This window comes from Alosa alosa, chromosome 4, assembly GCF_017589495.1.
Source record: "Alosa alosa isolate M-15738 ecotype Scorff River chromosome 4, AALO_Geno_1.1, whole genome shotgun sequence".
Lineage (NCBI taxonomy): Eukaryota > Metazoa > Chordata > Actinopteri > Clupeiformes > Clupeidae > Alosa > Alosa alosa.
Genome location: NC_063192.1, coordinates 15,272,999 through 15,415,913, shown reverse-complemented (window position 1 = coordinate 15,415,913; position 142,915 = coordinate 15,272,999). Strand labels below are relative to the sequence as shown.

At 42.0% G+C, this 142,915-nt stretch overlaps 9 protein-coding genes across 21 annotated transcripts in view; 6 read left to right on the top strand and 3 right to left on the bottom strand.

Moving 5' to 3' along the window:
• Positions 1-4,831, bottom strand: part of cdk16 (cyclin-dependent kinase 16) — a 25,373-nt gene extending 20,542 nt beyond the window's left edge. The window contains exons 1-2 of one of the 3 annotated variants that reach the window (XM_048240997.1): positions 4,488-4,831; positions 186-367 (exon numbers count right to left, since the gene is read on the bottom strand). In XM_048240997.1, coding sequence (XP_048096954.1) covers positions 186-303 — 118 coding nt within the window. In that variant the 5' untranslated portion in view covers positions 304-367; positions 4,488-4,831. The remainder of the gene's footprint in view (positions 1-185; positions 368-4,487) is intronic. The other 2 variants (XM_048240998.1, XM_048240999.1) reach the window with 2 other exon arrangements.
• On the top strand, positions 3,834-24,857 carry comta (catechol-O-methyltransferase a). 5 transcript variants are annotated; one of them, XM_048241007.1, is made up of 6 exons: positions 3,834-3,855; positions 18,389-18,560; positions 19,569-19,686; positions 21,866-22,059; positions 23,825-23,956; positions 24,076-24,857. In XM_048241007.1, the coding sequence occupies exons 2-6, from the start codon at positions 18,390-18,392 to the stop codon at positions 24,253-24,255; spliced, it is 795 nt and encodes a 264-aa protein (XP_048096964.1). In that variant the 5' UTR covers positions 3,834-3,855; position 18,389; the 3' UTR covers positions 24,256-24,857. The 5 variants fall into 5 exon arrangements, with proteins under 5 accessions (XP_048096964.1, XP_048096962.1, XP_048096963.1 ...); XM_048241005.1 differs by lacking the exon at positions 3,834-3,855 and adding an exon at positions 4,070-4,355; XM_048241006.1 differs by lacking the exon at positions 3,834-3,855 and adding an exon at positions 5,320-5,446.
• An 85-nt stretch (positions 24,858-24,942) lies between these two features.
• abt1 (activator of basal transcription 1) lies at positions 24,943-29,567 on the bottom strand. The gene is given in 5 exon segments (XM_048241002.1): positions 24,943-25,251; positions 25,254-25,509; positions 27,037-27,212; positions 27,774-28,147; positions 29,452-29,567. Coding segments are annotated over 4 exon segments (924 nt in total). The 5' UTR covers position 28,147; positions 29,452-29,567; the 3' UTR covers positions 24,943-25,132.
• A 7,995-nt stretch (positions 29,568-37,562) lies between these two features.
• Positions 37,563-75,918, top strand: grm6a (glutamate receptor, metabotropic 6a). The gene is made up of 12 exons (XM_048242050.1): positions 37,563-38,008; positions 42,855-43,482; positions 54,567-54,783; positions 55,183-55,318; positions 58,640-58,794; positions 59,242-59,382; positions 59,692-59,892; positions 62,036-62,175; positions 62,419-63,042; positions 67,349-67,660; positions 70,653-70,891; positions 74,013-75,918. Exons 2-12 carry the CDS (start codon positions 42,907-42,909, stop codon positions 74,014-74,016), a joined length of 2,745 nt encoding a protein of 914 aa, XP_048098007.1. The 5' UTR covers positions 37,563-38,008; positions 42,855-42,906; the 3' UTR covers positions 74,017-75,918.
• A 1,167-nt stretch (positions 75,919-77,085) lies between these two features.
• On the top strand, positions 77,086-90,225 carry usp11 (ubiquitin specific peptidase 11). Its single transcript, XM_048240925.1, has 21 exons — positions 77,086-77,268; positions 78,403-78,512; positions 78,785-78,915; positions 79,200-79,317; positions 79,772-79,917; positions 80,257-80,318; positions 80,573-80,672; positions 80,899-81,072; positions 82,485-82,643; positions 84,073-84,297; positions 84,395-84,478; positions 84,733-84,827; positions 85,551-85,754; positions 86,145-86,272; positions 86,597-87,079; positions 87,427-87,497; positions 87,978-88,090; positions 88,679-88,828; positions 89,296-89,411; positions 89,632-89,720; positions 89,917-90,225. Exons 1-21 carry the CDS (start codon positions 77,159-77,161, stop codon positions 90,088-90,090), a joined length of 3,042 nt encoding a protein of 1,013 aa, XP_048096882.1. The 5' UTR covers positions 77,086-77,158; the 3' UTR covers positions 90,091-90,225.
• A 2,805-nt stretch (positions 90,226-93,030) lies between these two features.
• Positions 93,031-96,486, bottom strand: zgc:86609 (ER membrane protein complex subunit 3-like). The gene is made up of 8 exons (XM_048240926.1): positions 96,028-96,486; positions 95,852-95,909; positions 95,630-95,723; positions 95,435-95,539; positions 95,074-95,155; positions 94,751-94,830; positions 94,262-94,344; positions 93,031-93,716 (listed from the first exon to the last, which is right to left on the bottom strand). The coding sequence occupies exons 1-8, from the start codon at positions 96,180-96,182 to the stop codon at positions 93,588-93,590; spliced, it is 786 nt and encodes a 261-aa protein (XP_048096883.1). The 5' UTR covers positions 96,183-96,486; the 3' UTR covers positions 93,031-93,587.
• Positions 96,487-96,907: 421 nt separating this feature from the next.
• Positions 96,908-100,575, top strand: uxt (ubiquitously-expressed, prefoldin-like chaperone). Of its 3 annotated transcripts, none has more exons than XM_048241269.1 (7): positions 96,908-97,036; positions 97,217-97,331; positions 97,411-97,492; positions 97,576-97,643; positions 97,736-97,843; positions 100,105-100,168; positions 100,349-100,575. In XM_048241269.1, the coding sequence occupies exons 2-7, from the start codon at positions 97,249-97,251 to the stop codon at positions 100,409-100,411; spliced, it is 468 nt and encodes a 155-aa protein (XP_048097226.1). In that variant the 5' UTR covers positions 96,908-97,036; positions 97,217-97,248; the 3' UTR covers positions 100,412-100,575. The 3 variants fall into 3 exon arrangements, with proteins under 3 accessions (XP_048097226.1, XP_048097224.1, XP_048097225.1); XM_048241267.1 differs by having other exon boundaries at positions 97,188-97,331; XM_048241268.1 differs by having other exon boundaries at positions 96,908-97,331.
• A 507-nt stretch (positions 100,576-101,082) lies between these two features.
• Positions 101,083-124,876, top strand: elk1 (ETS transcription factor ELK1). Of its 2 annotated transcripts, none has more exons than XM_048241063.1 (9): positions 101,083-101,194; positions 105,214-105,425; positions 106,408-106,815; positions 114,750-114,905; positions 115,572-115,838; positions 116,558-116,699; positions 116,959-117,182; positions 118,428-118,529; positions 119,507-124,876. In XM_048241063.1, exons 2-9 carry the CDS (start codon positions 105,216-105,218, stop codon positions 119,603-119,605), a joined length of 1,608 nt encoding a protein of 535 aa, XP_048097020.1. In that variant the 5' UTR covers positions 101,083-101,194; positions 105,214-105,215; the 3' UTR covers positions 119,606-124,876. The 2 variants fall into 2 exon arrangements, with proteins under 2 accessions (XP_048097020.1, XP_048097019.1); XM_048241062.1 differs by lacking the exon at positions 101,083-101,194 and adding an exon at positions 101,480-102,357.
• A 5,470-nt stretch (positions 124,877-130,346) lies between these two features.
• si:ch211-180f4.1 (uncharacterized protein LOC100144405 homolog) lies at positions 130,347-142,438 on the top strand. 4 transcript variants are annotated; one of them, XM_048242088.1, is made up of 3 exons: positions 130,347-130,599; positions 138,620-140,947; positions 141,100-142,438. In XM_048242088.1, coding segments are annotated over exons 2-3 (2,229 nt in total). In that variant the 5' UTR covers positions 130,347-130,599; positions 138,620-138,719; the 3' UTR covers positions 141,101-142,438. The 4 variants fall into 4 exon arrangements, with proteins under 4 accessions (XP_048098045.1, XP_048098043.1, XP_048098041.1 ...); XM_048242086.1 differs by adding an exon at positions 136,703-136,748 and having other exon boundaries at positions 138,620-142,438; XM_048242087.1 differs by lacking the exon at positions 130,347-130,599 and adding exons at positions 134,994-136,136; positions 136,703-136,748 and having other exon boundaries at positions 138,620-142,438.
• Positions 142,439-142,915: the final 477 nt, after the last annotated feature.

Sequence of the window (142,915 nt, the reverse complement as noted above, 5' to 3'; positions counted from 1 at the left end):
ATCAGCCTGCTGATGAATCAAAATGCACAACAATTCATATAACTACAATCATTTAACACTGGAGCATAACTATGCTGTTTCAAAGTGATGTATGAACATCAGACTGATTGGTTGATCATTTACTCTTCCAGAAACTAGGCAAAACCTTGTTTGTGTCCAGCTCCTAGCTCTGGGTTTTACTGTACCGGAGTCGCTGTGTGCGTTGTCCTGGGAGCTGATGGTCTCGCTCAGGGACTTGTCGCTGCTGTTGCCCCCCCTCAGTGTCAGGGACAGCTGCCGTTTGATCTTCCTCATGCGGTCCATCAGCGGCGGCAGGGGGGGGCGTGATGCAGAGGGAGGAGGGGCAGCCACTGTTCAATCAGCCTGCCTGGCACACACAGGAAAAACAAGAACACAAATAGTTATGCAGCCAATATACACACGCATAAACACACACACACACACACGCACGCACGCACGCACGAACGAACGAAGGTGGGGACACAGGGATGTGACACAGGAGAGTGAAGGGTTGGGCAGAGGCACTTGGAGGAAAAAACAAAAGCCTGAAGCCAGAGCGGCGGCTCAGGCAGCCTGCAGTGGACTCCGACAGGGAAAAAAACAAACACTCACTCACTCACTGCACCAGAGATGCGCATACACACCAAAATACACAGATACACAAGGGCATTCACAAGAGACACGCAAAGACACACAGGCACGACTGCTTCATCCCAGACACACACACTTGCGCAAACAAAGGCACAGAAAGCAAACACACAAAAGCAGAAGTTCTTAACGGTGGCTCCCTTGGGACACACAGCAAACTGTGAACCATCATTGCGGACACAAACATGCCATAATACACCGACATCAACCTTTACCCAACCCCGAACATCAGCAGATCAAGGGTGCTTTGATTGAGCTGGTATGGTGACAATCTACAGTAAAAGGCTTTAAAAGTAAACCACCGTATGTGCCCTTTACAGTATGTGGACAACTATCAGCCAGATGGCATTTACGGATATAGCCTACATGCCGGTTTAAATCATAAACATGTTCTCCCAATCATCACCAAGAGGGGAAGAAAAGAGAGGGAGCAAGGAGAGTGTGATAGAGAGATAGTGAGAGAGAGAGATAGAGATAGAGAGAGAGAGGAGTGAGGTGAACGAGAGAGCATGCTATCCAGTGAGTTTGTAGCGCTTAGAGGCATCTTGTCGAGTGACTGATAGCTTTCACAATAAATACATCACTCAGCCAACGGCACTTACACTCAGCGCGCAGACCAGAGGATTAATGGCTGTGCCCGCTGTCATTTCACATCCTTTTTTTTTATTATCGTTCTATTCCTACTAATAGACAGAGACCCAATGGAAAAAATGACAGCATATTTTTTTTCTGTTACAGAATCAAGGGATTCCTCCTCAGAGTGCCAATGCAGCTCTGCTCCGCTGGCAAATGGGAAGTCGGCAATCAAATTTCTCGATAGCCCAGAATATTATTGCCACAAAACAACTCCCAACATACCAAAGCTGGGGACGAAAGAGGACAACTGGTTAGATAACAGTTCCACAAACAAACCACCAGCCGGTCTGGAAGGGGCCTGGGAGAAACTCGGGGACAGTTCTCCAGACGTGCCAAGCAGCCAGAAGGCTTGTGTTTTCTCCTCTGCAACTAATCACTTGCCTTGGCACATGCAGAACAACCGAAGCCACCCAGAATCCGGTTTCAAATCTGCACTCTCAGACCTCTCCCGCTTAGGGCACTGACCTACTAAAAGTCCCTGTTGAATCCCCCCCCCCCCCCCCCCTCCCCCTTTTTACTGGACCAATGATGAGGGCTTAGAGCATTTTTTAAAAACACTCAGTCAGACAGAGAGAAAAGGGGAAGAGTGCAAGAGACAGAGAGAGAGAGGAAGAGAGAGAGCAGATGATGATATCTGTTGCTCTGATGCTCGAGAGAGGGAAATGAGATCTGTAACACACAAACAGATGCCCACATGCCGACGGCAGCGAGCCACTTCACTGTTGCAACCGCATGAATTCAGACTTGAACTGCACTCTCTCCACTCCTCGCTGATGGAGGACTTGAGTGTTGCGTTACGTTGCGGCCAGGCCCGGGTGCTGCAGTGTATATGAAAGCATCTTTACACTCCAGACCGGTAGACACTCCCTGATATGTATACATCTTCCCTCTGCTGACAATGTATAGGGGAGGGTGGGAGAATAAAGTGACATTAATCCGAGTAAAAGCATCATAAAAAGCAGGCAATGGGGTGCTGCCAGGCTTCTTATTCAGTATTCTGCTGCAGTGTGTGCACTCTGCATCGCCTCTTCCACCTTTCCTGCTCTGTGGGCTTGCCATTACAAAATGCAGCCGTAGGAAACATTTTAGTTTTTTAGTGGGGGCTGGGGGACATATGATCCGCACCCTCATAAAAACAGAAGAGGCGCATCACTTCAGGTTACTGTCAATGCAAACAATCCAGGGGATGACAAGATTAATGTTACAAATAGTTTGGATTGCTAGGATGGTGCTAGCGGAGTTCGTGCTGCCCCCCTGGCCGAGGGAGCAAGCGGTCAAACAGAGGGGGAAACCTAGACCTGAAACCCAAGAGGACAACCATTTTAAGTGCTGTCCTTTTTTTCCTTCTAACTATCTGCTTGGATTCGGGTGGCTTTCGTTCTGTGGACACACACACACATACAGTTTTAGTTAAGGGCCTTGGAGTCACAAACTGCCCAGTCCACATTCTCATGGACGAATGCAACAGGGAGAGCCTGACTCTTGTGTCCTGTCAACACATCACAGATGCTCTGATAATTAAAGGGTCACCAATCAGTTTGTGGATGAAAGACGTCACGTAAATAAATACAAAATCACGTCTCCAGTATGTTAGAAAGGGACATTTTTACCATCAAATTTTCTCAATGACACTGGTGTAATTAAGGTACATGCAAATGTTAGTGACATTAGAGAAAAAAAAAAAGACATGGCCTGGAAAAAACAGCAACGATCACAGCATGGCCTGTAAGACAGCTAAATGGGCATTTGGTTCGGCAAGCTGTGATTATAGGGTTGCTTTGGATAATTGGCCTTTTGAGATGCATTTCCCTTGGATTAGTCTGATGCTCACAGACTTTCATTTTGCTCAATTTTTTGCTAAATGACTCTATGGACGCTATCCGCATTTCAGGTTTACTAAACTGGTTCAATCGGTCTGGATAAAGATTATAGTATGGTAAGTCATACTCCCCCTTGAAGGTGTGCACGTCTCCATTCTCAGGAGCTTTGTCACAGCAGATCAAATGGGCATTTGATGTTCGGCAAGCTGTTCCAACACAAGATTATAAGGGTTGCTGAGCTTCTTGGATAATAAGGGGTGGCAAACCTGTGCTTACCACAGCCACAGTGACTCATTTCTTGACTTCTGGGGACTTGCACGTTGATGACACCTTTCTCAGATGCATTTCCCTTGTCTGATACAAAATCCCTTATATCTCAAATATTTCTATTCTCAGTAGGAAAACTCATACAGATAATAATAAATCAACAAAAACACGATGTCTGATGCTCACAGACAACATCTTCATCTGGTGAGACTCCTGCTGCTCGCCACCAAAAAAGACTTCTTCAAAATAAGAGAATTTTTACGGGACATCTTCACCATAAACCTTTGTCTTGGTATGAAACCTTCGGCGTTGACAATATTCACGCGGATAGCGGAAAACCATGTACAATTCCCAAATTCGACGGAAAGACGGGAGTTACCATAAAAAGTGCTAATCCATTATATTACCGTGACTAGCCTAAATCACTCTGTAAATATTTACCGGTGACGAGAGACTGGAGGAGCACGGGCACAGCCATCACCAAGTATGAACTTGTATTTTGCATTACACTGTAACGTTATCACTTGCTTTATAAGTAATTGCGTTGTTATTACGTACAAGTAGAGAATTCACTTGGTAATGTTAGCTGTTTAGCTCACAAGTTAATCTTGCGACTTAATCTAGCAAGCTAGCTAACTAACTAGCAGCAGAGCTATAGTTAGCTGTATTACCGACGCGTATGGCCCTTTCGGGTGCACTCGGTCCACTCCATAGCTTGTCAATTGCTTCTAAAATGCATAGGAATGTAGAATAATTACTCATGCTACGCCTAACAGATGAACGGACAAACCGCATCCAGTTTATTTCGTTAACCCAGGGCGAAATATAGGGTCTAACGTTATCATCGGAATCCTTATCCCAAACCGAACAAGGCGACATCTGAGGAGATTCCCAAGTCAGAGGTGGTTAGCGAGCTAGCGCGGTGCAATCTTTTGACATCAATGGAGCTAGCACGACAGTAACGCTGAAGTCTCCGGCTAGTTGGTGAGTCACATTTAATGTTTTATTTCGACCTGACACTCTTTAAATGGTCATGAAATGCCTCTAACGCAATACTTCAGACATAGGAAAATGTCCGCCAGCTAATTTACTGGACAGATTTGGCTGATTGCTTACCCTAGGACGCGGGATCCTCTATGCCCTTGTAATCTTAACAATAATATCCCAAAGCCAGTGCGCTCTCCCAGTAGTCCTCGGCCATGATTCTACTGGCGCGGGTGGTGTACCGATTCCCCTCCGTCTGACAGCATGTCCCGGGTCGCGTTCTCCAAAATTGTTAAAACGTTACAGCAGCTGTTCCCTTCTTTGCCAAATCCGGAGTGGAGGGATAGTCAAGCAGCTGCGAATAGACTCAGGAGTCACTCACTCCGACTGATTGGAGAGGTGGAGATAAGTTAATTACGCGTTCGCTGAAACAATGACAAGAGTATACAGTTGCAGACTGCAGATTCAGATATTTGTTTTTAATGTTCCTTCTACTTGTGTTTGGAAAAGTGTAGCTTCCACGTAATCGCTTATTTAAATACATAACCCCCCCACGCCCCCCCTCATAAACTAAAACGGGCATAAAGTGGACTGACCCAAATTCCATTCAACCAACTCAGACTGTACCAATGATCCCGAATGCTCAGGGGAGTGAGAAAGCAGGTATAAGAACAAAAGTGATGCGTTTCTCTGCGAATCCGCTTGTGAGGAGTGGAAAAACATGTCACAATAAACTATTCTCTGTGTATGTAATAACATATTTAGTAATTCTACATATGAAGTACTAATGATCATAGAGCAGGCTATTTATCCAGCAGGCTATTTATCCAGCATTTAACCTTTAACTCTGCTTGGAAAGAAATTTGGTAGCCATGTGGTTGGAATTCTCATTCATGTCAGACATTGTCTGACACTGCTATAGCCAATAAATAGCCTAATATCCGTCTATTCGTACTGATTTCAGATGTAGGCCTAACAACTAGATAAGAAAAAATATTATTCTGGTAATCTGAAGGGACTGAAGGGGAAAGTCCTTCACTGGCATCTAATTCCCACACAGCTGTCTCACTCAGAAGAGGACTACATCAGAGGTTTGATCACACATTCTTTCTCTCTCACTCTTTCTCTCTCACTCTCTCTCTCACTCTTTCTCTCTCTCTCTCTCACTCTCTCTGTTCTCTCTCAGTGTTACTACTGATTATGTGTTACAGCTCTGGATGTACATTCAGATTTGCCCAGCTATTTTAACATACCACAGATAACTAAGGGGGAAACATAACCTGGAAAGCCCTACTGCCCTGGAGGACTTTAGGCCATGCTGGGCAGTAAAGGCTCAGAATGAGTCATAACTGTGGCATGCCCATGAGCCCCCCAGCAGCAAAGGCGTGGAAAAGCATATTGCGTGTAGCCAAACTTGTACTAAGATAATGATTGTGTGGCCCATATTCCACACAACATCGTAATTTTGTCATTATGTGTCTCATTTTACACGCAGCAATCAACCATTTTAATTATTGATCTCCATTGTATTATGTTTCACAAAGTGAACGCTGGAGACTGTTCAGTCAGCATGTAGAACATTTTACCTGAAGTAACTAACAAGCACTGATAAGCCTCTCTCAGCTGGACTTAGATGAAACCTTAGCCCCTCGGCCGTAGGCAGGCAATGTGTGTCTGACCTTGCCTTAATAATGTATTGTGGCCCCTATTTGAATATAAAGTACCCCATTGAGCCACAAGTAGCCACTGTTTAGTCAAAGGAAAACTGATTGTGCCTGATAAATGCAGCAATAAACGCTGGGATTGAACAAAGCCTGTGACGTATCACTGAAAATCAAGATATGGTTTGTAAGCTTTTGAAAACTTTCAATAGTAAATAATATTTTTTTCCATAAATAAACATACAAGTAGACACTTTAGGCCATAAGTCTCTTCTCATCAACAAGCACATGATCTGAAACAGCTGTGCATGTAGCTACTCTTGATGATATCACCGGATATATTGACTTAACCACTGCCACAAAGACTTGAAGGGTAGGTGTAGTTCATGTTCAATGGATACGACCATAGCCAGAGGGTAAAGGCTAAGTTAAAATCAATAGTTGGTTGATGCAGTATTAACGTTCCCTTCAAAGAAAAATAGTGCAGCATTAGCCACATATAATTGCCAGCGATGAACAGAGGCACTCAGTGAGCAGGAGAATGTGGGTGGGTGATGGAGATTGTAGATGGCAGATAGGAAAGACCAAGGGGAGAGCCTGTGTCCTTTTGGCCCCTTTGCAGAAGCTAACATCAATAATAGTAAAAATTGGTTTTCTAAGGACCGGCAGGAAATATTTAGAGACGTTTTATCTTCAAAACAGCATATTTCACCACACTAAAAACATTCATTATACATTGGCCTGTGGTAGCTCTATATGTCACTCCTTTATTTGTATGGCTGACATGTGTCCATGTGATGTTATCCCTGCGTGCAGCACACCAGATAGCTCAGCATGTCTGAAAAACGTGCAAGGGTTTTCCTTTGTTAGCTTTATGTGTATGTTCCAGTGAAAAAGGGGGAGGGGCAGAGAGAGAGACAGAAAGCGCGAGAGAGAGATAGATGTGGCAAGAGGGATGAGAAGAGGGTAGAAGAAAGAAAGAGAGGGATTACTGCACGATTGGCTAAAGAGGGATTTAAAACTCAGCCCATTTGGCCTGAGCTCAGCTCTTCTCCCTAGCAGTGTGTTCATGGCTGCTTATAGGGGTGCATGAGTCTATATGCCAGTCTGAGAGGGTGTACATGCGTGTGTGTGTCCACCCATGATGTGTGGTTGAGGGACATTTGTCTCTGCATGAGCCTGGTGAACCTCTAGCAGCAGTGCACATTTCTTTCAGTGGAAAGCACTAAGGCAAAGGGACAGAACAAAAGAGAGTGGAAGAGTGTGTTTGTGAGAGAGAGTGAGAGACGGAGAGCGAGAGGAGGGAGGGAGGGAGGGAGGGAGGAGACAGAGGTGAAGACTAAATGCTCTCGTGTGCAGAGAGTCTCTGAGTAGGAGGGCAACGAAGGAGAGAAGGGGAAATAGGAATCATCTGTGAACGCGTGGAGACAGCTGCAGCAGGAAGTAAGATGTGGCGCTGAAAATCCTTCTGTTTTGCATGATCTTCTAGCAGCTCTTTTGTAAACGTCTCTTCGAGGAAATGTAACAGCTGTAAAACAGTCAGTGTGTGTTGTGTGTTGTGCACGTGCTTACTTTCCTGAACCAGTGCTTCAGCAACTCTTAATCACCACCATGTTTTCTATACCAACACGAGCAGGGCAGATCTTTAATTCATCATGTAGTGTAGAAATTGCTCACAACTCTCGTCTGTTTACAACTAATTAATATGTTTTCCGGAGATTGACAATCTGAACTACATGCGAGAACTTGTGTTTTAATTCATATCATTCAACAAACAACTACTTCATTTGATGTGCACAAACTCTGCATTAAATATTTAGTGCATCTGTAACACAGGGGTAATTCTGCAGCAGATACTCAAGCGTTTCTGTGTGGAGTTTTATTTTGTAGCACCATGCTGAGCCGTTATTAATATGTATGTGCCAGTGCTCTAGTCAAAATCTGGCCGTGCTTTAATTTCCTCTCCCTCCAAGCCCCTTGGCAGACATGAAGATCGATGAGACCTACTTTATTAGTGTGAGCAAAAGGGGGCAGGGAGCAGTGTGTTTACTAAATCTTTAGTGTCTGTTTAGTGTGCTGCGCATGTTACCTATTAGTGGCTCACTGGTTGTGCAACACTACACTTATTTTATCTGTTCACTTATTTTATCTGTATACTTTACTGAGGTGTAAAATGGTAACAAATCGAAGAGGTGCCTTTTTCAAAAATTGCAAAATTCAGACAGACTCATGGTTCATGTGACGATTTGTGAGAGAGCCACAGCTTTGTGTTGAAATGGTCCAATTGGACAATGACCCCATGCCACTTGTGTCAGAGGCAGATAAAGACAACATGATGGGAAAACCTTTCGACACAGCTCTTCACCTTTGGCACATGGCCATTTTTTACACAATGGCACGGAAACAACATTCCAGCCTGAGTGAGGTGTTTAAACAATTTCCCTAATCCTCTAATTTAATTTTTTTTTTTTTTTCAACTCCTACTCAAGCGAGTAGGACGCATTTCACACTGCTCCTGCTTCACCTATCCTTTTAGCAATTTCCACTCTTTTTCATTCTTTTATTTCATTTACAAGCTAGTTTAGCAAAGACAGTGAAACCAGTACATTTAAATCTGAAACTTTAGTGGTTAGTTTTTTACTTTAAATGAGCCAGCCAAGTCAACGAGCAAAAACTGAACGGCAAGTCACCTTGAAGTTGGATTAAAGCAAAATGCGCTCCTCCGGCCAGAGACTCAGGAGATCATGCCGAAAATGTACTGAGCTAGAACAGAGGATTTCTACTTTGGAATCAAAGATGCATGCCCTTCCATCAACGACAGATGAACTACGAGAGGCATCTCATGAAGTGAGTACAGCAACTACTGGAAATGCAGAGAATGTAACCCAGCAGTCTAATATCACTGCTAATAGAGCAGATGAAGGCATCGACCTCACAAAGGGAAATGTGAGTACAGAGCCTTGGCACAGGCAAGGTGCCAGACCAAAAAACAAAAAACGTAATACAAGAACTGTAATTACCTCAACACCAGTAAATTCAGATGTTAACTTCAGGCCTCGTATCAGAAATACAGACAGATCAGCAAACTACTACAGGGCTTGTGGTCCTAAGGGAAGCCCACAGCCCCTAACACTATGGAACAGATTTGAATGCCTCCGGACGTGAGAGAGGAATTTCCCAGGAACAGACCCAAAGCAGGCAGCGATCAAACCACAACAAAAGAAAGATGGGCACAGACAAGAAGCAGGACTCGACCCCTATTCATCCCACAACCCTCGTTCTAGGCTTACTTTGCTGTGAGACATATAAATGGGGAAAGGATGATTGTATGTTGTTTCCCAAATGCTTCAGTGTCTGACACAAAAAACAAGCTTGCAGAACTGGTGTCAAAATATGCAACTATCAAGCGCATCATTGTGCATGTTGGAGCAAATGACATCTACAGAGAACAGCTGTATGTCAAAGAAGATTTCAAGGAACTTTTCTCGGCCCTATATGAGCTTGGAATACAAATTTTCATCAGTGGCCCACTCCCAGCAGAGGGAAGCTTTGTATTTTCCAGACTATTCAGTTTAAACACCTGGCTCGCATAAACATGCTTTTCAGTTGGGATGAATTTTATTGACAATTTCAACCTTTTTTGGAATCGCAGGGAATACTTCAGACCAAATAGCACAGAGCTGAGTTGGACTGGGGCCAAGATCTTAACCGAATACTATCACCTCTCTCTCCTGCACCCAACATTTTTTCTGCCAACCTTGAGCCGAGCCTCTGATAAGCGCTCAGTGGCCATACAGACGGAACAAGCGGATGACATCAACAACTCAGCTAAACCAAAACACTCTGCACAGGCTGAAACAGAGATATGCCCAACCTCCCCTGCTGTGGGGCCCTCTGATAACCACCCGCTAGCCTCCACTGAAATGCAGACCTTGGAGAAACATAAACAACCAGCTCAACAATGCCAAGCCATGTCCACTGGACAAGATAAGATGGGTGCTGCTAAAATGACTCAAAGTCAATCACTGGCGTCAAACTCCCTGGAATCTCAGCAAACAAATGGATGTGATGAGCATGAGGAGATAGCACCCATCAAAGCTGCTGAGAGGATATCAGAAAGGAAGGGTCATGTTGTAACACCAGTACCAATACCCCTCCCCACCTCCGTCGTCTCCTTGTCACCACAAAGACACAGCAACATGGAATACACTACTGGAATACATGCTGAAAGCGGAGCGTCTGCAACAAACTCCCCAGAACCTCAGCAGGCAGATGGAGACTCTGGATCAATTTTCAACCCCAACCTCCTTGATTTCCCATCACCACCCACACCCAATCACGTCCCCACCCAATCAAACTCCCCAGGCCACACAAATCCCCCTAATCTCCCATCCCCATCCCCACCCCTTCATCCCACCACCCACTCAAACTCCACAGGATCCCCTGAATACCCATCATCATCCCCACCCAAGCACATGATGTTCCCTGCAAGAATGGAGAGACTGCTACCAGTAGCCATGCAGAGTTTTACTAGCCCAAGATCATTAGCACCAAAGAAGCGAAGGGCACCTCCACCCCTCCCCTCCCCCCCCCGTTTAGAAGGATCTCTTAAGCAGCAGCAACCTCTTAGTTCATTTTCTCAGCCGGCATATAGCATGGAATGTGCAGTGGAAAATACAGATGGCAGCAGCAGGGGACAATTATATGATGACTGTATTGCATGATATTCTCAGGGTCCCTGCAATATAAATGGTACTGACAGTAGTTTTGAGAACATGCGGGACCCAGTAAGCCCATGACATTCTCTATTCCTGTATTGACAAGAAATAGAACACAAATGCATCGAGCTTATAGGGTAAACCAGTCCAATCTCCTACCCGCACCACATCAACCTCAGATTTCCCCATGGATCATATTTCCCCAACACTTAAACTAACAAAACTAGCACTCCTAAATATCAGATCTCTTTCAAACAAATCATTCTTAATTCATGATCTAATTTGCACACACAACCTTGATTTTTTACTTTTAACTGAGACATGGTTGGATCAAGCAAACAGTGCTGCTACTCTCATCGAATCAGCTCCCCAAACTTCAGTTTTTGAGTGCTACCAGAGCAAATAAAAGAGGTGGGGGATAGCCACAATTTTCAAGACGTCTTTTCAGTGCAATCAGTCGTCATTCGGTGACTTTACTTCATTTGAATATCTGTGTGCATGCATTAAGTCTTCTCCTCAGATTTTATTACTGACAATTTACAGGCCTCCAAAACATTCAGCTAAAGTTTTTCTTGAAGAGCTAGGTGAACTGCTATCAGTTGTTTGCATAGAGTATGACTGTCTTATTATATCAGGGGATCTAAACTTGCATGTGGATAATCCTGAAAACAATTATGCCAAGGAATTCATTGCACTAATCGATACTTTCTCCCTAACACAGCATGTACAGGGGCCAACACACTCTCTCGGCCATACCCTTGACCTTGTTATCACAAAGGGTCTCGATGTCTCTACAGCTGTTAAAGACCTGGCCTTATCTGATCATTTTTGCGTGTTCTTTGATGTGTCTATGTCCCCACACACTCAAAACACAGCTATGATGGTAAAAAGGAGAATCATAAATGATCAGACAAGTGCTCTCTTTGAGCAAGCACTTTCACTAAAGTCAAGTCAACTGTCAGACTCTGAAGACTTATTTGATCAAAAAAAAAAAAAAATGGCAAACATTATGGATGACATTGCTCCATTACAATTCAAGAAAGTTAAGGACAAACAGAAAGCACCATGGAGGCAAAATCCAGCAGTTAAACTTCTAAAAAGAGAGTGTAGGAAGACTGAAAGAAAATGGCGTAAATACAAACTTCAGATCCACTATGAAATCCATAAAGAGATGCTCCGCACATATAACTCTGAAATATGCAAAGCAAGACAGTCTTTCTTTTCTAACATTATCAATAGAAGTTCAAATAACACTCGTATTCTATTTTCAACTGTTGATAAGTTAACAAATCCCCCCTCACAATTAGCGCCTGAACTTCTCTCAACTAATAAATGCAATGAGTTTTCATCTTTTTTAAAGGTAAAATTGACAAAATCAGACTCAACATATCTGCTCAATTACAAATTCAACAACCTGAACTTCCAGCAACAAACAGAGGGAAACTAAACTTGATGTCAGAGTTCAGCTTGATAGACTACTTAAACACTTGAAAAAAGCGGTACAGAATCTCAGCCCTTCCACATGTGTCTTAGACACTCTGCCTACCAATTTCTTTAAAACTGTTTTTCACCTCATAGCGGCGGATGTCCTTCAAATTGTAAATGTATCATTGCTGTCTGGCACTTTTCCTAAGTCACTGAAAACAGCTGTTGTAAAGCCACTTCTCAAGAAGAATAACCTGGATGCCTCCATGCTAAACAATTACAGGCCCATATCCAATCTACCTTTTATTGGCAAAATTATTGAAAAAGTAGTCTTTAATCAATTAACCACCTTCCTAACATCAAATGGGTATTTTGATTACTTTCAGTCTGGTTTTCGGGCAAATCACAGCACTGAAACAGCTCTCATTAAAGTTTCCAATGACATACGCCTCAACACAGATTCAGGGAAAACATCAGTCCTAGTGCTACTGGACCTTAGTGCAGCATTTGACACTGTTGATCACAATATTTTACTACACAGACTAGAACACTGGGTTGGATTTACAGGCATAGTTATCAGCTGGCTAAAATCATATCTACAAGAAAGGAGCTTCTTTGTTGCCATCGGAAACTGTACCTCAACACCAACTTGGACAAATCATTCAAAATAATTTGATTTCATATCATAGCTATGCAGATGACACACAAATTTACTTAGCTCTATCACCAAACAACTATGGTCCTCTTGAATCTATGTGTCAGTGTATAGAACAAATCAACACCTGGATGTCTCAAAATTTTCTTCAGCTGAACAAAGAAAAAACTGAAGTAATTATATTTGGTAAAAATGAGGAAAGACTTAGGGTTGCCACTCTCCTTGACACAAAAGGGTTGAAGGCAAAGGATACTGTTAAAAACCTTGGTGTATTAATTGACAGTGATCTAAATTTCAACAGCCACATGAAAGCGATAACTAAATCAGCTTTTTACCACCTCAAAAATATTGTCAAACTCAGAGGGCTGATGTCAAAACATGACTTAGAAAAACTCATTCATGCATTTATCTCCAGCAGGGTTGATTACTGCAATGGACTGTTCACAGGCCTTCCTAAAAGACTATTAAACAGCTTCAGGTGATACAAAATGCAGCAGCTAGGACTCTAACAAAAACTAAAAGAACTGACCACATTACTCCAATTCTTAAGTCCTTGCACTGGCTTCCAGTAAGTCACAGAATTGACTTTAAAGCACTATTGCTTGTTTATAAAATCAGTAAATGGAGCAGGACCTAAATACTTGTCAGACATGCTTCAGCAGTACACACCTTCTCGTCCTCTCAGGTCCCAGGTGAAAAACCTGCTAGTAAAACCTACAGTTAGAACTAAACATGGTGAAGCAGCTTTTAGCTGCTATGCGGCTCAGCTGTGGAACCAACTTTCGGATGACATTAAAAAGGCCCCAACTGTAGCCAGTTTTAAATCTAGACTTAAGACCAAACTGTTCTCAGACGCTTTCTGCTAACTGTGCCGAGTTACAAATTCTGAATCTGCCTCGATAATTATTCTACTTTGTCTTTTATTATTTTTTTACTACTTTTGCCTTTGTTTTTGCTTACTAATTATTCTTTATTTTTAAATGATTTTACCTTGTGTTTTATGTTTTCTTTTTATTATGATCTTTACCTTTTAACTATTCTTTGACTATATTGCCCTTCTATGCTTTTATTTGTTATTATCGTTTGGTTTTGTTTATGTAAAGCACATTGAATGACCTCTGTGTATGAAATGTGCTATATAAAAAAACTTGACTTGACTTGACTTGACTTGACTTGACTTGACTTAAATAGAAACAACAGGAGAGCAAGGTGCTGGCACCACTACCCACTCACAGATAGACTGACGTATGCTTTGAGCCTCTGCTAACTCCAGCCAGCTTAGACCCTCGGCTTTGACTGAGTAGGAATGTTTGGCATTTCCCATGCTGTTTTTCATCCTCCCTAAGGGCTACTCTGAGTGTTCACAGGTTTAGGGAAATATTTGCCTGCCTATGATTGAAGGCATGAGCACATGAGAAAGTCTGGGTAAATATGCCATAAGAAATTCTTGATCTGAATTTCTATGAATCCCCTAAAAATGTATTTGTCAGATACTAGTAATGGATCAGGTATTCCTAGTGATAGTAAGAACAAGAACTAGAACGTAGTCATAAAAATCTAGGGTACATAGCAGACCAAAGGTTAGTCCAAAGGTTAACTAACACATGGGACCTTTCCTATGAATGTAAAGAGATTACTGGTTGTCAAGTTACAGTTAAAACAACAACTACAAAGATCAAATATAGCTGCAAGCAGCAATGTGGGGGCCAAGCAGTGCACTATAGCAGGAATGGCGTTACCATGGCATGAGCAAGTACTCACAGCAAGTTTGATTGCAATTGGATAAAGAATGGCTGAGAAATAAGCTCATTTACTTTGTTATAGTGCCCCTAGAGGCGAAAATTACACCAATGTCCTTATGCGTTCTCACAATCATCTACCATGTCCCTGGACTTCATACACCAAAGAGTTGCTGAGATGTGAGCTCAATTTGTCTATTACAGCACCCCTAGAGGCCAAATGAGACCACTTTCCTTGCATGTCCTCACAATCAGCTGCTTTGTCTCTGTATTAAGTTTGGACTTCATACATCAAAGCGTTGCTGAGATACAAGCTTACTTCCTGTATTGCAGCGCCCCCTATAGAGGCCAAATGATGCCAATTTCCTAGTGCGTCATCACAATATGGTAACCGGTCCTTATACCAAGTTTGGACTTTGTACATCAAAGCGTTGCTGAGATACAAGCTCACTTCCTGTATTGCAGCGCCCTCTATAGAGGCCAAATGATGCCAATTTCCTAGTGCGTCCTCACAATCAGATACCAAGTCCCTGTACCAAGTTTGGACTTCATACATTAAAGCGTCAAGGAGATGTTAGTCCACTTCCTGTTTGGCGGCTTCATCGCCGTATTTGATTGGCTGTCACGGGCAAACAAAATTGAAATTGAAAAATCTGGCACGTGGCATCTGAGGTCCAATATGGCTTTAGAGTCATTGAACTCAGGTCGGTCCAGGGATTGATTTGTGAAAATTTGACCATTCAATGGTCACATCGCGGAATGCAATCGGTGAGAGTGATCATGGGATGGTCCTTCAGAGATCCGTTTCAAACTGAGCCAAATTTTGACCTGGCGCTGAGGTTTAGGTCAGTGGTCAGTGGAGTGTCCCGAAACTTTCTGCCAAATTTCATCTCCAATGTCGGATGTATAATAATAATAATAGGAAAAGCTAGTAACTCAATGGGTGCCTTTGCAGCTTCGCTGCTTGACCCCCAATAATGGGCTACTAAAACAGAAGAACCGGTTTGTGTTTAGATGTGTTTAACACATGTGGTGCAGGGTTTAGCACTGTTGGTGTTGTGTTACAGTCTGCAGCTCTGAGTCATAATATGAACAGTCATGTTAGTTGATTCGAGCTTTGTGCTTGTTATTGGGGGCCAAGCAACGAAGCTGCGAAGGCACCCATTGAGTTACTAGCTTTTCCTATTATTACACTTCCGCCATTGGAGTCTATGGCAGCCCATAGAACGCCTGGCTAAAAAGTGCAGATTTATTAGTAGAAAGTTTCGGGACACTCCACTGACCATTCACACTCATTTACGGACCTCTAAACCCAGCCATCTAGCGCCACCAACAGGTCAAAATCTGGCCGAAAATTGAACCGCTAAAGTTCTGAAATTTGGCACACTGATTCAGCACTGTCCCATGATCACTCTCACCAAATTCCAGAACTCTATGCCCAACACTCTAGCGCCACCAATGGGTCGAATCTGGATTGCATTCACGCACGGACTTATTTACAGTCTATGAAATTAAAAACGGCACTAGACATCGAAACCGATAATAAATCGTTCTGGCTAGTTGTTACTACTTACCTATCCATTTAATCCAGTGTCTTCCATGTCGTTAATCCTGCTAGTCATAGACCACTTGACTGAACTGAACTAGGGAAAACAGCGTCGGAAAGATTCAGTTGCTATCAGTTGATAACAGACATGTTGTACAACACTGCCATCTGCTGGTTGTTCAGTGGAGGGTGTCTTCAAGATTCAAATCTAGTGGTATTTATTTGTGGATCTTGGTGTGCAGTAGGAATGTCTCAAAAGTACGTCATCGACATAAAAGCAAAAAGGAGATTCACAAATGCAGATTCCACTTACAAAGTCAAGCATATTTATTTTCAAATCTCGAAAATATATTTACAAAGACACGTTTATTTATATAAATTTGTTTATTTATTTGTATGTCACATTTTTATATTTGTATTTTGTATTTGGATATTTATAAATGTATGTATATGTATATGTATATATATCCTTTTATATATTTAAATCATTTTGAGACAATCCTCACTCCATAAATTACACATGGCGACGATGCCGACTAACAGGAAGTGGGCTAACATCTCGGCTACACTTTAATGTATGTAGTCCAAACTTGGTACAGGGACTTGGTATCTGATTGTGAGGACGTACTAGGAAATTGGCATTATTTGGCCTCTATAGGGGGCGCTGCAATACAGGAAGTGAGCTTGTATCTCAGCAATGCTTTCAGGTACAAAGTCCAAACTTGGTATAAGGACATGTTACCTGATTATGATGACGCCCTAGGAAATTGGCATCATTTGGCCTCTATAGGGGGCGCTGCAATACAGGAAGTGAGCTTGTATCTCAGCAACGCTTTGATGTATGAAGTCCAAACTTAATACAGAGACAAAGTAGCTGATTGTGAGGACATGCAAGGAAAGTGGTCTCATTTGGCCTCTAGGGGTGCTGTAATAGACAAATTGAGCTCACATCTCAGCAACTCTTTGGTGTATGAAGTCCAGGGACATGGTAGATGATTGTGAGAACGCATAAGGACATTGGTGTAATTTTCGCCTCTAGGGGCACTATAACAAAGTAAATGAGCTTATATCTCAGCCATTCTTTATCCAATTGCAATCAAACTTGCTGTGAGTGCTTGCTCATGCCATGGCAACTCCATTCCTGCTATAGCGCACTGCTTGGCCCCCACATTGCTGCTTGCAGCTATATTCTTGAACATCAGCTTGCTATAGAAACACAGCCAGAAGTACACAAGGGACCATTGCTTTAATGATGGGTAAAACACGTCACACGTTTATATTGGCCCAGTAATAATATTTGGTACATTTCTGCCATGTTACACTGAAGGTTTTGTCTTGGGTTAGGGTTTGTCTTAAGGACCAAATGTGCATCCTCTTTTATTTCATGAAATGTATTGTCCTTGGTCCATACCATGGTTAGTACTATTTGTTGAATGAGACCGCTTTCTCTGTTGTCTTTTCCCCTGCCTGATATTGGTGGGAAATAACTCGGAAATACTTGGAAAGTGTCCAGAGTGGCATATACATTTCACAAATTATAAATACCTACAGCCCTGCTTGCCTTGTGCATTATGAGTCAGACTACAGGTAGGTGAGCACAGGTATTTCTCATCGTGGTGAGGGAACCAGTCTGAAATATGAGTGAGTCTCATGAGAACAACCTATTCTTATGACCAAAAGTGGAAATGCACTGTGCATTGGGCACTATTCCCAAGATAAGTAGTTATTAATAACACAAAAAGTTTAACATTTTGAAGGACTGTGAAAGTGTAATGAAACTACAGATATTAAGCTTTATGTTCATTTGTCATTTTTTGTGCAGGGTATAATTGAAAGGAGGCAAAGGTATATGACCCACAGACCCATAGATTGTGGTTTCTGTCCTATATTTCCTTGACAATGCTTCCACTTGTTTAACTGTTGGTTTTGGTGAAGGAAAAAGAGTGCACTCATATCATACAGTATTTAGTTCACCTACTGACTGAAGAGGTGCCAGGTAGCAATGGTATAATAAAAAAAATCCTGCCCTACCCATGCAATGCACCATCTTATGTCACCTATTACTTTTGCCTCCAGAAAAACACTAATTAACATAATTTAACAATGAATTAACATTTGCAAATGACTAAAACAAACTAGGAGGGTTCTTCACTTTCTGAGCTAGAGTTCCTCCTCTCACCTATTACCGAAATGCTCTGCCAGCCCCCTGTGTATCCAGGGCCATGATCTGAGATCGCTCCTTGAACGAGCGTGTGATCTGTGTTCTCCCTTTTCCCCCACTGACCGCAGCATGCTGCTGGGTGTCCTGTCGGCGTGTGTGGTTGGAGCAGCTGTCCTCTACAGCCTCTTCTTCTGGATCATCCCCGTAGCTGTGCAGTACAATGCCTCGGCCGCACTCCTGTGGCATGATGTCATCGTTGAGCGTTTCCTGGACCTCATCACAGGCTCTACGCGACCTCAGGTGACCTTGTGGATTGTGTTTGTAAACCTATTTGTTTATGGGCTCATCTGCACACCTGGGCCAAATGCCATCATTTTTATGAGATCAGCAGCATGAAGATTTTTACTTTATAGTAATGTCTGCATTTATCAGTGTATCCTGTTTCTGTGCATTGATTGAAATTAGGGCTGTCAATCGATTAAAAAAAATAATCTAATTAATTACATACTCTGTGATTAATTAATCTAAATTAATCGCATATATAATTTTTGCTGTGAAAGTATTTTAAATATTTAAATTCAAATGAATCATTGAATAATCAGCATTAGTGACATTAAAGTTCAAAAACTCTTTTATTATTATTTTCACTGTTCAAATAATTGCCATAATAATCTATGATATGACCTAATATGCTGAGGAAATAAATTCAAAATAAAGTGCTTCGGGAAGAAGTTTTTTTTTCACATACAAGGCATTTCAGGCCACAGATATTACCTTGGAGACACAATGAAAATAAATTAGCACTCCCCTCAATGTCAACACTTATTTCGTTGCATTGATGTGCGACTATAGAGTTGATGAACTCCGGTGATATGCAAATTCCTTGCTGCAGACATTGCAGAGGACTTTATTTTCAACACTTTACTTTTTATCAACACCGTCAGGCCGTTTTTTAAAAGTAAATGTTCCAATCAAGGATCCAAGCAGCACATTTTTCTTCTCTCTCCTTCATTTTACAGCCTAATTTTTACTGACTAGAATGGCTCGGGGTCAAAGGACATACAGAAATCGATTAATCTGCACTAATTTTTTTAATCAGTTATTTTTTCTCAAATTAATTAATCGAAATTAATCAGTTATTTTGACAGCCCTAATTGAAATCAATCAAGCTGGGAGCTCACAGATCGTGTGCAATACATTTTAAATCTACATATTGCATATTGTCGGCAATCTTTTAGAGGAGTGCTATTTAGACTCATTAAAATCAACAGTGGTATTCAACACCAGACCCTCCTGTTCCTCTCACAGCGGCTTCTTAAAGCAGTGCAGAAGAACGCCACCAAAGGGGATCCCCAGAGCGTCATCTCCACTATTGATCATTTCTGCCGGCGTTGCGAGTGGGCTATGAACGTGGGGGACGAGAAAGGTAGGAAAGGACACTTGAGTGTACATAGAAATTAAACTTCATCGGCAAAGTGATCGGACATAAAATTATAGTACAATTTAAAAGCACAAAGTGGTTGAAACAAAACAGTAATAAAAGAAAATAAAACAAAACAAAAACAAAAAAGGATATACTTAAAAGAGACCACTAGACCACCAGTCGTTCAAGTACAGGAATACAAATATAGGACACATCACATCACTTCAAACAATTGCACTCTGAACCCGGAAGATTTAAAATCTTATTTGCAAACTGTTGGAAGCTTACAAAGTTTGAAAATAGACTGCAGTTTATTCCAGGTAACTGGAGCATAATATACAAAGGCAGTCCTACAGGAACTTTTGGTACCTGAAGTGATATATGATCATGGCAAGTCTGATACTGTAGTGTTGACTGAATTGATTGAAGAGTGATGAAGTATAAAGAGAGGCTTTTGGCAATAAGGGCTTTGTAAATATAAATGTTAGTCACGTCTCTCTGAGAGAGAGAAGCAACCAACCTTAGAGGGTGCAATAATGGGTGCTGTAGGCATCACCAGTAATAAAGCAGAGGGCAGAATAATAGACCAGGTCCAGTGGTTTCAGAGCAGTGGGAGCAGTGGGAGTCACCATAATCTAATTCTAACGCTGGCTCAATAATCATTTTCCTGCACAGCACTGGAAAATGTGCCTGTATATTAAAAAAAAAGCCCAGTTTCTGCCTTAACTTAGTTTGTCATCTTACCAGATGCTAAGATATAGGTTCTTAGGAGTGCTGCTCTTGTGATATGCTTTTGTGTATCAATCAAATGCTTTTGATGGATCAATGAAAAGGGCAGCACAATGTTTTCTACTATTCAACCCATACACAATGCCATTCACCACATCTCATTTATATAGTGGAAGAGCTGATTTGATATGTGTAGGGAGGGAATTTTGTGTTTTTATTTGTAATTAATTTTCTTTCATTCCGGAGTGAACCATGGATTGGATCTGTCTTTCACTCTGAGTGTGCTTATTAACTAAAAAGGGAAATAATTGTGAGGTTAGAATGCTCAGGAAATCAAAAAAATGTCATGGATATCACTATTAAATAAATAATTGTCTTGTTAAAATATCCAAAAGTCTTCTCAGATATCTCTAATGCAGGCTATCAGACAAAAACACCAGAAGCAGTATATAATACAGCAACCTAGTGAAGTCCAGATTAGACGTGTTATGTTTCAGAGATTACAGCGCTCAAAGGAAACATAGTGCTCAGTTTTTAACATTAGTGGTACATGCCAGTCTTGCAGGTTGAGTAAGCCTCTTCCCATTTGACGTTTCCTAGTCATTCTCCTCAATCAGTGCTAGCCTCCTCAGTCTGGAGTGAACAGCCCTCAGTCATATCAAACAACACTGCCCTGAATGTGTAGTGAAGGTTTGCAGCTGAATGCTAGGTCACTGGGACTTCTGCATGGCTGCACAGGGTGGCAGTTGAACATGTATGTACATGAAAAAACATACATATACTTTGATTTAAATGGCTTCATAGTAGAATGATTTAATATATGTATATATTTTAATGAATAACTTAGAAAGACTCAGAATCTCTCTGTTTGAACAAGTTGATGTGGAACTATTAAAGCAACACCAAAGAGTTTTTTTTTCTTGCTTAAAATAATGTTTCCAAAATCGTTTCAGTGGTTCATCAACTCGTAACAGGGTGAACAGCAATTCTGCATTCTCTTCGCGGCCCTCTATCGGCTATAACCGCACTATGTAAGTTTGCCAGATCGGGTAGCGGATATGTAGTTCGATGAAATGAGACATAAGAAACTACAAATTTGACTTGCATCTGATGTCGCAATACATTGTGCTTTTATAAGTCATGCAAAATATTATACCTTGTCTGTGGACATTGTTATTTGCAAAGCCGGTGCTGGATAAACAAATAACGTGCGTGCGACAGAGGGAAAGTTCTTTGGTGTTGGGGAGAGAAAGTATTGTGAGCATGTGTACAGCATCGTTCCTATATGCCACAAAAGCTGTCCATTAACAGCACTAAGGAGTAAGTGCAAGAGTCTAATGGGGTTTTGATATGGAAATGAATCCTGTTGATGTTCACAGCCTTTTGTTGTCACTGAAGTACTCTATTCATTACAACTGTGTGTGTGTGTGTGTGTGTGTGTGTGTGTGTGTAGGGACCATCTTGGATTCGGTGGTGTGTGAGGTCAGTCCTGGCTCAACTCTAGAACTTGGCACCTACTGCGGGTACTCCACAGTGCGCATTGCCCGCCTACTGGCGCCTGGGACCAAACTCATCACTCTGGAGTTTAACCCAGACTTCGCAAAGGTGGCCCGTCAGGTCATTGAGTTTGCTGGGCTACAGGAGAAGGTAATGGAGTTGTTTGAATTTATGAAAAGTAAAGACAAATTTCTTGGGGTTTTTTTGTGCCAAGGTCAACAGTCCAACTTAAGGAGACAAGATAGCTGAGTTTACATATAGCGAATGCTTTGGTGTCTGAGAGATCAAGGTTTTAAATTTTGCAGTCAGTAAGTTGAGAAACCAACCCAGACATATCTGCAGGGCTACAGAGTAAACAAAAAAGACTGTTTTTGAAATATTAAACATTGGTGCACATTGGTCAATAGAGACAGGGTGTCTTACATACTTACTTAATTTCACGTCATAGTACTACAGTACACACAATAGTCCAATACTCCACAAAAAAACAGGAGTGTTTTGTAAATTTATATAAAAAAAAAAAAAGACTTAAATATTCCATTTACATAAGTATTCAGACCCTTTGTTAAGACGCTTGTAATTGAGCTCTGGTGCATCCTACTTCTATCAATGGTCCTTGAGATGCTTCTACAACTTGATTGGAGTCCACCTGTGCCTAAATTAATTCACTGGACATTATTAGGAAATTAACACATCTCTTTATATAAGATCTCACAGATGATGGTGTATGTCAAAGTGAAAACCAAGCCACGAGGTTGAGAGAATTGTCCGTAGACCTGCGAGACAGTGTTGACACAGATCTGGGAAAGGATACAAGAACATTTCTGCAGCATTGAAAGTGCCCAAGAGCACAGTAGTCTCCATCATTCTCAAATGGAAAAGTTTGGAACAACCAACAGTCTTCCTAGATCTGGCCGCTCAGCCAAACTGAGTAATCCGGGATGAAGGACCTTGGTCAGACAGGTAACCAAGGATCCAATGGTCACTATGAATGACATCCAGAGTTCCTTTCAGAGGATGAGAGAAGCGTAGGACAAACATTAGTGCAGCTCAGTGCCTGGTTTCTTCCACACACACCGTTGGGAATTGTGGCCAAATAGTTGGTTTCATCAAACCAGATGATTTTACTTCTCCGAGTCGTTCAGGTGCTTTTTTGGAAATTCCCGGCAAAAAATGGCTTTCATCTGTCCACTCTACCATAAAGGCCTGATTCGTGGAATGATTTGGTGATGTTTGTCCTTCTTTATGCTTCCCTCATCCTCTCAAAGGATCTCATTCATAGTGACCATTGGGTCCTTGGTTACCTGTCTGACCAATTCTCTCAACCTCATGGCTTGGCTTTCACTCTGACATACACCATCATCTGTGAGACCTTATATAAGGAGATGTGTCCTAAAAATGTCCAATGAATTAATTTAGGCACAAGTGGACTCCAATCAAGTTATAGAAGCATCTCAAGGACCATTGATAGAAGAAGGATGCACCAGAGCTCAATTGCAAGTGTCATAACAAAGGGTCTGAATACTTATGTAAATTAAATATTTCAGTCTTTTATTTTTATAAAATTTACAAAACACTCCAAACAACTGCTTTTTTGTGAAGTGTTGGGGTATTGTGTGCAGATTAATGAGGAAAAAATGTAATCCATTTTAAGATGAGTCTGAAACAAAACAAAATGTGGAAAACTTAAAAGGGTCTGAAAACTTTCCGGTTGCACTGTATATAAAATATGTTGGTTGTATATTACAATTTATCTCACATTCATAATTAATTATCTGTTGTGGCATCCACATAAAGGCACAATACCATTGTAGAACCCTAAATGTCAAGTCCTTTTTAAAAAATGTCATTAGGAATCATGTTTGTACATGCATCTAACACTAAAATGGTCACTTATTCTACTTTAATGCAACAGGTCTTGTTGGTAGAAGGTCCTTCAGGAGACATCATCCCCAAAATAAAGGAGCAATTTGGAATAACAACTTTTGACTTGGTTTTCCTGGACCACTGGAAAGACCGATATCTTCCCGACACCAAATTACTTGAGGCAAGCAGCTTTCAGAATTATACAAGTTCTCTAGCTCAGTGATTCAACATGTTCTACCTTTTAAATGCCAACAGACTTCACCACACTGAGATTAACATTTTCCCTTTCTTTTCCCCCAGGAATGCGGGCTGCTACGAAAAGGTTCTGTCCTGATGGCAGATAATGTTATCTGTCCGGGAACCCCAGACTACCTTGCCTATGTTCGGAGTAGCCCTAAATATGACAGCAAATACTTTAAATCCCACCTTGAGTATACTAAAGTGGAGGATGGTCTGGAGAAATCGGTTTACTTGGGATAAAACTAAGGGGGCAGATGTGGTTATCCAAAGGAGGAGCACAATCAAAAGAAAACAAAATTAACCTTTAAAGGTGCTGTCCATAATTAAAATACCCTGTACTGTATATAGTGGTTTGGACCAGACAGCCATACACTGTTTTACTGCTCAATCTGAGCTTCAGGAGCAGACATGAGGGGTGTAAATTTGATTGTTGACATTTGAGGAAATCGGCCAATCCTCTACCAGATTCCCCGACTCACCTTTACTGGGACAATTTAATTCATAGATGTTTTGCCCTCATCACTTGTCTTAATATGAATAGAATACAGACATCCACAGTCTCCCTGTAAAACCATGTTGCATTGCAGGTGTATGGTGAAAATGAGAGTGCTTTAAACATGAACTAGGACAGAATGTCAGACATGTTTACATTTTAAGTGTATTCACCATTTGGCTTCTTGAATGATTGTTGCGTTTGTACATTTGCCTAGTCCTCTCCCTCTCCAGGACAACTGAATCCCTTTACCCTTTGTTAATGAAAAGTATCTCGCGTGCACAATAGATTTGTATGCCATATCCTTTCATTTTTTATGGGACAATAAACAAAGTTTCGTGTCAATTTTCACATTTGTTCTTAATGGTGTACACTGGTTTGTGACTTCCTTTACATGCACAATTATAAAATGATGCTGCTGCTATTGCAAGCTGTTAGTAAAACAACATGCCTACAGTTTATTTGTAAGTGCCGTGGATAGCACTCATGCAATTTATGGAAAAAATATTCCAATTTCTCAACAAAGATCCATCAAGAGGCACAAAAACAGTGTCAAACCACTGATACTGGTAAAGTCTATGTATATTCAGTTTGTCTGAATATTGAGGCATGACTTGAATAAGTTCAGTCCTGTGCTCTTCCACTGTTGAAGATCTTGGCCAGCAGAGAGGTGTTGGACTGGGCCTTCTGCTGGATGACCTTAGCTTTCTCCTGAGCCTTCTGGAGGTTCTTCTTCGAGAGGTCTTCTTCGCCTTGCCCGTCTGGATCTCCTCCTCGGTGCGCCGCTGTTTGAAGTCCCACGTCTTCTCCTCCATCTTCTCGCCCTTTTTCTCCTTCTTCTTGCGGATCTTGTCCAGGGTCTGGCTCTTCTCCACGCTGGCCAGGTAGAAGTTGGTCTCCTTCTTGGCCTGAGTGATTTCTGTCCTCATGCGCTGGTGATACACAGTCTGCTCATAGGCCAGCCGCTCACTCAGGTGGCACCAATTAAACCTGTGCAGATACTGGCACAGTAAACAGGAGAGCAGGTGAGGATTGATAAGTTTGATTGATCACAATGACAGTACTAATCAATTAGAGGAGGAAGATGATATTTTTAACGAACTATCAACAAAAAAAGCACACACAAGTAAAATTCAGTCTCTTCAATTCTGGCTACTGGACTTCCTCTGTCAGAGGCCCCAAGTAGTACGTGTTGGCAACAATACCTCAAGCAGCATCACACTGAGCACAGGGGCCCCCAAGAGTCCTTGCTCTTCACCCTGCTGACGCATGACTGCACTGCAACCTACAGCAACAATCACATGGTGAAATTTGCTGACTCATCACCAAGGGCGGCGAGACTCAATACAGGTTGGAGGTCGACCATCTGACCACGTGGTGCAGGGACAACAACCTCCTGCTGAGCGTCAGCAAGACCAAAGAGATTGTTGTTGACTTCCGAGAGGTCACACCCAACACCTGCCACTGACCATCGATGTGGGTGGAGAGCGAGCAGCACCAAATTCCTGGGGGTGCACATCAGTGAAGACCTCTCCTGGACCACCAACACTGCATCACTGGCGAAGAGAGCTCAACTTCCCTGCGAAAACTCAGGCGAGCAAGTGCTCCACCAGCCATCATGACCACATTCTACCGAGGCACCATTGAGAGCATCCTCTCCAGCTGTATCGCTGTGTGGGAAGCGGAAGCTGCACTGAATACAACAGGAAAGCCCTGCAGCGCATAGTGAACACAGCTGGAAGGATCATTGGTGCTTCACTCCCCTCCCTGAAGGACATTTACACCACCCACCTCACCCGCCAGAAGGCTTACCAAAATTGTGAGTGATGCAAGTCACCCCCGCTCACAATCTGTTTGATCTACTGCCCTCTGGGAAGAGGTACAGAAGCCTGCGCCTCCCCAAGCACTACCAGACTCACTAACAGCTTCATACACCAAGCTGTAAGGGATGCTGAACTCTCCCTCCTCCTCCCCCTCCACCCTCAGCTACATAACATCCTGGACATTGGACCCACAAATGGCCGCCTGCACTACTCCACCTGCACACTTGAACACTTGCACACTTGTACACTTTACAACTTGGTGTTGTTGTCCTGAAAACACAACACTTCTGCTGCTCTTACATAATTTGCACCACTATGCCACTTTCTTTATTACTTAGGTCAAACAGTATTTTATAGTATTTTACAGTATTTGCACTAGTATTTTATTGACTGTCTATGCACAATTTCAACAAAATTTTGCTGCTCTTATTTTTTCATTATTATTATATGTGCCCTCTTATTTACTTATTTACTTACTTTTTTGTTTACTTGAATGTTATGTTTGTCTGTGGACTTAAAATTGGTCAAATATGTCTTGTCTTCACCGTGGGATAGTGAGAAACGTAATTTCGATCTCTTTGTATGTCTGGAACATGTGAAGAAATTGACAATAAAGCTGACTTTGACTTTGACTTTGACTCTCTCTGGCTCTTTATCCATCCAATCCATTTTCTGCAAGAGATTGTTGATTAAATAAATATGCACCTTCATGGACCAGAGGTCAGCAGCAAAGCGGCTTTTCTTGCGGTTTCCAATGGGTGTGTTATTGAGGGTGATGGCCACCCTTTTGGCTATGCGCTTGTCTCTGAACTCCACCCAGCCCTCAGTGAAATTGCTGGCATTACTGCCAGACTTCTTTTTCTTCCTGCGGACCATTCGACCTAGGGGCAGAAACAGATGCTCAAAAAAAGTGCTGCATTCACCACTTATCAATTCACCTGCATTTAATAATAATAATAATAATAATAATAATAATGGTTCCCACTCTAAATCAAATGTAAAATTAAATTAAAATGTCTTTTCCCTGACAAAAAACCTGAATTTCCATGACTTGTTATATAATGAATGGTACAATATATTGACCAATGATTTCAGAACAGCCACGTAGCGTTAAAGAATCTTACTTTTTTAGAGTGGGAGATGAAATAAATGGGCATTAAATAAACAAAGTTACCACTCAAGCAAGCAGTAAAGCTAATAACCAGATATACACCAACTTCGCATGGAAATATATTTGTATTAATGTCTTTTGGCAACTACGTTTTAAACTGCTGCAACAAAATTCCCTAATATTCCATGACTTTGCACCAAAAATTCCTTGACTTTCCATGTCTGGAATAGACTTTCCAATATTCCATGATATTCCAGAAATTCCATGACCCCTTGGGAACTCTCAATAATACATTACACGCTAGGCATTTCATTCTACTATAAGTTCTTACTTTCAGGCATCAGGAAAATTCTCCCGATTTCTCCATAAGCACCAAGCATGGTCCTAAGATATCTGGGTCGTAACCTGGGAGGTATATGTCCAATATACACTATTCCTGGTACAGTCTTTTTGCCGCTTTTCAAGTCTTGTCCATCTCCCTCATCCATGAATTGGTCCTCTTCACCAAGATCGGCTGTGCTGGCGTCTTCTTCATGGTCCACCTCTGAACCATCCACTTCCTCCTCCTCCTCCTGATCTTCGATGTGGACCTCAGCAGCACATTCACTCTGACCAACATCTTTTGCAAGATCAGTCTGTTCCGCAGTTCCGTCACTGGTCACATCTTCAGTCACTTTTACATAACGTTCCTGTTCTGTCGTCATTCTGTAGAGACAAATAGTGAATAGCTGAAGAGTGGAAACACAGGAAGATATTAGCCCTAAAGACCCACTGCGGCAATTTTTTTTATTTTGAACCCTTTTTGACATGTTCATTTTGTGACATTATGAGCAAACCACTCTAAAGATCATTTGTGAGGATTTCTGGTTTGAACTGTCAGTGTATCAACTCAGGTCTCCAAAAAACGAAATGGATTAGCCCATTTTTCTGACCTTTTCTTAAGTAGGAGGACAAATCACAGGCAACTAACCCTAAATTCACACACTTCAATTGCGTTACTGCATGCCAGTTTTCCAGGTATTCGGTGTATGTACTACGGATACCTTGAAGCATAACCTTTGTGACAGAAGCATGGGGATTTCAAAAGTAAATCCTTGCTTCAGGGATTGAAGAAGGTGTATACTGTTCCTTCCTTCGCTATGGAAGGATTTCTTATGACTTATGAATGTGCATCACTGAGGAACTCGAATTAGATTATAGGGTTGGCGAAATGGCCGCAGTGGGTCTTTAGAAATAAAGACAGCCCTACATAAGGCAACAATCTGCTTTTAATGGCATGCTTTTATCGGGCAACTAGTTTTGGTATAATCTTTAAATTCATTTTGTTGGTACATGGCCCGCTGCAGAGCATGTGCAAAACAGACAGAACATCTGTGTTGTTGCACCCGCCATTGAGTGTATTCACAATGCAGTATTGTGTTCGAGATAGGAACACACAGCAAAAATGAAAGATAACCTTTCACAGCAGACACTGCAAATACATCGCCAAAACAAACCTGTTAGCAAGCTTCTTGCAATGCCTCCTCCTGGTGGTGTTTGCGAGGTTAAGCATGTTGCTTAGTCTTAGCTCGCTACCAGAACTCCATAGTGCTGCTTTAAAATGCTTTATAGCTTAGGTGAGGTGACCTTAGGTCTTACTAGTAGGAGACATACATTTACTGCACCAAGAAGGCTAACTTAACTCGTATTAATTAATGCTGACTATACTCCCCTTTAAATACCTTGCAATAATCGGTTAACGATGTCACTGGCAAACGACCACATGGAGAAAATGTCAATCAACCATTATAGTGTTTCTAAACAACACAACGGTTAAAACAACTCACAGAGTGTAATGTTTTTTAACATCATGGCTAACGTTACTTGCTAGTCAACCAAATAACGTTAGCCAGCAAGCTACACTACAAGCGAGCTAATGATGCTACCTCAAGCAACGAGTAGGCTTGGTTGACTCTTCATTGTACAGTTCAAACCCTAAATTCAAAGGTAATATTAGACGTGTTGCATACCTTTACTGGTCATTTAAAATGTTTCGTCAGAAAACTGTACAACTTTGCAGTAGCTGTTTCATTTCAAGCATTGCATTCTCCAATCTGGTTGAACACGTGTTGTGGGCTGAAAGGTTACGCACATGCGCAGATCATTCGGAAGTCCAGAATGTTCCATTATATACATGTTGTTACCAAAGATTCTATAGTTAACTTTAACTTTATCAACCGTCTCTGTTGTTACATTGTATCATCTCGCATAGGCAAATGTCGCATCGATTAGATAAGTGAGATTTCTTCAGCTTTTAGGAAAAAAATCGTAACATTGTAACATTGAGAATATTAATGACGCGTTTTGCGTTTCTTTATCACAGGCATTGATTGACTTGCTGTTAGCCATGTTAACACAGGGTGGCGATATAGCTTTAGAATCCATTCATCATGGTGCATTTATTCTCTCTATGTGTTTAGATAGATAGATAGATAGATAGATAGATAGATAGATACTTTATTGATCCCCAGGGTAAATTCAAGGTCTCAGTAGCATACAGACAATACACATTCACTAACAGCAGAAAGAGTAGGCCTAATTAAAAGTATATAATATAAAAAACACAACTAAGCAATAAGGACAGTAGAAGATAAAGAATATACTAAATATACTAAAATACAAATTATACTAACTAACACTTGATCTAAATCAATTCTAAAAACAGTATCCACATAGTGGGTGATTAATCAATCAAGAGGCGCTTGCAATGAGTGAGGCATAGTAAGGTAAGGTAAGGTGCTCTGTGTGAATGAGTGTCATGGTGATAGTGCAAATGAGTAAGTCCAACAGTGCAACAGTGCAAGAATAAAGTCTATATATCTACTATATATACTAGTCTATAGATCTACTATATATAACTATATTAAGAAAAGGTATAAGTGTGGCCACAGTTCGGCTGTGGCATGGAGGGAGGGGTTATGCATATGTGCTAATATAGCACGCAAACAGTGAGCCAGAAAGAGAGTGGTAAAAAGTGTCTAGTGGACAGACAGTATCCAAACATGGAGGGGGTGAAGAGGCAGACAGACTATGCAGAGAAGTCTATCTCTCCTCTTCCCTTAAGTGAAGCATTGAACAGTTCAATGGCCCTGGGGACAAATTACTTCCTCAGTCTGTTCTCTTGTGCAAGGCAGTGAGTGAAGTCTCCAGCTGATCAGGCTCTTCTGCTTAACAATAGTGCTGTGGAGTGGGTGACACTCAATGTCCAAGATGTTGATCAGTTTGTTCAGGGTCCTTTTGTCAGATATTGAAGTGATGCACTCCAGTTCAGCTCCCACTGCAGAGCCAGCTTTCCTTACCAACCTGTCAATTCGGTAAGGAAAGCTGGCTCTGCAGTGGGAGCTGAACTGGAGTGATCTCTCTCTCTCTCTCTGTGTTTGTGTGTGTGTGTGAAATGAAAGACAGGACGCACAAAATTGTTTGTCTCATCATTGCACAAACCTCTCTGCCCCAAGCCCCATCCTCTCTCTCTCTCTCTCTCTCTCTCTCTCTCTCTCTCTCACACACACACACACACACACTCACCCACACACCCACAAGCACACACACACACACACACACACACACACACACACACACACACACACACATTCATACAAGCAGTCATTCACACCTGAATCTCAATTAGCCTACTGTACGTCATCTTGTTGAGAGGTGATTTCTTTATTCAGATTTCTTTATTCAGAGGGGGGTAGATATTATCACACAGTCAGAGGGCATGCTTGCCTGCGTTTGCTTTGTAGGATAATAACGGGGTCCATGAAGAATGCTCAGTGGATTATGTTGTTTAAGTGCCACCCTATCAGACTTGCCCAGACACCCAAACCGAGAGAGCGGAGCTCTGCACTTCCTTTGATAGATGAGCTCCGCTGACTGCTACTGCAAGAATGGCCTTTCGGCTGCCACGGTAACCAATAAGCCAGTTTTCATTCAGAGGGTGGTTTGCAACTCCACACCTGAGCGCTGCACTAGATTATGATTAAAAATTGACTTTGGCTTGTTGAAATGTTGGGTCCCAGAAAGTATGTGAGTTGAAAGTCTATTAAATTCAGGACTGTAATTTGAAAGGTTACAGCATACTGTGTATGAATGCAAAATGGAAAAGCCTGAAATCAGCTCTGACTGTGTCACGCCATGATACATATACTTTTACATCGAGAAAGCTCTTTCACCTTGACAGCTTGTCAAGAGTTTATAAGTCAGAACATGTAAAAGGCACCTTCAAAGCTAGGACCTAAAAGGTAAACATTAGGGTTTGGGAGGAACATTTAAACGTTATTCGATGGCAACAAGTAAAGAAAAGGGCATCAAGAGAGTTGATTCCCCTCATTTTCTTTTCGTGGATGTACAGATCCACTGAAGCATATTTCCCTTCGGCTGATAACATTGAAAAGATACAGACAGAAAGATTTGTTCCACAAGTAGCAGGCTAGTTATTGACCTATGTCTTCATATTGTATACAATAATAAGAACACATGGCCAAATCAATTTTGGGAGATTTTGTACTCCTGTTTTCTATCTAATGTAAAGTGCACTAGTCTGTAAGGTGCATGAGTCATTGATTTGTGATGAGATGCAGGAAACCCTTTGTTTTATTGCTGAGCAGTGGAGTGTATCATGATGATGAATGGACCCCATAACTGTGGTGGCACAAAGTGATTCAGGGAGTTCATGGCGGTCACACTACTACATTCCCAGAGAAAATGTGCAATCTATAACCCTCTAGGGATTTTCCCCCCAGAAAAAAAAACTGTGATGGTTCATTTTCAAAACCATGCCAGTGTGATGACCCTACACCAGCTTTGTTGCCAGTGGTAACTGTGAAGGAATCCATAATAATGAATAATCTCCCCAATTCTAATTCAGAAAAGATGCCATGGAAAAACGTAGGCTCTAACAAAAAAAAATCCCTTTGAGAATTTATATAGGTATGCACCCGTGGAGCATTTATGTAATAAACCCTCTGGATTATGCACTGGATTATGCACAGAAAACCACATATACCCCATTTGTAACTACTGGATTATGCACAGAAAACACATGCACATATACCCCATTTGTAACTACTGGATTATGCACAGAAAACACATGCACATACCCCATTTGTAACTACTGGATTATGCACAGAAAACCACATATACCCCATTTGTAACTACCACTGCGCAGTCCGTACAGCTGGAGCATCATCTGGGTAAAAATAAACTTGGCACTTGATTAAGGAACAAGCATCCGTGTCAGGCAGCGTGACCTGTGCGGCGTGGGGAGAAGCCCCAAACATGGAACCCCCTGAGCTGCCGAGAAACCACTGAGGCACCTCTGAAGACACGGAGAGCGTGTGAAGCTGCCTGCCAGAGCATGGAGGATTTGGGGAAAAGGGTTTGCCTCTTTACCGAGGGGAAAGGCTCAAAAGCAGAGCACCCCCGCCTCTACCAATGTCTTCTTCTTTCTTCTCCTCTGTCTTCCTCTCTATCCCTCCTTCTCTTTCTACTGCTCAGAGTCTGTCCATCCCTGCAGGGGTGTCCATGGTGGAGTTGAATATGCACAGGCCTAGTGCCTGTCACATGTGTGTGTTCCTGCATTATTGAAGAGGATGACTTGGGCTTACTAAGTGCTCCTCTGCCCTGCCGGTGGTACCTCAGCCTATCTGTTTAAATATAACCCTGAACACCAGGTCCAAAAACCCCAGGGCTGTGTGTGTGTATGTGTGTGTGTGTGTGTGTGTGTGTGTTTGTGTGTGGTGAGGTGATGGGCAAGGGGCAAGGCATGTTTCCATTTGAAAGCTGTTATATAAAAATATGAAGGTGGAGAGGGGAATCTCCATCCCTTTTCCATAATTTTTTCTGGGATGCCATTTTTCAGGATGCCAGTTCAGTGCTGTGGATATATTGTGAATGCTTCAGTGAAGAACATTTGCATTTCAGTCCTTTTCCAATTAAAAAAAAACATGTTTGCTTGACAGAACCTGCCTGTGATTTTTCTGGTAATATGTCCATTAACAGCACAATCTTTGACAAACAAGCTGAGATGGAGTGTTTTGCAATTAGAATGAGTACCTTATCTCTACCCCAGAGAAGAAGTGGTGATCAAAGTATGACAAAAATAAGAAAAATAGTCTACTTAAGTCAGTTTCATGAGTCACGACCCCCCTTACCCAACCCCCCAGTAAAAGTTCATATAGTTCATGGACAATAGCAAATTCGTGGAGAAAAGGCCATTATGACACATCCGAAATGCCTCGCAGAGTAAATTTGTGAGTGTCGGTGTGATTCGTCCCCTGAGTGACAGCCCATGACATGAATTTGACAGGACACTGTCCACCGAATCAGTACGCATACAAAACAGCTTGAACATTGGCATGGTATGAATCAGTTCTGACACGCGGAGAGGGGAAAAAACAGCTGGGAGTCAGGGAAATTGGGGAGGGAATGTTTCCAGACATTTGTGTTGGTATCTAAATGGTTGAGTGGTTGGTGCTGTTGCAATTCCAGGGGCTTGAAATTTTCATTCAACTTGAAGGCTGATTTTTCTGACACGGCTGAAAAGGCATTAAATTATGGCAATTCACAGCACTTCATTTTAGGTGCTCCTTCTCCCGAGAGGTGTGAACATGCACTACATGGCTCTTGCTATTTATGTGGCAAATGGCTGATGGGGAGAAAATAACACGCGTTTGGCAAACATCACAGCGCAGTGGGCACATTGTAAACAATGCCCTGGCATGAGCAAAGCACTTCTGGGTGGCATCTTGAGGCACTTTGGCGAGTGGAGTGCACTGTTGTGCCCTCTTTGGGGATAGGAAAGTTTTGGACCCAAGCTGGAGTGAACATCAAAGAGCATCTCTAACAGCGCAAGAGAACTGCAGAGGGGTAGTAAAGCAACCTGAAGCCATCTGTCTGGACCACCGTGACAACACCAGTTACCGTCTCCCATGCACCCTCAAACCGCCGCAGCTGGCTTTCTCAAACCATTAGGTGTGTCAGAGGAATATCGGTTTCAGAGGTGACAAACACTACCCAGATCAACAAGAGAGAGGAGAGGAGAGAGTGAAACAGAGTGAGAGAAAGAGAAAGAGAAGGAGATAGAAAGAGGAAGGGGAAGAGAGAATGACACAAGGCAAACGAGAGGGCTCCATCTCTTCCTCCCTCACACCTAACTTCACATAAATATCAGAGTGATGCCCAGGGGGCTAGTGCTGCTGATTATTTATTTACTGTTTATAAATATTGATCGAGGGGAAAAAGCAGATGTGCAAATGAGCAGCAGGAGGTACTGTTCTCCCTCAGATAAACGCATAATCCGCAGTGGCAAGGCGTTTCATCCCAACGCCACGGCATACTGATAGGAGTGATGAGGAGGAAACAGTGAGCTAAACGCACCCCAACCAACAAAATCATGCTCCACACAAACAAATGGAAGTCCTCTATGCAGATTAGCCTTTCACAGGCCCACATATCAACGGCATGGCACATGAGCAAAATTTGTAAGCCATTGGTGTTGACAAATTTCTAACATGATAGCCAAACGCTGGCTGAACAGCTTTTGGAGTAAGGAGTGCACAGTTCTTTGTCTCTGCTGGCTTCAGCATAAATAATCTCAGCCCCTACAGCTAAATAAGGCTTCCATCAAAGTTGGGTCATTCAGACGCACTGATGAGCGTGTTCATTGTTATGATAATCATTTTGTCAGCTGCGCGACAAGCCGAGCAGGGCATTTTTAGAGGCAATAATTCTGAGGGGCTGCATCACTGAAGTTGACACTGTCAGTCAGCTGGCTACAGGTCAAAACAATTCCCTCTAAAAGAGACAAACACTTGCAAATCAAAATGGAAGCAAGGGAAGTGTGAAATTATCACTTTGGATCTTGTTAGAAGGGGGTGTCAGGAGTGGCTTTGTGTTCTTGTAACTGCCATGCCCTAAGGAGGATGGGATGTCATGGGGGACTGCTTTGGGCTCACCCACGCACCCCCCACCCCCCCACCCCGACTCCCAAACCAAAAAAATATATATACATACACACACACACACACTAATACACACACCCTAATACACACACATGGGCGCGGACACACACACACAAACTAGCCCAGAGCTGGCCTAAAGCAATAGTCAAGAGAGGTTGGGATATGATTGCGTGCATGTCTCTCTCTCTCTCTCTCTGTCTCTCTCTCTCTCTGTGTGTGTGTGTGTGTGTGTGTGTGTGTGTGTGTGTGTGAGAGAGAGTGTGAGTGTGAGTGTAAGAGTGAGTGTGTGTGAGTGAGTGTGTGAGTGTAGAGGTTTGCTGGTCCACTCCCTTCATTCCCCTCCTCCCCTCAAGGGATCTCCTCCTCTCTGCGTGTGGATGGAGTTGAACCACATCTTGAAACGCATCACATGTCCCGTTACCCACTTACTGGGGGTTCATTAGTGTACTACTGAGCAGTGTGTGTGTCTGACTATGCGTGTGTGTGTGTGTGTATGATGTGTGTGTGTGTATGATGTGTGTGTGTGGGGGGGTGGAGGGTAGGGTAGGATGGTTCTGTCTGATGAGGGAAAACGTGAGGCAAGTTTACAGGCAGGAATGCTCATTCCTCCACCAATCGCCCGAAAGGACGTAGCACAAAAAAGAGAATGAATAAATATCTCCTCCACACGGAGGCAAAAAAAAAAAAAAATTCACAGAGAAAAGCTTAATCCCTGCCCACATGCAGTACATTTTGAAACAGGATTTGAATAAATGTATCTTAAATGAGACACTGATACATTTTAAAATTAGGGAATTGCACCTCTCCTGGCCCAGTGGTCAGCCTCTTAGGATGCTCCCTTTGTAGCCATTTGGAGTGGGAACATGCAGGGAACTCTTTACACCACATGACGAATCACCTTCTAGGGAGAAAGTCCATATGTCAATGTATTGGCATTCTTATATTGGAGACATCATTTGTGTGCAGAGCTGTAGCTGACATATTTGATTAGCTATTTGATATGTACCACAGCACACTACATAGGATTATTATGACCCTGATGCTGTTTGCTATGTATAAGGCATGCACCACTGACTGTGAGGCACCCTTCTGATGAAATGAGTCAATCAACAGTGATATAGGCCTATAGTGTGTTTCAAGAGCACAAAAAGGGCATTGATTCCCAATGGGTTATTGGCTATCATATGCACACACAATGAGACCACATCCTGATTTATTATGAGATTTGGGTTCGCATGATAGAAACATTCCCGAGTGGCTACATTCTTCCCCCCAAAATGTTGTCTAAAATGAAATGAGCATGGAATGCACGCAAACTTTGGCATAAACACAGCGCAATAACAGAGCGATGTGAGATTTCAGATGAGAAGCCCAGCGGTCGAGTGGGATGAGCATGCAATGGCTTCAGTGAAATCATGCATATGTAATTCAAGCTTTGTATTTTTAAAGCAAAGGAGAAAGTTTGCTGGGGCTGTGGGGCTATTAAAGTTGCATGTGCACTGGGAATCCTCCAGCGCAGCATTTCGACAGAAATCTCCTGCCAGTTTCAAGCTCAATTGTCTGTCGGAGAGACACACAGTCTCAAACTACGGGTGCGGTAAACAAAGATGGATTGCATCCTAAAGAGATGGTCTTTCACTGAACATTTGACCAGTTCTATGCACTGTCATACACTGTCTGCTCGCCTTGGAGTGGGCATGACAGGCGCCTAAACAAAAAATGCAGACTGTGTAAATCTCATCTCTTCATTATCAGTGTCATCAACTGGGCCAGAATGGCAACCACAGAAATTACCTGTTAGCGCTCCTGTACCAGAGCTGCTACATATATATTACTTTGCCTCAAGCTATTCAATTTCCTAGGAGACACAGCAAACAGTCGCGAGTCGGCGCCGACGGTGAATAGAAGCGATTTTCTGAATTTCGAAGTGAGCTGGAAAAACAGTTCCTCTTAATCAGTTTCACAAATTTGTTCATGGATGTGGTGCGCATGCATGCGCTCTATCTCTCTTCGTTCTCTTTCGCACATGCATGCACACACACACACACACATATACACACACACTAATCCTCCTTAAATGAAGAGGGAGAGGGAGAGACTCACACATACAGACAGAGAGAGGGAGAGAGAGAGAAAGGGAGAGAGAGAGCAAGGGAGAGAGAGAGTGACTGACTGACTGAGAGAGGACGAAAGAGGGAGAGAGATGGAGAGGCGGGGGAAACCACGCTTTTAAGAGATTTGATAGTAATTTGAAGCGTCATAATTATGAGGAAATGTGCAAGCCTCGAAAGGAAGAATTTCTAGAAATGTTGCGTTTCTAAATTGAATTCAGAATTCTGAAAAGTGTCCATGAGAAGAAATAATGCCGGACGTGTTTCATTCCGGAGAGGAACCATAGAAATGGAATTTGACGTAGCTGGCATTGGACAATGTTTCACATGTTAGAGACGGGCAGAAAGTTCTATATGGAGTATTTACATATGTACGAAGTGAGTCTCTGAAGTTCTGATTGGCACTTCTGAACACCTCGGTCTACGCGCGTTTCACGTCAGGATGGAAATGTCAGGTAAGCAAATGACCAACATCATTACCGATCTCGTTCTTTTTTTCAGCACCACGGACAGAGACACAGACCATCAACTCACGCACGCGTGCACCACATTTTCTACCCAGAGCCGTCACTGTTTGATTGTTGAAGTCACAGTAGTCTGCTCACATGTACAACTGCGTATGGTGTGTTGAAGTTGAGTGCCTGAGTGTCAAGCAAGCCTGCCGTTTTCATCATCCCTCTGGTAAAATAGGCTATTAAAGATTTGCTAAACATCCTGTGGAGCAAACACAGGCTCTGGAGAGATCTGAATTAGCTTCACAAGTATTTCTGAATATATTTTATTATCTCAGTTCATTTGCAGTTTGTTACAGTGTACACTGTGTAGAGTTGAGTCCCTTAAATGCTTTTTTAGTGGGGGGTGATGCATCATATGTTAAAGAATTTTTAAAAGGATGTACTCTGTGTTGCTTGTTATCAAGCAGATAGCCTAGATAGATCTGTTTTGTCAGTGATTATTTTTTTTTAGATAAACACAATTAATTTTTTTCTCTGACGTTGTAGTTCTCAACCAGAGCCTTGCAGACATCTTTTCACCATATCTTTCCCTTCAACAGTTCACCCACGCAACCTCTCAAAGCCTGAACAGCATGCTCTCATGCTGGCTTTTAGTCGAGCTTCATAATGAATGTCAACGAAATCATCACAGAGGAGAAATCTCCTCAAATCTCCTTCTATAAGCTACCAGGGCAAAGGCAGAGACAGTGTATTACTAATGTAAAAACTTGGCAGTAGGCATTCTGAGTCAGTTCAACTGTAATGTGCATTAGTAAGGATAGGTCCCTACAATGAGAGAGAGAGAGAGAGCGAGAGAGAGAGAGAGAGAGAGAGAGAGAGAGAGAGAGAGAGAGAGAGAGAGAGAGAGAGATGTTACCCGAGAGTCAATTGTATTGGGAGATCGGTGGGTCTTGTTAGACCAGGAGTCAATGGCATGTTAACCTCTGGTGCCTGTGCAACTCCCACTGCTCTCCAATTTCCTAATATGCTGTCACTGCACAGGCAGGCAACAAGGAGCTCGCTAGGATGAACTTTGACCTTAAATTAAAAATACTTCCATGCCGAGTCCATGCCCGTTCACATTTGGGAACAAAAGCCCTGGGTCAGTTTAATTTAATCAGTGTAATTGACCTGATTTAGTGGATGTGATCTCTGTCATCATTTCATTTTTTTTGGACTTTGATGCCCATCAGTAATGTCACAGTGTGTGATGTAATGATATCTCTTACTAGCTCATATTGAATCCTAGACAGCCAGGCAGATGACATATTTGTTATTGATTTATTGATGCTCTCCTGGTCAAGAAAATACCCACTATAGTGATGATGTCTATAGCTATCATTGCTTCAGTCGCAAGGGGGTTCCCTTTTCCTGGAAATAGGTCTCTCAGATGTTATCTGATTGTGATACTGCACAGATGAGTACATCTGAACACACTCACATGAATGGAAATATTATCATTTTGAGATCTGCTTCACAATGGAGTCACTACCTCACACACATGAACAGTTTTTGACCCGATCAGGAAAATGCTTCATATAACTATATTATGACATGCTCTTTATTTGATTAATAATGCACCACACTGTTCATAAGTATTGTCTGGTGTTAAAGATAACACTCTGTCACCTTCTGATTATGGCACTGTTTGACCTTAATTTTCTGCTGTGACACTATCATCTGCTTCATGTGGAAACATTGTTACAAGACATATGTGTTTTCAGTCACACAAAGAAAAGTATCCCTTAATTAGTGTTAGGAGTAGGATGTTAGACGTTAGACTCTGCTTGCACTCCCTGGAGAATCATCTGCAGCTAGAAGCATCAGATGGCCCATGGATCCTGAAATCATTAGGGAAAAAACAAATTCTTTAGGCACATTTGCTGACATACAAAGGTGGTTTTTTTGGTGAACAGAGATTATCCAGGTAGAAAAAAAGATTAACACATCCATAAACAAATGAAAAGCCAGACCAAGCATTCGAGTGTAACCCTGATGTATAATCAGGTTGGCTACTATGTCTTGTTCTCTTAGTGATTGCACAATCGTTTGGATTTGGGTTTAGGGGGCAGGTTGAAGGCCTTACCTGACTGGGTAATGATGAGCTACTACAAATACAACTGAAAGCCCATTCATTGGTGCTCTTTGTTGTGCCACTGGATTAGCCTAGTTGTTACAGATTGTTCCCTTTACAACTGTCACTTGTTGCTGATACCAGTTTTATATTGGAGACAATATTAGTGTTTTCAAAACTTATTGAAAGGGTTGGATACCTGCATTTTATCTAAGGCACCACACATTAGGCATATGCACACATAAGCACAGTATGCATGCAGACTACAATATATGCACATATGTTTTGATCGGATTTCACAGGAATTGGAAATCCCAGGTGCAAATCACACTGCACCAGCATATGAGTGGGTTTCAATATGTATAATAGATTTAACCAGAAGAATGTGCATAAAATGGCACATAGTTGTTTTTCCCATTACTATGGATGCCATCACCAGATTATGTCATATATTATCTGCAGTGGCGTATACAGAGATACAATATGTCATATTCATATGTTCCCAGTGAACCATGATGATCTTGTATTGTGCTATGGGATTTAAATCTATTAATAGTAAGCCTATGCATTCATTATAGAAATGAGTCTGTCTTAGACCTTCCAATTTCCAGTGATTTGTTGATTGGAACAAATATGTATGTGTTCTCTTCCATCAAATACAGGTTTCTTTGTGTACCTATGCACTGGATTGTAATAATGAGTGTTCTACTGTATATTTGATCATATCTCATTTGAGTTGGATTTATCCTGAGACCATAAACAAATAAGATTGCCCTTAGAAGCATTGGTAAGCATGGCAATATCCCACATGCATTCACTTACAGACTATGATTACAACAACAGGGAAAGGCTATCCATGTATTATTAAAACCCTCCATTATGTTGCTGGTCCTAAGTGATGTTTTATCACCATAAAAATTATATTTACCAGGGTGTGCGTTGGGGAGTGGATGTCGGCTCTGTTTAGCATCCAGGGATGCGCTACTGCTATGACTGTGAAGCCCCTTCCAAATCACATTAAGTGGGGAGATTGCGAAGTCTCTCTCCTAAAAGAATTAGTCTACCATATTGAATATGACTTTTAATTTTAGACAGGCTGCGGGCTGCAGCCAGCCTCTGAGTATCAAGGCTTTGGTGCTGGAAGAGAACCAGCCCCTTTCATCCCTGTTTAAAGTAAACGAGAGACACATTTTGAGGCTTTTTTGTGTGTAGTAATGAGCTGCACACTTATGTGCTGCCTGCCATGGATGTGACAGGTGTTGATGTGGATGACACATGACAGACAGATGGGTGGAGATTATCGTATGAAGTCAGAGTTAGCTAGGGAGTGGGGGACATCAAGGTATCTTGCATGGCTTTAACCACAGCTCTACCACAGCAAAATGGCCTTAGTAGTTGAAACTTGCTAACCAACAAAAAGCTACTGCAGTGTCCTTTTGGGAGAACATCTGTGACATTTTGTACAAAAATCCAGCCTGAAGTGGGGGAATCTATTCACAAAAGTGAAAAAAAGAAACACAAAAAAAGTGAGGCTCGAACAGCATCTTGCTTGGAAGGGATTCATATATAAATGATTTGAGCTGCCATGGCTAACACAGAACCAGGGAGTGAGAGCGTGTCCTGTTTTCAACAAAGCCTGGCTCCAACTCCTCACAACACACTCTCCAAAACACAACACATCCACAACACAAAACCCCTCTGTACTATTTGAAATCTCATCTCCCTAGTGGTTATCTCTGCAATCAGTGCCAAACCATACATCTTACATTCACAGAAGCGTAGACAGAAAAACTTCTCTCTGTTGGAAGTAGGGCTGTGGGTAGTGGGAACAGACTATATCCTCTGCAAATGGCCTTGCCGGGCCTCTCCCCTCACGGACCCCGGGCAGAACGCAAGACATTAAGTCCACAGATGGGCTGTTCTGTTCTGTTCAGTTCTGTCTCTGGAAATTACATCTGTCTCTGTGCTCTTAGTCACTATGGCTGAGCCACACGGCGCTTCGCGATGCACTCTATTAAGTCAGAGCCACCGCTGACATTGCCGTGTTTTCCGTCGACAAGGATCTGAGGAGAAGAGACGCTGTGCTGTGCATACCTTTAAGTCTGGAGATATAATTACCTTTCCCGTGATACAAATGTCCTCCGCCAAGCCAAGTTATGTTTGTCAGATTAAAAATACTATGTCGATTTAGCAAAGAAATACATTAATTTTCTTCCAAGGTAACATCAAATCACCTGTCAAAATGTACTGCTCCCTTTAATCAGTTCATAACAGACTTCAGTACACATCTTCTCTATGCCTCTATGGGTTTGCTAAATAAAAAAATTATTCTGTACATCACATCACATTTTTTTTTTGGGGGGGGGGGGGGGCTGAAGACTGTCATGGCTGATGGCTTAAAAAACGAAACCCTCAGAAGTATGGTAAAAATGCTTCTACCAAGAGTTTTGGTTCCATGATGTTTTTCTTTCCTTGGGCATTTCAAATATAAGTGCAAGTCAAGGGATCCTGTTTAATGCACTAGATCCTGCACTAGATCCTGTTTAATGAATCAGTATAGAGCAGAGTGCCAGTGGTTCCCAATAGAACTAGAACCAAAACCATGAGAGCACACTGTAGATATATCCTCCCTGCATTGCTTTAAAACCTAACTGTCTGCTGAAAACAGTGTTGTCTCACTATAAACATGAATGCATGGTAATTAGGCCTCCTACACTCTTTTGTCTCTTGCAGGTGCTTCAGGCAGAGGGTGAGCAATTTGGGTCCCTTCAGTCGTAGTAGCAGTATGACACCGAGTCCACCTACGTCCCCACTCCTCCGCTATGGCACGGTCTGGGCATCTGGGTTCAGGTTGAGAGGCTCCGGCCTGATGCCATGGTGGTGGCGGCCCATCCTGTGGCTCCTCTGGGTAGCTCTGGCGGGCCCCAGGGACATGGTGCGGGCGCACCAGCCCACGCACCCGCGCTCCATCAAGATCGAGGGCGACATCACGCTGGGCGGCCTCTTCCCGGTGCATTCCAAGGGGCCTGCGGGCGCGTCGTGCGGCGAGATCAAGAAGGAGAAGGGCATCCACCGCATGGAGGCCATGCTCTACGCCTTGGACCAGATCAACAGCGACCCGGAGCTGCTGCCCAACATCACACTGGGCGCGCGCATCCTGGACACGTGCTCACGCGACACCTACGCGCTCGAGCAGTCGCTCACCTTCGTTCAGGCGCTCATCCAGAAGGACACGTCGGACATACGCTGCTCCAACGGTGAGCCGCCAATCATACGCAAACCGGAGCGCGTGGTGGGCGTGATCGGGGCCTCGGCCAGCTCCGTCTCTATCATGGTGGCCAACGTGCTACGCCTCTTTGAGGTAAGGGTCACTACAGATACTACTGTATGTGGGCTTTCCTTCCCCTTAGCACTAAAATCAGCAGCCAAGATTTCACATTTGTCACACACACCTGTCCACACCATGGGCTAGTGAACTAGCAAAACATTCACAGTTCAATCCCAATTCAAAATGAATTTAGAGCAGAGCAGAGCAGAGCAGAGCAGAGCGGAGCATACTCCCAAATGTTTTAACAGAATTAGATAATCCCCCATGACAAATTATTCCTGCTATCTCAATGACATTAGATGTTTACTCAAACACCCAGCAATTATGAGGAATGTTTGAGCAGAGTATGTCTTGCAGTAATTGCATTTTGCCTGACTCTATGGTGCGTTAGTGTCTGACTGGTTATTGTGGACAAGGATGGGCATAGATTTGAGGTCCTATGCATGCTAATATTGTGACTGAGTAGAATGCCTCTACAGTGACAGATATATTTTTAGAGATTTTGGACCTGCTATGCCTTCAGAATGAGTCAACGAGGAGACTGGCATTTGGAGGAGCAAATATTTCAAGCCACCTAATTTTTTATGCAGTCACAGCGAATCCTAAATGAGATTCTCTCTGAGGCTACTGAAATGTGTCCCAAAGTCTCTCCAATATAATGTGAAATCCTCACTAATTAAACGTGTCTTTTTTGGAAGAGGAGGGTCATGGTGCCTCATGTTCGACACACAGGGTCAGACTGACCGATGCCTCCGGTTTCAGCCTCCCCCACCCTCCTCAGTGGCTGCTCACGTCCTCTTAGCCTCCCCTTTGAAATGGACAGTTGGCCACTCTGACCATTCAGGCTGCCTGTAAGAATTCCTAGGGGTCTGAAGCTGCAGTTAATTGACAATGAGGATTTAGAAGCTGGAACTAATCGCGTTTTAGGCCTGATGGCTCTGATTCTCCCCAGGGTCCATCGAATTGGTTCTGGTGTTGTTATTTTTTGTTGTTGTTGGGGGTTTTTTTGTAACTAAGGGGATGGGGGGGACTGCAGATATCGAGGGAGGAAATGGATGAGGATACTGGATGAGAGACATCTCCCTTGATGGTCTTGCCTGTGAAATATTTCATACCGCTATGCGATTACAACCACCATGCGATTACAACCACAATAGTGACAAAGTAAGGTCAGCTTTTTTCCCGCATGTGCGTTGAGATGGCTTTGGAGGCCATGGTAGGTGTTCTGTGAAATATTGCCACTACAGAACCCGCTAGGGTGAACAACAACCCCCTTCACCAGGTGTGATAAAGGCTCAAGAGCCCACGCTCTGCATACTGATTGCGCATACTGACAGCGACATCACATTTCAAATAATAAAAAAAAAAACATAATAAATATGTATGAGCCCCCAAACAGTATCAACAAATTTGTGATGCAAACCATCCAACACGTTCTTTTTGAACGCTGCCCGATGCTGTCATTGGATTAAGCTGAATTGGGATGGAGAATAAAGCAGCCCATCAAGCGTACGAGGCCGTGGGACAGAACAAGCTCAATGCCAGGGCCTTGGGTTTTGTTGGCACAAGGGGCAGGGTGTGATCCAAGGCATGGCAAAACTTTGTGGAGATCAGAAGGGTTGGAAATGCAAATCAAAAAAATACATATTTCTTTTGTTGTTTCCCCCTCCTCCCTGTCTACTACAAAGAATGATGACTGTATTTATTTAATCAGGCATCTTTAAGGTCAAACCTTGTTCAAGCAACCTCTCTGTCTCACTCATTCATTCAGTACAGCTCAGTCTACCCCCCTCCCAGACTACATGAGCCATCAGAATGTGAGTGGAGATATGAGACACACTCTGTCTCAATCTTTTTTTTGCTTCTTCTGGGGAGTGACTCCTGGCACACATTGGACACTGCACCAGAGCTGAGGAAAAATGTGGAATCTCCATGACTAATGTGGAGATTTACACCCTAAAGCTTATTGAGTATTTCCCTTTTTTTTCCCAGGCTTCCACAAAAACAAAATCCCATCCTACATGGGTCTTATATAAGAAATTAAATGGCAAAAAGGGGGACAGTATTGTTAGGGATGCTTGTTCGTGTTTCACTCTTTTGTTGCCGGGGAAAAGCAAAATTGATTTTATGAGACCTGACTGGCTGATGGATTTATCATGCTTTCTCAGTTGCCCCATAAAGGGATGGACAAGAAGACGCAGCTTAACATGCTTCAGACGAGCTGCTGTATGCATGTATCAGCATCATAGTCCTCTTAGTTCACTAGCTTGACCGTTAGCCTCAGTCTTTAGATGTTGTTCTTAGATGGCCCAAGCCCATATATCTTTATGGAGTAAAATGGCTGACTACCTGTGCTAGCTGGCTGGCTGACTGACTGTGGGTAAATTGCCGTTCTAGGAAAAACGATGCCATTTCCAGTGCACCTCCTCCTCAAGTAGAAAAACACACAACTGAAATGCATTATTTTCGTTTTGAAGAAGACAAGGAAACATTGTCTGGAAATGCCAGTCGATGCACCCTTTCCATTTATAGATGAAAGGAAATCATGGCAACGAATGAAAAGAGTGATGAGATTTATTCATGGAAACGTGTCAGATGGCTTTATTTTAAAGGATGAACTTGTCCATTGAAGTAGTGCTACATGAGAATAGATTTGAAACAAAAGGACGTCTCGTACGAGGACAGCTGTCAGAAGACAAGGCACTAATTAAATTCAGCCAATACAGTGGGAAGCAGACAATGGATAAAAGAAGAACAGGACAGAACACAGGCCCTTTTTGCATTTGTGTGATAAAAAAGCATTGAAGCACTCAGAGATACAATTCCGACCTCGCAGTTGTTCAGTGAGGCAAAAAACCCAAAATGAACGTTTTCTGATCACCTCATTTAATTAATTTTGTTTTGCCTTCAAAAAGGCCAGGGTCAGTTTTAAGAGAGATAAATCACCTCACTGTGTGTATTCATACATTAGTCAGATATATTTTTTTGTGTTTGTTATTAATGGTATTCCCACCCCAATTTCCTGTTTTGTTTTTCAAAAGCAACTTAGGCTGAGAGACAGAGTACAACAGAGACCCTGAGACAAGAATTAATTAATGAATGACTGGACATGTGCATATCGAAATGAGCCATTGGTGGACATTCAAGGGTTTGCTTTATGGGTCTCTAGCTTATGCCTGGTGATAGTTCAGGTGTGTGTGTCATTAACTTCAATGTAAGCTTTGTGTGGAAAAAAATATGTTATGCTGTCACATATCTGGAACAAATACCTTTGCACCTCACATCTCTGATGTTCATTGACTTCATGAATTCCCTCCCTGCCTCCTCCATGACTACACTCTTTGGTGTTTCTCCCAATAGAACCACCGTAACAAGATTTTCTTTGAGTACAGGACCTTTGTAGTTTGCAGTTGGAGTCCTTATGAGTCCCTGTATAACAGCAATTGTCTCAAACAAATCCTAAAGGACCCTTTTGATGAATGTATCTTCACATAAAAAAACACTATGGAAAACTTTTGTCTTTTGAGGGAAAAGCTAGGACGAGCGTCATACTGATCTCATATGCCCATAAAGTACCTTTTCAAATTCTGTTTGCTAAACATTGTGTATAACAATGGACATATCTTACATTACTTTCATTCACAGTCACACTTTGTTGAAAAATGTGTGGTGGTTTTATAGTGTAAGGTGGCAGTGAGTCACAGAAAGTTGAGGGTGAGCTTTGCTCAACATAGTGACTCTTCTTTAATACATACATGAAACGTATAAGTTGTGTTCTATACAGTTATGAGACCAGTAGTGTTCTGAGCTGTGCTCAAGCGTCAAACTTTTCTGGGATATTCTCTGATACGTCTCGATACTTTCTGAGCAGCACACCTGGAATTATCTTCAAAATATTTGGGGGGGATGAAGCTCAAATTTGAACAGGGAGGTTGGCGCCTGAGGCAAATCTCCTAAATAACTCTGGCTTTGCATATTCTGAGCCAATAATTCTTCAGTATCTCTGACAAAAGAGGAGGCGCAGAGTCGCTGAACGCTGTCAGTTTGTCTTATTTCCTCAAAAGTTGGTAAAGACACAACTACTACAAACGAGTAGAGCGGAGACCCTAAATGCCCTGTCGGTGTGTGCAATAACAGTGAGTAAATCTATCTTACTCCACATGCAGTCATGCACCCTCTTCTTGCTATTGGCCCCTCATTTAGATTACAGGGGCGTCATGGGAGTGATGCATAGGCGGAAAAAAGGAACAATATTGCAGTACCTGTCAAATCAAGTTTCAGTGTGGCCGACGAGGACTGATATTTGCTGGCTGGTTGTATAATTTCATAAGGCTGCACTTCGGTTGTTTATAGAGGACTGAAGATGGACTGTGCTTGGAACAAACTGCATGTTTTTTTAATAAGCAGACATTGCCGTCAAGGAAGTGCTGTAAATATTCTGCTTTTCAAACACAGACCTCTGGTTGGGTCAATGGCAAAACCAGGGTCTTGTATCTTCTAATTCTTACACAGAAAAAAACATCCTTACTCCTTAGTTATTCATGTTTAAATATGTTTTATATTTCAGGTTGTATTTTCTGGTGAGATGAATAAAGCACAGTGCTTATTTAAAACATAATAGAAAATTGTCCTCTGAAAAAACAGTATGATTCCTAATGACTACAACAAGCACTGAAAAGAGAAAATGTGTGGTCTTGCGTTTGGTCATTTGCCTGCTGTCGTTTCGCACAGTGGATGCTGTTCAGCATCCAAACTTACCTGCTGGGCATGAGAATGGAGCATCTTTCTCAGTCACAGAGATGCATTGCTGTCAGGCTTTTGTCACGATGGGGGGAGGCAGCCAAGTTGAATTATTACTCTCTAAAACGCCCTCGGCACTAAATTATTGAACGCCAGTAATGGCTTACAATACCCAAACAAAGTGGAAACAAAACTTCGGAAACTCGGGGGCTGAGACGTATAAAGATGCATTAACAGAAAAGGATCCCATGCAAGCTGACTGGTTGTCATACACCGCGCAGCTTAATAACACTTTCCCCCACAATAAGCCATTTAGCACGAGCCAGGGAGGCAGATAACACATCAGCCAGCTGTTAGCAAGAGAATTAGGCAAGCCTTGGGGAACAATAAGCCGATGGCAGCATCTCAGACTGCAGGCTATATTTAGTGTGATGAGAGGGACGAGTGGGGAAAAAGACTCGCTGTTTAAAGATTGGCTTCTCTAACTGCGTGTGACAAATGTTTGATAAAGTGCAAGGGTTCAGGTCCTCTTACTAATTGTGAGGCACGATGGATCATTAGTAAATTTAGATTACCCCAAAGCCTAATGCCCATTAATAAGAGATAAATAGGTCAATTTATGTTGTTACTGCCTATTATTTTGAAATATGAACTACAACACAGTCCAATGACTTGACATGGGCTAGGCCTGCATGTTTCCATGTTGTTTAATTGGAGCATGATGCCACAGATAACTGAAAGACTGTGTGTGGACAGAATCAGGCACTGATGTGGTGTGAATCCAGATCTGGTGAAGCACCAACAACAGTTGTCAGTTGACCAGGTGACTTGAAAAGTGAGAATGAAAGGTGACTGATTTAACTTAAACACAGACTCTTTGATCTGCATGCGAAGCGACGTGAATTTGTTTGGCCTGACCGTTAAAATGTAATGGGCATCTTTAAAAATGCATGCATGTTCTTGTTGTATGGGAAAGAATATTAATTGGAAAGATATTTATTTATATCTGTTCCGGTACATGAAGTATTCCAAAGCTCTCACCATTAAAAATGCAGTGGTAAAAAGTACCCCAAATCTTCTAAATCTGCATCAAACCGTCTGTGAGGGGAGACAGGCTTTCTCAGATGCCAAGCTAAAATAGTAAGCAGGCTGTAACGAAACCTTTCCCTGTCTGCCTCGTGAAGTCAGTTTGACAAGAAAAGAGTAGGTTAAGCTCTGCCTTGGGTGAGATTCACCCAAACCCTGTTCTTCCTTGACACTTTCCAAAGCCATTATGTGCTGGAGCATTGAAATGATTTGCAAGTGTGTTGTTGAAACACAAGTGCTTGTACACAGTAAACTCCCTGAAATATCTGAGGGTAAGCTGTGTTAGAAAAGGAGGTTTGACAGTGGATAACAAATCAGAAATGTAGGCCTACTTTATCAAAACATTTGGTGAATGTAAAATGGTGAAATCAAGGCTCAAGGCTAATATGTTTTGTTAGTCATAATATGTCCAGTAGAGCTGAGGGAAAAAGGCTAAATCAGTCTTGTATGACTTTTCCATGTAAATTCCACCTTCATGACAGCCAGGGGACCACCAGAAGCAGTATGGGAGGTTGTAAATAGTTCCTGAAACTCATTAATTACCATAATTGTAGCTTCAGGGTAAAGCGACTAGGTTCTTTTCTACGTGCACTGAATCTGGGGTGGAGCACACAGCACACCAAAGATTGAGAGATGCCCAAACTTCAACTGAACTTTCTGTCACCTCTACTGCAATCTCACAGCGAATGCCTAATACTATTTATGGCTGAATAAGAAAAGAGAGATAACAAAAACAAACACAAAGAAATAATAAATATACCACATTAAAAATTAATGGCAAGACAAGACATTGAAGGAAACATGTGAACATGCTCTCATCCCCCCACAGCAGGGCAAACAGATGGCTCACAGACAAGCTGTGTAACATATCTAGCACCACAAGGCACAGAGACACACGGACAGATATATCAATAAAGAAACAAAGGTCCACAGAAACATGTGTGGGCAAAACGACAACCGACAATCAAGCATGCATGAAGAAACAGAGGTACAGTACAACACGGAGGGTGCAAAAGGCAAACATAGAGACAGCTGGGTAGAGAGAGTTACTCCGAAAAACAGGACCAGTGGCAGCGAAACAAATAGACAGACAGATCAACAAACCAATTGGCCTATGGATAGACGTAGGCAGGTGTATGGGCACGGACATGCAGACAGTAATGCCTATTTCAATGGGCACACATTGTCTAGGTTGATGTAGACAGGGGCCATTATGGTGATTAAAAGATTGGATTTGGATCAAAGTCCCCCCGCTGAATGAAAGTGACACATTCTGATATTGAGTCTTTCTCAGCCAGTTCTCTGGAAATAGGGCAAGGTATTATTCCCATGTGTCAGGTTGAGGCCTGAGGCGACGGCATGCAGAAACTAATTAATCCCAAACACTAGCGCACCCATGGTCACGGAGCATGTCCTGCACGAATGGTCATTTCCATCCCATAATAGTAACAGTAAATGAACCCCCGTGTAACATTGATTTAGTGTTCCTGACTGTTTTGGGATTCCACGCTTTCAGCTTTAGGAGGAAGCTGAGATCTCGGGAATGTGACTGAGTGGTTAGAGATTCGCATAAGTTTGACTTAAATGTGAGAAATGCTGCTCCTGTCTCTTGATCTCTGTCTCTCTTGCCTCTGTGCTTAACTTAATTTAACTAAAACCTCTCTAATCCTCACAGATAATCTGTCAAATGGTCTCTGGGCCCCTCCACTCTTTCCCTTCTCTCACACCCCCACATCTACCTTTGGTCTCCTCTCTCGCTTCCACTCTCTGCGTCCCGGCTGGCCCCAACCTGCTTTAGATAACCACACTGCAGTATGTAGTAAGCCTTAAGTAGGGTTGGGTATCGTTTGAATTTGAATGATTCCGATTCCAATTCCGATTTCTTATTTCGATTCCTAACGATTCTCGATTCCGATTTTTTTAAGAGGCAGAGTCAAAAAAAGTTTAGGATATTTTAAATGAGCTAGCTAACCAACGGTCTTTCTCAGGGTATCTGCACATTTTCCAAGTGCAAATTTAAAGACTTTTAAGACCTTTTCAAGACATCTAAATGAAACTTAAGACTTTAACCCCCACCCCATTTTGGATGTCTACAGAAGTTACCAAATATATTTTGGCGAAAGAAAAATAATTGTGTGTGAATTACCTTCAAAGCTATAAATGCCCAAGTTTAGGGTCTGGGCTGCTTGCTTTTGAAGCTGGCTGTACATGTTTGGTTTTGCTTACTGCTGAGGCTGACTGTTCTTCACCTGTGTCTGTAGTAGCCTAGGCTACTTGCCAAAGACATGTGCACTGGACTGGATTCCCTTTAATATTTTTTCAAAGTTAGACTAAGCCAGTGTTTCTCAAACTTTTTTTCTGGGGACCCACTTTTTAAAAATGACAGACTATCGCGACCCAACTCGTGACTGTGGTAGTTAACAAACTATAAGCTATTTACATATTTTAATAAACCTACTTTATATAATTTACTATGTGCATCTATTGTCCAATATGCAGCACAGCAAATTAAAGTTAATCCACTACTTTACCTTTTGCATACCAGTTAAATCTAAACCAACCAAAGCTTGACTGAAACATTGCAAAAAACATTGACTTGTTTTAAATTAATTAAGAGACAGGTCCTCCTCGCATGATCCTGCTGAAAACTGCTGGTTTCATCTCAAGCACGCACGTATTATGAACGCACGTTTTTTTTTTGTAGCCAGTCGCCGACATTCAAAAAATATGCGGTTATAGTTCACAACTTTTGCGAAGTAGGCCTATACTACTGGGAAACGTTGGCAAGCAAGCTGCTGGCAGATATTACAGGTAGGCTATTATAACATTTTCTTCCCTAGGCTAGGCCAGCAACACACGCTGGAAAGATGCAAACAGGTCAACTTAACATATACAGTATTTCCTCCTGATTGCGAAGCACTGCACATAATTTGACCAGCAGTCTTCGCGTCCATAGTTTGTGAAACGATGCGGCGTCCGAGCAACGATTTTAGATGCCAAGCGCAACTCAAAAAAGGAGAACAAATGAGCGTCCGGCTTGAGGCTGCGCCGGACAGGGCTTTTAACATCAATATGTCCGGCCTAAATTCGAACGTATGGCCAACCTATCGCTCTTTCTCCCGCTCATTCTACCGTAGGCTTCCTCATTCCACGTAGGCTACCTGTATATCTCTCTGGCCTCAGCTACACCACGAAAACGTCAGGCATATTATTTTGTACATAGGCCTACTGTATTATTACCGTTTTCACACCTTTAACCACACCCGTGAAAAACATCTTCACTCTGCAACCACTACACTTCCTCCCGTAGCCTAATAGCCTAGTCCAGGGGTCGTCAAATGGCGGACCGCGGTCCGAGTCCGGACCCTGACGTGATCCTATCCGGACCCGGACCATAATAGCCTAATTTAGATTTTCACGTAAAATTTCAAAGTTGCGCTAAATGTTTCGTTAGGTTAGGATAACAGCATTTACTTCAGTAGCTTCACGAACCATCATTTCGCTTGCTGCTTCTCAGCCAGTGAAATCTGTGCATTCTGATAAAGTCGAGTCACTGATAGCCTGAAACGAGCGAGGAGAGGAGACGGGACTAGAAACAATCAGATGGATATGTAAGTTAGCGATAAGTAAGTTATTTTCAAATCATGGATTGCTCAAAGAAGAGAAAGCTAGACAGCGAGAACAGAGCTTTATATAACGATACGGGGGCAATACCACGCGTAACTGGACCTCGCTGAAGGTTAATTGAATTCCCCTGACCTAGTCACTTATACCTGTCGCTAAGCCCCGCCCCCATTGTTGCCGTGTGAAAACTCGGACAAACCATGGGACAAACAAACCAGACTTGATTAGAAATACATTGTGGACAATGGCAGCTGACAGTATATGAAAGCAGGCTTTGAGGACGTTTTGGTCGATAAAAGGATTTACTTTCCTCCAGAAGCTATCAAATGGGAGTTAAAGGAGAATTCCGGTGTGATATTGACCTAAAGTGTGTTGAAACATGTACAGAGTGTGAACGTATGTCTCATAGCCCATCTCAGCTTGTCCCCTGCGCTCCAAAATCTGGCGCTAGTTAGCCAATGCTACCAACAGCTTTTTCAATGGTGGTGCTTCGGCATCGGGCTAGCCATGCAAATAAATCACTGTTTTACACCATTTACGAGGCTCAATGTATCTCCACACTTCATTGGTAGACTTCGAGGGCCCTGACATTTAAAAGCGAGACATTGAGAACTTTGAAAAAGCACTGGTAGTTCACTTACAAGATGATTTATGCAGACAGTATCTTCACGAAGTTTAGCGTTTGCAGCCATCTTGAATTTAGTCACATAAGTCAAGCGATGAGTAAGAATGAACAGGTATGATAAGGGATCAGATTCCAAAAAAGAATTCAGTGGAAATGCATGGATTCCAGTTTCTTCTAGTAGCAGCAACTGGAATCCATGCATTTCCACAGAATTATTTTTGGAATCTGATCCCTTATCATACCTGTTCATTCTTACAAAGATAGTCCCGGTTCCAACCAATACTCGATATTCAATAGGCTACCCAAGCCTAGCCTTAAGAGCGGTCACACCAGGAACGATAACTATAACCATAACTATAACGATAACGATAAAAGCGACCACACTGACCAACGATAAGCAAAGTCTCTCCTTGTGTTAATGAATGTGATGGCTAATATGTGATAGATTCTGAAGCATGTCCTCCATACAAGCCTTGCGAACAACAAAGAGACATGAATATGATCTAAGTCCTGAGAATGCAGATGTGGTGGTGGCCTTCTAACTTCATTTGAGACCATCATGTTGCCAATCATATCATAACTCTGACTGATTCATTTTCCAAAAATACACAACCGAAGCAGAGCAGATTAGTGTGCCTCCAGTGGATAAGTTAATGACTCCACATGAATGTGGACCTCATGCCACAATCCAGTTACTGTAAATTAAATACCACCAGAGGAAGAGATAGTGGTGTGCCAGTGTGCTCTGTCTGAGAGAGAGAAAGAGTAGAAATTAAATTTTGGTTTCAACTCTACTGTATTTGGGCATCATTGGTGTGGTGCAGCAGTGGGTATGTGAATTTGAATATATTGCACACAACAGCTGATGTATTAACATAACATTGTAATAAGCCAAGTTTTCATGCAGCACCATAGCCTGGTAAATTGAGGGCAAGTGGTATGAAGAATAAGGGATATGCTTCCATTTTATAAGGTAGATGTTGCTGCTTAAAACACGATGTTGCTGCTTAAATCACATTGTTTCTGTTTCTAAATTGACCAGATTCCTCAGATTAGCTATGCATCCACCTCCCCGGAGCTGAGTGACCACAACCGTTATGACTTCTTCTCCCGCGTGGTGCCACCGGACTCTTACCAAGCCCAGGCCATGGTTGATATCGTCAAGGCCATGGGGTGGAATTATGTGTCAACAGTGGCGTCGGAGGGCAACTACGGAGAGAGCGGAGTTGATGCATTCATCCAGATCTCGCGGGAGGCAGGTAAGTAAAACGACGAAGCATAATGAAGAAGGTATTAAATGACACACAAAGCGATTTTCAAGCGTTCGCCAGACTTGACTTCTCAGAAAGACCTGACTGCATTGTTATTAGCCTTAAATCAAATGGGGGCAAGCAAATAGCTTATCTTGTGCAAACAGAGTGATCATGCTCTGAATTAATCTACTGTGCATGGAGGCGACAATGAAGATAAAATAATCAAACATGATTAGACCTATTATGATTATGTGATCTTTTGTGTGATCTATTATGCGATATATTGTGAATGTCTGTATCGGTGGGATACATTGCAATGTAGCCTAGAAGCTAAACTGACCTTTTACACACACTGTAAAATCCTGAATCAGTTTCACAGAATTCAATTTCCATTTTCACCTCAAGGGGGTCTGTGCATCGCCCAGTCGATAAAGATCCCGAGAGATCCGAAACCAGGAGAATATGACAAGGCCATAAAGAGGCTAATGGAGACCTCCAATGCACGTGGAGTCATTATATTCGCCAGCGAGGACGACATCAAGTAAGTTATCAGAACCAGGTCTCTTGCGCAGCTGGTAATGACTTGCATGTCGTGTAATTGTCTCACACACAGCAGTCTCATTAGATGATCGGGTAGCCGTTTCACCTGCTGGGAGGGGCTCCTTATTGCGCATTAGTGTTTCACCCTTTTAATCTTGGGATACCTCCTGGTAGTCGAGACGTGGTCAGAGGCGGTGAGTCTCTGCAGTCTGCTGCGGCTGCCTGCAGGGCCTCCGGCTTCCATTTGTGTGGGCGTTTTTTTCTGTTCATGCCCAGAGGAAAAATCACTCTTTTTTTTCTCCTACTTGGTCTCTAAACTGAGGCCAATTTCACAAGGTTATCCTGAAATTTATTGAATACCTCTTTGTGTAATGTCTTTATCTATTTTGGATAAACCCTGAGGGTACAGAGGTGCCAGGGAAAGGGAACAGTTTGAGATTCCAAAACAGTGTCCAATGCAGGAACCCAGGCAAGGAATATTAAAGGATATTTCACTGCACATCTGAGGGTTGTACTTGTACCTGAATTAATAGTATTGTCACAAGATGAATACACTCAACATAACCCAGTCAAGTCATCTTATTGCTTTGATGTGTTATAAACTTGCAATATTAATAATGATACTTTCAGTCGTTCTCTTACAAATATCTCATCAGTCTGTAACAATCTAGAGAAATTGTGCTCCAAATGGGTTAACAGTTGTGTGTGTTTATTTATTTGAAATCTAATGCTTTAGCTTCATGAGTGTAGATTCATCTTTCTCTGAACAATGTGTCAGAAGTGGTCAGTTCACATTTGGCTAGCAATTATGTAAAATTTTGAGCTGAAAGAACAACTATCCTACTATAAGCACTGCATGGGAATACTTTGGGGAAATCTGCCATCCAGGTTTACCAAATGACTAATAAAGTCCACAGCTGCTCCAGTCTGCGGATGAATTAAATCTTCAGTGTGTCTCTCCCTCCCTGGCCAAACTAAGGAGTGCACACACATACACACACACACACCAAAACCACAAAGGCATCCAGCCTGGCATCAGCTGTCCAGCAGTCTCAGTGGGAGAGGAAGCCGTGTCACCTAATGTTCTCAGTAGCTGATCACCTAGTCTTTTTACCGCTGCGGCGGTCTTCCACTTCTGCCTGATTACCGCGTCTTAACAGCAGGGAGAAAAAGCTGTTTTTGTGTCGGTGTTTTTTCCCCTCTCAGCTGTCAACATTTCCACAGTGCCAAATGTTGGTAATTAGTGCAATCTGTCTCCTAAGGATGATCAGGGGTATTATGGGAAGCTCGTAGATTAAGTCCACCACAGATACAATAGGGCCTTTCATAATGCTGATGAATTAACCAATTAAAAACACATACAGAGATCAATTCATCAACTGATCAGTTGGTCTATTATTCATTCAGTCACTTTAGGAAAATGGATCAACCCACAGGGCTCTACACTAACATTTTTTTCCAGGAGCACTTGTGTGCCCAAGTTAAAAAATTTAGGAGCACAGACAAAAATTTGGGAGCACAGTCAGTTCTGTACTTAACTTACACATAATCTAACATTACACTGCAGCTAACAGTTAAACATGCCAGTGCACCAATTGCGAATATTAAGAATGACTGACAACATTTAGGCTACAGGAAACAGGATTTTAAAGATCAGTGCCTATTTTATTTTCAGTCTGTTCTATTTTCCTACATTTTGTTAATGTAAAATAATATAATACATTGCCATATTTGCATTTAGCCTGTATATCAAGTATCCTGCCAAATGTAGGCTAATTTATTTATTTGTGAATCCACCTGTAGCTAATCCAAATATGCCCATGGTGACCTATCTGACTGCATACTGCCTAATACTACTACTAAAACAGTCAATTTTCTCTTCCACAAAACCCAACATAGTCTAATCAAGGATATATATATTATTTTTTTTATACTTTTATACTTATTTTTTTATTTGAAATATCTGCATTGATGGGGGCAGTAGCCAAACGTTAGGCCTACTTTCGTTTTGCACTTAAGCTTGTATTCGGTGTAAACAAACAAGCATGCGTGGAAGCCTGGAGTTGTCAGTAGCGTTCTTCCTTTGAATAAAATGGGAGTATTAGGGGAAGCTACTTTTGTGCCTGTTCGCTACAGCTATATTTTGCATATTGCAGCCAATACGTCAACTGGGCTAAAAGGCATGTTAGGTTACCTTTCCTTCTCTCACTGCATTCTCAGAATCTCATCCTGTTCCTCCTATATCCGAAGAAGTCGGTAGATTGAAGAACTAATTTCTTCAATCTTTTCATCTTGGCTGGCTAGTCTAACATTTCGCTTTTTCTGCGCGCTCATGGATTTCATAGAAGCGACTACTACTATCGAGTCCCAACGCGAAACTGCTAACGTTGATGGGAGGTGTAGTTTTATGCTGCATTCGCGACGTGATTCTATGGTTTGCACCAGTACTGTTTCTCGATGTCTCGATGTATTTTGTAGACAAACATTGACATGGTTAGAAGTCATTCGCACCAGTGCGCCTAGATATTTTTTTGCACTCGCACGTCATCATTTTTACTCGCATGTGCGAGTGAAATGGGCGCACTGTAGAGCCCTGAGCCATACCACTGCTTTGTACACAGTCACAGCGTCCTTGTGTAATGGGCAGCGTATCAAACCCGAGAGATACAGTAATGACACATCTCTCTAATGTGTTCACACTCCGTCCAGCCTCTGCTATCCTCCTCATTAAAGCACATCAGTTGCCGGAAAGGATGAAGGGCTGCTGGATAGTGCAATATGAAGTGTCAATCCCACCCTGGTATTAATTGCGTCTGATGAATGAGGATTCGTCCTAATTAGATGCCTGTTGGCTATCATCATCTCTCAACCATGTGTTTTCCATATACAATATAACACATGAATCTTTATTTTGTTGAGATTAGATTTTAATAGCATAGACTTTATTTACTTTGTTTGAAATTAAATGTCTGGAATGTGTTTGTTGTACATGTTGGTAGAGTTGTAATTCTAAGTGGTAACATGGATTGTTGTGGAATATCGCAGATTGTTTATGGCTTTGCCCCTCCATACTACTTACTATTGCACAGCTATGAAAGAAATGAGTTTATCCACCTCAAGGTTCATGTGTGCAACCTGGAAACTCTTTATATAGTGTATTATATAGTGAATAACTATATAGAGTTTATCCGCTACACAAAGCACTATATAGCGAAATAGTGAATATTTCCAATAGGCTATTGCTATAGTCTTCAGAGCAGAGTGGTTGTTTGGGAGATGGGGGGTCACCCCCTAACTCACTTCCGGTTCCTCTCTTACACAGACGGGTCCTGGATGCAGCAAAGAAGGCAAACCTCACGGGTCACTTCCTGTTTGTGGGCTCTGACAGCTGGGGAGCAAAAATCTCACCAATCCTGGACCAGGAGGACATGGCAGAAGGAGCTGTCACCATCCTCCCCAAAAGAGCCTCCATTGATGGTAAGGAGGATTAGAGGAGTAACTAACTGCTGCTGATATACTGATGTTACTACTGCTGAGCTAACAAGTTTGAAATTGTGTTTAAAAAAGAAATGGTGGCAGAATAACTGAAGTCAATATAGTAGTCTAATAAATTTAATTCTGTGGCTTATCTTGTTAATGTCTTTTAATATTTTGGAATCAGAACATACAACTGGCTTTCTAACCAGCTCAGTTTTGCTCTAGCACTAAGGGCTTGTGTCCCGCTCAAGGATTAAGCCTACAAGCCACAAGCTTTAAGTTGTACACTAAAATATTTTTTTCTCAATGGAGATCTCCATTGAAATTCTCTTTTAGTCCAGGACTAGGCATTAATCTATGTATGGGAAACTGGCCCTTAGAGACATAGGGATGAGACGAAACAGTAGGCTAGAGTTCTAAGTTCTCATGCTTGTTCCTTTACTGCAGGTTTTGACCAGTACTTTACCACCAGATCTCTGGAGAACAACCGCAGGAACATCTGGTTTGCAGAGTTCTGGGAAGATGATTTCAGATGTAAACTGACACGGCCAGGCATAAAGATCGATAGTGAAAAGAAAAAATGTACAGGTAAGGAATGTATTGGATGCACGTATATTTCATATATTTTGAGGATTACTCTAACAACCTATTTCTCTCTGTGTCTCTGTCTCCCATACACTGTCACACACACACACACACACACACACAAACACTCTGGAACTGTTTCTCCATTTATCTATTTGCTTCTCTGTGTCTCTGTCTCCCATACACTGTCACACACACACACACACACACACACTCTGGAACTGTTTCTCCATTTATCTATTTGCTTCTCTGTTCTCTGTCGTCTTTCCTCTCTCTCCATCTATAATTCTCTCTGTGTGCTTCCCATTGTAGGTAATGAGAGGATAGGCCGTGACTCCCCTTACGAGCAGGAAGGGAAAGTGCAGTTTGTGATTGACGCGGTCTACGCCATGGCCCACGCTCTGCACAACATGCACCTGGACCTCTGCCCAGGCTCCACGGGGGTCTGTGACAAGATGGACCCAGTGGAGGGACGCTTGTTGCTTAAATACATACGCTCGGTGAACTTCAATGGTGAGGACCCAAAATAGCAGCTAATCTATGTTATCTAACACGTTCAGAGAACCGACAATTATCAGTGTGCCAAATCCTGGCACAGAATGATGCCAGTTGCTAACATCCTTTCTTTTTTTTTGCAGACTGTAGATAAACACAATATGTTTGATTTTTTTGTTTCCTTGTTACGTGTCGTATGATTTATGAGAATAAGATGACATGGTTTCTGTTACAGCTATAGGATTTCTTTCTGGTTACAGGATTTGATTTAGATTTTTGATTGAAGTTGAGAGTAATCCATGATTCATCTGTAGATTCAAATTTGCAGCACACACAAAAATAAGAACATAAACACAGAAGCCATGAACAACAACAGCAGCAGCAACAACATCATTTTCACGTATTTAGTATCAGTGATAAATACACGATTGGTTGCTAATTCCTTTGACATATATGTGTACTTAAGCAATAATCTTGAAACGGCACCCTTTGGTATGCGGCTCTGGTTGTTTTTAAGCGAGATGGATGTATCTGCAGTCTGCAGAAGTTTTTTTTCTCTCCACTAATGGCCCTGGCTGTCTCAGTATCAGCAAAGCTGTGGCACTGGTCTGAGGGTGAGAAACCCTCTTTACTGACAAGTAGGAGCTCTGCCGAGAGGACACGTCTGTAGTCCCACTCTTATTCCCCAAATCTCTTTATCTCCACATCTCTCTTGCATGCTCTTTCTGTCTCCCCCTCTTTCTTTTTCTCTCTCTCCCTCTCTGTTTCTCCCCCTTTTTCTCTTGCTCTGGAACTATAGGAACCCATCCCCTTTCCCCTTTAAGAACCTTGGGTTTTAGCTCATTTGAAAAATAATATATTTCTCCTTTGGTGGGTAAGAGGCTTTCGATGAAATGGATTCCTATTAAGACTTCCCCCTCTGTGCCAGTATGGTGTTTAGTATGTTGTGTGTGTGTGTGTGTATGTGTGTGTCTGTCTGTGTGTGTGTGTGTGTGTGTGTGTGTGTGTGTGTGTGTGTGTGTGTGTGTGCGTGTGTGTGTGTGTGTGTGTGTGTGTGTGAGCACGTGTTTGCGTCTCTTCCAAAATAATGGGGGGAGACGGGAGTAAAAAAAACTCAGATGGGAATGCCTTAGGGGGATCAGTTGAACAAGCAATGTGCGTTACAGGAGAGAGAGAACAAGCGAGTGAAAGAGAGAGGAGCAGTGGAGGGGAGGATGGGGAGGTGGTGGCAGAAACGGAGGAGAGAAAAAAACAGTGAAGACCTCATTTTCATGCTGGCATGCCAGATGAGGCAGCCGTCATCTTTTGGAGAGGAAACACCTCTCGTGTTTCACCGCCACTGCTGCACGAATGCTGAGGTTGCTTATCAGTGATTAGAGAGGACAATCTCCTGGCAGGGCTGCAATGACGCCCGCACAGAATCAGAGATGCGCCTCGGAGGAAAATGCAACCCCACCGAGAGCATTGTGTTCAGCACCACATCTCCACACCTTCATCCCCATTCAGAGGCTGGATTCTGCTGATGTTCCCGGGCGCAGGCTTTCAGCGCGAGCTCCTATTCAACATATGTTTTCCTTTTTATGGAGGTTGGGGCAGGAGAGGACTTGAAGTTTAAAAATAGATGTCAGCAGTGTATATAATATTAAACTAGTTAGGGTATGCATGACTGAAGATGACGGGAGCATCCATAGCTAACAGCTGGTGGTGCTGAGAGGTTAATGTGCATGCAGGGCTCAGAGGGCCGGGGCCTGAGGCTGGAGCTGAGCTGGAGTTGGAGCTGAGCTGGAACTGGAGCTGGAGCTGAGCTGGGGCTGGGTTTGGGGTTGGGCTAGGATGGGATGGGATAGGATGGGAGGGTTAAGAAAGGGAAGTACAGGAGTGGCATTCCCCTAGTCTCACATGCACATTATGCCCAGGATGATACTTCCAAGACTTCAAGAGTGAGATATTACATCTGGCACATCGTACAAGTTGCTGCTGTATTTTAGCAAATATACTTTTACAATGTATAACCTCAAACCAAACAGGGGAGGGTCCAGAGGCAGAGAGCTTTGTGTCAACAGTGTGGATCCCTGCTGCGTTCTGGCAGATGGGATGTGGAGTGGTTGCTGGTTCTCTTTGTAGCTGATGTTGTGTGTGATTTGGATTTGTGTTTGTGCAGGTAGTGCAGGCACTGGGGTCTTGTTTAATGAAAATGGAGATGCACCAGGACGTTATGACATCTTTCAGTACCAGATGACCAATATCACCAGCCCTGGGTATAAAGCCATCGGCCAGTGGACCAATCACCTGCGACTCAATGTAAATGGCTGCACATTTACACAGCTTGCATAGTTTTGTGCACACTACACTTTGTTCACCCATTCAAGTCTAGTCTCCATAAAATGGTTAAGGCCATTTTTGTCATAGCCATAACCATCCCTAAAACCTCTCTCTCTCTCTCTCTCTACTACCTGTCTCTCTCTCTCTCCCTCTGTCTTTCTATCTCCCTGCCCCACCCCTCTCTTTCTGTTTCCTTCTTTCTGTCTCCCTTTCTCTGTCCAGCTGGAGGAGATGCAGTGGTCAGGGGGCATCCGTACGGTGCCCGACTCCGTCTGCAGCTTCCCCTGCAACCCGGGCGAGCGCAAGAAGATGGTGAAAGGCGTCCCGTGCTGCTGGCACTGTGAGCTGTGCGACGGCTACCTCTACCAGTTGGACGAGTTCAACTGCGAGGCGTGCCCATTCAACATGCGCCCCACGACCAACCGCACCGGGTGCCGGCCCACGCCGATTATTAAGCTGGAGTGGCACTCGCCGTGGGCCATCATCCCCGTCTTTATCGCCATCCTGGGCATCATCGCCACCTCCTTTGTGGTGGTCACCTTTGTGCGCTTCAACGACACGCCCATTGTGCGGGCGGCGGGCCGCGAGCTCAGCTACGTGCTGCTGACGGGCATCTTCCTCATCTACCTCATCACCTTCCTGATGATCGCCGAGCCGGACGTGGGGGTGTGTGCTTTTCGGCGCCTCCTGCTGGGCCTGGGCATGTGCATCACCTATTCGGCCATGCTCACCAAGACCAACCGCATCTACCGCATCTTCGAGCAGGGCAAGAAGTCCGTCACACCGCCCAAGTTCATCAGCCCCACCTCACAGCTGGTCATCACCTTTATCCTCATCTCCGTGCAGGTGCGTGTGGTAACACACACACACACACCCACACACACACACACACACACACACACACACACACACACACACACACACACACACACACACACACACACACACACAAAGGCCCTCGCCAACATATGATGACAGACACAATTAACACTGTCATGTACTAACATAGAACACACACACACAAACACATTCATGTCATACACCTATATGAAGTACACACATTGAAAGCCAGACATACATATCATATATTTTAACACTCCAGGTTTTAACACCCCTTTGGATTTCAGAGCAAAGCAACATCAAGTGACATGAGCAAATATTGTGAAAGGTTGTTATGTAACCATAACACGCTGTCATCCACACATAGAAATACACACACACACAAACACACACACATGCACTCACACTCACACTCATACACACACGTTGGTGCACACACTCACACACAGAGAAGTGCATATAACAGCTCTGATTGATGTCATGGTGAAATGACGATGTGGAAAACTGGTGATGTCCTTGTTTGTGGGTCAAGTCCCACTTTGAATATTAGAGGGATTTGGAGCAGATGTGTATTTGTGCGTGACAGGTATTGTGTATCAGATTTGCATTTTTTTGTTTGTGTGCTCTCAAGTATCATATGTCCCCCAAATGTTAAATTATGACTTATGTGACTTATGTGAGACTGAATATGCACCACCTCCCCTCATGAGACATGAATGCACCTGTGTGTCATGCTCCATATGTTCATTAAGGCTTCAAGGTAAGTATTCTGTCAGAATCTGCTGCTGCCTCAGTGTATTAGAGGGTTCAGTCCTCATGTGCTTCCATCACATGAGGACAGGTGCAGTCAGATCAGGTAAGCTCATGAAGGCAAAAACCTCATACCCCACACACACACACCCCCAGACCCCAGACTCTACAACTCTAAGAGATGATTTCACTTGGCATACAAGCCTTCCCACTGATGATTGAATGTGTGCACTCCGTGGAAAAATGGTGATTGTTAAAGACCCCATTTTTTGTAGTTTGAGCTTAAGCTGGAGCATAATGCGGCCGATGAGCCTGTGGAAAATGGAGGAGCGCTGCTCGCTAGCTGAGAGGAGATTAGCAGCGTCGGGATTGACAGCGGAACAGTTCCTCACACCCCTCCTCCAGCACGCGATCACAGATGTGTCACAGGGACCCTCGGCGAGCGAGCGAGCTCGACTCCACCGAGTACGGTGACAGGAACATCTGTCTCCTCCGTAGCTTGCGTCTGCTTTGCCTTTTACCTTCCTACACCCCCTAAAGCTGAACAAAAACTTTTCACTAAAAGTAGTGAAAAAGTACACTACTTTTCACCTTCCTACCAGAAAGAGGACTGTCTCCACTCTTTCTGGTAGGGAAGTGTTAATTTTAGGTGTTGAATCCTCAGTTTACTCGCTTGCAACTTTTCTGCCGTCACAGATGTTTTCTATTCTACATCTGTTTGGCTATCCTTTTTTCCCTGTTGTAAAATGTCTTTTGACTGGGAGCTTGTAGATTGGCTGTGTTTGAAGAGGTTGAATTCCAATTCTTTGTCTGATGGATAGTTAATCCATCCATAATACAGGATTACATTGTGTCAAAACTGAAAAACAGTGTAAAACATAGATTGTCTAGGGCTCTTTTGCTATAAGTTTACACTTGCAATTCATCTAAATTATACACCATATACTTAACTATCATAGACTGCCTACTATGTACTTGCAAAGTTTTTGACTCAATTTGTAGTTTTTCTGTTGTCAGTTGTAAGTCTGTTTCTTGCTGTATTATACTTTCAGTGCATTCTGCTGTATAATGTAATATGCATGCCCTTACAAAAAAAGAAGTTTATGGAAGTATACTTTTTTGAACAAAAAAAGAAAAAGTAAGTATATGTATAGTTTACTTTTTGTGCACTGATCAGAGGTATACTAAATTGAAATACTTAGCTTATACTGAGAAGTATGCATAAAGGTTTAAGTGTATCTAACCTATACTTGATACTTAAGTATACTTGGCATATACTGACAGAAAAGTCTAAGTATATTTACTTGTACTTGTTGGCAGGGACTGATCTTTGCTGATCTTTTGCTTACTGATCTTTGCTGCATGACTGACTTAAATATTACCCTTCTGCAAAGACTCTGTTTGGGTTAAAACTGGGTTGGGTTGACTACTTAAAGTCTAACTCCAGAGTAAAAACAATCTAGGGTCTATCTATGTTAGTTAACAACTTCAAACTTTTGATTGAGAGCAAAATTACGTTAATTGCTGGCGTTTTGAGCAAGACTGTTAATTTGCATTATCACTGAATAGCCTTACAGTGATGCTAACCGGTCAGAGTGCCACATCGCTATTTTATACTGTACCATTAACAATGCTCAACATTACACTTCTGTGGTAGTGTGGTGAGGGTTTCTACAGACAAACCAAAGTATTGTGAACTTTGAAAGTCTACAAAGGTAATAACAAGACTATGCCTGTATCTGTAGGAAGAAAATTCCATGGCTTCCTGGTGCAGTATCGTCAAATCAGTGGGCTCGTTCGATCATGCAGTGCTGCACAGATCTAGCTGAATCTTTCAATACAACCATGCCTTACGTTTAGCAGAAAGCAACAGAGCATGTAAAAAAAACATGTTCTTTATTCAGATTATGTGTTGTGAATTCTTGTAGATGTAGTCCATGAGTAGTGTTTATATTAGTGAACTCTGAAACTACTTAAAGGGCAGTTAAAAGTATGCTTCAAGTATAAAAATAATACCTGAATGGAAACCTGGTAGTATACTTTAAAAGTAGCATGTGAAGTCCATATAAAAGAAACTTACAAGTGTACTTGCAGTTAAAAACAATTTATTACAGTGCATGAAAATGCACTGTACTGTTCTTCCTAGGCTTCTTCTTCTTATTATTCTTCTTCTTCTTCTAACGCAATTAATGCAGCTTCAACCGTTTAACGTAGAAACTTCATTCAAACTATGTTACGTTAGTTAAGGTCTAAGGTCTTACTTAGGACATCTGGGCAATGTATTTTTCATCTTTGTAACTTTTATACTTTTTAAACTATTTATTAAAAACTACTCAACATTTCCCCATAGACTTAACATTAGGCTGATGACATCACACCTGTTTTAACTTCCAGCTGCTCATCTAGGCCCCATCAAAGAATCAGTTCAACTGATTGCACCTGTATCAACTGCTTTCTGCTGAACTAGGCCAACTCTCTCTGTGACTCTCCATTATAAAGCACATTTCATCCAACTTTCTATCCATTCATCCTCTTCAAACCATTCACTCATCCACCCATTAAACTATCCATCAACATCCATTAAACCATCTGCCTATCAACATCCATTCAACTTTCTGTCTATCAACATCCATTACACTACATTTTTTAAACTATATACTCTGTCTCAGGCTTTAAGCATACAATATGGCTCTATTAAGAGTGCCGTTAAGCAATTAGAATCCTAGGCCAGGTGGCCAGGCTATAGTAAACCTCATCTACCTAGTTCAGTCATTCCAACTATTAAACCTCATCTACCTAGCAAATAATTTAACCTTTTAAACTATTCACCTATTTAACTGTTCAATTATTCCAACTATATTAAACCTTATCTACCTAGTTCAGTCATTTCAACTATATGAAACCTCATCTACCTAGCAAATAATTTAACCTTTTACACTATCCACCTATTTAACTGTTCAGTCATTCCAACTATATTAAACCTCATCTACCTAGTTCAGTCATTCCAACTATATTAAATTTCATCTACCTAGCAAATAATTTAACCTTTTAAACTATCCACCTATTTAACTGTTCAGTCATTCCAACTATATTAAACCTCATCTACCTAGTTCATTCATTCCAACTATATTAAACCTCATCATGTTGGTTGCAATTAGCACATCATCTGTTTTAATGATATATATCACACCATATGTTTTGCATTTTCATGCACTGGTAATTCCCTGGAATTGCGTTTTCTAGTTATTATTATAAATCGTCTGAACCCAACTCCTCCTGACCCTGTCGAAGTGTCCTTTAACAAGACACTTAACCCCAAAAGTGCTCCCGATTTGCAAGTTGACACCTTTCATGGCAGCCTGTGCCATCTGTGTGTGTGTGAATGTGAGGGATGACATTGCAAAGTGCTTTGAGTGCTCGGAGGAGTGGAAAATTGCAAGTTTGCAAGTAAACTTGGGAATTATACTGCAACTGCACTTAAGTTTACTTAATAAAATCAACTTTAAGTATACTTTTTAAAGTAAATGTGTGCTAACATTTACTTGGATATGTGTGTTCCCAGGTGATAGGTGTGTTTGTGTGGTTCGGCGTGGTGCCGCCGCACACCATTGTGGACTACGAGGAGCAGCGGCCACCCAATCCCGAGCTGGCTCGTGGCATCCTCAAGTGCGACATGTCCGACCTGTCGCTCATCTGCTGCCTGAGCTACAGTATCATCCTGATGGTGACCTGCACTGTCTATGCCGTCAAGAGCCGCGGCGTGCCCGAGACCTTCAACGAGGCCAAGCCCATCGGTTTCACCATGTACACCACCTGCATAGTCTGGCTGGCGTTCGTCCCCATCTTCTTTGGCACAGCACAATCCACTGAGAAGGTATCTGTAAAGCACACAGAAGGTGGCCATTTTATAGTATCTTAACACATTTGTGATCAAATAAGAATATCCATACCATACCATTGCCATCTTGAGTGTTTTGGGAAGATGTATGAGGGTAGTTTCACCCTCATCAGAGAATTACATGCCACCTATTGTGGATGTTGCAGCATGCACATTTTGGCATGTACAAAATGAGCACACACTCCATAGCCCTCCAAAACCTATGGCATTTTGATGTGTGGCCTACACCTTACTTTTTGTTGAAGAAGTTGTTGTAGTTAGATTCAGGTAGAGTTGAGCGTAGGGTTGCAAAATTCTGGGAATTTTCAAAGTTGGAAACTTTCCATGGGAATTAACAGGAATATATGGGAATTAACAGGAATAAACGGGAATTAATGGGAATAAACTGGGAATTTTAATATGGCAAGTTAGTCTATAACAGGGAACTTAAGTAGTAGTTGTAGTGGACAAAACCCCATCTTGCAGTCTAATATTAGTTAAAACAACCTGATTTAATACAGTTTCAGTCAAATTTCTACCCTGCACATAATGTCAATCACATGCACACAGCAATCGGCATAGGCTGCTAGACATAAAGGAAACCTATGGTGCGTTCATATGCATGGGGAAAAAATGTTCCAACCAATTGGATTTTGTTGTTGAGTGGTGTGGTGTATCTTGGGCAGTTCAGTGTTGCTAGTTTAGCACGCTAGTAAACCATAGGCAAAGAATGGGATTCCTGCTAGCATGCTAGCTAGTTTTATATGCTAAGCTAAGCGAAAATACCAACATACAATTCATATTGCTTATTACAAAACAAAATGTTAATGTTTGTATACGAAACAGTTTGTATGAATTACCCAAAATTCCCAGTTAATTCCCGTAAATTCCCATTAATTCCCATAATTTCCTTTAATTCCATGAAAGTTTCCAATTTGGAATATTTCCAAAATTCCCCAACTTAACTTCCCATGGTAAGTTTCCGGAAATTTACCGGAAATGTTCCGCCCCTAGTTGAGCGCCCACCATTTCAGCCCTTATTACCTTCATACATCTTCCCAATCGCCACACACTCCTCCCTGAGCAGTCCTGTGAGCTGGCACTGAAGAATGGCACTGGAATCCACAAAGAAAATGCTGCTGCATGTGTGAGCAGCCTCCAACCACTCACAGACTGGCTACATATAGGGAGGATTACATGGCTAGTTAGCCCGGGCCTCTGACCCTATTGAAGTGTGCAGCAATCACTAATCCAAGCAGGGCAGTCAAAAATCCACAGGCACACACCAGCCACCACCAAGAGTCCCGCTTTCTCTCTCTCTCTCTCTCTCTCTCTCTCTCTCTCTCTCCATCAAACTCCCTCCGCAGCTCCTTGGGTTTCATGCATTAAGTGCCTCCCCATAAGAGGATTCCCTGGGGTCTCTTCCTCTGGGTTACCCCATCTGCAAGTGGATGACCAAGTCTCTTGCTAAGACATGCATAGATGAGTGTTGCATGTCTTGAAAGATGAGCTAACCGCAAGCACACCCACACAAGTTGATGAATTATGTAAGAAATGTCATGTTTCGTGTCCTGATGATTGGACTTGCTGTAATTTAGTGAACATCTCACCACAAAGCAAAGGAACCTACTGTCAGCAGTACAGTACTTTCATTCTATCAGAAAATGATGATTAACTTTTATTATTACACATATTCAGCTGCACAAACCTTTCATCAGAAATGTTCATGGTCATTTTGTAGCATAAAATTGTGTTCCAAACCACACTTCTTTCCAAGGATTTTCCAATGAGTCAACCTCTATTCACACCAATGCAGAAATTTCAGTAAATGGCTGTTTTCATAAATAGTTAAGCACTTAAGTAGAAATTTATGTAAAATGCTTTCCATTGTAAATGCAGGCATTGAAGTAGGGAACAACCTGCCAAGCTCCCGATAACAAGTTGAAGTTGCATTGCGAAACATTTTTTTTTTCTTCTTCTATTGAGGCGTCCTTTGATATGGCAATGAGATGACGCGAAAGGGTGAATGAGGCACATGAAAAAGGAATGAGAGAGCGACCGAGAGAGAAACAGAGAACAAAAAAATTGTTTCATTTTTCCCTTTATCTCCACAACACACACTATGACATGGAGACAGGAGCTGTTCAACCCAACAGCACTGTTCCGGGAGCTTAATTGTGGGTGCAGGTTGATGGGTGGGGGGGACTGTGTGGGAGCTTAGAAACAATGTCTTTAGCCATCTTAATAAACCTGAGTGCTTCCCACAGTGAGGAATTAGGAATTAGGGCATTAGTAGCTGCAGTGCTGTGGCATTCACCATCCAGGTAGCCACTCACAGATGCATCCAGATGTATTTACTCCCAGTCAACCGGCCACAAATATCCACTGGCATACTATATATGTAAGCTGCATTTGTCATGCTGGGGATGTGACGTAACCCTTGGCAAGTATTTGTGAAAATGTGTATTTTATCACACCCCCCACCCCCCTTTCCATTCCTTTCTCCAAGCCCCATGCTGCACTGTAGCATTGTGTGCGGATTTCCAGCATCCCACTCTGGCTGTTTAGCTCTTGGTGGGCTTAGATGTGGGTGTGTGGATTTGTTGAAACTCGGTGCCTATGCTCTCCTGAAGAACCCAATGGCTTTCCCACTTGGGGGGTTAATACTGCAGGCAAGTAAAGCAAAGCAAAGCAAAAAAAAAAGGAGTCAAATCAGAAACCAAGACCAAGACCAGGCCATTTTCTCCTATTATGGTATATCAAGAAATTACCTTTAAAACTGCATCAGTAGTGCATACTACTGCACTGTAATCTCCCACATGCACAGTCTCCAAGGGCTTAGCATGTGATTAAACCCTTTTGAACTCTTCTGTAGTACAAAGATCAAGCATTTAATTCAGAGATGAATCAAAGTCGATCTGTACACTTGTAAGTAGCTTTTGATTAAAAACACGCCGAATGGATGAATATGAACTCCTCTGCTCCCCAGATGTACATCCAGACGACCACTCTGACTGTGTCCATGAGCCTGAGTGCCTCGGTGTCGCTGGGGATGCTCTACGTGCCCAAGGTGTACGTCATCATCTTCCACCCGGAGCAGAACGTCCAGAAGCGGAAGCGCAGCTTCAAGTCGGTGGTGCAGGCGGCCACCATGTCCACACGCCTTTCCCAGAAGTCCATCAACGAGAAGCAAAACGGGGAGACCAAAATTGAGCCCGACAGGACACAGTAGGTCACTTTTTCAGGAGGAGGGGTGATGTCTGTCTTTATTCTATTATTATCCCAGCCTTAAAAAAGTATTCTGTCCCTTTAGAGATGTCACCACAACATGATATCAGTATCACTCAAACGGCCTCAGCCTCATTTCTGACATCATGTTGATCACATCTCTCATATATTTTCAATCTTTTCAAAATTCAATCTTCCTGTGGGATTTCTTGTGATTCTGCATGCAGGGCAAATATACAAGCTGACAAAAAAGGAAATTAGACTTTTCTATTTCACTTCACAAGATCTGGTGTTACAGAAATGTGAATACCATTGGGCAATATCATATATCAAATAAAGTGGTCAAAACTGGATTTAAAATAAGACGATGGAATATATCTGTCAATAAAAGCTGTCTCTATTAAATACACCTTAACCTTTTGAAGAATATATATTGTTCAAATCCTGCCTTTTTTGTTGTTCATTATGATCATCATCATCATCATCATATCTCTCTTCTCTCTCTCTCTCTCTTTTGCTCTCTCTCACTCTTTCACTTGTCACTTTTCCCTCTAAGCCTCTATGTTTATCTCCTTCTCTCTCGCTCTCTCTTTCTTGCTCTCTGTCTTTCTTCTCTCCCTCTAAATCTCTGCAAAGCCCTTTTGGGTTTATTTTCCACTTTCCCCCTATCTCTATAGTACACTCTCACTCTCCTTAACGAATGAAATTTCAGGCAGCTCATCTCATTACTACACTATTATTGAGCCCCTTGTAGCAAAAATATTGCTATGCTTGCATGAAATTTTCCCAAAAAGATAATTATTGATGTGAATTTTGGACTATCAGAAGTACAAGCTTTGTTATTATTAAAAGTGAATTATAAATGGAAAAGTGTTATACCTGAGGGTAACGTTGAGAGGGACTGATTCAGCAATTAATTTAGCCCAGTCTTCAGATTAAAATGACTGTGTTGATAAAAAAAAAATATTTCCCTCTCCAATTTCAGCATAATTTGAAATTACAGAATCCCTCAAGACAGCTGTCTGACATTTTTCAGAGAATGGTTCTGTTTAAAAATGAACATTGTGGTTATTTTTGTTTCCCTGCCAAAGAGTCCTTTTGTCAACAGACTTTCAGTATATACAAGGAGACATACCTAAATGAGTCTTTAGACTACCTGAAGCAGCTCCAGCTTTCTAGTCCTCCCTCGTTCACTGGCTTGTCGTTTGTATTTTGTGTGAACTCAGACAGCTGCCAGCCAAGTCCCTTTCTAGTGCAATCGTGTGGCATACATTTTGTCATTCTTCGTCACTGTCCCCGCCAAATAAAATGGTAGCTTTTCTAGCTATTAATCAGGGCATGCCGCTGCTCATACTGCTCACTGTCCCATTAGGTTTTGCAGTATCTTTGGAACACTTTACCTGTCGACTCTTAAAGGAATTATCCAGAGTAAAATGCACTTTAGATCAATTTACAGATGATTGGGAGTACATATGTTGAGTTGACATCAAAACATGTCATTTTCTAGCTTTTGAAAAGTTCGATTTTATACCTTTTTAGTCAAAACTTGTTAGCCTGGAAGTGGCGGGCATGGTATTTTGCTACAAAAGCTACAAAACCCTATTTTTAAATTCGAAGTTCCAAACAAACGAGGTCTTTATGTGGTGTTAGGATAGAGGGTCCAGAATGAATTTTATCAAGCCAGTACCTTTCGAATGTTGCCATCTTTGCTGCCATCTTCAGGGGAAAGTCCGTAGAATTCGATTGCTGAGTGTGGAGTAACACACTCTGAAAATTCCTGAATTTAAATCGCCGTTTTTATTTAAAAAAAAAAACATAGTCCAGTATTTCTTTCGAAATTGAAATGAAGTTGTATGGACTGGACTATGTTTTTTTTTTTTTTTTAAAAAGGCGACGAAATTGTGAATTTCCAGAGCATGTTACTCCACACTCAGCAATCGACTCCTACGGACTTTCCCCTGAAGATGGCAGCAAAGATGGCAGCAAAGATGGCAACTTTTCCGGAAAGGTACTGGCTTGATGAAATTCATTCTGGACTCTCTATCCGACCACATAAAGACCTCGGGATACTTTGGTTTGGCTTTAGGGACCCTCTACTCACTACCACGTAAGTGTAATGTTGTTTGGAACTGTAGAAGAGGTATAAAAATAGCATTTTGTAGCGGCGAAATGACAATGTCACTTCCAGGCAGAGTTTTGGCTAAAAACGGTAACCTCGAACTTTCTCAAAACACATCCTAATGACATGATTTGGATGTCAACTCAACGTATGTACTCCCAATCATCCGTAAATTGATCTAAAGTGCATTTTACTCCGAATAATTCCTTTAAGCTATTATTGAGATGATAGACCGTATCAGACATATTTTTAGACAGGATATTGGAAAAGGGAATGCTGCATGACATATTTTTCTTAAAGAAAAATCATAAGTTTGTCTATCTGATGTTAATAACAGTTTCAGGAGACATCTAAATAAAGTCCATTGTTTCCTTCGAGGAAATGATGATGCAACTGTGCCTTTACTCTTACGTGCAACAAGGACAATGGCTTTTATGTCAGATTTTCAGTTTGTGCTTTAGGTTATAGAGTCGGCCAAATGGGAAATCCTTCAACCAAGGCTTATTTCTTGTGATCCAATATTTGCATCTTGACAGGAAATATGGGTAAACGGGTACCAGGCCCTAATATATAGCAATGTGTGAATGGTTCATTGACTCTGAATGGTTGTGCATATCATGAATAACAGCTTGGGGTTAACTTGTGTCTGGTGAAAAAAAAATGAATAAATAGCACCATTATGTTCTCATTTTCTGAGACATTGTATACCTAGTGTAAATGGCTTAGTTACTTAATCTTTCATGTCAAGACTATTCTCACCATGTTTTTTGATGTATTTCATATTTGAAGCTAATATGTGTGCCTCTTTTTTGAAGCAATGCCTATTTTGAAGCAATGCATATTTTTCACACTACACTGTGTATAGCTTGCACATATAACTGTATTAAAATAGACTGTCTGCTGGCACCTGAATTGGTGGAAGCTATATTGTACAATGAAATTTAAATGAATGAATTGAACCACACATTGATTCAGTACATATCTTCTGTCTTGTTCTGACAGGTAACCCAAGACGGATTATGTACTATCATAGACTTGACGACAAATGGACTTTGAGGAGGAGAAGATTGCTGCTGTATACAGTATTAATAGCATAGATAGAATACCCAGATCTTCTGGTGACAGTCAGTGCTGCCTGATGTGTGGCTCATTAAAATAACTATTGTGTGCTAGATTTGGAGGAAACAGATGGAGTAGCACAAAAAACTTTTTTCTTGGTGAAACTTGAAACGCCTCAGAGCACATGTTTGTAAAGACACCATCAAAGGACTCAAGCCTCATTACAACAACTACTACTGTATCTATGAGGATATTGGGAAGCCAAAGTGCAGAGGAATACCCCATGATAGACGGAGGGATTGTTTATCTACTGCTACTGGAGACTGGACACAGCAGCATCTGTTTAGGACTTACATGTCTCTCGCGTCCACTGAAATAGCAGCATGGGCTTTGTGATCTTTTGTTTATTTTGTATTTCTGTGTGTGACTTCAGCCATTTTCTCTGAAGTGGAGGCGACTGCCATTTCACTGAATCCAGTGTTCAATGTTCAAATGAAAAGCACAGTTAGGTTATATGAGAAGAGAAGCAATGCATGGATCTTTTTATTTTTTATTTTTGTAGTGTCCTTAAATTTATAATTTTGAAATGATCCTGAGATGTTAGTCATGAGTGAGCTATTTCCCTACAAGATATAGCAACATGTTTCTCTCATACATATAATTGTATACTCACCATCCATTCAACATTATATGATTATATTAATTCTATCAAGGGAGTGTTACCCATGACAGCACAATGATTATGTTTTCTGAATTGATTAAGTTTATTAATGACAGTACTTTATCCTTTAATTCATAAGCACAATATTTTTGTATTTCCATGACCTCACTGTTTAAAAAAAACATCTAGCATGTGCACAACGTAATTAAGTCCTTAAACCACCTGTAATAATAAATTAAAATAAACTGTACATGTCAGTTTTCAAGGTTGTAAATATAAACTATAGTTGGGTGAAATGAAATGAAAAAAAAAATGCTTATGAGTGCTGGTATATAATTTCTTGTAAGGATGAAAGAAAATGCATGCATGCAAACATTTAATTAGCATTAAACTATGGTGATGTGGAAATGGTCAACAAAGACTTATTTCCGTTTTTGGTTCCTAAATCTGTGTAATGTTTTGCCTACATTAATTTCACTTAGGACATGGTACATGGATCATCCTTATGGGTACTATGTGCTGCACAATGGCTGGTTATTATGGAGCCAAGGGAACAGCATTTAATTATCCTGGCAAACTTGTGGACAAAGTTGTGTTTGACATACAAAGTGTCAGAATTGTCTGGATGACTGATACAGCAGAATATAAAGATATCATATTACTAAGTATGCATAGTTAAACTGGAATACATTTAGTTTAACATACGATTACTTTATAGTTACTTTAAAACAGACACTTTTTTTGGTCAACATAAACCAATCAAGTCCTGTGGCAGATCAATCTTCTCATGTAAATCATATGCCATTAAAGTTAGCTAGATTTCAAGTAGGCCTACAGCTTACAAATCACAAATATCATACTAAGTTTAAGAAGATTTGTCATATCAGGACATGTTTTACTCAATATGGTCATATGGAAAAAAAGAATTTCATTTTTTTATTACTTGAATTTGTACATATCTTCAGATTATTCGATTGAGGTTGGGGTGGTAACTGCTATTTTCTTTTTGTACTGTAAGGAACTCAGGTGTTTTAATGTGAACTGAGAACATTCTCCTGATATAATTTTCACATTCATAGGATTGTTGTACTTTAAAAATAAACCCTCTCTTGGATGAGTCTGAGATTTGGGCATAGAGGCATTGCTATGTCTGGTACCATGCATGATAGAATAAATGTTTTAATGAAACACATCTATTGTCTCTTCTATAAAGATAATTAGCCAATAGTATGACAGTGTGGTTGTGTCTGCATCAGTGATCAATCCAAATAAAATAGCTGTTCACATTTTAAAACATTTCTAGATACTGACAACTTGCAAAATAAGATTCATGTACAATTTATGAAGTCACATAGGCCTACATACCATGACATTAGATTATCATGTGACTGAATATGGAAATTGTGAGAAATTATTGATATTTTTTTTATGTGTTTCATCCAAGTTTAAATATTTAAATCCCTGAAGTACCACTACAAAAGACATGCCTATTGGTGCACCGCATGTTTTATCTACACAGTAGGCTACCCTGTTTTGTCATGATGACTAGATGAAAGAGAGTAAGGACCTTTGTGGTTCAAGGTAAGTCTTGATGCACGTGTATCACCGCAGTTAACATTCATAAAATGTCTGTAGCCTACTGTAGAGTCTGTCCAGGTCTCAAGGCTACACATTATCTGAAAAAGAATTTTCAGAATTTCTCAACTGCTGATTGTCTTTTAGCACACAATGATAGATAAAGGCAACCTTCATTTTTGTGTAAAATAATGTGGTAAAGCTACATTGGGTGAAGATAAAGCATAAAAGTGGTACTTAACACATTAAGTGATATAGCTGAATATATTAATATTGGCCTATGTGATTGAATATAGTCATTCAATGTGCCTGCAATGCATTTTGCTTCTCTATTCCATAACGATATGTTGACACCTTGTGGCCATGGAGAGCAATACATCTATGTGACGGCAATGTGACAGCCTGTAACTGCCAAAAAATGTGTAGGCCTAATCATTAATCACTAATTAAACGGAGTGCTTTAAATAGACAACACTCAAAATATAGATTAGGTCTTCTGAAACCACTGTGGACAATTACAATGTTCTTTATCAGATCTAGACAGAGGTTAAGGTTAATGACTTCAAGAGAATAACAAGCTGATGTGTGTAATGCAGCAAGTCAACAGAACATTTTCACCCTCTGTTTAGTGGCCAACACGTATAATAATTGAGAAAACAGTGCCCTTAGTCCCAAGTTGCTGGACCAAGGTAGAACACCCACGGTACACCCACATATGGAAATCAAACACGCCCTTTTGCTTGCAAGGAAGTTGTCACCATTAAACCACTTCCTACTTCCTGCAAATACTTACTATTCCGGGGTTTGTATGCGGTGGATGAATTCAGAGCTTTACTGATATTTATGAATTATCATGGCTGCTATCACTTCTGCTTCGGCAACAGAACCTCCTGGACTAGAGACCCAGCGGCGAGAGATCGAGACCATTGTACAGAATCATGAACTCCGAGCTGGGGATAGTTGGTAGGCTCTTACCGCCCTCTTGACTGACACCCACATAGAGCAAACACTGGCGCTTAATAACAAGTGAAAAATCTGTTTTACCTGCTCGGACAGCTGCCAGTTAATGTTGGTGTAACTTACTCTCAATTGGCCTTTCAATGTTTTTGTAAGACGTGTACAAGTTGAAGAAGCCCTGATAGTTTCTGCCTAGCTACTGCGCCGACCCTCAGTGATCCAACGTGTCGTTAGCTTGTGGCTAATATGATGGGTTTCTGAAATAAGCTGGTGACGTTTGGTGACTTTTTGTGCTAGCTAGCTAGAAGCTATTTAGCTAGCTGCTGGCTAAATAGCTATTTGAGCAATACATTACGTCGTAATGTGAACTTTGGCTCTAAGAGATGACAGCAATTGCCATTGACCCTTCTCACCTGTGCCATTGTTTGGACGGACGTATTTTTTAAACATATTCTGTACTAATTTGACATGCAATTGCAACTGTTAAAATGCTAACGTTATCTAGCTAATGGTAGCTAATGTAAGTAGAATTGGCCATAGGCTGCGTCAGAAAGGTTTAGCAGGTGTTCTGTACACATTTACACAGAGACAAAAAGAAACAATTAAATTATCATAATGATTTAAGTTAACCTAGCATATATGCTGTTTGTAACTTTAAATAACACAATCATTTTAACTTTATTTCTAATCATCTCTTATGTTTCAATTTCCAGTTAGCCAGCTGCAATTGATACTTTTGTTTTTTCCCACGATGACCTACAGAAATTCCTGTCTAGTTTTCCTTTCACTTAAGCGCTGTAACCGGTTCTTCTAGCGGAAATAAAATGTCAACAGCAAGAAATATTTTTTTAGTTGAACACACACTTTCCCAATGTTTTCGTAATAGTTAACTACAGTTTTCATAATTCGCGTTTCAAAACATTATTTCTGCTTTTGTCTGACATCACGACTGCAGTGATGATGCCATTGCCATTGTCAGCTCGTTATTTTATGTGTTTACTTTTTCGAGGCCTCACACATGCAGGACTATAACCCTCTTCCCTTATTTCCTGCTGTCTGTGTGTGTGTCTGTCTGTGTGTATGATGGTGTAGCTGAATGTCATTTTTGAATTGAGTTGAATGTGTTTGTTTCTAATGTAGGTATTTGGTGGAGAGGAGATGGTTTGAGCAGTGGAAAGAGTATATAAAAACTGGGGATCAGAACTCTTCGTCCTTTCCTGGCCAGATTGATAACACAGAACTCTTTGAGGGTACGCTTCTGTTTGTTCAGACACCTATTATATGGAAAGTAATTTTGAATGTTATGACTGTATGAAATCCATGATAAAATGGTATATTAGAGAGTATTAACAGTCGTAGTAGACGACAGGATTTTTCCCAAAAACCCTTTTATTTGTCTGTATAACTCGGTTGTCTAAATCCCCAATAAAGACATCACAACAGAGAGATCCAGAGAAAATGGTGCACACAGTGATGGAAGTAGCACCTCGGTGGATTGACCAAATAATTTTAATCCCCCCAGATTTGGATTCATACCACCTAAAGGAGCGCCTGGTGGAGAACGAGGACTTTGTGTTGATCCCAGCTGAGGCTTGGCGCAACTTGTTGGCCTGGTATGGCCTGGTGGATGATCAACCTGCATTAGAGCGGAAGGTAACTAGCTTAGCTGTGGTGACCAATGACTGGTACAGATAAACTCTGTGAGACCGGTAGTGTGGGTTATTTCGCCGTGTGGCTGTGTGCAGATGTGGGTAGCTGATAAAAGTTGAGTTGCTTTTGTTGTTGTTGTTGTTGTTGTTGTTGTAGCTGATAAAAGTTTAGTTGCTTTTGTTTGTTGTTTTGCTTTGTTGCTCCTGCTGTTGTTGCTCCTGCTGTTGTTGCTCCTGCTGTTGTTTTTTAAAGAGTGTATTGTTCGGAATCTGGCTGGTACTTTACAGGTTGTGGACCTACCCAGCACTGTGAAAGTTGAGGTCTACCCTGTGGAGGTCTTCCTCTGCCTACATAGCAACATGGACAATGTTGTGACAGCGCAGTTCAGCAGAGTAGACACCATACGTGAGTGGTGCTCATTTTATTCCTCTCCTATTGTTGTTGGTGTGTTGTTATTATAGCATGAACACATGTGTATTTATCATAAGAGATGTCTGAAGCAGAACAGTCGAGAAAATCCTATTAGGAAGACAAGGAAGCAGTCCTGTACTCATGGTGTCTACTCCATTGGATGCACAGAAGTACCAACTCTTCTAATTAGTTTTGCTGTGTTAGCCCCCGAAGATTAAGAAAACTGTGTTGCTTATTGGAAAAATCAGTTGATACATGTTGTAACACAGCATTAATTTATACACAGCTGTGTGTCTCTGTATGTGTGTGTCTAGATTATGTAAAAAGGTTAATCTGACCTGATTTAAATGCAGTGTCATACCCTTAAAATGAACAGGCTATCATAATGAAGTGGGAGGTTAAATGTGAATGTAATAATGCTGCTAAATTTGATTTTGGGGCCCCATAGAGACCATTGAGAAGATGATGAGGAAGCAGTTTGACGTTGGAGAGAGCGCTGAGACACGGCTCTGGATGAAGAGCTCCGACACCAGCTGTGAGCGCCTGCGAAACATTTACGTGTCCGTCCTTGACTCCTGCCTCAGCTCTGGGATGGTGAATAGTTGCACGCACGCACGCACGCACACTCACCAGTATCACATGCGCTCACACTCACACACATAACACATTCATTATATATGCACTTTCACGACCACCTAAATCCCCCTCAGATGCATCGCTACCATCTGCATTTGTCTGACTGACAGCTGAACCCACCCTACCTCCAGCACACACGTAACTTCCCAGCACGTACCCCTATTCAGTGAACACTACAGTTGCATTCAGTAGACTTAAGTCCAGTCCAGACATGTCTGTCCAGGGTCATGTTTCCTCTCTGGAGGCCTCTGAGCTGGCTTGTGTGCTGTGCTGAGACTTGCTCTGCCTGTCTTGCAGACGGTGATCATGGAGATGAGAAATGCGGACGGGACCTGGCCAAGCTCCAGGCCTCAGATAATGTGAGTCCCTCAGTAAACAACAAAAACCTCGGGGCGGACTGCCCTCTCTTGTTGTGCTTTCTGGTTTGAAGCGGGTGTTTTTGTCTGTGGGTAGTAGCAAAGTTGGGTCTGTCATTTGACACCGTTGTGTGTCAAAGATTCAGAATCAGAACTGGAATCATGTGTTATTCATAGAGAGTGTGATTGTTGATGTGGGGCAGATTCTGAGCTGATGAAAGAGGTTCTGATTGTGATGTTGGGTCCTAACTCTGCAGGAGGAACTCTGTGGAGGAGCAGGACTCGTACCGGGGGCAACCAGGGGTGTGCGGCCTGACCAACCTGGGGAACACCTGCTTTATGAACTCTGCCCTGCAGGTCAGAACTGGACTGTGTCCCTCATGGGAATATTGCCTCCATGTTTTAAAGTACAGTGAACCATGAACTTGTAGCATAGTATATTATCCGGCTATACTATTATAATGACTTCAGGAAGTGTGTTTCCTAATATTAGAGTTGGTGTAAGCCCAGATGGACTATGATGCAGAGTTTTGGATATGCAAATTCAAAAATTTGGTTATTATATTGCTGTTTACTTTCCTAGTGTCTTAGTAACACACCACAATTGACTGAGTACTTCCTCCGCAACGCGTACCTCGAGGAGCTCAACTTCACCAATCCCCTGGGCATGAAGGGAGAGATCGCCGAGGCCTACGCTGATGTCATCAAACAGATGTGGACTGGCAGGCACTACTCTGTGGTTCCACGTGTCTTCAAGGTAGAGTGTCAAATGTCATGAGAACCACCTTGCCATTCACCAGTCCCTTCATTCAGCGTTTGCTTTTATGATGGATAAACAAGCAGGATGTTATTTTCAGCTTTGAAGCTACCATACATAACAGGACCTGCAGTCATAGCCTGAAAGTGAAGTAAAGGCTCCAGTGTGCTTGCCCTATTCCATTTGTGTTTGCCTGGGATGAAGACTATGAGTAATACTGCATCATCCCCAGACTGATAAAACATCATAACATTCTCATTTGAGAAGTTATTGCTGTGATGTGCTGTCTAAAGGCCATACTCATAATCATGTCATGGATTGCGAACATGCACAATTTGCAATGAATCAGTTCTCCCTCAGTCGAAATGTATTTGTTCACACAATGCAGTCACACAGTCTAGCCCTAGACTTCTGCTTACAGGAAACAGATCAGAAGAGATTTTTAACTTGATTGCACTGTTTGCCTGATCAACATTTCTTGTGCAGCAGATTGCACTGTTTGCCTGATCAACATATTTTGTGCAGAAGGTATAATCTCTCAAAGCGGAATAGTCCCATTCTTGCATATTGGGTGAATAAATCCAATCTGCATGTTTTAAATTGTTAATCATACTCACACTCAAATTGAAATGTCTGCCTTATAGTCTGAGGTTTTGGCTATTGTCTTCATATAAGACAGCCCGAGCTTTGGAGACCAATGGAATTGCACATTGATGATGCCACAGAGATTATTTTTGTTTCAATGGATCAGTAAGCTTGTAAGCCACACCTTTCAAAACCAGATGAACAATAAATCAGAGCATGTTTATGATTGTGTCTTATGCTGTCTTGGCCTAAACCAGATGAACAATAAATCAGAGCATGTTTATGATTGTGTCTTATGCTGTCTTGGCCTATGAGTTAGTGGGTGGGTGTGAGTGAGTGAGTGAGTGAGTGAGTGAGTGAGTGAGTGAGTGAGTGAGTGAGTGAGTGAGTGAGTGAGTGAGTGAGTGAGTGAGTGAGTGAGTGAGTGAGTGAGTGAGTGAGTGAGTCTGTCTCTGTCTCTGTCTCTGTCTCTGTCTCTGTGTCTGTGTCTGTCTGTCTGTCTGTCTGTCTCTCTGTCTCAACCACCTGCATTACAAGGACCAACTCAGCTTCTGATCTGAATCATCTTATCTTAATGTGGTCTTTTCCAGCAGCACATAAAAAAAGGTTATTTCCCACAGGTCATTAAAGCAAGTGCCCTGGATAAGGACAGCCATCTTGCTTGATCTTGTACTGTATGCAAACCAATGCAACACAAATAGTCCATAAAGCTGTACTATGTAAATGTGACTCAGTAATAATTTAGACACCACCTTAACCACTCGTGTCTGTGTCTGTATGCCTGTATGTCTGTGTGTGTGTGTGTGCGTGTGCGTGTGTATGTGTAGACGAAGGTGGGCCACTTTGCCTCGCAGTTCCTGGGCTACCAGCAGCACGACTCCCAGGAGCTTCTATCCTTCCTGCTGGACGGCCTCCACGAGGACCTTAACCGCGTCAAGAACAAGGAGTACATCGAGCTGAGGGACGCCGATGGCCGACCTGACCAGGTAAAGCTGGCTGGCAGCTCAAAATATAAAAAAAATCCTTTTTTAACCCTCTTAGTTTATGTGAGGAGAGTTATATGACGATGACATTGCGATTAGGATATCAAGGTCCCTTTATGGCCTCTGATTCCCCCGAGCACGAAGGAGAAGGAAAGAAAGGAAACATGGAAAGGAATGTTTGGATGGAGGGTTGTCCTCTAGTTTTCCAGGCAACTTTTCATGGTCTGTCACGCCTCAGGCTTGAGTACACATTTCTATCCATTGTTGCCATCGTAGCCAGAAAAGCCTTCTGGCACTGTTATGTATTGACTTCTGTAATAACAGTTGGCCCCAGGGGAGAGTCTGTGCAGTCAAGATGAATGGCAAGGTGGAAACAGGCTGCTTGGGTGGTGATGGGGGTGATGGCAGGTGATTGGCCCAAAATCTGATGGAAGTGTTGAGTTGTGCTATATAAGGCCCAGGATCCCGTGCTGCACCTTCTGTCAAATCTATGGCACGCGCACCCTGTTGTCAAGGTCCACGTGTCCAAGGCTCAGATGGACATGAGTTATTAGGACCAGAGTGGGGTAGAGCCACAGTGGGCCGATGGCAAACAGCCTGGGGCTTGTGCAGATGCTAACGAGAGATGCTGTGGTGGAGCAGGCATGACTAATGGTCAGGTCTGGGTCTTATGCCAGGAGCTCTCACTCAGAAGGATTTATTGAGGAGTAAAATAAACGCTATTTTATACCACTTACAATGCTCAAAATATAATTACACTTATGTGGTAGTGTGGTGAGGGTCCCTACAGACAAACTGAAGTATTGTAAACTATGAAAGTGCACCACAGGGTTCCCCGAATAGCGGCCCGCGGGCCACATCCGGCCTGCAGGAGCCATGTGAGTGGCACGCCTTAGCAAACCACCAGCTTCACGTTGCATACGGTCAGGCTATTCCAATTGAAAAATTGTAGTAGTTGTCACAATGTTGCTAATTTGCTTTCAGAGGTGCAGTAAAGGAAAAAGTTTTTGGTCTTTAAATGTTTTCAATTTTTAAATGTTTCCAGGTGTATGTGTGTTTAATCCTGAATGCTTTGGCCTTTGGTTTGGCATGCTTGACATAATTTGACCCTTGGGCCAGACTATTTGGGGACCCCTGATATGCAGAGAGGTTGCAACAAGACCTGTATCTGAAGGAATTGCATGGCTTCGTGTTCCGGTAGTATTAAATCAGTGGGCTCGTTCGACCTCTGCAACGTTGTGTAGGTCTGGCTGAACACGAGGCATGTTTGTGTTGTAAGATTCAGCCAGATCTGCAGAGCGCTGCAAGATCGATCGCACCCGCTGATTTGACGCTTGACATGAATTCATAAAATGTGGGCCGGTTACTTTTTTTAAAGGTATGATTTGTGGGCCTAGAATCAGAATCCATGACGGGCATTTTCTTTCTGTAGGAAGTAGCAGAGGAAGCGTGGCGTAACCATAGGCGACGGAACGACTCTGTGATCGTTGACACTTTCCACGGGCTGTTCAAGTCAACGCTGGTTTGTCCAGAATGCCACAAAGTCTCGGTGACCTTTGACCCCTTCTGCTACCTGAGTGTCCCCTTGCCAGTCAGCAAGGAGAGGGTGATGGAGGTGTTCTTCGTCTCGCTTGACCCTGGTGCCAAGCCGGTCCAGGTACACACTACCCAGCTCCAGCCCAGTTATTTCCCTCTTTATTTTAAAATGTTTTTAAAAATATATTTTTTAATATTCTTTATTTTGATCTGTCTAGCATCGAGTGGTTGTGCCCAAAGCTGGTAAGGTGATTGACTTGTGCATCGCCCTATCCCAGGTAACAGATGTGCCAGCCAATCAGGTAAACCATACATCTCCCTCCCCTTTTTTTCTGAGTGAATACTGATAGATTATTAAATAAATATTAATGATTAATCCGAATTTGTGAAATATGTAACATTTGTGTAATGTAAATGCAAAATGTGGATGAAAAAGTGTATGTTGTGAAAATCTGTGATTAATTATAGTATAAGAAGATCCCAGATCTATTCATCATGATTTTGTGTGCGTGTGTGTGTCATTATTTTGTGTTCATTTGGTTCCTTTTGCTCTCAGATGGTTGTGGCAGACGTGTTCAACCACCGCTTCTATAAGATTTACCACTCTGACGAGTCTCTGAGCTGCATTCTGGACAGAGATGATATATTTGTGTAAGCTTTTAATCGTCTGCTAACTAACCACTGTTAATATTAACCGCAGCTCCCACTCATTGCAAATGCTGGCACTGCTACAATACAAAGATGCATGGACAGAAATAAAATGCCATCATTGCCAAAGAGCAGAATGTTCAAAGATTGCTTTGACAAAATCAGGGCAATATATGTCATTTTCAGGCATGTTTAACATGACCGTGCAAGGGAATTAAGAACAAATCCTATATCTGAGGTCTAAATGGTCTGTTACAATCAAGTCCATGGACCCTTGCCAGGATTTAAGTATAGACTGTGTGAAAATGATCAGCAGTGACCACTCTTTGTCCCTATTTGTTGCACTATACAGCGCTGGCTGTCATTCTGTCATTCTGCAGTTTGAGTACATGTGCTGTGTATGAACAGCGCCACCTGCTGTCACAATGAGGAAATGGGCTCTTAATGCTTGTCTTTCCTTGTGGTGTTCTCAGGTTATGTACTGTACTGTACTGTACTGTAATGTACTACCGTTGTGTAGTGTTTCATTCTGTACTGTGTTTATATCACATAACTGGTAAAGCTAAACTTGGCTGCGTTGCTAGGGTTACCATGTATCAGTAAGATGCACTGTAAAGCCTGGCTGTGCTAACTGCAAAATCTATAATCTGTGGGAAATGTATGCAGAATGCAAAGCATTGATATGGGTGGTAGATTGCTCACCCTGTTGCCTCTACTTTCCTTCAGGTATGAGCTGAGCAGCGGGGCAGTGGAGGATGATGGGGAGGAGGTGGTGCTGGCTGTGTACCTGCGGGAGCGCCCCCACTACCGGGACTACGGCTCAGGCAGCAGCTATGGCACCTCACTGTTTGGCCACCCGCTCCTGATGGCCGTGCCCCGCGAGCAGTGCACCCGCGACGCCCTCTACTACCTGTTCCTGCAGCGCCTGGCGTGAGTCCTGCACACAGACCAGTGGTCTCGCATGGAGTGATGTGCTACGAAGGCTGCTCCTCTTTCAGCTACAGTAGTGCTATGGTTTGATATGGTTCTTATGCCAGGTCGGAAATAAAACTGAAGCATAACTATATTGACCTTATGTCAGGTGCAGTTTCATTTCCCTGAAAATTATGTCGTCGTAGAACTGTTTAGTTGGCAGTGCTCACACTACTGTGCCCCTCACAGAACACTGACTTAAAATACTAACTTAAACTTGAAATTTGAACTTAACTCTTATTGTGTTTAACATCTGTGGGACTGTATCTTACTTGTCAAGTACAGGTTGTGTCAGGTAAGCTAAATATCCTGTAATGTTTTTGGGTGTGAATGCTTGTGTGGTTGTAGGCGCTACGTTCACACCCCGGATCCCTCAGACGAGGTTGAGGAAGAGGAGGCGGATGATGAAGGTGGGGAAGATGAGGATGAGGAGGAGGAAGAGTTGTACAAGACCCAGACCAATGGACTGGGCAACGGTGAGCGTTTCTCTTTGAAAATAGCCTCCATGAAGAAAAAGAAAGTGAAACCTTGTACTGTTATACATACTGGTGATTTTTCACATAGATCTCCATTTCTCGAGGACACGAGTACAGAAAAAAAACCCTAAAACAAGCGGTTTTACCTAGCTTGAGTTGCTAATTCCAACAGCTAAAGCAGCCAGACAGCTACAACGCTACCCTCTGGGGGCATGTCCGTGAGCCCCCATGTGAAAAATGGCTGGATTTCTTCTTTAACCTGCTTGTTTCTTAGTTCTAATCTGTTTATTTGTCTCTCTCTTTCTCTAAAAACTCACAAAACAGACAAAAGAGATGATGACTGTGAAAAGGCAGGACCTTCCAAGCAGGCTGGCGAGGGGGAAGAATGCACCACTAAGATGACTCCATCAGTGGGGCAGGCTGATGGAGAGAACAATGGCCAATCAGAGCCCAGTTCGGAGGATGCGGCCAGCGACCCGGAGAGGGGCAACAGCTCGGAGGAGGGCCAGTCGGCCGGCAGCAGCAGCGCCGACACAGCCACCCAGTCGGACGTCGCCACCACCGAGGCCTCTGGGAAGGCGGAGGACCAGGACGAGGAGGACGAGGAACAGGGGGAGGAAGAGGAGAGGAGGGATGGGGATTCAACAGCTATAGCTGGTGCATCGTCAGGGAAACGGCTGACGGGGAGCGGGAGGAATGGGCAAGGTAGGAAGAGGCGGAGACCGCTTTTCACCATCCAGGCGGTCAACTCCAACGGCACCACGGAGAGAGGGATGGGCGAGGGGGGCAGCGCCTTCTCCTTCAGCTGTAAGTGGCACATCTCTTTACCAAACCCATCTCTTTACACAATCTCTTAGACACAACCTCTCTTACCACTTAGCAAAGTGAACATCCAGTAGTGCATCAGCTGTGAATGTAATTCTAACACACACACTCAGACATGCACAACACATTGGTACAGATATGATGAGTATCTTTCAGGAAGAAGCATGTGGCAGCAAGGTTCAGAGTCAGAATCCAGAAGTCCTCACACACATACCCTACCCTCGCAACACAACGCAACCCAACACAACCCAACACAACAGAACATGTGTGATGTGTTTATGAGCCTCGTCATGTAATCTGAAGTTGGTTTCCTCTGATTCCATGTGCAGCTCAGCCTTACGTGGCCATCGACTGGGACCCTGACATGAAGAAGAAGTACTATGACGATAACGAGGCTGAGGTAGGAATGTGTGGGGTGTACACACACACACACACACTTTTTCCATGTTTGTATTTTTGTCTTAGTGATGGCTCAAGTAAGGCTCAGCCACCACAGTGAAGTAGGGAGCCTTTCAAGTAGGTGGAGATAGACGCTGAGAGTACAGTGTTCAACACAACAGGTTTAAGCTCAGAGAGCTAAGCCACTGTGGGGGGCACCCAGGGCCTGAACAGGGGGAGAGATGAGTCTGTGGAGGAGAGATGTTCTCTGTTTAAAATCACCTAGTGGCATTGTAACATCTTGCAGCCAAGGTGGAACTGAACCTATCTTCTGTGCCCTGGATGTTTTTTCAGCATAATATGTATGTAGGTGCGTGATGATTAATTATGCCTGAGTGTGGGCCGGTGGCTATATTGGTATACAATTCCAACTTGCACTTACAAACACAGCAACATATATTTGTAGAGTTGAAGTCATTTGTCTTGTTTGTGTGATCAACAGAAATATGTGAAACACGCCAGCATGGAGGTCCCCCATCAGCAAACTACTGTGCAGTTGCAGGAGTGTATCGAACTCTTCACTACTGTGGAGACCCTAGAGGAGGAGAATCCCTGGTAATTAATGACCCCCTCTCTTTCTCTAACCTTGGGGTGATTCATCACCGCACATTAAAAACACACACAAAAGACCTCAAGCATCCTAATTATTAACTGCTCATGTTATGCAGACATGGGTATTGAGATGGTCCATTGAAATACAGACTCCTCAATAACACATTCATCATCATCCATTACTGTAGTTTCATGGATGAATTATAATGGAGTCATTTAGCAGAAATAATTATAGCGGTCTGAAGCAACAGATTTTATCCGTTAGATACATAATTGTGGCTTTTAAAATCAATGAAACCCATCATGAATGATGTTAAATTAATACTCAGCTACAACACAATTACTGAAATGCAATTCAGTAGTAGACACTAAATAGAAAAAGATCCAAGAAAAAAAATTGGCTTAGAGTTGAAAAAATTGGGGAAAAATGAGTAGTTTCATAAAATTACCATTGAGTTTTATTATATTACCAAAGGTGTATAGGCATAAACTGATTTCTGAGGGTCTTCTTTTGGTTTAACATGGATAGACCAGGCACCACGGCTTCCTCCATAACATCTGTGTTTTCCGTCTCTTGTGATGTGTCTGCAGGTACTGCCCCGTGTGTAAGAAGCACCAGCTGGCCACCAAGAAGCTGGACCTGTGGTCTCTACCAGAGGTTCTCATCATCCACCTCAAGCGCTTTTCCTACACCAAGTACTCCCGCGAGAAGCTGGACACTATAGTGGAGTTTCCCCTACGGTGAGAGCCCATCCTCCCATTGCATGCTGTGCAGTTATGAAAACAGAAATTTAGTAAATTGTGTCTAGTACAGATAGTTAATGATATGGCCCTTACTAAAATATTAATGGTGGTAAATTATATAAGTATAAATTGTTGAGGTTAGTTACGGTATCAAAGAACCACCTGTTATATGGAAGACATTAACAAAACATGGCTTATGCAATGGTAAAATCTCAAATGGCTATGTCACACATCATGTGATGGACAGACTATGCCGTCTGCCTCCTCTGGCTTCGGCCCGAACTCGTGCTGAATGCCCAGCTGGAGATGTGACAGACCCTGTGGGGCTGACGACAGGCTGCTGGTCATCTGCTGAAGGGTCTTGCTGTGACAGTGACATGAGAACCTCTCTTGACATGAGATCCCCTTCTTACTATTTGTTCATTTTGTTGCTCTTTCTCTCTCGACTCACTCTTTGGTCACAGAGAACTGGACTTCTCCGGCTACCTCTTGCGAAAGCCTGGGGCCAATGGGGAACCTCCCAGTCGCTATGACCTCATGGCCGTGTCAAACCATTACGGAGGCCTGAGGGATGGACACTGTGAGTGCCAGGCCTATTTCTCTGTTCTGCCTATACGCATATATATTAGTTTTCAACTCTGTTTAACTCTGTTCAGTTCCATGCAACTCCATATGTAGTGTTTCACAACACAAACATGACCTCTATCACATGATTGGATAACCTTTATGAATTATTAAAATACTCATGTGAAATTCTTTATGACGTAGAGCCAATGTCAGTATCTGTTCTCTCCTCTCAGATACCAGTTATGCCCGGAACAAAGACAATGGGCAGTGGTATTACTTTGATGACAGCAAGGTGACCTATGCAAGGGAGGATCAAATAGTGGTACGTGCGGAAAACTAATTGTAATACACTACAGTTTCTTCTTAACAGTGACTCAGTCGTTGCACAAGCAAGCTCTGTGTGTGCTTTGGGTAAACTTTCTGAACTTTGTGTGTAAGTGATTAAGAGTTTATTCACTGACCATTCCAATTTGATCAATGAAGTGAAAAAAAACATCTCGCTCTCTTTGTCTCTGCAGACCAATGCTGCCTACGTTCTGTTCTACCAGCGCCAAGACAAGATCCGCAAACCCACCCTGCCCGCCCCTGCAGATGGTTGCGCTGCCTCTGTGAAACCCGCCAACGACTTCACTTCCTCTAACCACGATGGCCTGGCTGCTGCTACTTCCTGCGTCAACATGGAAACTGACTGAAGCTGTCCCTCTCTTGTTTTTTTTTTTTTTTGTTTTGTTTTGTTTGATTATTTTGTTTTTCTTACCATCCTCTTTTGGGTGTGTCCGTTTTTTATTTTTTTTTTTCTTCGTTTCTTTGTTTCATTGTTCTTTTTTGGGGGACAACAACAACAAAAACAAAAACTTGAACCTTCTACCTCTTTGCAAACATGAAAGCAGAGGAAGAGGCTAAAATCTCAGGCCAAGGAGAGGAGGTGGAAGGGAGGGAGGGATGGGGTAACCAAGAAAGATGAAGCGTCCGGGGCGACCATAGGAGATGAGAGAATGGTGCGCGGCGGTTTTGTAGGGAACAGGTGCGGACAGATTCAGAAGTGGCGGTCGAATATGTCTGTGTTTTTCTGCTTTATTATCTGTTGCAAACATCCTTACGCTCAATGTTTGGGTTGTTGCCACATGTTGTTGAATTTTCTTATTCATTCAAATGGTGAATGTAGCTACTGCATGTCTGGGCAGGAGAAGCATTAAGAGTGCAGCCAATTTTATTCCACTGTGTCTGACTCAGTTCCTGCCTCCCCTTACTACTTACACCAGCAGTTGGCTTTGTGGAATACGCTACAGCTCACAAGATCTGAAAGGGTGATATCTAAGAACAGTGATCTGTGGCTGAACAGGAAAGAATTCTTTTTTTTTTTTTTTGTCTGTCAAATAAGTATCAGTTATATCAATCACATTCTGTTTTCCCCTCCCTCCGTCATATCAGGGACTGCATGAACAGATGTGGCTGACGAGTTGCAATAAGTGATCCTGCAAGGCAAGCTGAAAGACCACATACTTGTTGTTGAGGCATATTTTATGTAAAGACAGATGTGGTTGAACAGTAGCTTTGAATCTTGTGATAGATTATTTATTGATCATTTTAAGATTAATTATGAGGGACACTGGTGGGATTTTGTGTTTGTTTTTCTTTCATAAGTATGTTTCCTGGTGTTTTCCCAGTGACATCAGAATGCTTTTAAAACAGATCTTCCACTTGTTCTTTTAGAAAGTAAACCTCTGTTGCAGGACACAGATTCATATTTCTAAGGAAGAGTTTGTATTTATCTTTTGCAATAGATTCAACAACAAAGCATTTAAATTACTCTTTTCTGTTTTGCCCCCAACACTTGTGCAATTTCTATATTCCTTTGAGCAACGAGAATATTTCAGCTAAGTGCTTTCTGGATAGAGCTCTTGATCTGTTGATTTTTAAAAATTGCATCTGTACAGTATTTTTGTATTGTATTATCTTTGATCATCTGGATCAGATGCAGGGGACTGGTGATCTTTACTTTTATTTTTGTTTATAGATTGAATATATTATTATATTGTATACGCTTCTTTTGATATAAATAAATGATGATTAATAGGCTTGAGGGAGATTTTACACTTTGTCCATTTGTTGCTTTTGGTATATTCTTTTACCATCCAATGATGGGACTCATGTTTTCCTTTTGCTGGGAATCTTGGATTTTATTTTAAGTGCCCTGATTATGAATAAGATGAGTGGACTGTTTGGCCAGGTCCTGTATAGAGTGCTGATCATTTATTGTTGTGGCGATTCTGAGGGTTACCAACTTGACACCCTATAGCTATGGTGGCAAACAGGCTGTGGCTCAGCATCCACTTTCTACTGTTTGTAGTGCTATCTCCTTCACATATATATGGCTAAGTGTTATATGCTTAAAGGTACTTCCCACTTAATTGCTTGAAAGGCTAAATTTCACTTGTTTTCATACAGGATGTATACGGTCAGTGGCTTGGATAAGTAATTGCAAAATGACAAAACTTGCATTGTTCTTTACATACCCTCAGAAGTCCTCTCTAAGACTGTGCTGTCACATTGCTTTTGCCTTCACATTAACTGTGGTTGTGCCACCACTACCTTCCACTTAAAGTATTAGGATATTTTAAATGTAGAGCGCACTGACTATGAGGATATTCTCCTGCACATTTGTGTGCATCACATGGAGCTGTTATTACAGATATTGTTTTATATACTCGAACAGCCAACAAAATTATTTTTTTATGCTGTCAAACTCAGTGTTCACTGCTGTATAATCAAAAGAGGCTTCAACTGAATTTTTCACTTGCTTGTCTTCCATTTGTACTTTGGGATAGGATGGAACAGTCCCTACTCGAGGGTAGCTGTAAAATAATTTTAGAGAGAACGCCAGCAGAAGTTTTGCATTTTGATGATTTATTCAGGGGACTCTCGTTCCACTAGAACTTCATTGGTTGACTCATTTTATGGACTACTTTATTATGTTCAGTGCAATGTGACTGCCTTTACTTCATGGGAGATAAGTATGATTAGTGTAAGGCTGATTATAAATGCATAGTTTTATGACAAAAGTTAGAGTGACCAATGACAGGTTCAACAGCTAGCGCAAACCTACCAAGATGTATTGGAGAATGACTCAGGTTTAGGCATTTTCAGTTGCTCTGATTTTGAAATGATTTAATTTCTGTTTTGTCCTTGCCCTTAAAGAGCAATTTATTTTACATGTGTTAAACTGCAGTGAATTTAACTATTGGTCTGGACCACAGAATAAAACTAAGAGAATCAACCAGGTTTTCAATAACTTCACAAGTAAGTCAGTGTAATAAATGGACATTTGTCCAGTGTGCGCACTTTTTTTTTTTCTACGGGTGAGGTGCACAAATGTGCACTGTTATTTTTTTCCACTGGGCATAATATGAATGCATTTCCACATTTCTTTTTTCGTGTAATGGGGAGCCATTAAACTTCATACTGTACAAAATCAATGAACTGTAAATAAAAAATGCTATTTAAAAATTGTGATGTGGAGAATTTTATCCTGAATTTGAAATGTCACATTTCCCACTGGTCGGTGTCCCACCTGAACTGTAAACATAAGCGTATCATAATCCATAATGAAACTACTGGATGAAACAAATGTGTTTAGATGTCCACAGGTATTTTTTTTAATTAAATATGTAAAACAATGACAAATTTTCAACTTTCAGTAGTAATGAGTAGAATGAGGATACTCCGATCCAGGTATATTCATCTACAGTGGAGAAGTGGGTTATAACAAGCATTTGGCACTGAATTTAAAAAGGTGCAAAAGCCAGACATTCAAGTGGAAAAAGCTTTTAACAATAACGGATTTATGACATACGCTCTGATTCCTCTAAACAAATATAACACAGAATATAAAATACTCAAAAGAGCATGGGACGACCAACCCCTTTGGAATTATTTTAATGAATGTTATGAAAAACTAGGTTGTGTTATGTATGAATGTAATTGGCTGGTGTATGTTTCCTGCACCGTTGGATGTAAAATATCCCTCCTTGCCATCGTTCATGTTTTCTTCTCCATCATTATCCCATACTTTAAGACATTTTCAGTGAACGTTCAGTCGTCCATCTGGGCCACCTGTTCACATAAAGCAACTGACCAAGCAACTGACCAGTCTCGTTCCAAGTACCGAAGGACACTTGGGAAGCTATCTTCAGAAGACAGGGCGTTTAAGTTCCTGACTGAAGAGGCCTCGGAAGTTAAGGTCTTGAGCCATCAGCTCTTCCTCCACGTTCTCCAGGGCCCATTTGTGCTCAACGATCTCCAGAGCCTCCCATTCACTCTATAACAGCACCCAGGACAAAACACAACTCCTTAAGAAACACTCAATTCACTATTTTGAAGTAACTTTTGAAGACCCTTCAATGGTTCTTGAGTTTTACACGCAAGACAACACTGGCGAGGATTGAAATGGCCTTTATTATTAAAAAATATGACAACACAGAGCTAACTGTAACATTCCATTGAATACTTTTGAAAAGCTAAATTGTATTTACATTACTTTTATCCAATGTGACTTCCAAGTGAGAACTAACACTAAAGGGATCAATAAAATATAATAAAGATCAATAAAGTATTGACCCTTGGGGATCAATAAAGTATCTATCTATCTATCTATCTATCTATCTATAGCTACATTACAAAACAACAAATACTACAAACACCACAAGAAGACCCAAGTACAGAACTACCAGAGGATGAGAGTGCAGAAGTTAAGTGAGGATAAATGTTTACATTACATACAGGATTTTATTTTTTGCTTATAGGTACCTCAGGATTTCACTACAAAGGCGATGTATAAACACAATGTATAAGCACTGGGTGTACCTTGAAGGCCTTATTTGGGTCAGGAGGCATTGCCATAGCAGCTCCAGTCATCTGGTCCTGCATGATCCTTGACTGATCGGCAGCTTTGTTAAAAAAGTCACACACAAAACACAAGCGAAATTTAGCACAGCCAACCTTAGTCTGATGTTTTAGAATATACAAAAAGATATACCTTCAAAAACTCTGAGGGTTTGGCATCTTATTTGACTTAACTAATGACAAATATGAACCAATAACAAAGGTTTGTTAAATAGTTGACAAATATGAACCAAAAGTTGTTAACTAATTGAAATGTTTTGTTGATATTCCATCTGTAACAACAAAAGTAATTTTTTTGGGGCATGATAAAATCCTGAGATCTCAGAACTGGTGTAATGCTATGCATGCAAACAGCAGAATATTACTACTCTTAACCCATAATCTGATACAAGCATCTCAATAACACTTCTGAAGGAAAGCTCAAGGTGTGTGGATGAGAGTCCAGCTTACCATTGTCCTGTCCAAGGATGAGACTGTACATACTGCGCAACCCAAAAACATTGAGGAAGTACCAAGAAGCAGAGCTCACCCTGTTCAAATCAACAGAATGTGCATTTCAGTGTGGAACAAAGATGAGATTCATTGTCTGTGGCCTACAAGCTGTCTTTGTGTGACTTATGGCAAAACAACCATAAGAGTTAAGGATTAATGATGCTGCTTAATTTTCTTAATTCACTTTCTACTGAAACACTCACAACGACTCATGTAATATATAACCAAATCAAAATCGACTCTGAATCACAAGTAATAATATAAGGCCTTCAGAAGCTTACCAAGAAGCATCAAGTGACAGCAGCTCAATTCCTCTTTGAAGCATTGGTTTGAACCGCAGGGTCAAAGGAAAGGGGACTTTGGCTTGGAAAAAAGTAACAAGAAATGTTGTGAGCCCATGGCTATGTGCAGGAAGAGGGATTTCATTTTTGACCAGAGTGAATCACTCCATACAAGATATAACTTATCTGAATCATACACATCTCTACATTATGTCCAGTTTATTCAAGTCTAGTCTCGAAGGCCCATCAATTCTTGAATAAATATAACAGTTTCCCAAATTACAGTTGTACACATTACTGTCAGACAGACAGACTGAATGGAGACAAAATGGATAAGAAAAAAATATGTATTTCTCAATACTTGTGACGAAGCCAGAAAAGGCCCAGTTTATCCATCCACCAATCACTATCATCGGAAGTACATTGGTCAAGTTTCCTTTCATCATGTCTGTCACCATACTGGGATCTGAAATCAAATACAATCAATGACAATATGTGAGTTTGGATACAGTAATCTACTATCTTAGTAGAGACTTGATAAAGACATGCGCCTTACCCGTCATAGGGTTTTTAGGAACAACCTTTCTCTTGACTTTCTTGAAAAACCCAGTTTCTGCATCATTGAAGTAATGCTTTCGCATAGCAAATGACTGCAAGAAAAATAACATGATTTTCACCAGCACAACAGTAATTGAGGGGTATTATCTTTGCAATGGACTGACAATTGCACACTGCTACAGCTCTGAGCGAGGGAAGGCAATATGTTGCTTGTTATTACCTGTTTGGGTATGTACCTTCCATTCTCTCTCAGTATTCGGCTCCTCAATAATACTTGACTGTAAAGACAGACAGGTTTCAAAGAAAGCCGTACAACGTTACTACCAATACAGTAAAAAAGCAAACAAAAGGCATGCCATAATAACCCTTCCATTAACTTGAGAAGTGTTCTCTCACCTGTCAGATACTTGTTCAAGATCCACTTTCTTGTCACTGTGCAAAAGTTGTGTGACATAGTGACGGATAACTCCAACGAAAAAAGTAATAAAGACAATTGGTAAAACTACCCAAACACGGATACTGGAATCCAAAAGCAACTCTGGTCCAGACATTTTGAGTTTCACTGGCGTTAGCCTGCTAATTAGCCAGCAAGCTAGGTAGCGTTCGAACAGTAGTTCCCTAAGTTACAGTTGTAGGAAACTCACGAATAATACTTGTTTAGTGTAATTAATGGCAAATGTGGATATTTAGGCTCAGCAGAGGGTAGCAACAAAGTAGTATCATGAAGACAAAAAGTCAAACAAATAACGATTCCAAGGACATGTTAATCTTACAAGCCAGCGCCACGCTAGCCATCTCCCTGCAGGCTGTGCCGAAGTTAGCAATGCACCACCGCAACAGCCAACCAGGAAGAGGTGGTCCTCAATGACCTTTGACATACATCGAAGTTGTGCTTTTTATACAGTTCTGAATGTGATTTAGTAGGAAAATGTATGTGTATGTACATGCAGTTTTATTAATGTGTATATACATTACATTATATTTATTATTTTTTTACAAAAAAGTTTACCGGTAAATGTCACATAAAACATGTGTAGTTGCACTCATTTTCAAAATAAAAGCTTAATATCAAAGATCACAACTATCTAGGAGTAATTTAATACTGATAAAAATGTAAAATAGCATAACATCAAAAGCAAATAGCTTCATGTGGCATCTTAAAATTCCAGGGTCGCAAACTGTACATTTTAGGAAAACTATTGACTGTATCACAGGGAATCAACATGATTAGACTTTTAAATTAGAAATGATTTCCCAGAATTCCAAGCGGGAGGAAATGCATGTCGTCTGGCTAGTGGCTAAGGCAACTTCACATGACAAGCAACTGAGATAGAGTTGGTTCAGTTTAAGCTAATGTGTTTATTCTAACATTACCAATTTAAAGCAGCTTCAAAGCTCGAATACGGTAACGTGTATGGTTAAACATATTGCATGTAACCATTTCGTACAATATTTATGCATGGAAGAGCGATTGCAGTTCCTTGTTTCATCTTGCCTTACTTGCCCATAGTAGTTTCTCTTGTATTGTCGTGTAACATGAGATGTTGATCTCGCAGATTATCCTAGATTTCTTGTAATCACATAGCTGAGGCCTTATGTGGACGCTAGACATACAGGATGACAACTGGGAAGAAAAACATTGACCAGAAGGTGCTGCAGTATGAAACGTTTATCAACGAGGTGTTGAAAAGAGATTTGCAGTAAGTGTGTGCGAGTCTCATGCACATCGTCTTAAAGTATTACTGGCACGTCTACTAATCGAAGTCTCCGTTTTGACAGGAAAGTGTTGGAGCAAAGAGATGATGTGTACGAAAAGATTGCCCAGTATCTTCAGTTAAAAAATACAATTGAAACCATACAGGTAAGTTTACCATGAACAGAGACACACTCAGCAGGATTAAGTCAATTTTGAAAACTTGTCAACATTTTTAATTTTCTGTATAGGATTCTGGGAGTAGTGATCTTAAGACAGAGGTGGATCTTGGATGCAATTTCTATGTCCAAGCTCATGTGTAAGTGTAAAAGTGTCTCACCTAATTGTCTAAAATAGTTTATCAGTCTGTTGTCAAGATGATGCCTAAGGTAGCTCATTTACTGTTTGTAGGCCTGATGCCTCAAAAATATTTGTGGCTGTGGGATACGGATTTTTTGTGGAGTTCACACATGCAGAAGCCCTGAAGTTCATTGAGAAGAAGACTAGTCAGCTCACAGCGTGAGTAATGGGATCTAATACACAAGGAGCAGACAACACAATACTATTTTTTCTTACTTACCAGTGCTTGCACAAGGAGAGAATATAATGCTGTGACTGAAATATCTATTTACTCATTTCCACTCCCCCCATGTTGTTACCTATTTTATACAGTCTATGGTTGTTACACACACTGCAGAAACAAGTGGATTACTGATCAAATCATTATGTAGGTCTTGTTCAATGTACACCTTGACTGACTAGGCTTTCGTAGTGTGGTACAGTATCCTGAGCCACAATTTGTATAAAGGAATTGTTGATCTTGAGCTTGCAGTATTCCTGACAAATGGCATACCAGCGTCCCTCTCTGTTTTTTTCTTCAGTTGAAACTAGGGATGTAACGGTATGAAAATTTAACTTTGGTTATAGTGACCAAAATGATCACGGATTTCGGTATTATCGCGGTGTTTTTAAAAGTGTGTTCAATATGTTCAGAAAGCACTAATAGGCCTACACAAGCTGAAATAGTTTCAAAAAGTGTGACAGCATTTACTATATTACAAAATATATGACTTGGAGTTTGCTATTTCTGTTATTTGGATCCATTGAGTGAGACCAAAGTAAGTGTTCAAAATAAAACTTAGGCTATGGTATTCTCCTGATAACGTGAGTGGAATGGATTTAATGTGGACACGCACATAAAAACACGCAGAGTGGCTACATGATACAGTGCATGTTTTGCGGTGAAAATGTTCCGGCTTTTAAAAGCAGGTGTAGCCAAATCCGAATCACCGTTAAATCCATCAAGTAGATAACAGAATCAGTAGGGTACCAGTTTTGTTTCATTGTACCAGGCCTACTGTATGTCAAAAGCAGGCTCGGATGAAGCTGGGAAGGATTAAACACACGGTTTCCACACCGTGGTAATCAACCGTGATAATCATGATATTTGAAATAAAACGGCGACAGCGATTTATGGCTCACCTTTTTTTGTTTTTAACCTGTAGCACTTTGAGATCTACTGTATGATGAAAAGTGCATTATAAATAAAATGTATTATTATTTATTTATTTATTATTATTATGGCAGGCGACCGGCAAAATGGAATAGAAAATATTGAAGTGAATGGTGCAACGCATACAGCAAGTGGAATGACAGGGCGACCGTCGCTCGACCCTTTTTTATTTTTTATTTTTATTTTGATACGTCATAATAGAAAACAGCTGTCTGGCCACTGAATCGATGGGTGATCGCGTCGCCAGCGGTGTGTGTAGTAAAATGAATACAGAATTCCACCTTTGCGTTTGACTGTCATATTGCCCGCCGTGTATGGTGGGCTTTATGCTCTTGGCATGCTCACCACTCAGAAGTGGCCCAACTTATTGTGAAATTTGGAATATTGAACTAAAGCTTGATGATGAAAATGATATTGTAAATCAAATTGCAATAGCAATATCTGTAAAAAAAGTCCCTAAATGATGGAGGCATGTTGTATGTAGAGGGTCACCATATTTCAGTCCTCCTACATGATTATCTGTATCTAGCTGAGAATGCAGATGTTAGGATTTGGTTTCACTTTGGTGAGTATGGTATAAAAGGGGCAAAGGTCTGCAGTTGTTTAACTGCTCTTGTAAAGTAGCAGTATAGAATCTTAAAACTGCCCACCCAATTGTTTTGATGTTTAAAGTTGGTACCCCAAACAAAAAGCAGTAATTTCTGCTGGTCTGAATTAACATATGTCTGGTCTGAATCCTCACCAATGGCTAATGGTTGGATTTAGCTGACATTTATACCATACGTAATGCAACATCCTTCAGGCTATTAATAGTAGCATGTATTCACATAGCTGATCTCCACCCAAAACAGCTGAATAAGTTTTCTGTGTTTTAACGCTCCTTTCAATTCCTTTACCTTCTGTCTTTGTAGATTGTAAATTTGATTTGATAGGAATTTTATCAGGTTTACCAAGTGACTTTGTTATCAAATTCGCAAACATTTTCTTTGAACCTTATTTTGAGAGCTACTCGGAAACAGGTGGGGAGCTACTGGTAACTCACGAGTTACCTGTTGGAGACCCCTGCTTCAGATAATATCCACTGAATTTCAACTTGATTTGTGTTTCTGAATTTATGTAGCGATGAGAGAAAGCTGAACAGGACATTTGACAAGCGTGCAACCAGCACAAATTCAGGAACACAGAAATTCAGTTCACCTGATCTTTACACCTATCTTTGCATATTTAGAATGTGTAATGATGTAATGCATTTTACTTTAATTTTCAGATATTCAGAGGTGCTAACTAAAGATTCAGCCAAAATTAAGGCAAATATTCGCATGGTACTAGAGGTAGGTTTTAAAGCCTTAAACTGAAATAGTGTTTTGTATAGCTAGTATTTCTCTTCTTTAGTATTCTAAAACAAAATGTCTAAAGCAGAACAAAATTGTCTGTATAAACAAATAATTATGGACAAAATTGGCCATTTCAAAAGAAAAATCACACATAATTTACATTTTCGTTGTTTCCAGGGCCTCCGAGAGCTTCAGGGTTTGACTGATCTTCCTGAGGCAAGGAGAAGAGAGGTCCTGTAGAGCTGTTGTATGCTTTGGTATTGGGCTTCATGTAATGTTTCAAACATAGTCTTGTCTGTGCAATAAAATCTCACTCACTGTTAAAAGTGGCCTCCCAATGGGTGCACCAATGATGTTTTAATGTTGCTGTCTAGTTTGCAGTGATTAAAGTCTATATTTTTTAACTTTTCTGTGTCTTGAAATCTTTTTAGTGCATCCTTGTAGTTAAAACCTAGGCTTACTGTGTGGTGGAAAATTAAGATTTCCTTTATTGTAATTATCAAATTAATCATGGGTCATTCAGACACTCAGTAAAAAAAAAAAAATGCTATGGTAACATCATCAACTCTTAAACCCCTTATGAACTATTTAACAGAGTTAATTTCCACTTACCACTTACAGAAATAAGTTTTGTAGATGTGATTTGATCAAATTTGAAGTGTCATCTTTATAATGCAGTCCTTGAAAGTCAGCCTTGGATGATATAATGTACATGACAAACGAGACAGCCTGATTTAACCAGTGGTTCTCAAATTTGACGTTTTTGTTTCTGTGCTGGTCAGTGGTCACAGTTATCCGGAGGTAAGAAGAGACTTCTTAATCTCCCCCTCAGCATCTCTCTGATATCCCGTCACACTAGTAACAGTTGCCATGGAAACTAGATGTTGAATTGTGGCATGGATGTAAGACTGCTTCCTGAAATAGATTGCTGTTTCACTGTAGAGGCGCACATTTCTACAAAATACGCTCATGTTTAACCATGTGCGCTACATCGAAGATTGTTTGTAAAATCTACGTAAAAAAGTAAGACACATTTTGAATTGTTATCTGGTGTGTAGGCTATACAAAAACAAAATACCGTTGTCGCGTTTTGAAACTGTTAAAGAGCGGAAGACTACAACATACTCTCATCTGAGCTGCAAGGAAAACAGTGACATGCTTGAGGGGGAAAAACATCAAAACAATATTTGCATATGACTACTTTCCTTCGTATTATGTTCATTTATAAATTAAAAATAGTCGACGATAGTCTTGAAATAAGTCGTTCTATCATTTCAGTGGGATTTTCAAACATGCATTTTTCTAGAGAGGCAATTTACGTCATGAGCAGAATGACGTTTGTTGCTGGCTGTGAGTCCTCGCGACCAGAGAGAGTTCAGGCAAGCAGACTGTGTAGCGTACAACAACGCGCACCAAAGTAGTCGGGCGTTTATGGAAACAGGAAGCCGAGGGAAAGCAAAGCAAAGGATTAAAGTCGGGTCTCTGTGTGACTTCAAAGGGCGCCTTGCTTCGTCGACCTATGATATAATGTATTTAGTACAATTTGAAACACTGAACAGCCGCCATGGAGGGAAACGAGAGGACTTTTGGCGCTTTGGACATGAGTACAGTCAGACTTTCGTTTAGGTTCAACGGTGCACGTATTCGTTTACAACGAGTTCGCTGCAGGAGAGCTTTCAGCAGCTAGTTTTCTGTTCATTTTAAGTTGCTGTGCTAGCTAGCTGCTGAATAACTGTAAGTTAAGTTAGCGAGCTAGCTGACAGTTGATTTTAGAAAGAGTAGGGTGGAATCTCATCATTACCGTTAGCTCCACAGCCTTCTTAGCGCTATGTTACACGTGTTTGAACAGTTGCTGTGTCGCGGAAAAGATATTAAGTAACTATCAAAAGTCGACGGACATTAGCAACACACATAGGTGAAGGCCAGCGGTACTCCTTTAGCTGCTTGCTAGCTGCGTACAACCTATAACAAGCTAACGTTAATGTCAACTAACATGGAGGAAGATATGCATGTGTTGTCAGTGCAGTGTTACATAATTGCAAAACAGAATTGTACTCGCTGGTCTCACCTTCTGCTCTTTGACGGCACGCAAACCGACTTTTGACATCTTGGATAAAATACTTAATGGCTGTTAATTGACACTCCGAAGAACCCACGCAAAATGGACTCAAACACTCTAATCAGTGGTAAGTTCACATGTGTTTCCTCGGAATCTTATGAATTGGCAGGCCTCTTATAAACACAACTGCACTGATTTTTATTTATTAGCATCTAACACCAGCTAGTCTTATTTTACCTTGATAGTTTGTTTTTGCTCAGTTATAGCTCATGGTACGGAGGACAACACAATGAGTATCTTGTTTTAAAAAAATAACCAGGCCGCCGGGTTTTGACTGTATTCGACATATTAGACTCATACTCCCATTAAACGCATATAAATGAATCAACCGTCCATTACAGCTCGTAGCTTACCAGATGGTAAGCAGATAGACCGTACATAAAGGCTTCATGGAGCGATGATGCTGATTTGAATTGTTGTTATTAAAATACATTACAAGTGAAAGCGTGGCCGATTTTAGGTTTGTTCTACTAGGTAACTAAATATTAGTATATGTTACCAGTCAATCCTTTTTGAGAGCGTGCACAATCTCAACCTGTTGGAGGCCTTGGGGGAGGCTGATACAAACAAAACAAAACAAAAAATCAGACATATGAATGGTCCTGCAGTTCAGCCGAAGGATTATGGAGCAAGTAGCTGGAAAAGGTCTAACAAAAAGAGGATTTTTTTTATAGTCATCTTTGACAACATAGCAACTCAGTGCTGTAATCACATAAGTGAAATTACTGATTAGAGTGAAAAAATAGTCTAATGTTGGTAAACATTCATATCTGTTTTTGAAACAGTTGTGCTGAGTGCTTAAAGCTTATCATTGGTTTGATTGAGTTGCTGCAGATGGTGACAGCTGTGTTTAGACAAAGATTGCTTCACTCAGGTGTTGAATAGCTTGTTTCTTCTGCACAAGCAGTAAAAATTCCTGTATGAATTCTAACATGACCTCTTACCACAACTGCTGAATGCAAAACCAAAATATGCTAATTAACTTGTATTTCATGGCTGCGTCAACAAACAGAAAAGAGTAGGCTATTGATCCACACTTTAGCTGTTCTGGTGCATGAGTGTCTCTGTGCCAGCTTTCCTCATGTTTGCAATATATGCATCTGAAACTAATGTCAGTGAAACTGCAAACAGCTCCCCAAACCAGTGGAACTGATCAGGGAATTACTTCTTACTAAAGGAATTGCTCAACTATTTCATGCCTCTCCACCATAGTTACTCTACCTCCTCTCTGTTCTCGGTGTCTCCGTGGTGTAAATTAATTCTGATATATGGTGAAATACATAATCTGCACCTCGGTCTCTTAAGGACTGGCATAATTGGCTATGGGAGGCCATTGCACAAGCGTTATAGGAGCTGACAGGTTCAAAGCAGATTTATGCTCTGTTTGTCACGCGTCATTGTTTATGTTTGCATTGCTATTAAGATTTATGAGTCTCTGTGCCAATGTATGCTGTGATTTGTGTTTATCCAAGATAAACAAGGAGCCATATATACCACTACAGCAGGTCTGGATCTGTGCTCTTCTCATGGAAAACAACAGGGCTCTCATCGGAGAAAAGCACCCTTGACACATGAAGACACTTGTTGTGATTATATGCGTTGCGCATACAATGAAGTACATTGCAATTGATCTGATGCAGGAGAAGTTTGAGAGGCTGGTGTAAGCTGATTTGGTCTTTGTAGGCTACAATTGTCTCAATTTGCTTGGGATTAGAACCATGCTGGTTAAATTGCAACGTTCTTGTGATAAATGTCTATAACAGACTTTGACCATTTTTATTTATGGGTTTTGGGTCAGCCATATCATCCCTCATGCTGTCACTACTGCCAATGTAGAGATATTTGCCTGCGTTAAGAGCAGCAACAGATTCAATAATTGCTGGCATTTAATGCGCTTAGCAACACCTGAATAGTGAATTTCACAGAAAATGGAAGGGAAAAAAACCCCTGTTCCATGGTGACTGTTGCTTTAACACGTCTACCATGGTGATAGTTTCCTAGGTATTTGATATGAGTTGCGTAATTGGACGGGAAAAAATGGTAATACGACTAATTTGCATTCACGTCGTGTTCTTCCTTAACTTGTGATGCCCGTCCCCTCCACTTTGTCTCTGGCAGCGCTTTTGTCAGCGGGCCTCTCTCATCCAATCACTCTGGGTAACATGATGCCAACTGCATGGAGGGTGTAACACTGAACTCTGAATAACATAAGCCCTGTCCAATCCATTCAGCAGTAAGCACTGAGCATTCTTGCTTTGCTCCCTCTCTCAATAGCAGACCACATAAATGTTCTACAGGGTAAAATTATTTCTTTTTTTTGTGGTTGAATTGTGCAATGGATCGTCTCTAAAAAGGAAATACATGGCAAACAAAGTTGACGCTATATCCATTTCCTTATTTTTTGTTCTGTACCAGTTTCTTTGTAGAGAATGCATTTATCTGTTGATTAATTAGGTCACACAAATGCATACTATAGTAGTCATAAACCGAGCCAGATGCTTTACTGCATCTGCCAAAAGCAGACTGTTTGTCATTGGTTGTCTCGTGTCCACAAATTGAGATGTCTGTTCCTCCACCATTAATTCACTAGTGTCATTTGGGAGGCTGTGAATAATATGGGAATATGTAGAGGGTGAAATGTGCCCTCAGCCACCCATCTCCCTCTCTCTCCCTCCCCCTCTTGGATTCTCACGGTCTCTTAAATTCAAATTCAGTTGCTTTTCTACCGTGACTGTTGACATGTAAGTGTTGCCAAAGCATAAAGAACAATAAAGCTTTGTGTTCATTTGTAAAATAACATTGAAACACTCTCTCTTTTCTCATGTGTCTCTCTTTTCTTTTCTCTTTCTCTGTTTCTTTCTTTCTTTCTTTCTTTCTTTCTTTCTTTCTTTCTTTCTTAATCAATCTCTCTCTCTTTGAGCAGCCATGGATCCATCCATCACCCTGTGGCAGTTCCTTCTGCACTTGCTGGAGAACCACAGCCACAAGCACCTCATCTCCTGGACGCCCAACGGGGATGGCGAGTTCAAGCTGCTGGATGCTGAGGAGGTGGCCAGGCTGTGGGGCCTCCGCAAGAACAAGACCAACATGAACTATGACAAGCTCAGCAGAGCCCTACGCTACTACTACGACAAGGTGAGGCTCTTCTGCTGTCTGTAGTCTAGTCTCACCAGCCTGGGTAACACACACTATGGGAAATGCAAGTGTGTTTGCCAGCTTTGAGCAAGGCTCATGTATAGATAAGTGAAGGGTGCTAGTTGGAACTACGAGTTCTCCTGGCTCATTACAGAAGTCGGTAGAAGATATGAAATTATCTTAAATTAAGGTTAATTTATAGAATCCGTCTGAGAGAGTTTTTTAGCCTTTAGATTGAGACTACAGCCCTTATTTAGAACTATAAAAGTGTCCTGGTTTGCACAGTTTATTTGCACGTTTGAATAGGAGCTTCCTTACAAGAATGTGTACTTCAGTATTATTTCTATTACTGTTATTGCTTTATAAAATTGCTATTGTTATTCATATCACTAGGTGAGCTTTTGTCTTCAGTCGATTTCAGGCAGTTTTGTTCTGCAAATGCTACTGGTGTCTGTAGGGGGTTGCTGCTATGCTGTGCATTTTGAACATAGCAATTATATGCTATCCCCATGGCTTTCAAGGTGATTAACTTGTTTCACGTGATTCACACTATGCTGCAGATTCTGTCAAGAAAATTACTGTTTATTTGGTATGGTAAGCATTTGTCTGCTTTTGTAGGAATGATTTATATTTTTAAAGCATTTATTTATATTCATTGGTACAGTAGTACAGTTCAAAGTAGTCTCTCTGCACCCTGAAGTTATACATACATTGTCATGCAATCTCTTGTGCTGTATCTGGGCAAATGCTCATATATTCATATGGTATAAATGACAATGTATATCTGTTACAGAGTGAACATAAATTGATGCATGAAATGAATCGTGTGTGTTTGTTTGTATGAGGGAGAGAGAAAAACTGAGAGAGATAGAAAGAAAGACAGAGCAAGTAACAGCGCTTGGTTAAGAGTATATGACAGTGAGCAGAACTGATCAGTTTTGTCTTCCTTGCGTCTCCCTCTTTCCAAACGCTTCCACCACAGAACATCATCAAGAAGGTCAGTGGACAGAAGTTTGTCTACAAGTTTGTGAACTCCCCCGACCCCGCTTCGGCCGAGGGGGTGCGAGGGCCAGAAGATGCTGCCGGACGGGGTGGAGAGGGTGCCCCCGAGGCGATCCTGCAGTCCAAGCCTGCGGGTGCCCTGGCCGCTATGGCCGGGGTCACCGGCATCCCTAAGAGCCTCCAGCCCCAGAGGCCCTCGCCCAGCTCGGCCCAGCGCAGCTCTCGAAACGACTACATGAAGTCAGGCCTCTACTCCACCTTTACCATCCAGTCCCTGAAGACACAACCCCCCAAGTCCATCAAGACTGAGGGCACACTCCTGACAGCCGAGTGCCTGCCCAAGGCCGGACCAGCCGCTGTGCACACACCAGATGTGGCTCTGTGTGAGGTGAGACTCGGCACTTTCTTGAGTCCAGTTACACAGGCAGGGGAACCAGGGATGGAAATTAGCCAGATGCTGGTGAATTTGTGTACTGGCGGGTGAATTTGGTCAACTTACCGGCCACTGGTGGGTAAATAAATAGAGCTAGCATTCCACAACTATACAGTCAAATCCAGTCAAATTTACATTTTTAACTGACGGTTAAAAATAATAAACATAAACCTAGCAAGATCTGTTGATTTACGCTGAATTCTCACTATAATATTCTTGCGCAAATAGTTCTCTTTTGAAGTGGCACAAATTACACTGTTGAACTTGTTACTTGTGCGCTGGTGTGTCAGTTTGTCAGCAATTTACTGCGCACTAAAAAGGGGGAGAGTAGCCTAAACAGGAAGGGACGTCTCAATAGAAAAATCTAATTTGTATAGTGGTATGTTCGTCTTTCCTCCAGGCCGCATATGGATATAGTTGGATCATTATAGGATGCTCCAGAGATCACACGAACAGAGTGTCTTAGGCCCCATCCACACGAGAACGACAAAAATGGTGTTTTTGTGAAAAGGGTAATGTTTTTTTTTATCGTTTTGGCGTAAGACAATGGCGTTTTAGGTCCCTAATAACAAGTTCCAGAGTGGGATTTTTGGAAAACGCTGGCTCGTCCTTGCAGCATGGACTGGCAAACAATGTTTTCTGCTAAAGATGACGACATAGCCTCACCTCTAACCTCTGACCCTTAAACCCAGCCGCACTCAACACATCTGACACTGCTAGACGGAACAACAACAATAATAATACAACAACAACAATAACAATGGTGGATCACCAGAGGGGTATTTCACAAAGGCAGAATTAAGACATCCAAGATAAGTGATAAAGCGAGGTTTGACATAGCGTTGTCTGGTCATCCTAGCTCAACTCGTTTCACTAATGCCAATCCAGGATGAGTAGGAGCGACTATGTCAAGCCAGGTGTAAGTAATTCAGGATGTGTGCGCATTCTCGTTTCTGCTCCAAAGTGCCCACGGTTGGAATAAAAAAAAATGCGGAAAATAGCGTCATTCACACAAAGTGAACAACCGCTATTGATAGACTAACAATGAAGTAAAGTTATCCTTTTTGGAATGGGGAATCATGGCTATTTCTGTAAAACAGCAGAAGTAGGCGTGGTAGACCAACTGAATGCAAATTTATGTATGCACCCACGTGTGAGTGCTTCCTTGTCTGGGCACGCAACATCATCAAGAAAGCTCTTGCCACTGCAAAGATGCACATAGTATGATATACCTTAATATTATAGTTGAAAATACCTTCGAAAACTTGCCCCTCCACTTCCAATCAACTACAGTAGGCTATTCATCAAACGTCTATCAATAAAATAAGCAAACAATGAGTACCTAGGCCTATGTTAATAATTATAAGGCTATCACAATTAAAATAATAACCATATGGTAGTAGGCAGACAATCTGTTTTGTTTTGCGAGCAAATACATTTAGCAAATAGTTTATAAATGGAATAAAGCTCCTTAAAATTAGCACGGAGGTCTGATGTGAATGACAGCTAGCTAAACCAATAAGACCACATAATTACCATTAGAATTAACTTAGCTTGTCTGTTAGCCTGGTCGGGACCAGGCTAGGTGCAGAGAATAAATCCCCATGGTAACTTATGTGCCATCTTTTTTGTGAAACCAAGTCAAGGCTAAATTCATCCAGGATAACCTAAAAATCCCAGCTTAATCCCTTATCTAGGTTTTGTGAAATACCCCTCAGGGGCCTGTTGCACAAAAGCAGAATTAAAACATCCGGGATAAGTTACTGAGCTGCGCTCAATGAATCCAAAACAAGAGCGTACAGGCTTAATTGGTTGCACAAAGACCAAGCCAGGATGAGCAGACACGGATTCATCAAGCCAGGTGAAACCTATCCTGGATAATTGCGCGCTCACGGCTCCCTCAAATAGACCCCGGCACCGATCACAGATTCACTGATTCACCATGGCAACTAGAGCGGCTTCATTGCTTCTTCTACGGTTTGAAGTAGGTAGCGATAGAATTTTCACAACAGCAACAAACGGCAACACCTCTGTTTAGGAGAATATTGCAATTAGTGTCGCGACCACCACGCGCAAAATGGTTTCGGCACTCCCGTGGTGTCACATTGTCGCATGACAGGTCGGGAATGGCGAGTATGTAAAAGTTAATTAATGATCACAAACATTTAAATAATGACAGTGGGTCTAGTTATATGTGATAACAATGTGTAGTGGGCAGTGGAATAACTATTGGTTTCCGTTTGTGGTGACTGCTGACTGAGATAAGGGATGAGATTAAATGGATCCTGGAACTTAGCCTGGTCTGGAGCAGGCTAGCTCCACAGAATAAATCGCCATGGTAACTTATACCATAACATATCCTGCTGCCCCCTATCCCGCTTTTTTTTTTTTCCTTTTTTAAGTATATTTTTTTGGGCTTTTATGCCTTTAATGCTACAGGATAGTGGAGAATGACAGGAAGTGAGTGGGAGAGAGAATCGGGGTGGGATCCGGAAAGGACCACGGGGCGGGAATCGAACCCGGGTCGCCGGCGTACGGTGCAGGTGCCCCAGCCAGTTGCGCCACGGCTGGGGCCCCCCATCCTGCTTTTGCACAACCGGATCACGGATAAATTGAGCCAGGATAACCAAAATATCCCGGCTTAATCCCTTATCCTAGTTTTGTGCAATAAGCCCCAGGCCGTGTTAGTGCTGCAGGCGCTGCTGAATTTGTTAGCACTATTGCAACAAAACCTGGAAATCCTGTATCACTAACAAGACTAGCGAAGGCGCATTAACAATAGGATGCACCAAATACTTTTGAATCTACCATTTTGTCCTACTAGAAGATCAACCAGGATTTTGGATAAGACCTCGGAGAACCAGCCGTTGGTGGGACAGCTTTGTTAATGGCATTGTGGTGAACGATGAATAGAAACAGAACTTCCAAATTGTCCAGAGCCTCTCTCGTCGCTCTGAGCGAAGAACTGACTGTATATCGAAGGACAAGCAACTAACATGAGAACACCAATTGACATAATGAAGAAGGTTTAGTGACGCTGCATTACTTAAGCGACGAGAGAAGGCTGGGGAAGATGGCTAACGCCTTCGGCTTGTTGCAACAGGCCGTGTCCGATGTTGGTAGACATGCAGAGCCATCACCTGGTCCTTAATACATCCAGCTGCCTTTCATGGAGCCCGAGGCAGAGGATCTAGTTTTGGGCTTTCATCGCCCTCATGGTATGCCACAGTGAATGGGAGTTGTCCACAGTTCCCACATTGAAATCAAACCATCTACCAGCTCTATGGACTACATCATAAGGTAAACATGTCCTTAATGTGCAAGCTGTGTGCCACTACAGGTTCATGGATGTGGTTGTAGTGGCCTGGGAGTGTTCACGATGCACAGGTCTTTGTCAATTCAAAGGTGAACTCTTGTTTTAAGACTGACAAGATGCCTGCGCTGAAAAAGCAGACGAGGAGGCTATACCCATTTTTCGTTTGGGTGTCTGGGTGACCCAGCTGAAGGAATATTTGACTGGCGGCTCTACACCACAAGAACAATATTTTGAGCTACGTTTTTGTTGGGACCACCTCATTGAGTGTGCTTTTGGTCGACTCAAGGCCATTTTCCACTCTGAGATGGACTATGGACATCAATCTGACCGACCTACTTCATGTCATCTACAACAATTACTGTGAGGCCAGTAAGGAGGCTGTATTAGTAGTATTATTTATTTAAATAAACATCTTATATCCATTGATGCTCCGCACCCCAAACAGTTGGTTGCGGTAATGCACCAAGATGGTATGCCAACCACCAATAAAAATTAAAGAAGAAGAAGAAGAGGCCGTGGATGAACACTGGGAGCCATACAGTGTGACGAAGACTTCCAGCCTTCCACACAGTTTGACAACTACCTCACTGACTGTAACGAGGGAGAACCTCGATCCTCAACAGAAAACTGGAAACAAAGACTGTCTAATAGCTCAAAATGGTTATGCTAATGTTTAGCACCTTGACCGTTAACAGAACACTGAAAACAAAGACTGTCCAATAGCTTTAGGGCCTGTCCACACGGAGACGCTTTTTAGGTTAAACGCAGAGGTTTTGTTTTCGCCTTGGCCGAAAGGCCCAAACGAATCCTGTGAACGCACTGCCCGAAACCGCACTTTTCTGAAAACCTGGTCCCAGAGTGGAGAAATCTGAAACCGTAGTCCGCTTGAGTTTGTTTAGACAGCTTAAACCGCATCCTGCTTTATGTGATCGATGATGTCATCGCCACACCTCAGCTGCCCTGGACTTGCACTTATAGTATTGCCTAACAATACTAGTTTTCATACATGACATTACCTCCACGATTACACTGCTAAGATAAATATCACAACTGATGCTGCGCAGCTACCGATAGCTTATGACTTGGTGGACTGAACACTGTTTTTCCCGGTGTTTTTTTATGCATTCTAGCTACTGTCAGTGACGCCGAGAGAACTTAAGTTATTAGGAAAGTGCGTGTAAGTTTAGGCTACATTCATTTTGTGCGTAGTGCCAGTGTCATTAATTTATTTTACATGTCTTACAACATATATACATGCATTCACAGTCGAAAGAAATCAGATATAAGCATACAAAGACACTTAGAACTCACGCAAGCCGATGGTAGCACACTGAATGCTTAATGCACGATTTGATGCAGGCAAAAGTATTGACTGTTACTAACGAAGGTTTTATAGCAATATTATAAATGTGGCACAGAATAGCCTAGAACTTGGGTAAGCCTTTATGCTTAGTAGCCTAATTGCGGTGATAGCCAAAACTAATGTGAATCACGGACTATCCTACAACCAAAAGAAAGTAAAGGTGATTAGTAGGCCTACCTGCGTTAGCCAAATAAAGCACGGACTGCACCCTTCACAAACCGTAAAATAACGCTTATTAGTTTTACAGTTGGCTACAGTTGACAGTTCACCATCAGTCCACACAAACAATTCTGGTTTCCTTGCACTAGCCATTTCACGCCGTAGCCTATTCTGTCTGTTTTAAAGCCACATTTTGCAAGTTTTGGTGAATTTCTGTAAAGACACAGTGCCACCTATAGGCCTGGGGTATGAAGTAACGTGTTGAGTCGCGTTGAGATGGATCCGTTTGGACGCAAATATTCTTGATACGGTTCCAGGGAAGACGGAGGAAAAAAAGATCGGTTTGGTACGTGTGGACTAGGCCTTAAATGCATATGCCAATTTTGTGATTGCTCAGGTCACTTGGAATGTTATCAACAGTATTTATTTATTTATTTATTCATTCATTCAACCTTTATTTATTCTCGGAGGGTCATTGAGGGAAGCTCTCATTTTCAATGAAGCCGAGATTACAGAAACAAAGAAGTAACAAGATGTAAAAAGAGAGAGAAAAAAAGTATAGGTATAGGTCTAGGCCTATAAATAAAATAAACCAAAGTAGAATAAATAAATAATAAGATAACATACATTACATTATAGAGGAGGAAGGGGAAAAATACACAAAATCGCGCTTCACAAACAAGACACATAACAAAAAGACAAAAGATGCCGGACGGAGCGGCGTAGTCGCCAGCGTTCCCGCGACAAAACAAACAAACAAATTTACAACAAAACAATTGACACACAAGACAAAATATGCCTGATTGAGCGGCGTAATTGTAAGTATTGAGTGTGATGTGTGTCTTTTTTTTATTGGAAAAAAATAAAGCTTTTCAAATGTGCAAAATGCAACATCACAGTGACTGCCCTGAGGTCAGTGGTTATTACATAGAAAATGAAAATGGTAAATACAATGTAACACGCAATATAAAAGAGACCAAACTACATACAAGAAACTCCAGCATATACAACCCTATATTAGGATAAATGCGAAGTGCAACAGTGCACCGAGATGAAGCAGAATTACAGGGTACATCATGCTGTAGTAGTGCACGTCTATATGTAGCTGGTTGTGCGTGTTGGTTTTTATAGTCCAGGTGCGTCTGTGGGATGTAGAGGTGTGTGTAGTTAGCCTGATGCATTTCCAGGATATAAAGGCCTATGAATGCAGTTCTGTTGACCTTTAGTTAAGAGTTCTGTCCAGCATTGATGTTAGACCGTTACATCTCTATTGATGGTTGACGGTTACATCTCTAAAAGTTGATTGGATGGTAGTGGCAGTGGCAGGTTGACAAAACATTTCATTTCCATCCCTGATGGAAACACATTAGGCTTCATTTGCGTTTTTGCTTTGTTTCACTATGCAACAGAATAAGCTTAGTGAAATATATGTTTTTTTTTTTTTTCATGTTTATCAGTGTACTCATCAGTGTCCTTTACACGAAACTTGGTGGGCATGTAGCCCCACAAGGATGACACGGAACCGTTGTTTTTTGTTTTGATCTGTCGCTCCCCTGTTGGACTGGACCCCCGAAAGGAGGGTAGGGCGGACATAGTTTTCTGTGAATATCTCGAGAACTGCAGGGCCTAGGATGACTAATTTTGTTTTGTATGATGGCCTCCAGGGGCCATGTCAACCCATCCCATATCCACTCATTTGATGTATAGCGCCACCTAGTTAAAAATGAAAAAGCAAAAACGAGGCAGTGTAATCGCAGCTATCTTTGGCTGACAGGTTCAAAACTGCGCAGAATTTGAAGTGTAGGATCATTATGACACCCTCTGAATTCATGCCATGCATGCACAGACTCACACGCACACACATGCAGGCAAGCAGACACACACACAGAGAAGCACACGTACACAAAAGCAAACACATACATGCACACACTCATTTACATACACAAAAGTTGCAAGAGTAGGGAATGGAGACAAATTGACAAGTGTGATTTATTTTTGTGGAGAAAATGTGCAGGGCTCAGCGGCAGTCATAATTTGTTTCGTTTACTTATATTACATTTCGTTTACTTGGCTGACAGTGTAGATCCACTGCAGTCACTGTGTAATTGTATAGTAGTTCCAAACTCATAGCAGCATAAATGCATAATCGGGCCATTATACAAAGTGTGTACGAGTCAGTTGTCTAATGCATTACATTACATTTGTTATTATTTATTTACTTATTTTTATTTATTCGTTATATTGAGATCACAGGTGCATATATATTTTGATAGTCTCAAAAGACATGTTAATGATGTACACATCCATGCTGAGTCCTGCAGAGATGAAAATAGTTTTTGCTTTCTAAAAATGATTCGATGTGGGGAGTCAAATGTGTCTGTCGAAAGAGATGGGTAGTAATGATGTGTCCTAATGACCCTGCTATGAGATGGCAACATTCGATCTGTTGCTGCACACCTTAGGGGGCCTTGTCATCTGGAATTGTGTTCCCATCATGGAGTCTGTTTATTCAGTTAATAGGAAGTGTTGCCTGCGTCTGTTCTTCATTTGCATGGAAAAAATATGATGTTTTGAGTAAATAAATGAATGGCTTTGAACAAACATATAATAAAAAATAAAAATTGCTCCTGAAATAACTCTTTCAGATGTCTAACAAGCTCTACTACACAGGGGAGTACACAGATTTGCATACGGTTATTATCTGACGTGACTCAGAGTCCACTGAAAGTGTATGCTTGTGAAAGAATAAAAGTTGGTGAATGGGTGGCCTAGAGTAAGAAAGGCAGGCAGTTTTTGCCAGTTGATGTGGCCATATCAGTTCACTAGTCTGGTCACTAATGTGATTCTAGACCTTGGAGGTAAAGAGCTCAAGAGCTGATCAAGAGCTGAGCTGTTTTGTTGCTGATCCGTTGGCATAGAAGGCAAAGTATGAGTGTTTACTTTTTCTTCAGTTGAATAATTGGTCATTAGAGAAGTGGCTAGTGTAAATAGTGAACATGTAAATGGAATGTGCGCAGGGTTCTGAGGGCATGTTTGGTGTGTGTGCGACAGGTACGTCTGTGTGCCCCCGAGGCCCAGCAGAGCTCCCTGCCCCCCCACAGCAACGGGGTGGAGAGCGGCCTGCAGGTGATCGTCACCCAGCCCTCACCCTGCGCCACACCCGCCCTGAGCCCGCAAACACCGTCGGGCTCCACCACGGGCAGCACGGTCAGTCTCTCTCTCCTTTATATATACAGTGCTGTGCATAAGTTAAGACATCCATGCTTAATTTTAAAAAATGAGGAAAAATCCAACATTTAAGGACACCAATTTTCTTTGTGAATGAATAATGTATCGTAAATAAATACATGTTCTTCCTTAAAATACAGGGGGCATAAGTAACCACATCCCTATTCCCATAGAGCCAGGCAGATTTTTATTTTCAGTTATTTCATGCATCCAGGATACTATGCATCCTGATAAAGTTCCCTTGACCTTTGGAATTAAAATAATTAAAATAGCCCCACATCATCACACACCCTTCACCATACCTAGAGATTGGCATGGGTACTTTCCATAAGATCATCTTTCAATGCAAATCAAACCAGCTATTAGGCTAACTGAAATAAATCCATGATAATCTCTAGGTATGGTGAAGGATGGGGCTATTTTAATTACTTATGCACAGCACTGTGTATATACAGACACACACACACACAACGGAGTAGTAAAGAAAATCCTAAATCCTGGACTGTTTATAGTGAATCATCAAAGTGTACATTGTATTCATATCAAGCATGTACAAACACAGACCATACAGGAAAGAGAAATGAATGCAGCTCTAACTTGATTTAAGTCTTGTCTGCCAATTAACCACCCTAATTTTCCACACAGAATGCTCACACACAGCAGACCCAATCCATGGGCGACTCTCCGCACATCTTTGTGACGAGTATTTCGGACCAGGGCTCCCTCATTTCTCTGACGCCTGTTGGTGCCCCTGTTGGAACTGGGGAGTGTGTGGTCAGTCAGGCATCCCAGGCACCCCAGGTATATGTGGTCATCAAACCCTCAACAGTGAGTGCCACCTCCAAGGAGCCTTGTCCATCCTCGGATGATGACCTCCTGGAGATAGTCCTCGATCCGAAGACAGCCGTGGAGGTATGAGTCAGCCTGGACTGTTTTATAAACTGACAGACTCTGTTCTTTTTTTCCCTGACAATGTGCTAAATCACATTGAAATTGTCCAGATCAAATAAGTTTTTGGAGATAAAGTTTTGTAGCTGCTTCCCTTAAAAGCAGCAAGTCCATTTGTAACTGTAGATTAGAAGGTGTACCATATGTACCAGAGCTAAGCTAGTAGGGGGGCTGGACCATAGACTGGACCGGTATATATAGAATCAATCTATATATACAGTCTGGGCTGGACCACTCCCAAAGGTTTGTTAGCTGCAAAGCATATGGCCATTTGAATGTCTATGCCTCTTTCATATGTAGCGTCCATGCTGTCGTCAGTGTTTTTCACTATGGGTTGTGTTTAGTGCTTGGTATGCACTGGCATTAAGTTCCATAATAAACTCAAGGCTTCCTACATGACCGCATAATGAATTATCCTTAAATGTTGCCTATTAAATGTAGCATCAAGCTGTTTGCATAGGCTGAGTGGGTGTTCTTACCCATTAACCTGGAAAACAAGCCTGTACTCGTCCCATTTTCCATGCAGTGGTAAAACGCATATTATTCTGTTTATCAGACGCCTGAGGTTGTTCCACCCTGCCACCTCCTCTCTCCAAAAACAAAACTCGCTGGCTCATAGGTGGCTTACATTGTTTTATCTGTTTTGTTGTTTCATAGTTTGTCACCTTGTTTACACCCCCCAGGCTGTAGAGGCAGTGTCCATCTCCAGGGATGCTGAGGCCCCCACCCCTGTGGACGTCCCCGCCCCGTGTGTGGAGCCGGCAGGTCAGCCTGACGGGCAGAAGGAGGGGGATGGAGAAACGGAGATCAAGGTTGAGCTGGCAGGTCAGTCGCAGCACAGTCTCTTGTGTCTGACGTCTATTCATGTGATTTCACGAGGCCAGCTTAACGCTTATACGTTAAAGAGACAAGCAAGGAATCTGTCAGGGACTTGGCTATTCTGTCTCATTATTCTTAGCTGTAGCACTTTAAAATGCATGTAACAGGCAGCTTGATGTAGTTACTGGTGCCACGTGGGCTTTTCTTGTCTGTTCAAAGTAGTCAGACTGAACGGATCGTTGGCCTGATGTTTGTATTTCCACAGAGGGCTCCCCATCCCCCTCCCTGTCTGTTCCGGTGTCCACCTCCTCTCAGGAAGTGCACCCGCCCAAGGCGAAGAAGCCTCGGGGTCTGGAGCTACCCTCGTCCCCTTCCATCTTACCGCCTGGCCTCTCCCTGGATAAGGTCAACGCAGCGGTCAACAGCCTCCTGGCCCCCGGAAGTGCCACCAACACACTAACGCCTACAGTTATCACCTCTCACGCCCTGGTGAGTGTCCTCACCAGGGCGCCCTTAACTCAGTCGACAGACAGCCGTCTGTCACTTTGCGTAGCAACCACGCATTTTCAGATCAAAATACGCCGCTACGATTTTTTTTTACTTAAAACTACGCAAAACGAGCAGACATCCAACTTCTCTAGAAAGCTCCTTGAGCATGTGAATCTCCCGCTAATATATTTCATGCGACGATGAGATACAAAGAGAAAGTGACAAGTGAGAATGACAGGCAAAGCATAGTGGCCTCTCTCTATGTTATTTTTTTTCCGCCAACGGTGGGTAAAATGAAAGACTTGATGAGGTGAGTTTAACAAGTGTTCACTCGCAAATTCGTGTTTCCCTAGCTGCCGTTTTGCTGTGAAACTAAAAATATTCCACTGAGAGCGATTGTAAATTCACCTAGGCCTAATAGTTTGACTGTGTCTTGGAAAGTTATTACTTGTTCACAAGTTGTTTCAGTTAGCATATTTTCAATGTGTCGCTGATGGTTAAAGTTTTCATAACTAAGGCACAAATGGAGCCTTTCCAAGGCAAAATGCAGCCATTAACAACGAGTCTGAAAGTGGACCAAGGCGAAATATTTTGAGCTGCTCATTAATGAGTGTTCAATTTGTTTTTTACTTTGGAGCATATGGATCCTTCTTCTTGATTATTAGCGTGAAAACAAGTGAGAACAAATAATAGGCTTATAGACGGAGATTGCGCACCTATCACTGTAGTTGGGATAATGTAGGCCTAATCATTGCAGCCTCACAGATGGCAGAAAGACACCGCAATCTGAAAGAAACTTGAGTGCACGTGCAAGTGAAATTCTTTAAAAGCAAACAGTAGTTTGCATTAGTCAGCAGGTAATACTTGAACAATGAAAATTCTTCAAGGTTGGCAGGTCTGCACTGATGTGACACAGGCTCAGAGAAGTCAACTCAAAACTGTGCATTAGTCTATACGTCCATTCTATTCTGTGAAGCCTCTCTCAGCCAGCAAAGGAGCAGTGTACAGAAAGGCTTCAGCTGAAGAGTCTCTTGACCGATCCTCAGCATTGTAAACACAGTTGACTCATAATGAGAATAGGGTCACAAAGTGTTAATTTGAGTCAAGTTGTACTCAGCTAGCTGTGAGTAGGGTAGAGTAAGGTATGCATATTGCGTATATACCTGTTGAAATCTTGCGTTATACTATTACACCATAATCAGCCATGTTCTCATCAGACATTTCTCTCCCGTGTTGCTCTCCCAGACTCCGGTGTTGCTGACTCCTAGCCCGCTCCCCTCCACCATCCACTTCTGGAGCACGCTCAGTCCCATCGCCCCTCGGAGCCCTGCCAAGCTCTCCTTCCAGGTATGGCTTCCTGTTTCCTGCCTCTGCTGTCTCCCAACGCCGCCCTGCACTGCGCCATCTGTCCCTCCTCACACCTTCATCTGACTGCAGGGGAGGGGAGAAAGTGACAGAGAGAGAGAGATGGAGAGAGTGATTAAAGGAGAGGGAGAGGAAGAGGGAGACAGAGAGCTACCATTGTGGCTTGGTGGCTGTGTGTCAGAGCAACAGAGAAGGGATGCTGTAGTTCAGTCTGCAGTCTGTCCCTTTGTCTCCCTCTGCTGGCAGGTCTCCGTACTGTAAGAAGCACTGTCAGTGTCAGTGTTTTTGAACTGCGGAAAGACTCACCTTGTTGGTGGTCTGTATACAGTATAGTACTGTGCACATGTTTTAGGTGGTTTAGTTGTTTCATAAAATATTTGTCTTGCACTGTTAATTTCTATCCTTATTAACAATGCAGAATGAAAAAGTAAAGGTAATCAGGTGATAACTACCGTAACCCAGTGTAGTTTTGATAGATATAAAGAATTTGCAATCGCCATACTGTACATATGAGTTATTGTAACTTGTTTTTTTCTGTTATGCCTGAGTTGCATGATTGATGAAACATTTTTCAAATATATTTGATATAAGCTCATTATAAGTCCCTTTACATTCCTGTAGGAGGGGCAATCCTCCTACAGTACCTGCAGTTTTCCAGCTATTCTTGTCCACTCTCAACCATCTTCAGTTAAAGTTTAAGTATAACAGCGAGGCTACAACGAGGACGTAACTGAAGCGTTGCATCTGCTGCATCAGTTAGCTTCCACTGTAATCAATGAAACTGGCTACACCAGACGTGAGAGCGACGTGTACATTTGAAAAAAATAGAAGAAAAAAACATCTTCTAAGACTATTACTACTACGCTATGCAAATGGCTTCACTTGCAGACCCGGTGTAGTTTAGTGTGGACAAGGTTGTTTCAGATGTCCTGATTTGCATCTCTGTTTTACGCTTGCAGTTCCCCACCAACGGCAGCAGTCAGATCCACATCCCAGCCTTGAGTGTGGACGGCCTCTCCACTCCCGTTGTGTTGTCACCTGGACCTCAGAAGCCCTGAGCACCTGTCTGGCTCCATCACCTGCTTCTACGTTCTGTAGTTTCACACAGCCTAGCCAATGAGAGGTTAAGGACAGATGACTGACAGACACACACTCCACTCAGAGATCCCAGTGTGGCCAGTGGGCGGGGATTTCTCAATCTCCAAGCCAATGACTGCACAGAACTGCATGTTCCAGTGCGGCCCCAACTCACCTGATTGGCTTGTCTACATGCCTTGGCTGCCAGGTGACCCAGAGGTGGCATCTGTAACTTCTCTTGCGTCATAGAAAGTTCTAACTCAGTCTTTTTATTTTTCTAAGAATGTGTTTGTGCGTTTCCTTTTTCATTATTTATTTTGTCTGATTTCAACAAAGTAGACATTTTGGTGCATCTCTCTCTCTTTTTCCCCTCTCTGTTTAGTTGTGAACATTTTAACACTGAGCACTTTTTCAGTGCAATGGCGCCATGATTAAGCTCGTTTCTACTTTGGACTGAGCAAAAACAAAAAAGGAGAAGAGTTTTTGACCAAGTGATGACAGTCCATCTCTCTTTCTAGTCAAATGTTTCCATTTCAAATTCACCATCAGATCCACAACACAAGTGACAAGGATGTGTTATGTGCACCGTTCGGCTGGATGACTTGAAGGGAGGAACATTTCTAATGTTTGATGCACTTGGTCTGCAAAAGGAGAGAAAGACGACAAGAGAACTTTTGTGACCCTCTTGTATATTTTCCATTGACAGAAGAATCTATTTTCTAAATCAGCTGGCACTTTTCCGATGGAATTTTCACAGCCATCTTTTTGGATTTTTCCTTTCTAGAGCTCTCTGCATGAAACATGGATACATAAGATGATGAGTGGTCTCATTAAAGAGATTCTCTTCTCGTTTTTTGACAAATGGAATGAGCCAACTTTGTTTAGTGAGAGAAAAGAGTCCATGAGAGTCCATTCGACCATTTTAAACGGCTCTTTTGTTCTACATACTGAAGCCATTCCATGTTTAGGGAAGGAACGAAAAAATGTCTGACTGCTTTCTTGTGCTTCTCTGATGTTGCAAAGCATCCCTTACAAAGGCAGCCTCCTCAGTGGAACAAGGTCTCTGCAGTGTCGCAAGAAACCTTTTGGAATTGTATGTTGTTGTTATTTTTTTTGAATGAACAAAAAAAAACATCACAGGCAACCAAAGAAATAGCATAAGCTGTTTGTATACAAATTGAAAGCATCCTTCGTAGTGCTCCAGTGTTTGTCTGTTTTGTGGAAGGGCTGCAAGACACAGAATAACACCACAAATAATCTGCATTCATTTAAAAAGTCTGGAGACGGGTGACTGTAATGAATGTAAGTTCTTTTAGTGGTGTAACACCAAGTGTAATTTAGCAGGAGAGGGGGAATCCATCGTTTGAGGACACAACTGTGCTGTCATTTTTGTCTCGGGCATTTTCCCAGCCCCGTATGAAAAGCAGTTGGCTTTTAGTGTCATGATGAAGCACCACTTATGAGAGATGTCCTCAGATTTAAATCTGTGAACCTTGCCAAGCATATTTATTCAAAATGAAAATGTTTGACTTATGAAACAAGTGTCATCTCAACGTGTTACAAAAGGAGGTGAAATGATCCATGGCTGTTCCCCTCATCTCAGAGACACGTAACAAACTGATTGTGGGTCCAGCAGCTTGTTCTCTGGTGCTGTTTGACTGAAAAGCCTCTTATGCTCCTTAATACAGAGTCTGATTGAAATGCTTGTAAGCAATCCGGTCTTTAACAACACGGTCCAACATCCCACCAAGCAGCCTTCCCAAAATGTGTCAGCTCTTTTGCGGATTTGGTGTCTGTCAGTAGGAAGTGAACGATTTTGCCGGGGTTTGGCCAAAATGACCCAAAAATGAGTGTGTCTCAAGCTCTTTGTCAAGAATGTGTTTTTTTTATTATTGTAGTACAGGAATCTTTGTCAGATTGTATTAAGCACTTTTCAGAGAGTGCACTGTCTTGTACTTATGTGTCAGGCAGCAAGAATGCTGTGTTCTTTCAACAATCATATCTGAGGAATTGTAATGAAACGATCCAGTCAAAGCACATTCAGACACCCCCTCCCAGCACTCAGAACAGTTCACAACAGAATATCCCATTAGCTTGCTTGTACAGATGTTACCTAAACATCTCGCCAGTTGAGTACACTTAAGGTGACGAGGTATTAAGATGCTGAGATGTGTTATTGAAATTGTTGTTTTATATTTCTCTGCATGTAAAATATGGCGCTGTGCTCCATGTCTTTTTGACTGTTCGCATTTCTTAATGCACCTGTTGCAGCTCGGCCTTGAAACACTTCTGCACAGCCATCCAGAGAGAGAGAGAGCCCTTGAAAGAATTAACTGTTAAAAGCGGAAGCTAACTTTATACCATGTAGTGATTTCCTCTATGGCCAGCTGATTGTTCAACTGGTCATCCAAGCCAATGCGGAGGTCTCTCATCATGTTTATCCATTCCTTGGTCCCTGTGCTGACTGTTTGCTGAGGCTTTTTTAAAGCATTATTCACACCAAAATTTCATCCAGGTTGAAGCCAAACAGATTTAACTGAATGAATGTACAAAATCTTAATAGTTTCTCTCTGTTGTAACATTCCCAGGGCACCACCACTGACCCGTTCACTACGATGTTGAGTTGATCTTGCAGTTAAAGTTGTGATGTGTGTCTGAATTGAATGGCATAGAAAAAGCAGAAGTAGCACTTCATCCTCCTGTTCCTAGCCTACACAGCTCTCAGACATTCAGGTTGTATTGTAAATCCAGATGTTGTAAATTTGAGACGACAAGCTTCAACATATTGTTATACAAATTATTTTTAATTTATGGGTCACATGGCCTATTTTAAGTACACAGACAACATTTAAACGAAAGTGAAAAGCCTGCTTTTGTAGTGCACAGCAGTGGAAAGAATTGTTTTTACAGAAAATGTAAGCAGCTCGCACCTCTCAGTCTGTTATTGTAATTGTTATGTTTGTCTTGTTTTTAATGTTTTAATCTTTTTAGCCCCATTAATGAAATATGTTTAGATATAATTTATCCTTACCCTTGTTCCCTACATTTGCCTGTAGTCAACATGTCTTTTTCAGAGGGAGGTGTGTTTGAAAGGAGAAATCTCTGTGTGGACTGTCTATCACCGGTTGTTGTCATGGAGTGGTTTGTTTTTGCCATAAAAATCAGCAGATCATTATGAAAACGAAGCCATTTTACACAGCTTGACGAGCTTGTTGAGTCAACCCGGTGGATTTTCACAAGTAGGGCATATCTCTCATCCTTTACTTATTAACCAGGCAAACAATAACACCGCCTGCAATATGAAGTGGCTCACTGTGATTTCTGTTATTCTTATGGGTCATTTTAGAAAGCACACATACAAAAACACACATGCCCACGCACTGTGGCGCTTGTATTTGGCACTCTTGGAACACGCTTTTGTTTGTTTTCAAAGTTGAAAAAAAAAAAAAAAACGTTTCTCTTCACAATGTGTACTTACATGCAGATATGAGCACATTTCATGCTAAGAGGATATATGACTGTTTCAGGCTTGCTTATTCTAATTCTACATGTCCTAAGCCTTGTAATGGGGGTTAAATGCATTTTAAATACCGCTTGGCCTGACTGTAAGCTCTCTCCCGCCCTCTATCTCTCTCTCTCTGCAGTTCCTTAGCATGATGTTGTGTTTGCGTTTTCTGACTTACAACCAGTGTTTGAGCTTGGTTGAGTTTGACCACATGGCCCTGAATTGGGGGCAAGATGGGGGGGTGGGTGGAGTTGTCCAATGAGGTGGCACAACCAGATGTGTATGTGAGCTTTCATATTTGTACAAAAGCAGTGGACGTAAACAAACACGTTTCTGGGTTAATATGCAGTATAGATTACGCCGTTCTTGTGGCAGCATGGCAATGTGATTGTTCAGGTCTGTGTTGCTTTGTATTTTCAGATGAAAGAATATTTTGATAGACAGAGTAGTTTTGTAAATCATTTGAAGATGACAATGAGCTCATCCTTGGTTGAGCTCAACCTTTCAGAGGAAAAGGTTACGTTTTATCTTGGCACGTGACCTCAACCAGTTTTCCCTCTCTGCAAAGTCAACTGAGTGAGAATCTCTCTATAGACTGTTATAGTTACAATTTAGAAGAAAAATATGGAGAATAAGCCAAAGCCTTAATATTGAGCATTAGATGAATATTTTGGCATGTAACACTTATTTGAAAATTGTTCACAGTAATGTGGAATATTATGACCCATTGCTTTCCCAGCTTTATAAAGAATATCTGCTACTGCTCAATAGTGGTGTGCTGTTTTTCTGATAGATTCATCATCATTGTTAGGAGTGACCAGGATGTGTTTGATTCTCTATCTGTGTATGTTATGCAAACTAAGGGCCAGGATATGAAAAAGCCATTGAAAATGATTTCAGCTCTACAAACAGCAATCATCTGACACGGCTCATGCTCAGTACTCACACCACCTTTATGCAAGTTGTATCTCAATACCAGCAAAACTTTGGGTTTCCTTCTGTCTTTTGTTTCTTGGGGATTTACCCTTACTGGTGGTCTTTTTGAAGACTCATTATTGCACCCCTTATTAGCTTATGTCTGCATTAGTGCTTGTCTCAGTCGTCATGCCCTTTAGGTTGTCATCAAAATATATCAACAACGTACTCTCAGCACCCATCAAATCATTTGGGCTCAAAACTGTTGAAAGTTTTATGCTTCATTTTAATATACTTACAAAGTTACTGAAAATGAGATGTCTATGATGACAGGTTGCTGTATGTTGTGATTCCATTCCTTTTCCTCTTTGACTTGCTTTTCTATTTAAATGTCATGTGGGAGTATTCTCGTACGACCTGGTAAATCGCAACGTGTTGGCAAAAAAAACTTGCTATATGTGTATGTGCAAATGTATGTGGGATATCTCTTGACATGCGGAACGCAGATTCCTTTGAGAGTCTGCGTTTGAACCCCAAGACTCTGTTGCGAGTCGTTACGATCTGTTAGGCTTCTCCTTTCTTAACCCAGATGAGTGGTGCTCTCTGGGGTTTTATTTAGAGAGAAGGAGAAGTCCCTTTTTGTCTGATTTGTTTTGTTTGTTTATGAACTGTCCAAATACATTATATTTACTGGAAAAAAAGAGAGACAAAACTATTTTTAATCTGCACATTCTACTTTGTTTGTGTATATGTTATAGATATTAATCTTGTTTTTTAAAGAAATACCTGGAACTAATGTTCAAGAAAAAAAGAATAAAACCTTATTTTGTTCTTTACATTGTTGATTAATTTATTTCATAATTCTTATGTGTTTGACATATTTGTTCTGTTACTTCGTAAACTCCCAAGACTTGCTTCCTCAACAGTTAGTTTAAATTGAAAATTATAGAAATTATCCTACTCCATTGCCCGCTAACAATACCCCAGCCCAGCAAAATGGCACAAAATCTGACATGGCACATTTTAAACTTGAGAATCCCCCAAATAATTATGGCCTGCTCTGAAAAGTTGATTTTCTTCCGCTAAAAACAAACTTTAAAAAGCCATTTAAACTCATTTCAACTATGCCTGAATAATACAACTCCATCCCTGCTGGGAGAATTTAGTACCCCCCACCCCCCCCAAACAATGCTAAAAATATCCAAGAGAAGCCCCCTCTGCCCGCTTCAAGAGTTTCCATCATGGATGTTGTCCTCTAGTTTTGGGGGTGGGGGCCGGTTCTGTCCCTCTAGGGTGAGAGGCAAGGTATTAATTAATGAGGGGGGGTTTAAGCAGAAGCACAGCAGGACCTCTGCACAATGTACTGATTAGCCAAACCCCAGAACACTCCCTTGAAACTAGTCTTTGATTCCGCTTGGCGGAGACTTTCAAAAAGAATGATGAAAGAGGCTCTTTTTAAAAATGCTTATCTGTTCCATATTCTGTGGCGGTGGAAGTGAACGATGGGCCTACTTATCTGACATTCTGTGTCGGCATTGGGAAGCTCTGGAGTATTTTCTTGTGTTGGGGAACCGATGGGGAGGGGGTGTGTCCCACTGTTGTTTTGCTGATGACGCCACCCCGTCTGACACATTTGCACAGACTGACAAGATTGCCATCATATCTAATTGATCTTATCTCCTGTGCTTGATCAATTTTATTGCCACTCGGACTGCTAATGGCCACTAATGTGCCAAGCTTCTGAGAACCACAAGATCCACTCTGCGATAGCATCAAACATAGCACAAAGTACCTACATTTATGGGCAAATATCTTACAGTGCTCAATTGAAGCTATCATTCACATGGAGGGCACCATTAGAATGGTCTTCGTTTCCCCGATTCAGCTGCCACACAAGACCTCTCTTTTGCATACCGAGACATACACCTGTGTGCCAGGAGTAAAGGTGTACAGGGTAAAACTGTTGTAGTATTTCAGATTCTTTTCTTTCAGTTCCTGACTGCCATCAGGTCATATGCACAGTTGCAGTAGCAACATGTCACTGCTGATTCCTTTGTTTCTTTTCAGTAGGCCAATACATTCGGTTGTTCTGCACTTCACTTGGATATCAAACCTGTGTCAGTCAGCATCCAGCAACAATAAGATAAACTACAGCAGCCCTCAGTACCATCACAGAGGGACTGAAAGCAGTTTTCCCTCATTTCCTCATACCATCAAAGGCCCCTCTGAGCCCTGACAGGGTCCACCTCCTCTCAATTAGTCCTCCCTTTTGGATAAAGCCTGAGAAAAAACACAAGCCTGAGAGAAAAGTAGTGTATTGCCACAAAGTTGAGCCAGATCTACTGTACATCTCTGAAGTGCTCCGGGAATGGTGTGCTGTTCAGGTTTCAGGTTACAGTGAGTAGTTTAATAGACCCGGGCTGCGCATCTTATGTAAGATGGATCGCAAAGCCTGCAGGGATGATATTAGCGCTGTCAGTACCTCGTATTAGGCAGAAGGAGGATGCATGGCCAAGACAGCAGCATTGCAATACCCTCTCGTCATGCGGTGATCTAAGGGATGAGGTGATTTAAACCACAGATTAAATTCTTGCTTTGTTTCACTGAAGCAGAGGTTAACTCAAATACACTAAAGTCAAAAGACAAATCAAAAGACAAAACAATGTATCTGATCAACCCAATTACTCAGCTGTCTCATTGTGATCCTGTGATGCTGTCTGTATAGTCTTCAGTGTCAGGGTGTGTGTAAATATATCTGAGTTTGACAGGTAGAGAAAATGAGGAAAATTGAGAGACTGGCCTATTTATAAAATACAGCTTAATAGTCTCACTTGTGGCAAAAAATCACTCCTTTTTCATCTTCTTTTGCCTAAATACAAACCACACTGGATCCAGCCACTCCTTTTGACAAGTTGTTGGTCCTTCCCCTTTAAGAGGCTTATATTTATTTTACACGACTTCAGCATTCCTTTGTCCTTTGGCATATACTGAATTACAATGACCTATTTCATCAATGTCCTTCGCTAATGAAGCAAGCATGCCCTGCTCCAGTGCTCCCACCGCCATCGGAGCATGGCGTGGCCATATAAGACACCACACATTTACATGTGTATATAGATACTCTATTCACCAGCTCTCGGTCTGAAAATGATCAAAACCTCACTACGTGTCATGGTGCCTTTTGTCTTACAGTGTACCATCTATTTTTTTCCCTCTTTGAACTTTATTCTTTTTGTCCATTAGGGAAATTTCCGTTGCAATTTATCGTTACCTGAATATGGCTCAACAGTATGCAGGCTCATTCTTACAATGAATAAGTCAGTTGAGTTAAAGTTTAATCATAGAAAAGAAAGAACTCATAAATATGTGCATCACACATCTTTTTATCTGTACTAGATCAGCTGGAAAGTTTTAGTCATCGTGGACCCCATAGTGGTAGTGCTGTATAGCATGTTTCTCATAAAGCCTTTATTACAATGAATAAATAATTAATAGCACCATATTTAGAGAAAGATAGTGAGATTGTTTGTGCTTCTAATATTCCATCTCTTAACAGAGATCTGCTTTTATTAAGATAAAAAAAAACTTAATTAAAAAAGAAAAATCTTAATTATAAATTAAGACTTAATTAAAAGTCTTAATAAAAAATATCCCTTATTGCAGGTTTAACACTTCAGTTCATTAACATTGATTTATTCATTGAATAATGTGAGTAAGATTCTATTTTTTGGATTGTACTAGAGTTCTCATTGGGGTAAAGTTGAATGCATTTGCGAAAATGAACAACCGTGAGCTTCATCATCAGAAAGCACTGATGGCTCAAACATACTGAAATTCATTCCTCTCGCTTAACCGTGTTAGTTAGGGACTGTAAAGTGTTACCCCTCTTGTGTTTTTGTGCAGTTGTTCTGATGTATGTAGGCAGATTATCTTTCCAACGGAAACGGTGTCCAATCAATGTACAAAACTTGTTTTTTTTGTTGTTGTGAAAAACATGTCTTTAGTTATTTGATTAAGTAAAGTGCTTTCAGACGCATTTTCAGACTTTCAGATCTCATGCGTCACCCCCTCAACTATTTTTTAGACTGTAAAATACACGAGTGATCTCTACTCATCCCACAGCCATTGTGACAGTCGTTGAGTCACTGAGAGGTCTTTAACACAATCTAAAATTCTTAGTAATGTCATAAACAAACAAATAAAATTATAGTTAATTAATACAATTCCATAGACAAACACCACTGGCCAACAAGTTGTCCAGTGAGTCATAAGCCTTGTTGTGGTCTGAGTGACGGTAAAGGAGGCCACTGGATTTGGGAAGGAAAAAACATGAGCGCATCAGCCCTGCTCTTGTCTGATGACTCAGCAGAAGCATGCTATAATGCCACGATCAATAGCTCCGAGCAGGCAGGGAGCAGGCCCAATGACAGCAGAACAATGCCGGGCCATGTCATCCTGCAGTGATAGTATGCTGTACATGACCATGAGGAGTGGAGTGTATGAGGGCTGCTGTGTTGTTATTTGCTTTGAGCACCTCTCAAAATGTCCCTTATGTATATTTGTAAAGTATAGACTGCACAGCTCGTCTGCTTTCTGAACCTGTGTGTGGTTTCATTATTGTTTTATATTAAAATGCAAACAAGTCTCTTTTCCCAAGGCTTGTGTTTAGGGTAATCCTTGGGGTAGTGCCACACACACACACACACACACCAACACAAACACAAACACACACACTCTTTCTCTCTCTCTCTCTCTCACACACACACACACACCAAAGTTCTATCCCAGCATGTCTCCACCATGGCTGTCTCAGTGGCTCAGTGGCTGCTGTGTCAGAAGTTGCTAAGACTGAGCCGGGGCGTTTGTGTGTCTCTATGTAAGCTGCAACGTGACTCTCCCGCAGGGGCAACCCTGCGCACCAGCCGGCACAATAAACTCCCATGTAGGGGCCTGAGGGGGAATTAATATTTGCCTGACTAATCCAACGTAATCCCGGATTTCAAGGGATGTGATTGTTTTTCACTCGGCGTGGCAGGGTGCTGAGATGCACGCCCAGGTCTCACACATCAGCGTGGGGTAGTGGGTGGGATGGAGACCGGGGGTGGGCTTGAGCTAAGCACAATTCAGAGATACTGGCCAGTATTTATTTTCATTGGTGTCTTTGAATTCTGTGTAGTGTAATTCTGGCAGTAGGACAAGCCTTGCTTAAGGAAATGGAACACACACGATTAGGGGTAAAACAGAACTAATGTTGTCATTAATTGTGTAGGCTGTGGCTTGGATTTGTGCAATTAATTGGTTGTGGACATTTTTGACAATGCCATTGCACAATACAGTAGCAGAGGCCATCACTTTTGGGAGATAAAACCAGTTTCAGAAAGAAAAAAAAAAATAAATATTTCATGCAGTGGTTCTAATACATTCATGTTGTCATTTTTCTCATGATACAAACTGACCCTCAGTCAATGGTTGAGAAATTCACTAACATTATTCACTAACAGCCCATGATTCCTAACAGCTCATGGGTTGGGGGTGGCGGGGCCGTTCATAATTATTCCTTAATTAAAATCATTACATTTGAAATATGGATTACATTTTGATTATGGTTTGAAGAGATTTTTGGGTCAACATAACAGTGATGATGGAAGAATTTGGTCAAGAGGGCTATCTTAATTTTCTCATTCATTCAAATGGAATTATGTCAGCCAACAGTCACAATTAAAAGATCAGAATACATAAGGGTCTTTCCTACTTGTAATGTTTCATATGGCTACAAATGTTTGTCAATAATGGTTTTATTAATTTAGCGCTGAAATTACACATTAGCCTATAGCATTAAAGGTTAGTCCATCTCGCCTTTAGTAGTTGTATTCCATATATCACCACTGTGGTGCTAAGGGCAAAAGCGGCAGGCTAAATATCTCAGTAACTGTGTCAGTCATCGCCTATTTTCAATCCTGACCTACAATATTCTTACTCATTTTATGAAACCGAATGCCTAGGCTACGTAGCTGACATCATCGCTTGACAACATGTTTTAATTCCCACACTGCAGCAGGAACGGTAAACCCTAATAACAAAACGAAAAACTAGACCATTACATCATTCCAACGGGATAGACTGATAAGCTTTTTTATACCTCATTGGTTAAGAGCAGCGACCTGGCGATACTATTGGTTCAACTTCAATAACACGTCGAATTCTACTGGAGAAGAACAGGGTCCTGGAGATGTTATTGGTTAACGACATAGTGATGAGCGGGGGTGAGAGGCGTGCACATTCAGGCGCGCAGTCTGCTTCAAATACAGTGGGAACCACACACAGGACAGGTTGAGGTAGCCTACATCAGTGAGCGGACCTGGAGTCAGATCTTGTACCCCCTGACTGCGGTTCAGAAAATCGTGACCGGTAGGGAGCTTACACATGCATGCTTCAAGCGGTCTTCCATCAACAAAAGGATATGCCACCACTGGCAAATTAGTCCGCACTGAGGATTTCCAAGCGAAAGAGGACCAAGGAATCTCCTCAGTTGGACTCCGCCTGCATTTGCCGGAGGTAAGGGCGTTACTTCGAGCATTTTAATGGACATTGTAATTCTGATTTACAGTCAATCGCACAGTGTTTATTTCAATGGAAAAAGCTAAAAGTTGCACAATACTTTGATTTTCTCAATTGTCTGCAGCGATTCCTCATTGATTAACCTGCTCTAGCGCTCGTGTGGGCGCATGCAGATGACAGTGAGCGCCTAGGATTTGGTACTTTGATCTCAAGTTTGATGTCTGTCAAGTGCAGCGCCTGTGCTTTTTACTGCCTCTCCTTCAAGTGATACAACATTTAATGAAATGTCCCCCCTGGCATTTCTCCTAATGATCTCCAATGTAAAAATAACAGTTATGTAGGCTATTTATTTATGTAGCTATGTATTTCACATTTCACAGACAGTTTGTCTCTTAGCTTTAAACAAATCTTTTTAGATTCAGATTCAGTAGCCTGATATAAATGTCTTGGCGTGCCTGTGTTTACCATCATTACTAATAACTGCATTAAATTACAAAAATTGTTGGTGATAATTCAACTAAATGTTTCTCTTCATGAAATTTGCATTAGATACATAGTTGGGTGTACCTACTTAAATGGTTTCAACTTACCAGGGGCATTCACCATCAGAAGTTCACAATCATACTTTTTCAGGATAAAGTAATGATTTGCGCCATGTTCTTCACATGTCATTGTGAACACCCCAAAATGTGTTAGATGTTATGCTAGGACCTGTTTGGTGAAAAAGGTGGAAATGTTGTTGTTACCAATCTCGAGCTATCTCATTGACAGCCACCGCCACCGCCAGTGCTCACAATAGATCTTCTGCTCCCACAGCAACCAGGGAGCCAAGCGCTCCTGCTACTATCTCTGTGGGGGTTGCTGGAGATGACAGTAAAAGTACAAAAACAAACTGCCGCCTACCACCCTCCATCTTTTTTTCCCTCCCTTTGTAGCTGCTTGCCATCTGCATAGGGGCGCTCAGAAACGCTTCATCACACACACACACACACACACACACACACACACACACACACACACACACATACACACACACACACTCTCTCTCTCTCTCACCCTCACTCTCTCTCTACCCCTGTGCCTCCCTCCCTCTCTCTCTATCTCTATCTTTCTCTCTCCCCCTCTCTCACTGTCATGCACCCTCTAATGACAGGACCTTGATGCAGGCACATCCCACCAGATGTGTGTCCTGGCACAGGGCTCCCTATTTCGGTCTCATTTTTATAAAACGCTAATGGCCACCTGATTTCACTTCCACTAACAGGACTGATGCACCTGTGTGTGTGTGTACACACTGTGTCTGTATCAAACAATCTGTGTGCTTTTCAACGGCCATGGATGTGTAACAGAGATGTTGATTATAATAGTTGAACATTACAGTTTACCGGAGGTTTTTTGAATCAAGTTTTTTTATGACACTTCAAAGATCTCAACTCCTATTAGGGATGTAAACTTTGCTCACACTATTGTGTGCCTTTTCACCTGGCATTTTGATATAATAATATGTTTGTCCATGATGCGAGTGACAATGACTAAGAAGAAAATTGAAGTACAGATTTAGGTGGACAGATCATAGTTCCTTATGACCTTTTGTGATCAACCTTATGCCACTTACCTGTTAACTGTACCTCGAGCCACTGCCGGAGGTGTAATGGCTACATATAGAAGTGGCTTTGGCATGAATGTTTTCAGTCACAAAGAGCTACACTTAGGTGAGAAGGGGAGGCTCTTGAAGCCTATTTTCGCCCTGATAATTTGCGGGAGTAAGTGTTGCAGAGGACTGACATTACTGAAATGTTAATGCTGCTTAGCTCGGTGAGTGCACACAGTGTGATGATTCACCACTATAACAAGCCTCCAAGTGCACACCGTCCCTAAATGTATACTCTCTCACCAGCTGGAGTGGTGGAAGGTTAGGGCATCCTCTGTACTTTGCCTCAAAAACAGAACTGTAGAGGGCTTTGCTTGGTGGAGTACCCTGTGTGTGTGTGTGTGTGTGTGTGTGTGTGTGTGTGTGTGTGTGTGTGTGTGTGTGTGTGTGTGTGTGTGTGTGTGTGTGTGTGTGTGTGTGTGTGTGTGTGTGTGTGTGCACGCACATGTTTTGTAGTGCTATTATATGAAGTTCTCACAGTTAATCATTTAAAGCCTGGAGTGTCAGTGGCCGGTGTTGGATTGAATTTTGTGTCAGGTCTCACACACATGCTCTTGTTGCAGCTCTAAGTATTACTTTTAGCAAACAGGAAAGTATTTACAAGCAGATAAATAAGAAAATGCCAGTGCTGGATGTGCAGACATACTGTACACAGTTCAGTCAGATGCTCAATCTCCTATTAGCCAAGATTCAGAGGAGTTCTTTGTACTCAAGCACAGAAACAATGAGCATTAAACAATACCACGTTTTACACAACACAGATCCACATATCCTATCATACTTCATAATCCATGTTGCATATGGTTTATACATTTGGTATAATTGATTATTGCTTTAAATGAAATGTGATCATCGTTGGATTTGCTCCTACAGTAGAGAGGGAGGTGAGTGAGAGCATCAGTGCTTTTATGTCCCCAGAACAAATGAACAAATGAAAAGCTGCGAGGCATGTCCTTGAGCCAGACTTCTCCCTCCCTGGAGTGATGCTCTTTAATTCGAGCTATCTGCAGCATCTCTTTGTCTGTGTGTCAGCGCACTTTATCTACCCATCCCAGTGCATCCCTATCTACCTTATCAAAACTGATTTTTCCCCCTCTTTTTTCTCAGAGCATAAAACAGAAGGAGGGAGTGTGAAGATCCAAAAGATAGGGACGGGAAGTATTCACAAGACAAGGAAGAGAAAGAATGTAGGAGAAGGAGAACATTAAACAGAACTGTATTATCAGTCACAGGCAGCAAAGTCATTACATGAAGTTACTTTGTCAAACAACTTTGTTTAATTAATACCTTAAATGTAAGGAGAGATTTGGAGAATTGGTTAATATAATTTTATACCAGACAGTTTTGTACCTGGCATGGTATTTCAGTTCAAATTGCAATTGTTACTGATACGTGGGACATTTTGAACTGAAGCCCAGATGAAAGTAAATGATTTTGGAAGTCAAATGTATTAATTGTACATATATTGTTCATAAATGTGGGGGCTTAAACTGTGGTCATCCATATTTTATCTGATGTGCAGCTGTGCATTAAATGGCTGGAAGGCAGTTCACTCTGCATTTAGAGTAAAGAGTAAAATAAGTCAAGAACGGAATTTTAAGTGTTTTGGAAAGATGCTTACGCTGGCATTTCTCTTAAGACGCTCGGTCCCTGTGTCCATTTGGAGCAGCTTCTAAAAGCACTCTTGCTCTCTGCTCATGTGCTGGCTACAAATACAGCGGCTCCTATCTGGCTGGGCGAGAGTGCACTTTATACTGACCCCGCAGCATATTGGTCTGCTGGTGTGCTGCTGTTTTTTAAATTTATTTTGCATCAAGACTCTAATGCAACAGCTGATACATTTTTAGAGAAGACCTGATCAGATCAGAGTTTCACATCGACATCCAATAACAAGTGATGATGTGCTTTGGTATACTTTATTTGGCCTCTTGCTTAAAGGAACAAAAAGCCTAACAGGAAAAAAAAGAGCATTTGCACATTTTCAGAATTTAGGTTTAACTAAAGATGCCAATCAAGGTTTCCGTGACCTAAGGTTGACTTTGGTATGCATCAGTTGAAGTATTGAGAAGACTAAATAAGGAAGCTTCTGTCACATGGGAACGTAGTCGCATCTATCAAGGGTGTTGACAAACCGTGAAGCCCCAGCCACTACCTCTCTTTCACGTCAATTAACAGCTGGTTTGTGCGCTCCGTACAAAAAGCCAGGGATGAAAATTAAAGACCTGCCTGCAGTACTCTCAATAATTAATAAGTCAGCCATGAATTTTTCATCACATCCAATACGTTTGCAAATGTGGGCAGATGCAGCAAAGCCCAGCGTAAAGGAAGGAAGCACCATTTTACAGAGGAGTGATGAGAGTGTAATCAATACAGTTCCCATGCGTGAGTGGCCAGAGGTCTTTAGCACAATCTCTCCGCAAGTCTCAATAAATCATTCAGTTGAATAAGCAGTGTTTTTTTTTTAAATACTGGTATTGAGGTTGCCAGTCGCATGGTGGTACTTTCTATTGCGCCTTTTTATTTGTTGTCTTTCATTCATTTGTTGAGTTGAAGGCCGTAGCAACGAGCTCCTAATGTGTTAGTTCTACTCAGTGGTTGTTAGCAAGAGAATCAAGCGTGACAGCTTGAAGGTATAGAGCTAGTTTGAGAACTTCACATTGGTCGTGTCAACATCTGGCTTGATAATCTTGCTTAAATTAAAAGGCGTGCCTTGAAAAAGCACTTTGCTCAGTCAGTGAGCTGAATTCAACATTAAGGATGCACATCGCCTGCTAACATCTGGCTTAGTTCTGTGCTGGAAACAGTTCAAGGTTACTCCATGTTTTTATAAGTAAAAATAGAATTGTATTTAACAGATCTAACTCTCATGAATCCATTTTTCTTTCCTTGGTAATTCAAGGCTCTCAGGATTCTCATTCTCATTATATCATAGAGGCCTTGCTTCTTTTTGTTGGTGGGGTTGTTTGTGAATAAAAGGCAGTGGAGTTGGCTATGGAGTTATGGAGCTATAGAGGACAGCAGCCCTCACGTAGACACTGGGAGACTTCAGAGAAGGGAACAGATGTTGCTCTGATGCCGATTTGTCTTAGAGTAAGTTTAAGTGAAATGTTGAAGGTCATGGATTTTTGCTCTGTTTCAAAGACAAAAGCAATTGGTTGACAGAGACATGAAGATACATGACAGCTTGATTCATTTCTTTTTAGATGGCTATCAGACCTGCCAGTCAACACAAACTCTAAGCATTATATCATTATCGCAATAGTGCTTGTGGCTGCATTTAATTTACACGTAGTAGCCTAACCTGCTATATAAGCATCTCCTGTTAATTAACAATGCACAGACATCCCATTAAGTTGGTATTACATTTAATTTAGCATCACATTATTTTTATATTGCCTATTGCTCATTCTTTCATAAGCATCTTGCATTAGACAGCATTTGTTTCACAGCAAATTCATTTTCGGTTCTGTAATGAATTTCAAATGCACTACGCCCTTCCCCATTCACATCACTGTGTCCGTGTTTGAGCGAGCGTAGCGAACAGTCTCACTGAGACCCAAGTCAGTGAAAACCCCCTCTACCCTAGCCCCACACTCACACACAGTCTCACACACACACACACACACACACACACACACACACACACACACACACACCCTCTCTTCCCTGCCCCCCTTCACCCCGGGGGCTGCTTTCCTTTTTTCCCCACTTCCTGTCAGGTTGCCATGGCATCAGGCAAGGTGGCCCCATTTCCTGCCGTCCTCAGAGGGGTCTGCGGGGGTTAGCGTCCTGAGCGGGACCGCGTGCGCTAATGCGATCAGACAGGCGTGGTGGGGACTGTCACACATCCACATCCCGGACAGACGGGGAGGGAGGAAGGGAGGTAAGGGAGAGGGGGTTTGCTGGAGAGTATGGGGAGGGCATGGGATAGGGTTGTTGGTGGTAGTGGGAGGTCTTAGCTGATTAGCCGCCCCTGTCGGCTATGGGGTTGGGAAGACTCCGCCATCCACAGTGTCGTGCTGCTTCCTTGGACGTTCTGGTCCTCTCACTCTAGGGGGGTATAACTAACCCGGGGAGGTTACATATTTGTCTCGTTCTGGGAAGCTAGGAGAGGAGAGGAGAAGGGAGGGGAGGGACGAGTGAGTGAGAGAGTGGGGGTTGGACAGGTGCAAGAATCTCCTGTCTGCTCAGCTCCCAGCACAGGCGCTCATTAGGAGCCATTAAGCCCCTCTCCTCCTGGCTTGGATCTCTTTGAGCTGCAGTGGGGAGAGTACATGGTCCCAGGCAGAGACAGCCAGGGATGCAGGGGCTACGGGTTCAGGATGGTTCCCTTGCTGTGGGGTCCTGCACAGTCCTCTCTAAAGCTGAAGCATGCTCTGCTCTCCATCACATTGACAATGCTGCTCATCTCTCTCTCTCTCCTCTCCTCCCTCTTTCTCCCTGATGCAGGTCTCGTGAGAGTCAATTTGTGTGCCTTGGTTGAGAGGAATAAGGGGTAATTATTCTTGTATTTGAATATTTTTTTCTCCCCATTTTAATTTTGTGTTTCATTCTGTAAGGCCCATGTATGTGATCAGGCACTATGTGTTATGTATGTGTGTGTGTGTGAGTGTGCGTGTGTTCATACGTGTGTCCATGGACCCGATTTTGTTCAGAGGATTTCAAACAAGGCTGTCATGCGAGCGTTTCCACAGGCTGAACAGATTAAAAGCCGGGGAGACTCAGACGCAGCGCTGCACGTCTTTTTTAATCGCCATCCTCTGCCACCCCCCACCACACCAATAGCTGATGGAGACAAAGCATGTGCATATGCTGGCGTGGCGTTGTCTCTGGCAACACCATTGACAGCACAAGGTCTTCTGGGAAAGAGGATTGATTAGGGAGAGGTCCTGCACTCACCCTCCTCCCTCTCTCTCTGCCAGTGACCTCTGTAATGACCAAATACTTCAGCAGCAGGCTCACTGTTTAATATACACACAAACTCACGTCAGCAGCACCCAGTGGGCAACAGGGCTCATAAATTAGTTACAGTTTAAAGGGCTTAGATGGGAGGATGTCTCAGAGCCTTATCCAAAAAACATCTATGTTGTCTACCTGGGCACTCCTAAGTGTCCCGGACTCTTATTGTGCAGAAAAAGAAGACGCTGTTACTTGTGATTGCATCATGGCAGCTTCTCTCTAAGTGTCCCGAAGGCTCAGGGGAGATTTATTGTCCGCATCAGGCACTTTGCCAAATGTTAAATCTTCTTTTGAAGTGATGTTATTGGTACATGGTCATAATGAGTGAGGAAGGCAGCTTAAACATATAAACATCTGCTCACTGTTGTTTCCTTAACCCTTAAAGGTGTAGGTTTTTGAACGTTCTAAGTTCCGCAACAATTGAAGGTTCTAAAATTCTATGTTGAATTCAATGAACCCAGAAATTCTTTAGAACGTTCATTTCTCAACATTTCCGTCACACCAGTGTGACGGTACTCCTTTAAGGGTTAAACATGCCAGCATCGTTGAATTGCTGAAATAAGCTGTCAAGTTGTTTTACCCCCCCTTATGAATTCATAGTCGTGACCCATGTGCCCACTTTATGAAATGAGCGGTCGGGGAAAAAATCTTTCCAATAGCCGCCTTCCAACACCTTTCAAGTGCTACCAGCCTCCCACTGTCTTTTTACACCCTGCCAGTAACATTTGGCTCATTAGTGTAGAGTGGCAATAGCTGGAAGACCGCACGCTAATGCTAACATTTGCTTCTTAGCTCCTAGACACCACACCAGACACGTTTCATGTTGACATGGGACTGAGGGGAAAAGTTTTTTATAGATTTAAATGAACAAGTCTTCCTTCACACATATCCTATGTATGAAACTAACTCACTGCTCTTCACTCACTGCTGGATTTGTATTTCTTTTGTACGGTATGTTTCACCAGTATATGGCTCTCTTACAGATGCCATTTTTTTTTTTCTTCTTTTAACAGAACTGGTGTCTGCAGTTTTCTCTCACCTTTGTACTTACAGGCTCCTGGGGGACTATAAGACAGAATGGTTATGAGATCACGCAGTTCTCTAGGTGCACAGAGACAGACAACACCAAAACCCAGCCTCTTTGATCAGAATTTTCTTTCATGTTCCTGTTGACAGTGGCATTTGCATTTGAGAGAACATGATCCAAAGCATATTCATGTGATTAAAATATATTTTGAACAAGATAAAAAATTTAGAAACATTTGTTGATAAAATAAGAAGATGAGAATTTGTGATTATTAAATGAATGAATGAAGCAAACACACATGTATTGACAATGTTTGTTATTGTTTGTTATTGTGTAACAATAAGGATAATGTTGTTGTTTTTGTTTTTGTTTTCTGCCAGGACTGGATGACAGAGCCGCTTTCACACCCTCCCATCTTAGGTCACCTTGCCATCTGTGAAGACTAAGTCACTGCTTGAAACAGTTTTAAAGAGGTTCACCATGAAGAGAACTGTCGTCCGTTCTTCACTCTTCGCATGGCTTCTGCTTGCAATGACTCATTGCTCCCTGGTGGGTTCCTTCTGCCCGCCGCAGTGCGTGTGTGAAACCCGTCCCTGGTACACTCCGCAGTCTGTGTACCACCAGGCCAAAACGGTGGACTGCAACGAGCTCCATCTGAGCCATGTCCCGTGGAATATTTCGGGAGACACTCAAGTGTTGCTCCTCCAAAGCAACAACATTTCCTCCGTGACACAGGAGCTGCAGCGGCTGGTCAATCTCACCGAGCTGGATCTCTCCCAGAACCACTTCACCCGCATCAAAGACATCGGCCTGACTCCGCTGACGCAGCTTGTCACGCTCTACCTTGAGGAGAACCAGCTGAAAGAGCTTCCGGATTACAGCCTCAAGGAACTGGTGAATTTAGAGGAGCTGTATGTGAATCACAATCAGATATCCTCCATTGGCCCCAAAGCCTTCTCAGGCTTGGTGAACCTTCTGCGTCTTCACCTCAACTCCAATAAGCTGGTAGCTATTGATAGCCAATGGTTTGAATCGCTTCCCAATCTGGAGATCCTGATGATTGGAGAAAACCCAATCTTGGGGTTGCAGGATATGAGTTTCTATCCACTATCCAAGCTGCACAGTCTGGTGCTCGCTGGCATGGGGCTTATGGATGTACCGGCGGGGGCATTCCAAGGTTTGGAATACCTTGAGAGTCTCTCCTTCTTCGATAACAAGTTAACGGCAGTACCAAAGGACGCTTTACGCGTTCTCCCGAATCTCAAGTTCTTGGATCTCAACAAGAACCCCATCACTCGGGTGCAGGAAGGAGACTTTCGAGACTTCCCCCACTTGGAGGAGCTGAGCCTCAACAACATGGAGGAGTTGATCGCTGTGGAGAAGGGAGCTTTCGCAAACCTTCCCGAGATGGCCAAACTGGAGCTCTACAACAACCCTCACTTGTCCTACATAGATCGCGGTGCTTTTTTGGATGTGGATGGACTTCGCACTTTACTGATCCACAACAATGACATTAGCCTGTTGCCTCATGAGATTTTAGGCTCTTTCCCCAACCTGGATGAAGTCAGCCTTCACAGTAACCCACTCAGGTGTGACTGTCTGTCAAACTGGGGACCGGTCCTAGGCAACCAATCCACACTCAAACTGCTCGAATCCCAAATCACCCTGTGTGCCTACCCTCCTCATCTGATTGGACGTTCACTCCAGGAAGTGGTCACAACCAATTGGAATGTGGTTAGCAACACCTGCCTCCCTCAGATCTCCCTCCACACCTTCCCTCCCCAGCTCAATGTGTCAGGTGGTCAACCTTTGACCTTAGAGTGCTGGGCTTTTGCTGACCCTGCACCTCAGTTCTATTGGGTGACCCCCACAGGGGACAAGGTGACCTCCGAGGTCATCGCATCACAGATGATTAATGGCAGCAGTGCCAAGAAGCACCGGCTCCAGGATCAAGGTGCTTTGGAAATCCTCCATGTTGAGCCCGAGGACGCCGGTCTCTACACCTGTGTGGCGTGGAACGCTGAAGGAGCAGACACACGGAGCGTCATGGTGTTCGTGGAAAGGAGTGAGGGTGGCAGCGGCCGACACAGCTTTGGTGGTCCAACCTTCAGGAACACCACGGGAGCTCTGGTTGTGCTGGCCAAGATCATTCACGCCCAGTCAGTGGTGTTAGAGTGGAAGCTGAACGCCCCCACGTCCCATCTTGGCTACGAGGTCACCCAGCCTAAGTGGGTCAGCGCAACAATGAAGATCGACAACCCGCACATCAGCTACTCCACCAAGGTCCCTGTGGATGTCCAGGAGTACAACCTCACTCACCTGCTGCCCTCGACCCTGTATACAGTGTGTCTGACCATGGCGGCCACTGAGCTGCAGACGCAGCACTCCTGCATTAACGTCACCACCAAGGAGGCCAGCTTCGCCGTGGAGATGGTTGCCCAGCCGACCAACGTTGCCTTGGCAGCCGTCATGGGGTCCATGTTTGCCATCTGCATTATGGCCCTGCTGGTCTTCTACATGGGGAGACGCATGAAGCAAAAATCCTGCCACCACTCTCTAAAGAAGTACATGCAGCATGCCACATCTATTCCTCTGAACGAGCTCTACCCACCTCTAATCAACCTGTGGGAAAACGAGACTGAGAAAGAAAAAGAGGGCTCAGTTGATTCACAGAACTCACAGATCGACACTTCAAAGACTTACATGTGGTAGGTCGGACTTGCAGGGTTAGTTGGAAAAACAAAAAGGACGTTCACAAATGGCTTATGTATTGTATTAAAAAAACATTTATCTAATAACAAAAATGTCTTTGTGAACAAATGATATATGTATTTTTAGACTGTATATCTCTTTTTTGCAGACACACACTTTGAGTTGAGCAGTTGCATTTGCTTCCAGCTGTAATGGAGAGAACTAGCTGTGAAACCCATGGCCAAAAATACACTCACGCAGCACAGAGATTTGTATTTTTTGAGTGACATCGTTCCATTCAGCATGCAGAGCATTTATTACTTATACGCTTACGCTTGTTCATGGAATTATATTTATTTGTAATTTAAGCGTTTCTACCAAAACAGGTAAAACTTGACTGCAAAGGCAGGTCGTCACATCTCACAGGGGTAAAGATGGTTCCAAATCACTGTATAGGACCCTTAGCATGTTTTTGCATGTTCTCCTTGTGCTCATAGCCTACAGTGAGTCCTACCTTCCTTTCTTACCTTCTTTAACCTCTTCAAGACCACAAGGTGATATTTTGTACACTACACTTTTTACACTACAATTAGTTTATGACTAATCCTGACAGCTGGAAACCACAAGCCAAGTGTAATAATATAAGCATCTTCAAAACAATGCTCAAAAATATCAGGTGAAATAAACATATGATATGCAAAAGAGATCTTTCTCATTTATTTCTCTTTAATTTGGATCAAGTGATTTTGATTTGCCATTGTCCATCCAGCTGCAGTATGATTTGGCTATAATTAATTGTGATATTCTATATTTGATTGTGAACGTCAACATTAGCTGCATTGACTGAAAGTGGTATTTTGTTTTTCAGTAAATCTATCTGGAGTTTCATATGCAGATCAACTGAAGCACACCCATCTAGACTGCTGCATATCCAAAAACGTATTGCTAAACCAGTGTTATATAATGTTCAAAAATAGCTGTTATCATGTACTTTCTCAGACGGACTGTTAAAAACAAGGCACCCGCAGTATATGCTTATTTTGGCTTATTATATTATTGGTCTCAGTTGGCTTTTTATCCAAGCATTAGAAGCTTATTTTTGTGTTGTACTTTGTACAAATTATCATCATACATAATTTGAGATGTTTTATATTATATTATTTATTTATTTATTTATTTGCTTTGTTATTGGCCTTCTAATGTCAGTACTTCACACCTGAAACAATTGCATTTTTATTACCTTTCAGCTGTAGTGCTATGAAAATGTCATCAGCTTTCATTTAAAAATGCCTGTCAGGCACATGTGCCCTCTACTGGTCAAACATCCTGATGTCCAAGATAAACTGATGATTTGTTGTGACAGAATAACAGGGTATTTTATATTAGAGAATCTATTGTAATATTTTATTCAAGTAAAGTAATAATCTACACTTGATCTTTGTCAAATAGTTGAGATGTGATGGTGTATGCTGTACTTTTAGAACAAATAAACAACCACTGCAAATGTTGTGTTCTGCTTGTGAATGGTTTTGATTGGTACATTTGGGTTTGGGTGAACCACACCATCTTAAGGATATTTTGATACAGTAGAACAAACAATAAATGCAAATAAAACAATGAGAACAGAGAAATGTGTGTTGAAGTTGGCAATCAAACACTGCAAAGGCTTTGTTAGCATAGTAGGGCTTAAGCAAAAGGACACTGATGCTGTCCTATATACTAAATACTAAAACAAACATGTTTTCAAAAGGTTTTCAGTTAGATGCTTTTATCCAAAGTGACTTACAAAATCTGGAATAACATTCAAGCTATAGGCAACAATAAATACTACAATAACTAGACGCATAGCGGTACAAAATATGACCGCCGCTCAGTCCTGTGTCCTGTGTGTGTGCCTGCATGTGTGTGTGTGTGCCAGTGTGCTTGCGCATGCCTGTGTGTGTGTGTCTAATTGTGTGGATGTGTGTGTGTGTGCATTTGGTGTG

Excerpts from the sequence above, each read along its gene's own strand:
- comta (XM_048241007.1), top strand. The coding sequence starts at position 18,390 with ATGCTGCTGGGTGTCCTGTCGGCGTGTGTGGTTGGAGCAGCTGTCCTC. Across the intron at positions 18,561-19,568 it reads CAGGCTCTACGCGACCTCAG|CGGCTTCTTAAAGCAGTGCA; the intron begins GTGACCTTGTGG and ends TTCCTCTCACAG. Across the intron at positions 23,957-24,075 it reads CCGACACCAAATTACTTGAG|GAATGCGGGCTGCTACGAAA; the intron begins GCAAGCAGCTTT and ends CTTTTCCCCCAG.
- grm6a (XM_048242050.1), top strand. The coding sequence starts at position 42,907 with ATGACACCGAGTCCACCTACGTCCCCACTCCTCCGCTATGGCACGGTC. Across the intron at positions 43,483-54,566 it reads ACGTGCTACGCCTCTTTGAG|ATTCCTCAGATTAGCTATGC; the intron begins GTAAGGGTCACT and ends TAAATTGACCAG. Across the intron at positions 54,784-55,182 it reads CCAGATCTCGCGGGAGGCAG|GGGGTCTGTGCATCGCCCAG; the intron begins GTAAGTAAAACG and ends TTTCACCTCAAG.
- usp11 (XM_048240925.1), top strand. The coding sequence starts at position 77,159 with ATGGCTGCTATCACTTCTGCTTCGGCAACAGAACCTCCTGGACTAGAG. Across the intron at positions 79,918-80,256 it reads CCTGCCTCAGCTCTGGGATG|ACGGTGATCATGGAGATGAG; the intron begins GTGAATAGTTGC and ends CCTGTCTTGCAG. Across the intron at positions 87,498-87,977 it reads ATGACGATAACGAGGCTGAG|AAATATGTGAAACACGCCAG; the intron begins GTAGGAATGTGT and ends TGTGATCAACAG.
- zgc:86609 (XM_048240926.1), bottom strand. The coding sequence starts at position 96,182 with ATGTCTGGACCAGAGTTGCTTTTGGATTCCAGTATCCGTGTTTGGGTA. Across the intron at positions 95,910-96,027 it reads CTTGAACAAGTATCTGACAG|TCAAGTATTATTGAGGAGCC; the intron begins GTGAGAGAACAC and ends CTGTCTTTACAG. Across the intron at positions 94,345-94,750 it reads CATCCTTGGACAGGACAATG|CTGCCGATCAGTCAAGGATC; the intron begins GTAAGCTGGACT and ends TTTTTAACAAAG.
- uxt (XM_048241269.1), top strand. The coding sequence starts at position 97,249 with ATGACAACTGGGAAGAAAAACATTGACCAGAAGGTGCTGCAGTATGAA. Across the intron at positions 97,493-97,575 it reads ATACAATTGAAACCATACAG|GATTCTGGGAGTAGTGATCT; the intron begins GTAAGTTTACCA and ends TTTTCTGTATAG. Across the intron at positions 100,169-100,348 it reads ATATTCGCATGGTACTAGAG|GGCCTCCGAGAGCTTCAGGG; the intron begins GTAGGTTTTAAA and ends CGTTGTTTCCAG.
- elk1 (XM_048241062.1), top strand. The coding sequence starts at position 102,333 with ATGGACTCAAACACTCTAATCAGTG. Across the intron at positions 102,358-105,213 it reads CTCAAACACTCTAATCAGTG|CCATGGATCCATCCATCACC; the intron begins GTAAGTTCACAT and ends CTCTTTGAGCAG. Across the intron at positions 115,839-116,557 it reads ATCCGAAGACAGCCGTGGAG|GCTGTAGAGGCAGTGTCCAT; the intron begins GTATGAGTCAGC and ends TACACCCCCCAG.
- si:ch211-180f4.1 (XM_048242084.1), top strand. The coding sequence starts at position 138,720 with ATGAAGAGAACTGTCGTCCGTTCTTCACTCTTCGCATGGCTTCTGCTT.